The sequence below is a fragment of the Lichenostomus cassidix genome, chromosome 3, assembly GCF_008360975.1.
Source record: "Lichenostomus cassidix isolate B80296 chromosome 3, HeHo_3.0, whole genome shotgun sequence".
NCBI classification, from domain to species: domain Eukaryota; kingdom Metazoa; phylum Chordata; class Aves; order Passeriformes; family Meliphagidae; genus Lichenostomus; species Lichenostomus cassidix.
This window is the reverse complement of record NC_139483.1, coordinates 106,592,068-106,736,246: the sequence shown is the minus strand read 5'-3', so window position 1 is coordinate 106,736,246 and position 144,179 is coordinate 106,592,068. Positions and strand designations below refer to the sequence as shown.

General features: G+C 40.9%; 2 protein-coding genes across 3 annotated transcripts; both read left to right on the top strand.

Annotated features, from left to right (window-relative positions):
* Positions 1 to 31,933: 31,933 nt before the first annotated feature.
* CD2AP (CD2 associated protein) lies at positions 31,934 to 110,518 on the top strand. Of its 2 annotated transcripts, XM_085057010.1 has the most exons (18): positions 31,934 to 32,148; positions 54,400 to 54,560; positions 70,491 to 70,644; positions 74,261 to 74,361; positions 78,542 to 78,662; positions 81,026 to 81,210; positions 84,573 to 84,681; positions 88,176 to 88,267; positions 89,848 to 89,952; positions 92,296 to 92,332; positions 92,698 to 92,760; positions 96,088 to 96,247; positions 98,051 to 98,193; positions 104,304 to 104,419; positions 105,294 to 105,380; positions 106,000 to 106,184; positions 106,900 to 106,963; positions 108,155 to 110,518. In XM_085057010.1, the coding sequence occupies exons 1-18, from the start codon at positions 32,145 to 32,147 to the stop codon at positions 108,194 to 108,196; spliced, it is 1,929 nt and encodes a 642-aa protein (XP_084913136.1). In that variant the 5' UTR covers positions 31,934 to 32,144; the 3' UTR covers positions 108,197 to 110,518. The 2 variants fall into 2 exon arrangements, with proteins under 2 accessions (XP_084913136.1, XP_084913137.1); XM_085057011.1 differs by lacking the exons at positions 31,934 to 32,148; positions 54,400 to 54,560 and adding an exon at positions 59,443 to 59,552.
* Positions 110,519 to 112,372: 1,854 nt separating this feature from the next.
* Positions 112,373 to 124,425, top strand: ADGRF4 (adhesion G protein-coupled receptor F4). The gene is made up of 9 exons (XM_085057009.1): positions 112,373 to 112,988; positions 116,166 to 116,267; positions 116,653 to 116,689; positions 116,826 to 116,986; positions 117,998 to 118,261; positions 118,740 to 120,104; positions 120,958 to 120,999; positions 121,079 to 121,138; positions 123,447 to 124,425. The coding sequence occupies exons 2-9, from the start codon at positions 116,190 to 116,192 to the stop codon at positions 123,450 to 123,452; spliced, it is 2,013 nt and encodes a 670-aa protein (XP_084913135.1). The 5' UTR covers positions 112,373 to 112,988; positions 116,166 to 116,189; the 3' UTR covers positions 123,453 to 124,425.
* The last annotated feature ends 19,754 nt before the right edge of the window (positions 124,426 to 144,179 follow it).

The window sequence follows — 144,179 nt, the reverse complement described above, 5'->3', positions numbered from 1 at the left end:
TGCTGTGAGTACAAACCCAAAATCTGCTACCCCTGCCTCTGCTCCTCCACCCCATGGGCCCTCGTGCACAAGCCCAGGAAATCCCAATGCTATTTTGAGGCTGGGGGCTACTGCCAGCAGCAAATGTGACTGGTTAAACAGGGACATGGGTTGTACTGCTGAGAAAAGCAGCTCCATATCAGCTCCTCCATATCAGAACTTAAAATCACAGCCATGCACAGCTATGCTGGTACTGCTCAGCAATAAAGGAGCTGATGCATTCCCTGCTGCTGAAGTGAAGATGATACTCAAGGAGGGAAATGTTTTAAGGAAAGTGGAGGCTCAGCAGAGCTTTTGATTACAGATTTCAGCTGTCGAGTGATAACGCAGTGAGGGTCCTGAAACAAATTGACACATTAAGGTTTTTAGACACAGGCTATTATCCTTCAGGGCTGATTTGAAACAAATCTTGGGGGCTAATTCTAAAATAGTGAACACATTGCACAGCAGGGCACAGCAGGCATTAACACGTTAAATCCTAGCCATCAAACACATCCTTCACTGATAAATGCATGAGAATTTCACCATTTACCAGTCAGCCTAGCCCAGGATGCTTTCGGGGTGCCTTTGTATGCCAGCCCAGGGCCCAGTGCAGAGAGCAAGGCTCTTTTCATTGCCATGAGTCACAAAGGCATCCTTAGGCAATAGATCCTCCAAAGATTTTAGTGCTCTTCAGGCTGGCTCTTTACAAGGTATCAAGCATCTTCCTTGTGCAACCTTTACCCTGTCCTGTCCTGCCCAAGCTGGATGAGTAATGATAAAACCCAGCACGGAGGCCAGCCCCTGTTTGCTTGGATTTTCAACAAGACTGAGCCTGGGGAGCAGGGCCCCAGCACAGGTCCTGACCACAGTGTCAATCTGGAGCCTGCCAAGGCAAAGGCAGAGCAGTGGTTTGCAGCTCAGCTCAGTGGGAAGGAGATGGGGACGAGAAAAGGAGGAAAGGAGTGACTGGAAGACACATGGAGAGGGAAGAGAGGCACTGCTGTTCATTCCTAAGGCTGCTGTCGAGGAAAGCACTGCCCTCACACTGCAGGGCTGCCCTGGTTTGAGTTATGGGGTTGCTGAGCCCCTGTGCCTCCTATACAGCCTGATCAAGTGGCAGGAGGATATCTCTTTCCCTGTGCTCAGGGGTGAAGAAATGAGGCATGGAAAGGCTGAGGATCTCAGGAGCAACAGCCCCAGGCAACCCCAGCAGCACAGATTTCTCATGGCTTGGGCAGCCCTTTTGCAACTACGAAGCTGCTACAGAGATCTTGGGGCCTTTTGCAAATGTCATGGTAAGAGCAGAAATGTGAGCAGTCACTGAAGTCCCCTGGTGCTGGCTACCATGGGTGGCTTACCCAAAAGACAACTGCCATCAGGGGATGGAATTCCTGGATGCATCCTGGAATGTGGGCTGTTGTGACACACCAGCTCTGCCCAATCCAGCCAGGGTGCCTGGCACTGCTCCTGTGCCACCCTGCTGTCACCAAACCTCCTGCCAAAGCAGAGCAGGTGGGATAGGAGGGAAGGCACCTGGTGTCTTTCTTGCTCTAGTTCACAACTCCACATTTCCACTAAACTCATCTGCACTGTGGGTCAGTGGGTCTGCACTGAGATGCCTGAACCACAGTTGTGCCCAGCCACAGTGTGGACACAGCTTCTGCACAGTCAGATCTGTTCAGGGAGCTGTGGCTCCAGGGAGGATGTGGCACTGAGTTGAAAAGCAGGGCAGTGACTCTGTAGATGGATGTAGCTATTTTTATAGTGCATGTGAGCTGGAGCACTTTACATTTCCCTTCCAAATGGTGCTCTGCAGTGCCCATGGGACATCCCCCAGAGAAGTTGACCCTGCTGAATGCAGGGCTCTGTTGGGCAGGTGGGAATAGGCAGAGCATGGTTTGTTCTGTGCTCTGGGCAGGCTGTGCCAGCTTCCCTGAAGGAATGGCTTTCAGCCACTGTCTGTCCAAATGAGCACGCTCTTGCCTTGATTTGTCTGGAATTAGTCAAGTGAGCCAAAGCTCAGCATTGCTGAGAGAGAACATTTTTATTTCCATTTTGAAACATCATCACTTTCAGTTTTGTCTTGTAAAACTCTTCTTTGCCTTTTCTCTGACCTTGAGGTTGCATGGTATGATAAGGCTGCATCCACGCTGTTACTCTTTTACCTTTTAAAGGAATGTGTGCATCCAGTTTGCTGCCTGGGATGGCCCCGTGTTGGGTTAAGTCCTGAACCCACCCCAGGAATTGCTTGGGCAGAGCTGTGGCCAAATTTGTGTCTAGGGCTGTCCCACCAAGATGAGCGTGCAGACAACTGGGCACCAGTGCCTGTGCATTGCATTCACACAGATGGGGCCTTTGTGTCCTTCTTTGGCACCAGGCACACTGCCACCATGCAAGTATCTTCTCTGGCAGCCCAGGGTCAAGGATTTTCCTTTGTGGAAATTCAACTGGGAAAGTTTCTCACTTTCACTTCTCCATGGCTTTTATCTTCATAAATGAAAACACTCAGACATAGGGGAAATAAATAGAAAAGTGGAGGTAGTGGGAGGAAAGGCAACAGGGTTTAAAAAGAAACAACAAAACATTGATAACAGGGTTGTAGTACCAGTTTAAGGTGAGGTTCCAGCTGAGAAATGCTCTGCACAGGCAGAACAATGTGTGTCCCTTGGGGATGAAAAGCTTTGAAGGGGCTCAGTGTGGATAAAGGGGTGTCTTTTCAGCCCCCACCTGATGACATGACCAAGCTCCCCATTCTCAGGCAACCTCCTTCAAGTGAGCTTCAACCCAATGAGGAAAAGTTTTCTGTGCCTCTTCAGTGCAGAAATGGTGTCATGCCCTATGTCAGCAGCTTTGGAGAGCTTTTAAAATCATACCCTGTGTGGTGAAGGAGAGGACAAAAACCACTGTTACAGAGTAGTACCAGATTCCTGAAGGGCAAAGGGGTCCAGGAAGGCTGGTCATTCTTCAGGGAGGAAATCCTAAAAGTGCATGAGCATGCTGTCCCCATGTGATGAAAGATGAGCTGGTGGAAAGATGAGCTCCACTGGCCTGGCTGAAAAGATAGTTCTGTCTGTAACTCAGGGGAAAAAAAAAAAAGTTTACCACCTTTGGAAGAAGGGGCAACCAATTCAGGAGGATTACAAGGATGTTGTGAGGTTATGCAGGGAGAAAATTAGAAGGGCAGAGCTCAATCAGAAATTAATCTGGATACTGCTGCAATAGAAAATACAAAATGTTTCTATAAATACATTCACAACAAAAGGAGGGCCAAGGAGAATCTCTGTACTTTATTGGATGCAGGGGGACACATAGAGACAAAGGCTGAGGTACTTAATGCTTTCTTTGCCTCAATCTTTAAGTCTTTCAAAACCAGTTGTTCTGCAGAAAGCCAAGTCCCTGAGCTGGAAAATAGAGATGAGGAGCAGAATAAAGCCCTCAAAATCCAAGGAGAAATGGTCAGTGACCTGCTACACCCCTTAGACAAACAGGAATCTATGGGGCTGGATGGGATCACAATCCCTGGAAGTATTTAAAGATGTGTTGCTGTGGTACTTGGGGACATGGTTTAGTGGTTGGCCTGGCAGCGCTGGGTTAAAGGTTGGACTTGACGACCTTAAGGGTCCTTTCCAACCTAAATGATTCTGTGATTCTAATTTTAGATAACAGGTAAAGCTGCAGCCCCTTTTGCCAGCCTGGATGCTACTGTGTAGGTAAAGATCTGCTTACATAATTTAAACTCCCCAAGCATTTGCCACCCATTACAAATCTTCCTGATATCCTAGCTGGAAAGGATGCACCTTTTCCCTGACTATTCCAAGCCTGTGCTGTTCCATAAGAGTAGTTTTGGCTTGCATTCCCAACCTAAATGTATTATCTTTGAAATGCAATTTTTGACTCTGCATGGTCACAGGAGACAAACGCCAGTAAATTGAGTTGCCAGATAGGAAAAAAGTCAAGCAGATTGGCTCTCTAGAGGCTTCCAGCATTAGGCATGGAAAGAGGCGATAGAAGCCTCCGTTCTGGGTTGTATTTTCTGCAGTGTGATGATTTAACCCGCTCGGTGCCGGAGGGCTCACCCGGCTCAGTGCGGTGTCCCCAGCGCTCTCGGGGCTGCGATGCCGCATGTGGAAATGCAGCTGAGGTGCCTTGGATGCTGCGGGCAGGAGGGCAGGGCTGCCGGAGATGCTGTACTGAGGAACTCACCCAGAGAGTGCCATCAGCGCTCGGCTAAAGCCGTGAGAGCATCTGAGACGGGCAGTGATGGAATGATTGCTCATCCCGGGCTGCACCTCCGGAGCCAACAGGATGGGATGGGCATCTGTTCAAAAAGAACAAGGCAGGGTTGGGAAGGATGCCGGGGAGAACAGCGGTTAGGCAAAAGCCGCGGTTTTTTGTAGGTTTTGGGGCACCTCAAAATTTCCCCGGGCAGAAGGCAGGAGCCGCAGCAGCGCCCACAGCCAGGCTCTGAGCCCTTGCCGCCTCCGCAGCTCCGTGCTTAGCCAGGCAGCACCGCAGAGCCATCTACTGACACAGGGATGCAGCACAAGGAGGGATTTTTTTCTCTCCCGTAGGTTTTTTTCAACTTTGTCCACACAATTGAGAGGTTTCTTGCAATACAGCCCATGGGCACTACAGACGGTGTGGTCTGGCTCCTGCACACAACCCAGCACAGGAATTGTTTCACTCAGCACAGGAATTGTTTCACTCTGCAAACCTGATACCTGTTTTTCTCCATGAGATATGTTCCAATATTGCCCCATCTTTACCTATGGATCTGCTTTACAAGACAAAGAAGAAAGAAATGAAACATTATTTGAAGCATCCTTGGAAGCCAAAAGACAGACCCTTGAACAGGAGCTCTGCTTGGAATCACGGCACTGTGAAATAACACATAATGTGGACACAGGCCTGGAAGTTGCTCGAGGACACAGCAGCATCTGGAGCAAGAGGGACAGGCTGAACAGAGCTGTGCTGAGGCCACAGGGCTGCAGACTCTGAGTTACCAGGGAGGCAGGGGCACATCTGCTCTAACAAAGTTTCTTTCCATGCCTTTTCTCAAGGCAGTTTTTATCTGCTCTAAATGCACACAAGCCCCAGCGCTTTTATTTTGCATCAGATCATATGGATCACTGCCTTCTCTCCGATAGCAGCAGAAACAAACCTTTTCTGCCTGACCTGGGTCTGCAAAACAGATTGTATGCTTATTCCACGACAATACACTTCTTTATCTATGTGCAAACAGCAAGCTTCAGAACGAGCATGATTCCCCTTTGCAAAGTGCTCTGTGCTTTTGGGGTAGAAATGCACCTTTTATTTAAAGCTATAAACAGATACTGTGATTCTTGGGTTTGCAGAGGAGATGCTTCACAGCTAGAAAGCGCTTGTGGCAAAATGTGGACATTAGCAGGATGGAGTTTGAGAGGATCATAGAATGGTTGGGGCTGGAAGGAATCTTTCAAAATCACTTTTTATTCCAACCCCTCTGCCATGAAATTTTTCACTCAATCAGGTTGCTCAAAGTCCCATCCAACCTGACCTTGAAGCTTAGGGTGATTGACACTCTCAAGACTGCTGTAGTTGGTGCTCATCTTGTCCCAGATGAGCACCTGTGGGTGGATCATCTCCTCTCTGCTCCTGCCCTGGCTCACACTGCTGGTTCCAGCTATTTGTGATACTAATCCACTGCATCTATCTGCATCTGAGAGCCCCATTCCCAGCAGGAGCTGGGTTTTGCTTTTGCAGTTTGGAGGACTCCTGGTTATTCAGTTTGTGATACTTTGGCAGAGGTGAAATGAAATCAGGAATAAAGATGACAAAATTGTAACCAGGCTCAAAAAGTCATGATAGCCTAGAAAAATGGGATGAGGCAAAAGAAAGCTTTTAAAAAGAAGAGAGAGAGAGCTGTGTCTTTGTGCTCTCTTTTTGGCTTGCCCAGAGTGGTGCAGGGTGGAAGAGTGCTGTTTGCTTATTAGAATATGCAGAAAAGGTGAAACTGGATCATGATACTCCTGACACAAAGGCTCTCCCCATGGCACAGAGCACTTGTCTGGCCTCTTTTCCCTGAGCCTGGCTTTCATCCTGGCATATCTACACTTCTGTGGACAGGGGCTGACATGTATCAAACAAATATTTCAGCTCTGTGTCTGCACAGAATCCTGATAGGAATGGGCAGGTGTTATACATTACATTAATAATAAACATGTTCATTCCCTCCAAAAAAACCAACCATGTGTGAAATAGCATGTTACATACTCCAAAAAAGAGCCTTAACTTTGCCCATCATATTGAAATGTACCTTCATTGCGTGTGTCATCATTGCATTTCAAGGCCAAAGTGTGCAGAATGCCCTTGATGAATTTGTTACAACCTTAGAAGTTTCTATTTGTTTGATTTTAAGGATTTTTTTTTAGGACACATAGCAAGCCTGGGCTGCCACATGGTATTTCTGGAGCATTTTCATTAAGGCAGCTGTCACTAGAGTGCTTTATTTGCCTGACTGATGGGACACATCTCTCTTTTGCACCACATTCCCTCTGAGGTTTTATTGTCTTATTTAGTGTTACATTAAAGAACATTTGCAAGTCAGAGACATTCTGCAGTGCCATCTAATAGGCCCAGTGTGACAGTGCTGTTCTCAGCCTTCTGTCAGTGTGAGACACCCAAAGGGACACGATGCTGCAGGTGGACAGGTGCCCTTCTTTGATGGATGGTGAGAACAGTCCTTCATTCCCTTCTGGGGGACTCTGTATGGCTTAGGAGAAGATGGAGATGGTAACAAATTAGGATCAGAAAAATGTTGGAGCAAATCAGGCAGGAGATAATAGAATTATTTAGGTTGGAAAGGACCCTTGAGAACTAGTGCAACCACTGACCTAGCACCACCAAGCTCACCACTACCTTTTGTCCTTGAGTGCCATGTTCTAACATCCTTTAGGTACTTCCAGGTGTGGAGGCTCCACCATTTCCCTGGGCAGCCTGGGTATCAGTCTGAGCTGGGCCAGTCATCTTAATCTACTTTGCACTAGCTTGGTCTGAGCTGTGGATACAGACTTCTTTTCAGTTTTCACTTGACCTCTTTCCCAGAACTGCTGCATGTCAAAGACATCAGGTGACAAACACTTGCCAGGGCCACCTGCTTCCCTCCAGCCCTGCTGGGACCTCCACACACTCCCAGGAAAACAGGGAGCACTGCAGGCTGGGTCACCATAGGCTGCTGTGACATTTGCTGCTGATCAGGTGGTAGCCTCCTGTCTCTCCTTTGCCCTTCTGACAGCACGGAAAGCATCAAGATCACAAGAAGGCAGCATTGGTCAGTGTGGGAAGTACAGGACATCTCTTCAAACAACCTCCCACGTACTTGTTTGCAGCCAGCCCTCCTCAGGTTTCATCTTAGGTCCTTCTGGACGGGAAACTCTCAGTTTTCCCGGTGACTTTCACTCAGTTTGCCTTGACTAAGCTGCAGCGCTTCAAGACAACCATCAGCAATATCAGATTCCTTTTGGCCCTGACCCACTGCCCCACACAGATCAGCTGGCAGTAGCCCACACAGAGCTGTGCATGTGGACTTTAACCAAACTGGACAGCTCTGCATGGTGGGATAAATCAGATTTGCAGTGCCAGGTCCAGGACAGCTGGGTTTTTATAACATGTAGTGCTACACACGAGTACATCAAATATGTGGAATTTTATAATTGGCTGGGTTGGAAAAGACCTTCAAGACCATTGAGCCCAAACTTTAACCCAGGGGCTGAGGAATGTCCCTGCTGCCTGTGGCTTCAGCAGGAGCACCATGGGGTGAGGAGGCACCTAGAGAAGATGGCCTCTCCTTATGTCTGATGATATCTTGCATGGCCAGAGTGCTTTGGCAGGCCACAATGCTCACCAAAACAAAAGGACTCAGCACTTGGCTGTGGGACAGGCAGTGTGTAGAGCTCAAACAGAAATCAGCTGTGGGGATGCTCTCCTGCTTGGTTCATTGTATTGATAGGTTGATGGAGGATGAAAAAAGTGAAGGCTTCTTGTGACTACCTCTCCTCCATGCTCAAGACCTACAGAGAACCTTGGTGGAATAAATGCAACTCCTTTGATCTTTCAAATACCTTTTTTTCAGGCAGCTTTTCCATCTAAAATCCTTTTTGAATGAGTGCCATAACCAAGACACCAAGGAAAAATATGGAGCTTTTTTTGCCAAATTCTTCCTTCCTCAGAGGAGTTCTCGTGAGATCTTAAGTTTCACCTCATTTCGGATGTGTCTTTTGAAGTAATGTGATGTTATCTTAGACGATGAGCAGCTTGAGCTTTGTGGACCAACCCTCCTGCTGGGCCTGATGGATGTGCAGAAATGGCCAAGTGCTGTCTTCAGTGGGGTTGTGTTCACATGGAAAGAAACTTTGGCACAAGGTTCTGTGCCTCTAGTTTTGCTTGGAAATCTTTCCCAATATTTACACCTAGGAAAGGATGCACAGAGAGAAACATGTCCCTCTTGAGAGCCATGCTGGAAGGCAAATTATTGATGCATTTTCTTAACACAGAATCTTTCCTACATTACAGTAACTTTAATATTCCTACAAGAAATTTCCCATTAAAAACATTAGGTTCTGTAAAAACTCTGCGGTTAATTAAGGGTTGCCCATGCCAGCATTAATTATACTTTGTTCAATTACAGTCAAAAAGGTCTAATTTCAAAAATTATGTTTTTAGTGCAATTTAATCTTTGGCATAAATTCATTAAATCATTCTGAATAGGAAAAATATTTTGAAAAATAATGTTTTTAATTATTGCTCTTTTGAGGTTCACTGGCTTCCAATTTTACTCTACTGTATTATACCAGAACATATGTGTTAAAAAGAAGATTTCAAAATTACATAAGCCTGTAAAAGTGAATTTCTATGTATGATACAAATTTTACCATCATCTGTCAATGTAGTCCAACTCCTTCTGCACCACTGGCATATGTGGATGTTATGAAAAATAGATGCTTATTTTTTATATCATATAATCACTAGACCAAGATTTTTACCAGTTTGTTATTCTGTATGACAGGACTATCTAATATATGTCTGAAGAACAACCCATGCTGACTTTTTGCAAAATATGACACAGATATTTGGTTGAAGATTTCAAATGAAGAATGAGTCCTGTGAAATTTCACTTTGGTCTTTACTGAGGAAAAACTAGGACAAGGTTTTATAATTTTTTTGTTATTTTCTTGAAATAATTTTCTCCCCTTTTACATTCTATAATAAACTGATGATTTCAAGCATGCTGCTGAAATGAACCCAAATACTCACCTGCAACAGCTCCTGCTGAAACACAGGAGGCTGAAGTGCTTCTTTAATCTGAACACTGACTAGTTTCCTTTCTGTGGTCACACAGGGTCAATTAATCTTTTATTAGTTCTGCTTTCTTCAGCACATCATGCATTAGTTGTATAATTCCCCATTAATTTTTCTGTAGTATAGAGAGTGGCTTTCCAGGACTATAGGTCTAGCATGGCTTTTCACACCTCCAAATGTCACCTTTCTGTATCTGCCTAAATTAGATCAGCTTTATTCTCCTCCTCTAGCAATTTTCCCATACAGGTTATTTCCTTTGTTTGCCAACAATCTAGTTTATTTTGAAAGAAATGTCCATTCATGGACCCTCCCTGAATTAATACAGAACATGTAAAACTTCAGTTTTTATTTCAGTCAGCTTGTATGGAGACAAAGCCCAAGATCTGCTGAAAAGACTGCCCTGTGCTTCATGAACATGTTATGCAGACATGGGACAAGTGCAGAAAGAGAGCACATCTACCTTGTATAATATAGAAAATACCTGCTTTACAGACATGGTGATTGAATAGCTCAGAAATGGTGATCGAATAGTTCAGAATTCAAAGGCTGCTCAGATCAGAGCTCTTGCCAAGGGACATGGTGTAAGTCAGCTGAAGCTCAGCAATTCTGTAAACTCCAAGTGTTGGACACCCTGGATGAGCACCCTGTAGAAATATGGCTTTTGCCAGAAAGGAGGAACTGTCCCAGAAACATGGCTTTGTGATCTTGATCCACACAGAGTGGCTGCAGTTGGAAAACAAAGCTCAGCTACTCTCATGAGACACCTAGGAGAATGAGTGAAGAAGAAGCTGGAGAACAGAATTTTGGCATGGGGAGCCCAAGGTTCTCCTGCTCCTTCTGCATCTTTCCCTGGCTCAGGAGGTTTCCAGTGACAGCATGAGGAAATACTCATTCTTCTCTGGAATGAATTTGAGGAGGGGCTGTGGTAGGAATGGATTAAGCTTTGCCTGTGACTAACAGGACTCTAGGCTTGGAAAGTGCTAAAATTTTTATGTTCTGGGTCATGTTTGATTCTGAAAAGCACAGGGATTTATTTCTACCAGATGATGGAAAACTGGCAGTTAAAGGGTTAGCATGGACACATCCAGGATGTTTCATGCCAGAGCTGCCAAGCAGGTGGGAAATGACCACGGGTTAGCAGTGAATCCTGCGAGCAGAGATGAGGAATCACTTTTCTAGGCTCAGCCCACGCAGAGGTGCTACAGACCCAGGAACAGAGCAGTTCACCCCGGAGCAGAGACAGACCATCTGCAGAGACCCAGCACCACAAATTATCACTAGTTATTTTTAAACAGGGGTTTTTTTGGTTTTGTTTTGTTTGTTTTTTGTTGTTGTTGTTGGTTTTGTTGTTGTTGTTTTTTGGTTTTTTTATTTTGTGAAACATTAGAATACTTACACTTTATCTTCTCCCATATTTATTTTGTAATGATGCATCCAAAAAGAAAAAGAAGTATCAGCTGGTGTTCTTTAGCTCAAACAATAGATTTCTTGTAAAACTTCACAAGCAATTCATATCTGATTAAAGTTGAGCAAAACAATTTTTTGCCCTAACTTCAGACCTGCCTTTCTATTATGCTTCTCATGAAGGAAAATGTTTGTTGTGAACAATAAAAGGAAAGTCCCACTTTCCTGTGAATAGCTGAAGATCAAACCTCAGCCTTTCATATAATGGGTTCCTATACTCTCCCTGGACTAAAGGGCAGCCTGAGTGAAACATTCCCAAGAAAAAATGTGGGAAAAAATCCCCTAGAAACAATAAAAAAAGTTTCCAAACAACCAAACACTCAGACTCTGTCTTGTGTTAAAGCTCTCTGCTTTGCTTTTTACCTGATTGTCTGACAAGAAATGCACAGATTATCGCAGAGCTAGACACAGGATCCTTTCCCCTACACCACAGCTTTCACAGGGAAAGAAGAGACCAAGCAGATGGAAAAAAAAAAAAGAAGTAGAATTTCTTTGTAAAAAGCAGAAGAACAAAGATGTGCAATATAGATGAGAAAATGTGAGAGATGGATGACTCATTGACTAAAAGGGAAAATGCAGCCATTTTTACCCTCATGTAAAGAATAATTAAATCATGTTCTGAATGGGGGCACCGATGGTGACTCCCTGTGTGCCTCTTCAACTCACTGTATCATTTTGTCTCTTCCTGCCAGGCAGGAAGAAAGAACTTTACCTGCATTGTTGAACAGTGAGAGATCAGTTAATGATTGAAGAGGATTTTAAAAATGGGAAGTGTGCAGCAATAAAACTGGTAAATACCAGGTGGCTCAAGCTTTGCCCTCGGCTCACAAAGGCAGTCAAGCATCTGGCCTTTTACATTTTTGTTCATTTTGGAACATGTTTAGGGAAATGTTTAAATCATGTTTAGGGAAATGTTACAAAAAACTACTGTCAAAACTCTCAATTCTGTTCAAATAAAAACATATTAAACTGTAGAAATTAAAAATAACAAAGAAAAACAGTATTATGGAAACACTTCGGAACTGTCAAAATACTGTTTCCTGGCTAGTGTGGGAAACATTCAGAAAATACTCAGAAAATATCTGAGTTTGGTTTTATACAACTTTTGGCAGAGCACCTGTTTAATCATACAGCTAGGTTTCAGGTATTCAAACAGAGTAAAATGTGCTTTCAATGGTCAAATTGTTCCTCTCTTGCATGCCTATTAATAAAAATGAAGAGATATCACTGCAAAAAAATCTGTGGTATTTTGGTTAAAAGGTATTTGCTTATTGTTATCTGTCAGAGAAAAGCTAAGCTACTCCTCTGTGTGACAGCAGCCCTGAATCAAATGGATTTGGGCATGATGAATTCCTGTGACTACCATAATCATAGGGACAAAAATGGAGAGCAGAATAAGATACAACAAGGAAATGGAATGAAAAATAACAGGAGGATATTCTCCAAAGATATCAAAGATGAGTTAGTCCGGCATGTGATGGGAAAAGAGAAATAATAATGGATGACAGGTTTAAGGGCTTTTTTCCTTCAGTAGTCACTTAGAAAAGGAAGTTTATTTAAAATGCTTAAGTAGCTGCTGTAAGCAGGATGAGATGTTAGTGATCCTCCCTGAGAAGGCAATGAGGACAGTGGAGGTTCCAGGGCACTGGAGAAGAGCAATCATGGTGACTGTTTTCAGAAAAGAAGGAAGGGAGGTCCATCGGAACTGTCACTAATCAGTCTGATTGCATATTCTGAAAAAATAACAGAACAGTGTTTGTAAAATGCAGGAAACATCTAATTAAGAAAAGTCAATGCAGGTTTGTAGACAATCAGTTTGTTGCACCAGTAAGATGCTGAAATATCCTTGCCAGTCCAGACAGCATTGACAAGGCTGCAGATGGAATACATGTCCTTGGTTTGGGAACAACACTTCAGAAAATATGTAGACAACTAATCCATTTCTAGAAACTTCTATACAATTCTAGAAAACAGAACAGCTGGAAAAGATTTTAACAACCCTTAAACACAAAAACACTCCTGAAAAGAGGAAAATAACTGCTCTTCTTGTACACTGTGAAGGGAGATAGAATAATCAACTTCAATTACTTGCACTGATCCCAAGTTGCTGAACTGTTCCAGTTTGTGTTTGCTGCAGTAAATTCTGTCCTCTCTTGCACTGCAAACCAGTCCTGCTCCACAGTAAGTGATTTGTTTACACTAAATGCTCTCCTTTGTGGGAAGTTGATCTGGCAAAAATCATTATGCTATACTTCAAACAGTGAGTCACTGAGCTTCCCCTCTAGCAGGACAAATGAGGCACCTTTCACAATCAACTACAAATAATCCCTGTGGATCATGAGTTCTGATTGTTGGAAAGCCTTGCAGACAATCATTATAAAATTTCCTTCCTCTGTACAGAGGCTCTTTATGAATAATAAAGAGTGCAAGAGAACCAGGGTCACCATATGGTATTGCTCTTTGTCAAAGAATATCTTCCTATGAGCTTTTTTCTTTGAACCTGTGCACAAGAGGGTGGAAGATGGCAAGAAACAGGGACAGTAGTCTGGAAATCTGAAGATCTTTGTTTCCTTTCCACAGTAGGTTCCTAAGACAGATCTGTAAGGCAGATGGCAGCAACAGACACTTCAGGAGCAGAATCCACAATGCCCAAATTCTCTGTGGGGTGAATGGGGAAGTTTCCAGACGAGTGTTGGGATGGTGACCACCAGCAAGATGCTCACAAGGGTAGGAGCTTCCTGAAGGTCTCTCTTTGCTTTTTATGAAATGGTGGCTTTACAGATTGACATGAAAATCCAGCAGGGAGTTCCCAAAGTTTTCAGTCACAAATAAAGGCTCTCCCTCCAGTCAAAAAAGGGCTGCATGCCATGGATGTCTATGGGCCCATAGGGACCTTACCTTAACAGAGGTGGAGGCAGAGTCTCTGCTGAGATGATCTCATTAATTAGTGTACAGTAAGGTGGGGATTCAAAATATTTCAGAAAAACTGCAGCTGTAATATGAATTATTCCTCCCGGGCAAAAGATCTGGGCAGCAGGGTTCCTCCAAAGAGTAGGTTTTGCCTCTGGCTGTGTGTGTGGGATCACAACATTGTGCTGTATGTTACACAACTGGAGTGAATCAGACCTGACAAGGGTTGCCCAATTTCTAAATTCTAAGTAGCCCTTGGCCAAAAATTAAGTCCAGAGGGGTTTAATCCAGACAAGTGTTTACTGTAAAACATGTGAGTAACTGTGGGATTCACATGTACCATGTTCCTACTGAAAATGCTAGAAGCTCCAAAGCAGGCTGTGTGCTTCAGATGTCCTCAGTGCTAGAGAGGTTCCTCATTTTTTAATCACAATTTTACCTGAGTTTGCTGTGGTATGGAGCTCCTGGTAGTTAATTTTCGGTTGTGCTCCTGTGAACAGAAATGTACCATTCTGATGCAGCATGTGTGCACTGTAGATATGGGGCAATTTATTGCTGTGGCCTGCTGCCACATCACCATATTATTATCCCTTAAGAGGGAAACAATGTAGAGTTATGTTTTGCTCGAGTTCTTTGTTTTGTTTTTTTTTTCCTGCCTGGTTATTTTTAGTGCAAAATTGTACCAAATTATGTCAAAGACAGGAGAAGTTGAACTAAAACCATGATCGGAAATGCTGCTGTTTGTGAGGGATGTTTCTGTGAACAACAAAAGCCAGTGATATGTTCTATTTCATTGCCCTAAAGAAATCTCTAGAAAGCAAAGTGCTACCTGTGTTATCTCCAGACAGTCCCCAATCCAACCCCTCCTGGTGTGAAGAAGCTGGCTGTCAATTTTAGCCAGCTTCTGGCTCTGATGTGAAACAGCCACTTTCAAGAAAAACACGTCTCTGTGTAAGGACATGAGCTAGCAGGCAGAGTCCCTCGCCTTCCACTGCTTTTGAAGAATACACAATATTCAAACCCTGAATTCACTTGCAGCTTTATATCCTCTGCTCAAGACATTTTACATCTCCCTGGGCTATTTGCTTTCGAAGACAGACCCATGGTGTTTCCCAGATATTAATTAACAAATTCACAACCTCTTTTGCTGGCTTGGGAAACAGCAGCATGGATGAATGCTCCACTGATAAGGTTTTAATGTTGAGTTGTCAGAGGTACTGGTACCTGACAGCTCTTGAAGATTAATTATGGAGCATAGCTTTCTCTGTTCCTGTCTGCCTGCTCCAAAGAGACAACTGTGTTTCCCTTCCTTTAATGAAAGTGTGCTGTAATAATAGCTTGCAAATATTTTACCTCTGGAAGCAATTACTAGGTTTGTTTTAAAAGCTGAGCTAACACTGAATACATGTTTACTCTCCAAGTAGACACCGTGTATTTGGGCTATTACATTTCTTGTTACTATTTTTAAACCAGTGTTGTGCAGTTGTGAATGCAAGTTGCTTCATCTGCTACAGCAAACACCCTAATTTGTTAATAAATTAGCGAAAGGGGAATTGAGGGAGAGGTTTCAAATGCAAAACAATGTGTTGGGAAATCACCTCAATTCCAAATTCAATTAGAAGGGTGTGATGCTGCCAGACGCTGTCGGAGCCATAATGAGCTGTGTAATGCTCGCAGCCCCTCTGCTCCCCTCCCTCCGAATGCTCCTCCATTCCCTGGTGCCCGCAGCTCCTGCTCCAGACATTTTACACCTCCCTGGACTCCTTGCTGCACATCCATCACTTTCTGTCTCCTCTGGGACAATGATGGCAGCGGCCAGGGCTGGGGCTGGGCCATGTTGACCTCCACTGGCAGCTTCTAATCCTTGCTGTAGCACTGTAAACCTTAATCTAAAACGATCTGTACAGACTAGGGCCAAATCTCACTTAGTCTGCTCTTGTGAGTAGCTTCAGATGGTTTTTCTCCTCAGTGAATAATTGTCACAGGCTCTTATGCAAGGGATTACTCATTTAGTGGAGACCACCTTTGGAAGTGGGCTGCTGGCAGGAGTCTGAGTCACAGTCAGTCAAATTCAAGGGAAGTTGTTCTTTTCTGAATATGAGAGAGCTGACGAAGATGCAAGCTGAACATTTTTTCCAGGCTGCAGGTTTGGTTGGTTTTTTTTCCCCCTTTCCTGGGGAAAGCTTGGTGTCAAAATCCTTCTCTAGCAATTAGGAGATGTAGGGAGTATATCACACATCTTGCATTTATGACTTTCTGCATGAGAGCTAATAACACAGCTTCGAGAAGAAGCAGGCAGCCTTATATCAACAATGGGTGACATTGAATTTTATGAAGTGGTATCCCGTTTTCTCTCAAGAATACTGTGCTACCACAGCAGCAAAGTGTGGGAGGCATCAGAGCCACCTCCTTTCTGCCACCACAATTACACATTCAAGGTCAGGTTGAATGGGGCTTTCAGCAACCTGATCTAGTTCAGGATGTCCCTGCTCATTGCAGGGGGCATGGACTTTAAAGCTCCCTTAAGACCTAAAGCACTCTAAAATTCTGTGGTGCTATATCAACCCAGTACAACCCTCTCCCCACATCCTTACTTTGGTCCTTCCCCTTGTACCTGCACTGCTCCCTGTTTGCTCCGTTGGTTGTCTCCTTTTGGCATTTTGGTGAAGAAAGGAAAAAGGACAGCAGATGGAAAATGGGGGTGCAGCTCCTCCCTGGGAGGAGAATGCCAGTGCAACACAGCCCTGGTTCTGCTTCCTTCCTACACCGGGGAGCTTAGGATTCCGCCACACAATAAAAGTAGAAAAATTGCCTCATTGTTCCAAAAAGCCGTGTAAGAATCTAAAGTCATTTTTTGCACAAAGTTGATGAGAGATCTTCCCACCAAATTCACAAGCAGCAGGATCAAGCCTGTACAATTAAAACGGGAGCTCCAACATCAAAGGCAGGCAAAGAAAGGGCACAGCATGAGCTCATGGGATTGTTTACTATGCAACGTGCTCTCTACATTTTTAAAACTTTTGCTTGGATCTCACTTTCCTTTGAACTCCAGGCAACGTGCATGTTTAGGCCCACTAAAATGTATGATGTTTTCTAACAAACTACAATGCAGATTACATCAATTCTTTAATCTCATGTTTTGCTCTTGAACACTGCAATTTAATGCTTGGTTGGATATAAAATTAACCCAGGCACTTAAGCTTTATTTCAGAATATTCTGTATTCTAAACTACCTAATTTTGTTGGGAATATGTCAGGGTCCTCTCATCCATAAAGGTGAACATAGCCCAGATCTAAACAGAAGGTGCACAGCTACTTCACTGTGAAAACACTGGGTGAGGTGGAAGCATACAACATTTTGATGGATATTGAAGAGAGGCCATAATCACAGGCACTTTTGTCCAGGGAAAATGAACAGCACAACACGGGGTATGCTGGTGAATCTGATTAAGCAACTTCAGAACAAAAATCAGCTGAAGAAAACATTTTAAAGGTCTGAAAAACTCAACACCAAAATCACTGCTGAGGACACAAACCACTTGCAGTCACTGTTCCAGCTAGTCTCTGCCAGTGTCTGTCTCCTATGGGCAAGTGTTTTCCTTGAGCACATGAATACTGTATGGTAACAGTCAGAGAGCTCTTCTATTCTGTAAAAAAGAGGTCTCAAAAGTACTGGGAAGCTTGTGAACAGGTCCTTGTGATACTGGATGGGAGACAGGCCTTTATGTAATTTACAGGAAGTGCTTTTAGCAACTTTATGACTACAATTTCTATAAATATCTGTTGTAGAAAACACACAAGGACACAAAGAATCTTTCTCAGAAAAACAATAAACTCTCATAGGCTGACTACACTTTGCAGAAACTACACTCAGAGGCTTTGGTTTATATTTTGAAGAAGTAGCGTGCAGCCTTCAGATCCTAATGGGCTAAACTCTGTTTTTCTAAAATCTGCCTGTTGCTGGATTTCTTTTCTTACATTAAGTCCTTTTGATTCTCTACCTGGACTAAAGTAGCACTGTTTTCTTTTTGTACTTTTTGGGAAAAAAGTTTGATCCTGGGCAGAATTGTGGTCCGTGTAATTTCCCACAATTTTGACTTTTGGGGCAGGTTTTTGGGGACAGGTGTTTCACAGTGCTAAATGCAGCTGCAGCCTTTTTCCAGCAGCCAAGTAAACCATGAAAATATTCTCAGCTTTTTTACAGTACTTCTGGAAGGCCCTGGATGGCAGCCATAAGGGCTGGCTTTGATTATCTGTGAAGGACTGTTGTGAAGATTGGTTTGAGCCTCAGCCCAGACACCTGAGAAAATTTCCTTTCCCATCACACTAATGAATCACAGTGTTTAAATTGACAGCAACTTGTTAAAGGTGGAGAAGATAAACAGACTAGCGTGTAGTGACCAGGTGCACTTTTCCCAACGTCAAGCAATAAACAAAGTAAGATGATTTGAAGTCTCCTTCTGTAATTTCAGGGTTTGTGTCTCCAATACTAACACCCCACTGGCAGACTCTGAGCCGTATCTCTCCTCCCAGGATAAAAAAAGCTAATGACTCAATTCTGAACAGCCCTTCAGCCAACCTGACCTCCTTCTCTCTTCTGGCTCCTCTAGCAAGTGGTCCCTTTTTGACCATTACTACTCTTCTTCAATAATTTCTACCCCAAGACCCAATTTTCCCCAAAGATCCTCTTTACTGTGTCTCCGTCTCTCTTTTTTATTATGTATTTTCATGCCCTAAAGCTACAAGCTGTGAAAGATCAGACCAGTCACTCCAGCCTGTTTTGGCTTGGTGAATTGGCTCAAATTTTTCTTGTGTTACAGTAATTGTGTAATTTCCTCCCCTCTCACATGTCTTTTTTCTTCACATGCCTTTTTTCTTTACTTATTTTTTTAACAGAAATTCTCCAAATATGAAGGACTTAAACGAAAATCCAACATCTTCCAGATGGCTTCCTCAAACATGATTATTAATCCATTTCCCTAGGTCCCTTTTCTGCTTCCAGACTCCAGCTGTTTGCTCCCTCTTTCCAGGCTGCCATCCTTTTAGAGTTTTCTGAGTTGGGTTCTCCTTCTCCTTTAGACTTCAGACTTTTGTCTCTGAGGCTCAGCTCAGATCTATCTGATACAAAGCCTTTGTGTGAGGTAAGTTTCCTCTCCAACACTTGTGCTCATTTCCTGGAGAAGGCCTTTGTCTCCCTGACCTGTGTTTGCTGTATGGGCTACAACTCGTTATCGGCCTTTTCCTCCCTCTGACCTCCTGTCTTTTCAGCTTCTCTGGTTTCTATCTGTGCCTGGAGCTCCTTTGCATTCCCAGACCATGGACTTTCTATTCTCCTGCTCTGGTATTGCCACACTGCTGCTTGATTCAGGCTGTGCTCCCATGTCCAAACTGTCTGAAATTGGGGACAGAGGTTACTTTATGAAAACCAGGTGACTTATAAAATTAGACAGTCAAAACCACAGGCAGTTATAGCATATTTGTGACTGTTATAACCTCTTTGGGAAATTACTTTAGTGGGTTTTTAAGGCAGCAGGTGAATATCTGGTGCTTCAAAGACAAGTACCATCTTGAAGCTTACTACAAAAATTACCAGCATTCCCTACAAATGGCAGGACACACATAACAGACCTCTGGATTACATACCAACTCTTTTGTAAATGGTTACAGAAGGAAATAAAAACAGATACACAATTTAAACAAAAATGAATAGTGTATGTGGAGGTGAGGAGCAGGAGGGAAAAAATGGTATGGGTCAAGGGAAAATTAGCTGTTGGAAAAAAACCCAAATACACATGAAATGCAACATAGCAGAGGAATAGGAGACTGAGGACTGCATGGGGCAGTACTGTTGTACTGACAAAAATAAGCAAGTAGAAGGAATAAGGATCTTCTCATTTTCTAAGGCAAGAAGTTACCGTGTAAAAATGACATAAAGGCTTTTGATTTTTTTTCTCCCTCCCTCCCTGCAAATACAGCTGAGGAGCACAGAAGAATGTGATTACTACATCACATGCATCACAATTTCTAGTGGAATTTACAGTGATGTTACCAGATACTACCATGGCACTCAATCTACGACTTTCTTCAAGGACCCTGTAGAGCAAAACTCTAGAGGCTACTAAAATTGGACAGATTTTGTGTCTCTTTCCTGTGTGTGGAAGGGGTAAAATTCAACTCTGTGCATATTTTATATGCCTGGTAATAATACCCACTCATTCATTGCAGAAGAGGCATTCTATTGTCCTCCTATGACACTTCTTTGGGATTGCAGCTGGAAGATGTGTCACTGGGACTTCCCTTTGTTCCCTCTCTGAACTAGACACTTGTGGCAGATGCTGGATTGGCAGCCTCACAGAAACAGATACTCCAGGCCACAGCTTGCACAAGTGGTGCCAGTTCAAATGTCTGCCTTGTGTCTGGCACCTATCACTGCTGATTGATCAGATGGGTTAACCAGCAGCTGTCAAACAGCACTGTTCCAGCACTGCTGGGCCAGGGTGGTAACTCACCTGATTAATGTTGTGGGAGCACAGCCAGAGCTGAGGAAGATTTCAGTTCTTTATTTCAGCCTTTTTTTTTTTTTTTTTCTTCTTTTAGAGCAGGAGAGAATTGTAGTCATTACTGCAGGTCTGTGCCTCTACCTGCCCCGTTAAGGATGCCCTTCTGGCAATCTGAAGACTGTCCTTCCTGGAAAAAAGAAACAGTGAAAGTGGGACCGTGATAATCCATTGATAAACCCAGTCTGATGAGGAGCAGCTGAGGGAGCTGGGGAGCTCAGGAAAGAGGGAGGCTCAGGGGGAACCCTCTTGCTCTCCACAACTCCCTGACAGGAGGTTGTAGCCAGGTGGGGAATACTTTGTCCTCTCGAGTAAAAAGCACAAGGCAAAAGGAAATGGCCTCAGGTTGCATTGAGGAGGTTTAGAGTGGATATTATGAAAATATTTCTTCCCAAAAAGGTTGTCAAGCATTGGAACAGGCTGCTCAGAGAAGTGGTTGTGTCACCATCCCTGGGGATATTTAAAAGATGTGTGAGTGTGGCCCTTGGGGACATAGTTTAGTAGTGGACTTGGCAGTGCTGGGTGAAGGGTTGGACTTGATGATCTCAGAGGTCTTTTCTAACCTAGACAATTCCATCATTCCATGCTATGACTACAGACTGCAGACTGCCCAGCTCATTGTGGTCTTCACTGTGACTACTGTCACCAGGACTCAGATTTGGCACTACTAAGCTTGCTCTGGCACCTGTGCTGTATTAGAGTCACTCCTGGATGTTTGGATGTCAAAGGCAAAATGGGAATAGTGAAATCCATGCTGTACATTGTATCAGCCTATAAATGTAAACAGGTGCCCCTACCCTTCATTTCCTATGGAATGGTAAGAATTTGACCCTTGTTCTCAGAACTTCTAAAAGATGAACAAATAGGTGTATACATACAGCACATGCACACATAAAAATATGTATTATATATGTGTGTATGTAAATACATGAATTTAGGAAATAATATAACCAAGTCCTTTTTCCTGCTACTAAAGGAAATCACTGAATAATAATCCATTGTGTAAAAGGAGCAAGCTTCATCCTGAGAACAGTAAATGTCACTTTTCTCCAAACTCCTGTATGAACATTGTTCCAGAACATCATGGCAGTGCTCTGCAGTAATACCTCCTTTTTAATTTCCAGTTTAAGCATATATATTGTGTCCATTGATTCTGAGCAGTGCTGCCTGTAACCTTTAATCATTTCCTCTTCCTCAGATCTGCCCACAGATGTATTTACAGAGAGAGAATCCCTCCCTTCTCAGACTTTGCTTTGTGAGACTAAACAACTTCTTTTACACTGATCACACCCAATATGGTTCAAACAGACCTTGCCTGTACCTTGTCCAACCTAGGCTGGACTTGATGATCTCCAGGTCTTTTCCTAATTGATTCTGTGATCCTGTGACTCTATTCCAAGCTGAATGTACAATTCTTTAATGGCTTTGCTTTCATTTCTCAAGAGTAGGTCTTACCAGTTAAACAATGACATCAATCTTTGCCTATAAAATGGAAACACTTCTTCTGATAAGCTGAATAATCATAGTTGTAATTTTTTTGGTTGCATCATGTTAATAGATACAGCCAATTACTATTCTGATTTCTCTTCCCAAAATACATCACTAATTTCAGACTAGTAACTTCTCACCACTGGCTTAAATGCAGGACCACTGCACGACCTTGCACTTTGAGCTGTCGTCTTTCACACCAAGAGGCTAAAATTAGTAATAATATCATTGGATTAGGCCAGTATTTTACTACTTTCTTCCTACATTAAGACTTCCTCTTTAAGAAGCCATGTCTGGGGCTTGTCTCACTTTTGGTGTGGGAAGCAATCCCCAAGAAACATGAACTAAATCTAACTCTGGATTGTCCAAACTACACTGTTGATTTTGTTTGCAAGGAAAACATTTTAACAGCAGTACACAAAGGCAAAACTAACACAGAGATGCTGCAAAAGGAATTTGTATGATGGCATTTGCTTTATCAAATTTTAGTCATCAAAGTCTAAGCTGATTGTGTGTTTTCCCTCCACAACCACCAGAAAGATGCTGGCATCTCTCCAGGATTTTTATCACTCAGGCACTTATTTGAGGATCTGATGAACTGTTTCCCATCAGTGCCTGCTTCTTCCTTTCCACAGATTGTCAAGTGAATCCTCATCAGCAGAGTAGCTGAAGCATGCACCTAAAAGCAGATGAAATGAGCCTCTCCTCACTGTTTATCCTAATATTCAAAAGAATATTCCAGTCAACAACACTCGGAATTTTCAATCATCAAGAAGAAAATGGATCACAGAGAAGTCACCTGGGATGTCAGAGAACTGTTTTAAAAGAACTAAACTCCCTATGTCTGGTCTTTATCAACATGTCACGAGACAAGCATAAACACTGAAAGAAAACCATGGAATGTTTAAACCATTTTTCTTTCCCCAGAAGCAAGTGATTTTTATAATATTAATTTTACAAATTGCTCTAATTACAAACTGGAACAAGAATAAGTTTTGGAATTCTGATTTCATGGGACAGAGGTCTGATTCTACAGTGGAAAAAATGGCTGAAACAGGTAATTTCCTCTGATCAATCCTATGTTGGCATCTGCTCTTATATGAGACTGATTCTATCTTCTAGGACCTCACTCTAAAAATATGGTCTTTTAGCAGACCAATGTGTTTAAACAAAACTATTGTTCTTCCTCTTGTTTGTGACAAAAGGTAATGAATGGAGATTGGGAGTTCCTGAGTACAGCAGGAGCTCTGGAATGATTATTAATGTGAATTTCTAAAAAAGAAACAATTTGATGTGAAGGGCATAGGGATCAACTAGATAGAAGAAGAGATGCTGATTTTCAAGTCTGGGCTGGAAATAACACAGATGGAGAAGTGAAAAAGAATAGTAAACATCACGTCTGCAAACTGTTCTCTGAGTGGTTGTTTTTGGGAGAGTGCCAGCTAAAGGGTTCAAATTTTGGTAGGACAAATATGATTATCCATGCCCAAATGTGTGGGTAATCAACTCACAAATCAGCTGATGAGTTAGTTAAATGTTGCTTCCTTAGAAAAAAACACTCAGGTTTGCAAGTATCTGTGGTGATACACTTTTGGTAGCTCAGAGAGACGCTGGAGCACATTCCCCTTCCCCATCACACATGCCCCTCTGCACTTTCTGATGGGCAAATGCAAGTCCAAAAACCTGCAACAAACTATTCTGTATGAATTTCTTTGTGGTGTTTTCCTCTGCACAGAAAAAGCTTGCAGCTCTTTGCACATTTATCAGGAGAAGTAGCAATAATCTCAGTTCACCATCCCACTTAGAATGGGAATTCAAAAATATTTTACTTGTCAGGCCATAAATTCTGTCTTCTGTTTGCCTCTCTAACTTCATTGGCTCTGAAGGCAGAACTGGAGCTGCTTTTCCTCTTTCAGGCTGAGATTTTGGTAACAGTTAAAGTGGGAATACAAAGTCAAAATTTACACTTGTAGCCAGTGAGTGAAACAGAAAACTCACATCTGCTGCTTTTGTGGGAATACACTGTGGTAAAATGAATAATCTCCAATACTTTAACTTCTTAGGAGGGAAAATATAAGGCAATCAGGTGCTTCTGAAGTGCTCAGTCTGTTGTTTGGCTCAGTTTGCTGTCTCTCTAGAAAACCTGATGTGTATTCTTGGCAGCAGGCATCAGCGCCCTGGGGGAGAGGATATACAAGCCTGCAGGAATGTAGATAAACATCTAAGTTCTTACTCTGCATAACAACAACAACAACAACAAAAAATCAGTGAAAGCCTTCAAAGTGCTGCCAAGGGGCCCTTCTTCATAATCACAAGTACCTTTCTAAGAGGAGAGCTTACACTTCTAGTTGAAAATATTTCATATTTAATAGATCCAATCACAATTCTGACTTTTTATGACAACAGAAAAAATAATCTATAGGGTTTCATTTTTCTGGGGCCAGGGAGGGAGAAATGTGTTTCCTTTCGAACACTGGGCAATGTTTTCCTTGTAGTAATGCCTAATGGTTTTGTCAGTTGTTATTTACATAATAACTTTCAGAACCAAAACGAGGAAACATTATTCTGTGAAATTTTGTAGCTTGCTGGAAATAATTATGCACCTCACAGAAGCATCCACTGACTCAAGAAGCACATAGAGTTCAGCTGGTATAACTGAAGGTGAGGGTGTGTAATTGTCAGGGGAAATAGTATTTTATTACAGAATTTTCTTACAGCGGGTATTTGGTCAACTCTGGCAATTCCACAGATGTACAGACTGACTGCCCTTTGGGAATGCTATTTATAAACTCAAAAGCGGCTGAACAGCACTCACAAAAAGGCTGCCAGTTACAAGAAAATTAATGACAATCTGACATTGTTGGAAGAAGAAGAGAAAAGAGGCTTTGTGCAAAGCTTAAGGCATGAAGTGTTTGCACTGCTTTGTCTTGTGGAAGCCCAGGGTATGGATGGGAGCACCCTGCTCATGGCATTGGCAGCTTAGGCAAATCAAACCAGAAAAATGTAAAGGTAACTTCACACCCCTTTCTCCTAAATGCTCCCGAGAGAAAACTGTGTCTTCATGTCCTGGAGTCTTCAGGGTGTGGCTTTGCTGTACTTCCATTAAAAAACAATCACAACCAAACCACAAAATACCCCCAAAAAACACCAAGACAATCACACTCAAAATAGTTTCCTGAGTGCAAGTAGTTTGTGCAGAGTTTCTGCACCTAATTCATCCTTTTGGTGACAGACTGGTTTTATTTGGAATTTTAAAAATTGCAGTCAAACATAGTTTAAGTGCAAGTCCACACTGCTCTAAAGATGAACAATTCCCTACTTTAAATTTTCCTGCCAGATTTAGAAACTGAACTCACTGAGCACGACGATCAGATGAGCACCAGAACCAGCACAGGAGTGAGAGAGCCAGAAAGAGAAGCTCAGTGTGAAAGAGTTCCAATTGCTGTGTCAGTGCCTCAGCTGCTGTTGGCAACCACACTTCCAGCACAAAGGGCCTGTACAGGTATCAGTAACTGCCATTTGAATAAAAAAGCACTTTCAGTTGATACCATTGTCTTACCTGTGGCACAGAAATGCATGCTTATATATAACATGTGTGCATTTATTGTGATAAAAGTATTTATGTGTCAAATGTTTTAATAAAACTCAGTGACTTCTGAGTAAACATCTTATCTCTTGATCATTGCAATCAGTGCTACATTGCTGTTACTGATGGAGTGAGGAGAAAATTACATTGCTGATGCTAATGCAATGTTTTGTGTGAAGTCATCTCTGCAGAGAAAAGGCTTTGTATCCCGCTCTCAGAGCATGTGTGAGAACTGTTACAACAACAAGCAGCTTTCCGTTACTTTTATTTTGGAAAGACAAAATGGCTGAAGGCCACAGCTGTTGATTTATTCAGATGCCGAAGGAAACCATTAGCCCATTGGACCCTGAAGATGAGATTCCTTTGTGCTAGATGTTAATATAAGGAAATCTCAAACAGGGGCTGCCAAAGGGACATAATACAAATGCAAAATGCCAAATGTACCTAGAAAGGAAGGAGGTAGATTGTTGCTTATTAGAGAAGACAAAAAAAGCCAGTGAAAAGCACAGGTTGCTTTTTTCCCCCCTTCTTCTTAAGTAAAGTGCAATGTACAGTCAAACTGTGAGATGAGAACTCTCCTGAGTTTAAATCAAACAGAATATTTTTGAAACACACAGCTACACATATGGTTGTACCATTAATGACTGCATGTCCATGTGAATTGGTTTTTATCAGCACAACATGGATGGCGCTACTCCACACACTCCCTGCTGTTTGCAGTTTTGTTTTAATTAGTTGTAATAGCCCTATATAAATGAATTGCATCCTCAGAAGAGAGGTCAAAGAAAAAAAAATAATAGTTGTCATCAGGGTAGGCAACTCCTCTTTCAGATTGCTGCTATAATGGTCTCATGGCAGAAACATGATTAATCTTTGCCTGTACTTAGCCTGAATTTCACCAGCACCTCTCTCTCCCCCAATTCTTTCAAGATTCAACAGTCACAAGTACTTTATTTCATACCTGTGCAGATGTGACATTTCTAATACTTCATTCAGAATTTTAAAAATATTTAGTACTGGACAAGCAGTCATCTACAATAATGTTTAAATCAACACTGGGTCTTGTTTGAAAGATGTATTTTTATATGACAGTGAGGCCACAGAACTGAAACTTGTCCTGGCTCCCTGTCTTGTTGTCAGCCCAGCAAAATGGAGTAAGGCACAGGGGCTTTTGGCATGTGGCAAAGGAATGACACAAGGAAAAGGAACAGTACTCACACTCAAGGCTGAACTGATTATAGCAAAGAGAATGGGATCGACTGAAGAGGATGATAATAATGGATGAAATAGACCAAGAGTGGTTGAAACAAAGGACAGAGGAATTTGTTTCTGCTGGCTGATGTTCCTCCACCTTTCCAACTAAGATTTTAACCAATAAAAACAATCCATGTTTTTGGTGTTGCCACGACAGTTTCCAGTTAAAGACAAAACAAATCAGGATAGACTCCCAGTGTCCATATAATTTCCCTCATTTTGGTTGCTTGCTTGCTCAGTGTGTGAGAATGCAAAGTATGGCTGGTTTACAAAGCCATTTGCAGTTATTTTACAGACCAGTTCTTACAGAATTCTTGTAGATCAGCATTGATCCACACTCCATGGTTTGAAAAATATGGCACTAGTGCCTGATTCTTTCAATAGCCTGAAAAATGGCCCCACAAACTCCTTAGTATCGCCGTCTGTATTCTGGTGATCTTCTCTGAACACACTCCATGCAATCCTCTCCACAGCAGTTACAAGAAAAATAGGTTCAATATTAGTATGCAAGCTTATTTTTCCCTTTGTTTGAAAATCTACATTTTGATAAAATGTTTATTTACAAGATAACTACTCTGTGTTCTTATATTTTCTCTCTCTCTCTTTTTTTTTTTTTTTTTTTTTAAAAAAAAGAGTCCATTCTCCTTCTGTGGAGTAAACAGATTCACTTTCCACTGAGTATACAATTAAGGGAAAAGTACTCTGTGTGTGTTGAATGAATATTTTCCCACAGTTTGAATGTTTTTAAATGAAATATATCTGCTGCTACTTCAAACCAGCAGAGGGAGTTTTCTCATCCAAATAATTTTGAAACTTCTCATCACAATCCTATTTTTTCAGTTATGTTATGTTACCTGGCAGAAATTGCTGCTGAAAATGTGAAATTTTACAATCCAGGCTGTTTCACTCCTCAGTGCTAGAGGCTATTTATGCCTATCATTGTGCAAGAAGTTGCTGCAATGAAAAATGTACTAGAGAATTAAAAGCATGAAAAATCAACTCAGCTGAAATGTTTGGGAGCAAACTGTTTGGTTAAAGAGGAATGTACAATTATTGCAGTGCATGTGCCATTCAAATGTGCATGAAACCACACTGTGGTAACAGCTGACACACAAGTTTTTTTGGGAAAAAAGTCAGTTCCTGTATCTTTTTTACACTCTAGACAGAAGCTTTGAAAGTTCCTGGTTTATGTTTCTTTATTTGGAAATAATGGAGGCATTTTAAGATGACCACAGTAGCAAAAAAGTTCAAGTGAAATGTTCACTGTTGCAGTACTAGGGAAAGAGTCATTATTACTAGATTTTTTGTGAAAGAAATCAGCTCTTGTTGTAACAAATTGTATCATTCTTATCTTGTGTTATAAACCTATATAGCAGGAACTGTACAATGATCTCTCTCGTAAAATGAAATTACAGCAGTTACTGACGTTGACAGTGGATATTATCTTGATCTGCAAGTATGTCACAATTCTTCCTCTCTCAAAAGCAAGCTAAAAATTCAGATATTCCATTAAGCTCAATCATAAAACACTTAAAATGCTAATCTTTCATTTTAAAAAGTTTTGTTGAACAGATTTGTGATAAAATTATGTTATTTTGGGGAACCTAATTTGGTTTGAAAATACTCTGAAACAAATATGTGGTTTTATAATTCCATAGAGCCAGAATATCAATTCTCTACACCTTGAACTGAAAGGAAGGTCTGAATAAAAAGCAAGATCCAGTGTTCTCTCTGTATCTGTCCATATATGAGTAAAACTATTTTCAAAGGATTGCATAAATAGCAATTATTGCCTAATATCCAAGGGAAAATGGCTCATTACATTTTTCAGCTTTTTACTGAAGTGGAAAATGAGGAAGGAACCCATTGTAAGTGATTTAGAAGGCAATTTTCAGTAAATAATCATTTAGCACATGACACCAGACGTAGAGCATAGAGAAAAGAAATGAAGTAGTCACGTGGTTTAACAGTTGAGTGAAAATAGTCAATAGCCTAGCACAGATGTATTTCCTTTACATGCATTATAATTGCCAGCTCATATGAGAATGCTAAATATGGGTTCCTGTGCCGCTCTGAGTCACACATGAGCAGACTCTTGCACTTTTGCAAGCCTCAGTGCCGTGAAGTCTTGTCAAACTCAATGAAGCGTGAGGCAGACACAACTGCCAGTGCCACACACCTCATGTGCCACAGCCCAGCTTTAGACAGAAAATTGCATGGGCTGCAGGTGATGGATTCAGCAGCAGCACAGGCAGCCACCCACAGAGAGAGAGACTTGGGCTCGGCAGCCACCTCAGGAGCCATCCCATTTCTGTCTCACTGGTTCTGGATAGGGGATGGTGGCTAAAGCACAGGACCAATGGATGCTGGTGCATTGTCATCAGAGTGGATGGGCTTGGAATAAAACTCTGGTTTTGTACTCCTGCTGCTAAGAAGCCTTGAGCCAGCCCTGGCCAGAGTTATCAAGGCATGTTGAAATAAAACAGAATTTCACAAAGCCAGTATCTTACCTGTCCACAGCATAAGAACCGAGAACCAGGATTTGCTCTCCAGCCTGTTTAGGCTGAAGGGAGGGACAAAGGTAGCTATATACCAGCATGAGTCAATATGAACTGGAATGAGACTTGGCCCTAGTTCAGACCAGCTTCCAGAATGAAGGCCACATGGAGCTCCATCAATGCTCTGTAAACATGTACACTATGGACATTTTATTTCTCACCTCTTGTTGATGCACACTTAGCTTTGTGACAGAGTTAAAAAAGTAAAAACTGCTGCATCAGAACAAATTTATAACTCCCCTTGTCCTTTATCCTTATTTTTTTAGCATGTAGCTCTACAAAGGAAGTGGAAAAAAGCAATATAGCAGACAGATGAGGATAATTCATCCTCATGGGAGTTATTTTCTGAATTTTTATTGGGAATGACTTCAAACTCTAAGGCTGATACTTCCTTTCTATCTCAAACCTCCTCTTCTTATTAAGTACTGTAAACCTGGGGGTGCAGGGAGGTTGTAGTTTTATAAAAAAATCAATTCTCCTTTTTAGGGGAGCATCATGGGGCCATTTATCAGCATTTAACACTGCACTTACTTCAAACAAATTCTGACTATAACTTGTACATTTCCAGTTCTGCAGTTAAAAAAAATGGAAGCACCTGCCTCGAAGTATGGTGAAGCAGATAAAATACTGTAATAAAATATGATATATGCTTGTTTATGCACTCAGACTACACGTTTTGTCTTTAGTGCCCATTATCTGACTCATTTCCTGTTAGTGCACCATGAGAAAGATGCTAAGCAAAAGCTGACTCCTGGAAATACTTGACATTCTTTTCAGGCTAATTTTGTCCTGAGCTTGGCTGAAACGGCTCATTTGGAACCACTCATAAAAGGATGTCTGCAGCAAGGAAGAGGGAATATTTTCATTTCAGAGAGCCCTGCTGTGTTTTATTCCCTGATTTTCATCAAAACCAGACCATGTTTACTTGTCCTTTTGGCCTCAGGGTCAGGGTTTTTCTTTAAATCGTTTCAGCTCTAAGTAGTCGTTTCACTCATTCCTGAGTTTCCCACAAAAACCTAAACAGTGGCAGCCTGATATAGCTTGGAGCACTTCCCTACATGCCTCTGAAATTAAAAAAAAAACAAACCCCAACCACTCAACAAAAAAGACCCGTACTGTATAAATTCTTCAAAAGCAGTGCACAAGCCCACAAACACATGCACGAGGTTTATGACATTGGCCAAGGGGGTTGTTAGGTTGGAAAAGATCTCTCAGACCATCCAGTCCAACTTATGACCAAACAGCACCATGTCAGCTAGACCCTGGCACTCAATACCATGTCCAGTCTTTTCTGGACATCTCTCCAGGGATGGTGACTCCACCATCTCTGAGCTGCCCATTCCAGTGTGTAATCTCCCTTTCTGTGAAAGGCTCCAAGCTGAGTCCCCCCCAGCTCCCTCAGCCATTCCTTATAAGATTTGTGCTCCAGACCCCGAGGAAGAGGAGGGCTTTATGCTGGGAAGCAGGGCAGGGATGTGGGGTGGCCCCAGCAGTGAAGGGAGTGTGAGGGAGATGGTGCTGTCTATGAGCCCTTGAGGCCAAGAAGGTGAAAGGAATCCTGTGTGCACTAGGAAGAGCATTGCCAGCAGGTCAGGGAGGTGAACCTGCACCTCTGCTCAGCTCTGCTGAGGCTTATCTGGAGTGCTGTGTCAAGTTCTGGGCTTTTGAGAGACATGGAGCTCCTGAAGTGAGTCCAGTGGAGACTGTGCAGATGATGAAGAGAGTGGAACATCTTTCTTACAAGGAAAGGCTGAGGGAGTTGGCGCTGTTGAGCCTTGAGAAGAGACAAGTGAGATGGGACCTCATCCTCATCTGTCAGTGTCTGCAGGAGAGCTCAGAGCATGGACCAGGCTCTGCTCTGCCCAGCAATGGCACTAGAGGAACAGGCAGGAACAGACGCCCAGCAAGTTCCCCCTCAACATGAGGATAAACTTACCTGTGCAGAGACAGAGCCCTAAAGAGATTGCCCAGAGAGGGTGTGGAGTCTCCCTCAGTGCAGATATTCCAGACCTGTCTGTACACAATCCTGTGCCCTGTGCTCTGGGTAATTCTGCTTGAGCAGGGAGCTGGAACCAGATGAACTACTGCGGTCCCTTCCAGCCTGAAGCATTCCGTGATTCCAAGAAGGGGGCTGTGAGGGGCTGTGAGGGGGGTGATGAGGGGAGGGAAGAGGAGGCTGATGAAGGGGCTGTGAGGAGAATGATGATGGGATTGTGAAGGGATGTGAGGGGAGTGATGAAGGGGCTGTGAGGGGCAATGAGAAAGCTGTGAGGAGGCTGTGAGGAGGCTGACAAGGCGGGTGATGAGAGAACTGTGAGTGGGTTATGATGAGGGGATGCCGAGGGGGTGATAAGGGAGCTGTGGGTGGGATATGACCTGTGGGTTCTGCCGAGGGCAGGGATAGAGCGCTGCTGAGGGGCTGCTGAGGGGCTGCTGAGGGGGTGATAAGGGAGCTGTGAGTGGGCTATCAGCAGTGGGCTCTGCCGAGGCCAGGGATACAGCACTGCTGAGGGGCTGCTGGGGTGTGACGGAAGGGCGGGGCCGGGCAGCACTGCCTGAGGGGCGGGGCCGAGGGCGGGGCCTGCTCCCCGCGAGGGGCGGGACCACGGCGGTGACGTCACCCCCGCCTGGCAACGGCGTGGGGGCGGTGGCGGTGGCGGCGCGCGCGGCTCTCGCGGGACTTGGCGCCCCCCGCCGTGGGCGGAGCGGAGCGGAGCCGCCGGTGTCCGAGCTCGGCTGAGGCGGCGGCGGGAGCGGCGGGAGCGGCGGGAGCGGCGGGACGGGACGGGACGGGACGGGACGGGACGGGCGAGCGGCCCTTCTGCCCGGGCCGCCTCTGCCCCGGGCCGCCCGCGGATCGCAGCCGCCCTTTCCACTCCCGTAGCACCACGGATGGAGCCGCAGTGCCCGGCTTGAGCGCGTCGGCGGGACCCGGAGCCGCTCCGCCGAGCCCGGGCGGGCGGGCGCAGCATGGGTGAGCGCAGCGGGGAGGGCGGCGGGACCGACCGCCTCTTGTCGCTTCTCCAGGGCGCCTTGGCCGCCCTTTGTCTGAGGGGAGGGCGCGGAGCCGCGGGGCCCGGGGCAGCCCCCGAGGTGCCCGGGCGGGAGCGGTGCCGGTACCCGGTGGAGGAGCCGCCGGGCCCGGCAAGTGCGGCAGGTGCTCGGTGAGCTCTCCCTCCCGGGAGAGGCCGGGGCCGCTCCGTCCATCCCGCCCGTTCCCGAGGGGCTGCGGAGGGCCCGGGCCGGGAGGAGGGGCCGGGGGTTCCGCGGGTTTCGCTGGGGACAGCGAGGTGTCCAGCAATGCCGGTGCTGCTTGGAGGGAGTGGCTTGGTGGAGCGTAAAAGTTTTTATGGTTAAATCCAGCCCTTTCGCTTTTTTTTTTTTTTTTTTTTTCCCCCCACTCTGCGTCAATTTGAGCTGCGTCTTTACCCATTGCTCTACCAAGGCGAGAGGCACTAATTGAATCTTAAAGAGAGCGAGTGTAGAAGGACTCGGAGTGTTGCTGTGTTCGTGATGTGCCAGTTCAGGTTCACGCTGCAGGTTGTGCTGGGTCTGGTTTTTAACTTCAGCGTCGGCATAGGGAAGTATGAACGAGTGACTTAAACAGCACTCATGGGAACCGTCTTTGCTTATTGGGACTTCCCCTTTATAGAGACTTTGGACTCCACTGGGGTCCAGAACGGTGCGGGGATCGTTTTGTCTGTCTGATCCCTCCAGCCGTGCTGTCCCCCTGCTCTGCCGTGCCGTGTGACACCGCCGTACCGGAGGGTGTGCTGCAGGGGGGCGGCTGGCAGTGCCTTCGGTGCTGTGTGTGCTAATGCTGCTGTGTGCAAACATGCTCCGTCAGAATGGGAGTAAAGCGTTTTAAGTGGAAGGATACCTGGGTTTTGGACAGCTTTTCTGCCTCGCTGTTGTGCATAAAAGTGAAGAAGTGCACGGTGTGCAGATCAAACGTGCAGTTAGTGAAGTGAGAAACGCTGCTCCTGGCTGGTGTTCAGCTGTTTATCAAGATCTGCTTTCAGTGTGTTCGTCTCAGTGGAAGTTGTCTTACGTGGTCAAAGCACACTTAAAACGAAACGTGAAAATAGAAAATGAAGTTAGTGTTTTAAATCTGGTAGAAACAGCACATCTCACATTTTGATGTTTTTTGTGATTATTCGGAATGGGTAAGACTTGCTCTTTATTTCTTTTTGGGCTGCATTGTCTTATTTTCAAGTGAGAAATGTCTGTCCAGGGCATTGTAGTGGCCTGTGATGGTAGTTCCTGAAGCATAAAGGCTTACTGTGCTAATTAAACATATTGAACACAGGCTGTAATGCTGAAATGTGCAATACATCAGGATTGACATATGGTAGGTGTGGGTTATTAAAATCCTTTGTATACTAGATTAGTATAGTTTGGAATACTGTATAAGGGCTGAGTCCAGTTCATGATTGTCTATGATTATTGTATACAATCATATACAATCAAAACTATGTACAAAAGTACATAGTTTTATGTAGCTTTGTCCTTAAGTTTCCTTTTCTAAAGGGAGTCCTCTTCTGATGACAGTAATGAGCATGTTTTTACTGCTTCAGAGGCGACTGAACTGAGTGGGTGCACACACTGTGTCAAGTATTGCTATTGCGTGGGTTATTATTACCATAACAATTTGTCTGTGCAGTTATAGAGCTGTTCCTGCCAGGACAGTAGCCAAACTCTAGAAAGGATTGTAGAATAATCCCAGAGCCTTTTAAACAGATTTTCTCTGAAGGTGGTGTCCTTTATTCAGGTTTCCAAGTGTTTCTTTCTTGTGGTCAAAAGGGTTGAGGAATGTGCAATAAAACATCACTGAAAATAAGAATGGAAAAAGAAGTAACTGTAGCTTGCTCTGCACTCACTGTATTTAGTGGTTGCCTCATGTTTTACCTTGGGAAGTCATTAGTTATTTTATTACTGGCATCATGGTAGAGCTGGCTCTTGATAAGAGATTGTTTGTCTTTTATGTCAGCTTCTGGAAGGGATTTTACATGGAAGAGGTGGCTTAGCAGGGAGAGTTGAGGTATCTTTGACAAACTCAAGGGTTTTGGAAATTCATGGAGAAGTAAGAACAGGCCATTATGAGTCTGAAGGGACCAAAAGGAGAAGGGCAGAAGTTCAGAATGCCTTGGAAACAAGTTCTTTCATGTTTTTTTGGTAGCTGGAAATTAATGTTTCAAGAGCACGTGTCATTTGGGCATCTGAAGGATGCAGAGGGGGATGTGATCAGAGGTGACACAAGACCATATAAAGTTACTGGTAATGCCAAGTGACACCCTTGAGCTCTGTCATTATAATTCTTTGCCTTCTGCACTTGATTAATCACATGTATTTAATATATGACTCTAGAAACAGCTAGAGAAATAGATTATTTAAAGGAAAAAATGTATTCCTATTTTCCAGGGGAAAAGACTTTATTTGATTGAATTGTCTTTTGCTGTCTTGGGTTGATACTCTTGGAGAGAGGTAGAGTTCTGTGTATTGGCTCATTGTACCGTCTGTCCAGTTTACTTCTACGGCTCAGTAACATAATTTTCCTAGTTACAGCTGAGAAATGATGTGACTGTAGCTTGCACTTAGCAGGAAGGTTGAGCTACATTTGCAGCATCCAGCTAATTGTCATAGGGCTTTATAATGAAGAAGGAAATATTCCAGCAGCAGTTGATAAATTGCCACAGTGGAATACTGCAACCCACAGAACTTCTGTCAGTATCTTCTTAGCTATATGCACCCCTCCCTCCTTTTATATTTCCTAAAATCTCTGCAAATTTTGATATGTGGTTCCCATGCTTTAGTACATTTGATCTTCAGAAAAATGTGTAGTTTTGGAATACTTAAAGAAGCCAGATATATTTCTTCATTGCCAGCAAAATAAGTATAAATATATTTGGTCTACAGAGTAAGTTCATTGAACATTAAACTTGTGTGAAGCCTTTTTCTTACTTCATGTTGGCAACAGAAAACAATCTAGAAAGTTTTTATAAGCAGATTGGATTCTTTTAGCATATTTTTTTGCGGAGACTGACAGTTTCAGTATTTACAAGTAGTATTACAAGAACGTGTTAGAACATGACTTCAGGATTTGTTCTTCAATTAAAAAACAAACGAAAACCCCTCAAAAAACAACATCCCCTCAAAAAAAAATTCTACTCCATACACCCCCAAGCAAATGGGATAGGATAGATGAAGAATCCTTCAGCTAGTATTTTTACCAAGAAATGTGTAATGTGGGATGTGCAGTTGAACTTTAATCAGACTTTATAGAAGAGTAAAGTGACTTAATAAAAACTTCAAGTTGTTAAACCCTTCTGTACTGGGGTGCTTGATAAGCCTAATGTTGAGCAACTGTACTTGGGAGGAAAGTGGTTTCTTACTACCATGTTCTTTATTGCAGACAAAACTGTAAGAGAGGTTGATGTTAAATTGACTTCTGGTAGATAGATGCCTAAGTTGCTGGGAAACCAAATTACAGTAACTGGGAAGAGGTGATGGATCCTGACTTTGGGTCAAGACAGAGGAGAAATCCCATCAAAAGGTGCTAGAGATTCTGTCAGCTAACTCTTGCTTTTTTTAGTTTTTGGTTTTGGTTAGGTTTTTTTTCCCCCTCCAAGAATGTAAGGGCTGCTGTGCTGAGAGTCCTGACTGTGGGACAGGTAGGGAGGAAAAGGCAATGGAAAGCAGGTTTGTAGCGGAAAGTTGTTTTTTTTTTCTTTAAATAAAAACCCCTAGTCTGTCAGTTAGTAATTTATGAACTTCCTCAGAGGTGTTTGTGGTTTCACCAGAGCTTTTTTATAGATAGTTCAAGTTTCTGGCTGTCCTTTTCTAAGGGGCTTAAAAATATCTGGTGGTTTTTGCCAACCACCACTGTCTGTGACCGTGGGCGTCACTGTTTAACATATATGGGAGTGTGTGGGGCAAATACGTCCTTTCAGTGTGAGGTTTTTTTGTCCTAAAACTGCTCCTTATTCTGCCTAGCTCATTTGTATTTTTGAGGAATAGTGGATGATTGGTGGTTTCATACTGAGAAGTCTCTGTACATCTACTTTTGTCATGTGCCAGTCATTCCAGGAGCTGGTCACTTTTACTGGATAGCTGTTTTAGTACTGATTGTGTTTTCATCTTGTTGAAGAGAGGTTTTCCATGTTATTCAAGGATTAACTTTGTGCAAGGATTCAGTTATATTTGCTGTCTTGGTTTCTTTTGTTTTTCTAACAGCTGTTGAGAGTTTTTGTTTCAGCTAGGTAGGACCTTGCCCTTGAATTCCCCTCACCTTCACTGGCTCTCTCCATTGTCTGCCTGTGCTTGGGTTTTTTTCCCTTAGTGGGTTTTTGTTGCATAAACACAGGAAACGTGTGGTTGGACACACTGTGCTGTCTGGGGCCAAGCGAGGTGGCTGCCTGGTCTGTCCTGCTCTGGCTGTCACAGCTCTGCTCTTCCCATTCCTTTTGCTTCCTTGGAGATGCTGTCACATATGACTGCTGGTCTGGTAATTTCCTAACCTGGCTTGATACAAGTGATTTGTTAGGAAAGAGCAGCAGTCAAAGTGCTTAAAGTGACTAAAATCATCTTGACAGAAGTGGGTAAGTCAATCAGATGAAATTTGTTGCTAGTGGGTCTGGGGTGTAGCGACTTCTAGCAGCTGTGGTTGCCACCTTGGCACTTAAAATGTGTTTCTGGTCCACCACAGGGGTTTAACCTTTTTTCTTCTGCTCCTTTTAAAGTGTGTGTGTGTGTGTGTGTTTTTGTCTTTTTTAAAACTGGCATCCTGTGTTTTGTAATTTAGCTAAATTCAGCTTTTTCTTTCCTGACGCTTTTCCTTTCCATAATGTTGCTTTTTGTTTGTACTTTGATTTGTGAATTTGCTAATGATCTAAATTGTGTCCAGCTGTCAGTGGAGGCGACGCTGGAGCCTTTGCTGTCCCTTATCTTGGACATGGGGTGATGAGAAACAGATTTCTCCAGTGCTGTTTCTGTGGTGGTGGAAACACAACCCTGATTGAGCATCACCCATGGCTGTCCTGGTGCACTGGTGACAGCAGGACTGAAGCACTAAAATGGCCTTTTTGTTTGCTTCTTTTGCAGTGTGAACCCTTGCTATGTTAATAACTGTTACTTTTAGCCTAAATTATTCTGTTTTCCAACATAAACTTAAGACTTCATTTTGATAATGTGACACCAGCGCTGCTATTTACTTTCTCTGACTAATGCCAACAAGTGTTTTTGGGTGGGATTGTGTTTTATACCACTAGCTGGATGCAGAATTGACTTTCTTAATAACAAATCAGTATGATCAATATGACTTCTTTGTCAGAAATTTTGAACAATGAAAACGATGTATTGTGGATATTTTTGAACAAAAATTTAAGTCCTGCCACTGCCAGAGTCCTAAATCAGACTGAAGGAGAAATCACAGTATGTGTCTGTCTGCCAAATGAGTTAAATCTTTCCACTTTTGGGGTGATGTACACTGTAGTGAGTATAATATGAGGTAATTTAGAATATTAAGTTAACTTCTCTTACAGGAATATTTATTGCCTGTAACATGCTCATGACCCTGAGGTTGGCTCAGCTGGTCAGAGCCTGGTGCTAAAAACACCAAAGTTATGAGTTCAATCCCTGTATAGGCCATTTATTTAAGAGCTGGACTTGATGATCCTTGTGGGTCCCTTCCAGCTCAGAACATTCTGTGAAACCTGTATTAGGCCAGGATTGCTTTCAGCAAAATAAATTAGAATATAATATTTGGAATAATTAAAAAAAATGAAGCATTTTTCTTTAATTTCAGAAGTTTGCACAGTGCTGACCTGTGATGTTACAGGTAAGGGCTGCAGCTGGAGCTCTCCACCTAGTGATGAAGAGTTTTGTGATTGCAAACTGAGTTTAAATTTGACATTATTGTCAAAGAAACCTGAAATGAATGTTGCTGCTTTCATTGCTTGAACTAGATAAAGTGTTACTGTAAATTATTTAATTGGCTTAAGATTGCACTGTTTCTTAACAGTAAGTAAATCACTGTAAACATGATGCCTTTTGTCATTAGAGGCAAATGGTTTTGGAATTAAGCAGTTCTAGGCAGTCTCATTATTTTTGCTTCTGCAGCAGCAGAATCTCAGATGCTGTGAATAGGTTTTTGTGGATGGGAGTTATTAATGATTTTTACTTTAGTTTTAAATAAGGCAGTTTTGCTTGAGTTCCTGGAAACTTGCCTGACTTACTATTTAAAGAAGACTCTTTAAGTCATCAGTTTCTACCTCTTTGATAAAATTACTAAGTGGTTGGCCTTAGTCAAATGCTTTTGACTGTGGATGTAGTTTGATCTTTTGAAGCTGCCACTGAAGTAAAGTCTCAGCCTTTGCTTGCCTCTGACTAATGAGCATTGTCCTCTTCCCTTGCTCATATGAACCAAATAATCTGAAACTCCCCTGTCTTTCTGAATTAGCTTTCAGCCAGGCTGGCTCTCCAGAAACTGAGACTGAGCTCATGGTTGCAGGAGGAGGATGAGGATGCTAGTGACACTGATATCAGCTGCAGCACATTTACAGCACTTGTCAAGTTGGCTCTGATAGAAATTTTTAACCTCCAGTTTTGGCACTTCAGTTCAATTGTGGATTTGTTGGTAACACACCAGTATACCTTAATTCCTCTTGGTGTGTTTTTATTACCCCAAGTTGCATTGTTTTTTCACTTTTCAGGAAAAACTTAAAAGCAAACTTTTCAGAATATTTTAAGTTGTTTCCTCTCAATGCATCTTTGGGACTCAGGGAGAAAAGTCTCCATCTTTGCTGCTTGAAGAAATAAAGGCACTATTTTCATGAAGTGAAAGAGAATCTCATCACTTAACTCTGAATTTGTACCTTAAAACAAATGAACAGATTTGTTTTGAGGCTGCTTTGTGTGTAATCTCCCTTCCCCTGAACTTATGGTGTGGGTGCAGTTTCAGGCTGTTCTTCAGAGATAACTTGGGGCTGCTGCCAGGAAGGGCCTGAGCAGTGCAGTGCCTTGTCTGGCCTGGCCTGGCTGCAGTGGCTGTGAGCTCTGATGTGAGCTGATGAGCTGGCCGCTGTGGGAGAAACTCCTGCGCCAGCTTTGCCAACACGTGAGCAAGCTGGATGGCCTCACTCTGGCTGCACTCCTTACCTCCTGGGCAAGAGAGAGGATGGGACTGAATTTCAGTAGTCAGGGAATGTAGAGTGTTTTTCCCTTTTCCATTTTAACCTTAATTTACTTTGCACTAGATTCACTCTGAAATGTCCTAAGTTTCTTCTCAGTGTCTATATTAATTGCTCTCCCTAAGAGTTCGTGATCCACCAAACCGATTTTTTCACACCTTTCTTTTTCTGTCTTTCAAATGCTGTTTTAACCCTCCCAATCCATTTTAAGCCAGCCAAGCCTTCCTTTTAAACTGTGCCTCTAATTTGCAATTTTTTATTGATTTAATAATACCTTTAAAGAGAAAATAGTTTCTAAACAGCTAGAACTTGCTACTGAGGTATCTTTTGTATTTTTGTAGATGTTAGTTTTGGTTTTGCTCAGTAATGTGTATGTTTGGAGAAGACTGAGCACAATATGTAAAAATATGCCTCTGTCTTTCTGTATCCTGATTTTCTGCAGTTTGGCTGGACTTGCAATGTTTGCATCACTTAAATGCTTTTATGGAGTTTGGCTTATTTAGTACTATCATAAACTAGTAAATACAAGATTAAGTAGAATAAGCCTGCCTAAAACTTTAGGTAAATCACATTGCTGTTTGAACTCATTTTAACATCCAAATATTTCTGTCAGGGAAGTTATTAATTTCTAGAACAAACTGCCAGGAGAATGCTAGATCCATCATTTCTTGATATGGTCAATCCCCTGGATGATGCAGATATCAGTGTGTTCTTTAATCTTCCCTTTTGGCAGATTTAGTGATCATGTGTCTATGCAATGATCTAGTTTAAGACACTGGCCAGAGTTGAATCCAGCTGGAAGAGAACCAGCTGGCTGATCTGGCAGCAAACTAGACTGACACACCCTGGAGCAGCACAACTGTGAGACCAGCACAGGGGAAGAGGTGGTGAAATGGGAATAAACAGGGAGAGACTGTGCAGGGTCACTCCTTTAGCCTGAGATGGTTGGAGTTACTGTTAAGCTCTGGTCTCTGTAAGTGACTAAAGCAATCATTCCTGAAAATAGAGCCCAGCTGTTTCATGTCTGAAGAGGTTAAGTGAAGAATATTCTTTTGTTGAGAGATTTTGGTACGCAATTTGACAAATTTAGCAGGATTTGCAAGCTACATGAGTGTCTGCAGAGTGGACCATGGGCTGTTTATTTGAAACCTCAGTGTCCCAAACAACATTTCATGCTGTGTTCAGATGAGTTAGTGCTGTTCTGAAGCCAGGTGAAATGAGATGCTGTTCTGCAAGTGGGGCAGTGGAAGTGCTGAGGTGAGCAAGGCTTTTGTAGTCATGAGGATAAAAGCAAATATGTTAATCCCGTGCTCTTGTGGGTATGGTAGATATGAAGACAGCAGATCATCTTGAAAAGTGCAAACAGCAGAATGTAGCCTTTTAGTTAAGAATAAGTTCTCAAGAACTGTGCTGTTTTGCTCTTGAAAATCAAATATGGGGCTTCCTTTTCCTGACCCATGTGCTGAAAATACACCTCATCCTTCAGCACAGGGAAGGAGAGTGTCTGTGAAGTGGAAGATGATACTAAAAACCATTGTATTGACATATTCACATTATAAGAAGCCTAACAGGATCTGCCTTTACAGCCTACCAGTATCTGAGTAAGGATGTGGTGCAAGGAAGGAGGGGAGTTGGAAGCTGTCTGAGCTGATACCCATTGCAGCGTGAGGAGCGCTTGAAGGCATTTCTTAAATCATTGTGTGCTATAGGGTTATGTATGTAAATTAACTGTGTGGGGTTGTCAAGTAAAAGCACAATTAAGAGTGTATAAATTGCTTCCTCTTAGTTCCATGTGCTCATCATCTTACTAGATGCTAATTTTGCGGGAAGAAAGTTTGTTCTTTCAGTCTTAATGCTTCATCCTTAGTGAGAGAGAACTATAAGGCACATGTATGGATTGAAATTGTAAATGGCTTCTAGTATGTAGGCTGTAGAAGAGAACCTGCCCTTGTAGATAACCAGTAACAGAGAGCCTCAGGCTGGATGAATAGCAGATGAAATAAAGCTGTTTTTGAAACAGGAGATACACTGTCAGTAGAATAAGACACAGCCTGCCATCTCCATGCAGCAAGGAGGCTGTGCTGATTTCCTATCAGGACAGAGTTGCTGGATCCTGCTGTTCACTGCTGTAGCCTGGTTTTTCAGTTCTGAGCAGCAGCTGAAGTGGTAGATCCTGATCTATATGATTGAAAAAGCTGAGGTTATATTGCTGACTCTTCCTCTCTCTTGATTTCACTTTTTTGTGTGTGTGTTTAGTTGGGTACCCAGGGTTAGTCCTGTAGTTGTGAAATATATGGGAACAATCAAGAGTATTTCCTTTGTGTTTCTGAAAGCCAAACTACTCCTTCAAGTGAGCACGTTGAGAATGGTGGGGATGAGGATTGGCTTTCTATGAACTTGCCTCAGGTGCTCTGTCTCCTGACAGCAGCAACTGGTATCCCTTGCCCCAGAAAGCTTTTCATAAACTCCCGTAAGGCCTCTGCTTCCTCCTCAAATTCTTCAAATACCAATCGTTGTGTTACTATCAATTAGCTCTGCAAGACACAGCACATGCTGTAGCTGCTTCCAAGCTGCATTTTTGGTGATCAGCCAGTAATCAGGTTAGAGGAGCAAGAGTCTTAGGGCAGTCCTGAAGTCTTTTCCTTGGGAAGGACTGAGATTTGAGTGCTTCAGTGCTGACTTTGCAAAAAACCCTAAAAAATCAAAAATGTGCAGCTCTTCAAAGATGCTGCTCTTCTGGCATGTTTCAGCCAAGTGAGTGTGCAGGGGAAGAATTATCGGGAGTGAAGCAGGAGGACAGGCAGGTAGGGATGCTCACATAATGCTGATTTCTTCAAATGCCCAGGGTTGTGACCAGGTACCTAAAAAACTCCACAGTGACTGAGGTGGGGGATGACTGAAGTGCTGCAGTAGAAATTAACTACCTTACTGTCTGCCGGGGGCAGGAGCAGGATAGTAGCCAGCAGGTCATGGGGAGTGGTTGTTCCCTACTGCCTGGCACTCACAGCACTGTCTCTAAAATACCCTGTCTGGTTTTGCTCCTCCCTCCCCTCAAATGCAGTGGGAATGCCACCGAACTGGAGAGTTGAGAGTGGTGGTGTGGTTAGTGCAAATGGTGTCCAAGGAGTTGGTGTAGCCTGGAGAAGAGAATGACTGACTCTCCTTGGAGGCACAGTGAAAAATTGTGAACCAATGCCTGCAGGTTAGCACAGTGGTAATTCCTATTGAATATAATGTGGAAAAATGATTATGAAAATTCAGTATCAGAAAAGGTGCTCAGGGTGGCTGTTTTATCTCCGTCCTTTCAGGGCTGCTAAAATTTGCTTGGTCAAAGCCTTGAGTAACCTGCTTTGACTTTGTAATTAACCTTGCTCTGACAAGTTTGGAATAAGTAACGTCCAGAGGTCCTTTCAAACATTATTTTCCTGTGATTGGAAGCATTGCAAACCATGCAGATTGAAATCATGATCTTAATAAGAATTACTTAAATCCTTCTAAGTACCTGTTGCAAATGGGTATTTAAAGGACTTGATCTCTGAACTTTTGGAACATAATAGACCTAATGAAACAGTTTTGCCTCCTTTAAAACTAATTGAGACTATAGGGTGCTCTTGAGGTTTTGCTGTTTTGACTAGCTTTCGTAAAAATTAGTTTAAGTGATTTCTTTCTGTGCTTTTCCATCTGCAGTTCAGTTTATTGTATTGACTAAAATGTCCACACTAAAAAGTAAATTAACTTTGTCACACAATTGGTATGACCTGAGAGCATGGATTCAGATACAAACACTTGTTCCTGTTTTAATGCTAAGCATATTTTGTGGTTTTTGCAAGATCCGAATCTGGGACCATTCAGACTCTTGCATCATGTCTGTTTTTAAAGATGAAGGGAACACTTTGTGCATGCTCTGAATAATGCTTTTAAGTTTTTGTGAATTTATTTCAAAGCCAGATTCTTGCCATGTTTGCACAAGTACTAATTGTCATTCAGAATTAACTATGTGCCAAATTGTAGGCTGTCTATCAAAGCATTTCTGCATTTCTTTAGAGCGTAAAAGGAGTTTTCATTTAAACCCAAAAGGCTTTCAGAGACTCTTGTTTTCATAACTCTTGAATTCATAACCTGGGGCTATGATCATGATGTCCTTTTTGGCTAGGAGAATATTGGAAAAAAAAAATCTGCAGGAAAAGCTGAAGCTTTAGTAGTGGTGTGGAGTCCTGATACCAAAGGAAGGAAACTTCAAATACAGTTTTTTATTTCTCAGGGGAATGACTTCTTAAAAAGAGTTTTCAGATAAGCAACAGGGTTTTCAGCTTCAAACTTATTTTTCTGAACTAATTACCTAATGAAGGCTTTAAGGGAACACCTGTAAATAGGGTGTTGACCTTGTGGTACTTTCACTGCTTACTTGGTGCTTTGAATTTGAACAAAATACAAATGAGGTATGATTCTTTTGTTCTTCAGTGCTCTTTGGCATGGCTTTGTTTTAGCAGAATTTGTAATTTGGTGTTTTGTGACTCACCTTAAATGTTTTGCCAAGTAGATGTTATAAAATTAACTTAAGGGAAGGAACAGAGGAAGAGACATAAATCTATATATGGAACAGTGTCTGAGTCATGACTTCCAAAAATGTGGGGTGTTTTTTTAAAAAATATATTCCCCTGTGCTGTCAAAGATCTCTGATTTTCTCTGCAATGTGAATTAGTAGCATTTTTTCACTTCTGCTCATGGAGACATTTGCTGCCTTTCCTGCAGGTGTCACCTCTAATTTCCAGGCTGGTTTCCTTCCGTGAGCTCTGCTCAGACTGAGGGAAATAGCAAATAGCACAAACCATCACTTTCTGCTTCATGTCACTTCCCAGGCAAAACATTTTGACCTCCTCTGTCCTTATAAATACCTGGAGGTGGTAGAGATTTTATTGTAATACTTCCCATTTCATGCTGTAAAGGGAGGAGCCCAGCAATTCTGCTCATAGAAGTGAGGGGGTTAATTAAATCCACAATTGTAGCATTTGTTACATTTGACTGAGTTTAAGGGAAGTATTTCTGATTATATTGGAGGAGACATGATGGGATGCAGTGAGGTATCCCTAAAACAGTTTTTTTTCCCCATCTGGCTAGCAATGGTGACTTATCTACAGCATACAGTTGTAACATTATGAGGGTGTGGGTGAAGATGATTTGCTTTAGGTAAGTGAAAATTGACAAACACTCAATTTTCAATTGTGTTCTATCATATACAGTGTTAAGCACTATAATGTACTTCAGTAAATTATAGGAGCCTGGAGTAGGAAAATGAGGCATATGTGGTTTGGATCTTTCAGGGCAGGCTGCTGGGCAGGGTTTCTGCTGTACTGTTTAGTTTCCTTCTCAAAGTCTCTTGCTAATTGTACCCAAGCCAGCACCAGAAACTGATGTTTGAGATGGTTGCTGTTAGAATGCAATGAGTTTCTCATTAGTTGAAATAATTTGGGAGGAAGAGTGTACATTTTAAACTGTTTTCAACTGTGCATTTTCCTAATTATTTCAGGCATTCTTACTGGGCTGTAAAATTCAACACAAATTTTTTATTAAAAATGCATGGTGAGTCATTTCTTGGAGAATGCACCATTGCCTTACCCAATCTAGAAATGCCAGGCGGATCCAGGGCGGATTCCAGATGGACGAGTTCTGTGCTGACAGAACCAAGTCTCCTGGCTTTAGACTGTCTCAAGGGTAGACTGCTATTTTTGCTTTATTTTCCTTTTTTTTCAGGCAAGCTATGGATGTAGAGGAGCTGTTGCTTTAAGCAGAAAATATTTGTGCTAGAACTGGATGATGCAGCACAGAGCAAGTTACAAAAGAAGTAAGGAAAAACAACAAATACTGCAGGGTGGACAGAAAATAAAAAAAGAAACTTGAATAGAGTTGCCTTATCACAGACTTTAGACAGCACCTGGATTGGTGATTGGACTGAGGGTTCATGATTGGGATGTCAGTGGCACTGCAGGGAGAAGGTGTTTTTGGGAGAAGTGTTTAGTGGCTGAATTTCAGTTTGGCCAGCTTCTGCAGAGTTTCCTGTCAGCTGTAAGTGTAAAATCAAAAGCGTAAGAAACTTCAGTGACAGATAGGAGAGATTTTGTGGATCACAAGAAACCTGTGAAAGTTATGAGATGTGTCTGAAAAAGAACATGTTAATGACAGTGATTTGTTCATTTATTTGTATGGTCTATCTAACAAAAAATATCATTAAAAGATATTTGGGCCTAAATCACAGGATAGTTTGGATTGGAAGGGACATTTAAAGATCATCCATGAGCCAGGACACCTTCCACTAGACCTGGCTGCTCAAAGGCCATCCAGCCTGGCCTTGAACACTGTCAGGGATGAAACATCTGCAGCTTCTCTGAGCAGCCTGTGCCAGTGTCTCACCACCCTCATCAGCAGAAGTTCTTTCCTTAGGTCCAATCTAAATCTCCCCTCTGTCAGTTTAAAATCAGTGCCCCATGTCTTCTCACTACAGACCTTGGGAAAAAGTATGTACTGAAAGGATGCAATAAGGTATCTGTTACCATTAGAAAGTAGAAAATGTGGTAAGACCTCATACTTCTTGTGATGGTACTTTTTTCTCTTTAAGCTCATAGTACTTAATCCACATGGGAAGCTGACAGTAGCTGGGCTGTTGATGCAGAGGTCTGAGAACAAAGGTTCAGATGAGATATTGGATTTTGTGAGGGTATGTTTCAAAGTTGTTTTGTTGCCTTTTTTGGTTTGGTTACTGTTTCTGGTTTTCTCCATGGTGTGTGTTTATTCTGACTTCTTTTTTACTTAAAAGCTGTCTTTGTAGAAGTTTAAAATCCCCTCAGTGTAAGCACTGTAAAGTACTTACCAAATTTTTAACAGATCTTGTAAACCATCACATATCCAACAGCTTTTTGGTAGTGACTTGTGATAGTAAAGAGGAACTGTTCCAGAAGAATGATATGTTTTCTTGGTAGTAGTGCAATGATTTTTTGGTTGAGAAGACTCTGATATTTAAATTCTTGAGTTTTTTTAAAAATCTGATAGATGAATGGGAGCTGGGGCTGGAAGACTGAGCTGTCCTGGCACAGCACTTTGTCCTGGGGTGCATCAGGCACAGCATTGCTGGCCAGACAAGGGAGGGGATTGTCCTGCTCTGCTCTGGGCAGCACAGCCTCACTTTGAGTATTGTGCAGTTTTGGGCACCTCAGTATAAGAAAGGTATTAAACTGTTGGATGGCAACGAAGATGGTGAAGGGCCTTGAGGGGAAGCTGTATGAGGAGGGGCTGAGGTCACTTGGTCTGTTCAGCCTGAAGAAGAGGAGACTGAGGTCAGACCTCATTGTGTAATGAGGTCTGCAGCTTCCTCATGAGTGGAAGAGGAGGGGCAGAGGCTGATCTCTCTGGTGACCAGTGACCCAAGGGAATGGCCTGAAGTTGTGTCAGAGGAGGATATTAGAAAAAGGTTTTTCTAGCCAGAGGGTGGTTGGGCACTGGAACAGGCTTCCCAGGACAATACTGTCAGGTGCAGAGTGTGACTCTCCTGGGGATTGTCCTGTGCAGGGCCAGGAGTTGGACTTGATCCTTGTGGGTCCCTTCTAACAGCATATTCTATGATTAATTGGATGTTGGCTCAGATGAGGGATGGTGTTCTGACTGGTCAGCTCTTGTGCTGTGGAAGTAGAAAGGGGCTTGTTGGGACTTTGGCCTGACTGCTTCATACTGGCTGATTGCCCTCATTCATCTAATGCTTCTTTGAAACTTCTGAGCCTTCTGAGGTGGGCTGTGTTGAACAGAGTGTGAAGGCTCGTGCTCACTTCAACATGAAGCTGCTTTAAACAGAGCAAATCCTGTTGGCATCCAGACTGAGTCTCAGCTGGGTGACACCAGGGTGTTTGTGGTGCTTCCAGAGATTGGGTTGATACAGCTGAGCTGGTTTTATGTTGAATCACTGTGTGTTTGTATGTGCTGCAGGCATCTTTGGTGCTTGAAATGATTGTTTGTTTGCCCAGCAATGTGAACTAATAAACTGCACAGATTTAGGTTCCCTGTCTTTGAAATAATCCACAACTGGAATAATCAGTTTAAAGCAAATTGGAAATTAATTGTGTGTGCTTAAAAGAAAATGTATATAGAATGGCATGAAAATATTTCAATTCCATTGGCATTATGTTGTATTATTATAAACTAATGAAAGAATTCTGATGGCTCAGGGCATTTTGCTTAAAACAAGACCATAAGTCAATATTTGAATATATGAGGTCAGCATTATCTTAAACTGCAGAGAACCTCCTCTGCCACATCCCTTCCTTGTGGCAGCAGAGTTTGCTTGGCTGGCACAGGGGATCAAAGCTTCAGGAGCAGGAAGCAGTGTGACCGCTTTGGTACAGAGCTATTTGGCAGGACTGGAGCTGGCATGACTGGTGTGGCTCCCTTGGGAGGAGACACAGGTAGAAATGGCTCTGCCATGTGTCACTGCTGTTCCAGAGGCTATTCAGGAGGCACCCGACCTCCTTTTGAGCTACTGGGAAGGTAAAACATCTCATTTGTGATGTTTAATGCTTGCAGTAGCCCTTGTGATGCAACTGTTCACAAGTCCTCCACGTGGAGCATGAATGTGATGGCTCTGCATGGCTCAGCTCAGTGAAATGTCTGCTCTTCTGGATGGTGTGGTTTGAAACTAGTGATTGTACTATTAAATATGTGTAGGCTGAGTGGTCTCCATTAGCTAATTACACTCTTTCCGTGTTCAGTTTCTTAATAGTTGGGAACTGCATCCCTGCCATCGGAGTTGAGAGGAATCCAGTGGCCTTGTATCAATAATGTGTTATGTTAGAATGTGGTTTCATGGCAGATTTTGGCTTTGTCCAAAGCAGCAAGTGATGAGGGGCAAGATGAGTGGATCTGTAAGGGGAAATTCCTAGTGTGAGGGACCATATCCATATTTCAAGTTTTGGACATTTTTATATCATTGTAGTTTTAGTCTTGTCCCATGGATATAATTAAAGATTAACACGCTTTAGGAATGTTCCTGGGTTTAGTTTCTGTGAAAAAAATCCAGATCATTTGCTGTGAGACTGTTCCACACTGGACTGAACCACCACAACTGAGTGGTTTGCAGCTTCACTGAGCAGTGTGCTCCTGATCTGGGCTGTAACAGGGATTTAGATGTTGATCTAGGTTGGGCTTGAAGCAATCCTGTGTCTCACCCTGCAGCAAGACATCTCAACCAGATAAACTTGCAGCAAGCTGGCTCTAAATAGTTTTCTTTTGGGCTGTTTTCTTGATCTGATTCACCAGTAGTATAAATAACTACTAATTTAAGCATAGAGCAGGGGGAAGGGACCATGTGAACACACGCACAGAAGAAAGCATGGTTGGGATCACAACATCCTTGGTTAAGATGTCTTGGAAATACAACTTTGTATTTCCAAGACAAAGAGAGTGGGTTTGCCACTCTCTGTTGGTGATGTAGCTTTATTGGGCACCATGAGAAGGAAAGTAGGAAACACAGTGTTTTCATCTGTTCAAGGTTCAGTCTTTTCACTGCTTCTTGGTTGGATGCTTATTGGGGTGTGAAGGGAAGGACTTTTGCACAAGGCCAATGCTCAGTGTGGTTTCCCTGATAGTGGGAAATGTGAGGTGCTCCCTTACTCAGACTGAGGAACAGTAAACCCACTTTGTACCCCAAAGGAATTCTTGGATCTTTGGGGAACTGGCTATTGTGGTCATTTGTAAACAGGAGAGTGAAGCAGATGCAGAGCCTGGAGCAAGGAGCCTGGCTGCAGAGCAGTGGGAGCTCTTGGCCAGGAGGGATTTGTCTTCGGTTCCCAAACCCTGGTGCTCACCTTGTGCATGTCTCTTTACAGGAGGGCTTTGTAGACAAAATGCATGCAGTTTTGGGAGCAGGAACTACAGTTTTAAGAGCAATGGGAAGTCTACTAGGCTGCTTTATTTAAGCATCTGGGTTGTCATCAGTGACTCAGGTCAGGGTGACAGGAAATTATATGGCATTGAAGTGGAAAGAAAACATTCTTACAACCACTACTTATGTTTAACACTTAATGAAGTTGTTTTCATTGTTTAGCATTTAAACACCTGAGCTACTTTATCAGTGTTAAGATCTATCTTAAAGTGGCCAAACATATACTATGGTATTAGTATTAAATCAGCTGGAATTCCTATAGCTCACAAATTGTAGGAAGATTTCTGTGGGAAAGCAACTGGATGGGAGCATTCTCCTTAAGTTCAGCACCTGATTTTGAAATAGTTGTAAAGAAAAATATCATCGTTAAAAGGGTAAGATTGTGTCCTCTGTGGTCTTGTCTCTAGTGTAAACTTTGTCTGCTATGAAGTGAAATACCTTTTTAACTCTGTGTGACTTTATTCATACATAATAACAGAATTTAGGCTTGGTTTTATGTTAGGCTTGGTTTTATGGGAGACTAAACTTTGGGGGTTTTATGTGATAAATGTACAAGTGGAAACTAAAGTACTAATGAAATTTGTTTTAGGCATCTAGCAACTGTCTGTTGTGATAAATTGGAGAAGCAAAAGCTCAGTTTCTAGTGTGACTGCAGTTCTGCTGGCAAGGTACTTCTGGAGGACACACAGCTTTCCAGGGTTGTCATTCCAATAAATGACTTTGAATCTGAACTGGCCTAAAACCTTCCTGAAGAGACCTTTACGGAGCACGACAGCAATTCTTGCTGCTTTGCATTGGACTTTGTCCTCCTCCAGGTCTGCAGCAAGTTCCAGCAAGCTTCCCAGCATATGCAAGGATTTCAGTTATCTGATGAATCCCCCTCCCCTCTTTTGAAAATAAAATTTATAAGCTATTAAAATGTGTTTTTCGTGGGATTTATTTTAAATGTGGTTTGTGTCTTTTTTTTGGCTACTACAGAAAGGTCGCTGGATTCTGACAGTGTTGTAATACCCTAAACAAAGTACCAAGAATGTGAAATTGTGTTCTTTTCTGGATGAGTATCTGACACTTGGCTATTTCTGTTGAAGACATAGGCATGCTAGAATTTTGGTATATTTTCCACTCTTTTCCTTGATTTATTTCTTGGTTTTTTGTTTTAGGGCTACCAGAGGGCCTTAGTTACCTATAATAGCCAATTTCAGAAAGAGTCTGAGAAGCTGAAGACATTGTTTCAGATCAGAGAAGATGGGTGTAATGTGGCCATGCTTGTTGGGAGACTTGCCCTCTGCCTTGGCACTGGGATGTGGTTGGCAGAAGAGCTGGTTGGTTTGGAGAAGTTGGGAGTCCAGCTGTGCCAGCAGTGACTGAATGCCTCGTGCAGGCAGTGTTGCTGTGTGGCTGACAGTGGGAGCTGTTTTGTCAAAGAGGTGTTCAAAAGGACACTGTCTGTGCTGTGGGGAATAATGCAGTCTGCAGCTGCTGACTGGGCTGACTGACTTTGACATGTTTAGTCTGTTTTATCACAGAATCAGGTAGTTTGGAAAAGACCTCTGTGATCATTGAATCCAATCTATGACCAAACACCGTCATGTCAACCAGACCATGTCACTAAGTGCCACATCCAGTCATTCCTTAAACACCTCCCTGGGCTGCCCATTCCAATATCTAATCATCCTTTTCATCCTTTCTGTGAAGAATTTCTTCCTAATGTCCAACCTAATTGTTTCATTATTGTTTTGTTAGTGAGGTTGTCATCTTACTAAAAAACAAGAGCTGAACAGACTACTCCTACAGAGCCTGCTATAATCATCTGCCCCCCAAAGATGTCCAGTTAAAAAGTTTTTCCTTAGCTCTTTTGATTTTAATCAGTGCCTTGCCCCTGAAAATGGGTCAGAACCTTCGAAAAACACCATCTGGAAGGTTCCCTAAGTATGTTGGAAAGTTGTCATGGCTGGGAGGACAGTGTGTTTATATATGTTTAAGTGAAATTTATTTGGTTTTATTTTGTCCTACTGTTCTTGTGTTTTCATTGGGCACTGCTTGGTCTTTTCCACACCTGGATTAATAAGATTTCCCTGGGCCTTTTCCCAGCACTTTCAGCCTTTCCTTGTATGCAGATACTGTGAAAACTCAGGAGAAAGTTGTCTTCCCCTCTTAGGTGAGCTTTGATGTTTCTGGACGTGCTAGAAAAGCACAGTAAACCTCAGTGTTCCTGCTTAAGCTTGAGAAGATTATTTTTCATCCTAGATTTGATCATTATGGACTTTTAAGCTACAGATAATTGATTTGAGTGGGGTTTGAAATGAAGAAAGCAGTGTACAAAGCGGAGAGGAGATAAGTGGGTTTGATAGTATGTGTTGCTGAGGAGTTCTGCTGCACCTTATATCAGTTGAAAATTTTATAAAAAGAGTTTTGACCAGCTTATATGGAGTCCAACTTACTGCTGACTGATTGTAGTGTGTCTGGTCTTTAGTAAAGCTTTTCAGTGAGAACTTGAAGCATTCAAAAGCATTTAGGACTAGTTCAAGCATTAAGAAGTATATTTAGTCAACTAACATACTTTCTAGTTGTTATTATAAGGAGTTGTGATTCCTTAAAAAAGTTTTCTGTCATCACTGGACTCTGTTTTATTTGGGTAAATATACTTTGGTATGCTTCAGAGGCTCACTTAACAGATTAACTAAGACTGTTAAGGCTGTTCTGGCAGTACAGTGGTTTCTTGCCCATCACACTGAAGTGTGAATTACTTGGATGATTCAAATAGTGCTGCTTGCTAATATTGAAAAAAAAAATGTATGGGATGAAGCTATCCTAACATTCCCCATGGTCCCTTCCACTTTACAGATGAGGCAACAGAATTCACATCTGGTTTGTCTTCGTATCCATGAGAGTGAGGGTGGCTTTGAGTATCACTGACAAACTAAAGAGGAAATTCAGCACCTAAATTTCAAGTGTAAGAAGTTGATGTCTGTTTACTGCTACTTGTTTTTGGAACATAAAGACCTGTGGATTACTGGGAGCTTCTTCAGGTTCTCCTGGTTGTTGGTGTGACTGAGTCCTTGTTTTGTAGTCTGGAAAGGTGACCAAAATGAATGTGCTGTGCATTTCAAACGCAAATACAGAAACGTTCTCCCAGGGGAATAAATAAGCTTTCAGTAGATTGGTTCATGTTGACACAGTGTGGGTGTGATTATCTACTGCTGCTGTGGAAAAAGGACCAGGTGTTTGGCAGTTTGAGTCACTGCGGTGAGCATTTGCCATGAGTGACCCTGTTGTGATCCATTTTCTGTGTTTTGCTTTGTAAGGCTGTCCTATAGTGTGTATATTGAAGTATAGTTCCTGCTATTGTGCTTCAAAACAGTGCATCATGAGAGAAATATGTGACATGAGTATTTTTACATTTTTATATGTTTATTGGTTGCTAAAATGGCTGGGTTGAGTTGGTTGGAAGGTGATGTTTTCATTTCCAGACTCTTAGGTGATGAATGGCTGTTGTCTTTATGATTCGTGACTGCCAGAATTTCCTGTATGTTTGGCAATATTTTAGTCAGCCACTCAAGACAATTCAGTGCAGAAGCAAGACAGGACTACTCTGTTTGCTGCAGGCAGTAATGGGGGAATATGATGCTTTGACACAAGCTTAGAGAATATGTTTGGCAAAAATAAATGTCTGCAGTACAAAAGGTGTATGCTAGGAGTTCCAGGTGTGTGTCATAGGCAGGTAACTCCAGTGATTACTCCTTTTCATAAGGAAGAAAGTAATTTCTTTTCCTAAAAGAAAAAAGTAAAACTAAGTCTTCATGTTTATATTCTACTGGTTCCTTTGTTAATGGTTCTATTCAGAAAAAAGTTTGCCAGACATACCATTCAAACATCTCTTGCACTCATGGCACCATCATGTAGTTCTGTTTTTCACTAAGGGTTTTCTGGCTTCATCCACAGGCAGCACAGGAATAAGGGCTTCACTCTAGTCAGTGCAGCTGCACTTGCGATCAAAACTGCCTGCAGATCAGAATTATACATTGATTTCATGCAGCTGTAAGTTCAACACCAAGGAAATAATGCTTCTTCCCATTTGATTCCTTCATTTTTTAATTAATTGTTGGATATTATTATGCACTGATAAAATAGATTAACCTGGGAAAGAACTTCTACAGCCATTTGGGATTTCTGTCTTTCAACCCTGTTTTGCTCTTGTGCTTTGTGATCTGCAGAGGAGAGGGAGGTTTCAGTGAGAACAGTGTTAACATTTGGCAGTGCTTGGATATTTGACTGATTTTGAGCGAGAGGGAAGATTGCTTGATTGCTGCAGGTTTGTGGAAATTTCTGGCATGAACAGAATTTCTTAATGAACAAATGGGTCTTTATTGCCAAACAAGCTTAAGCTGTCAGTGAGCAACTCTCATGGATCTTGTGCAACAGATGGACAAGTATGTGAATACACTGCTGTGCTCCTCTGAGTAAACTTAATTGTATCAAAAGTAAAGTTCACATGCTTATTCTACTTCATACAAACCAAATGACTCTGAAGGAAGGCGCTTTTTACATATCTGTGCAATTCAAGTTGTATTGTCAAATCACACAGCTTCTGTCTATATTGCATTCCTTGGATCAAACCTGCAGAAATTCTGTGTTTGCAGCAATTCTTTTTTTGCAGACAAAGTAGCAGGCTCAAGTATGAGAATTAACAAAGCATTGCAAGTATGCACTGTACATACAGTGTTTGGTCCTTGGCCCCAAAAGTGCACTGAGTAAGAAGCACTTGCCCTGTGGGCAGTGATTCATAATTGGTAAATCTTCAGCTGGAACTTTGTGGGGAAAATAAACACTGCCAGCAATTCCTTCCACCACACATGAACAAAAACCTATCCACCACCACCATAATATGACCCAGTGTCGTATTCCTAAATTTACTTTATTCTAATAGGTGGCAATCCAATTTTTCCTCCACTCCAAAATACTTGAGAATGTTACAATTCACAGATAAGCGTTGCTGTGAGGGAAATGCTTGTTCTTAGCATTCATTGGTAGGTCTGCCTTTTGAATATGCATGGCTTTCAAGTTGAATTTCCAGGCTTGGGTTGCATTCATTTTGCATTTTGTTTTTCTTTTTTAGTGGACTATATTGTGGAATATGACTATGATGCAGTGCATGATGATGAGTTAACGATCCGAGTTGGGGAAATCATCAGGAATGTGAAAAAACTGGAAGAAGAAGGATGGTTGGAAGGGGAATTGAATGGCAGAAGGGGCATGTTCCCTGACAATTTTGTGAAGGTGAGTTTCCTGCATTGGCTTGGTTTTACTGTGATGGTGTGGCAGGCTCATTGTTACTGAAATGGTTGGAATTCACATCAGTTGTATTTTTAACAGGGTGACTTTTTTATTTTAATGGGAAGACAGACTAGGTGATGTCTTCCCATTAAAATAAAGCATTTTTTAAACATGCTTTTGAAGATCTTTTTTTAAGTTCTGCTGTCTGTTCTGACTCACTTTAGAATTTCTTTTGGTCTGTACCCTTGCACTGTGTGTTCTGTCTGCTTCCTACTTCTGCACCAAGTTGCCTGTAGCCACAGTTATCTGCTTTAGTGGGATGGACTGATTGAAAAAACAAGACTATAAAAAAACCCTAAACCTACCCCTACAGAGGGCATCCGTTGTGAGAGAGTTTGGCAAGTGGGGTCACAGCTCAGTCAGCTCATCTATAATGAAAAGCTGCGTCCTCAGGCTGTACTGTGGGTGCTTCAGCCTGGATCAAGCTGCTCTATTTGAAGGAGCAATTCTGCCTTACCCTGGGCTCCCTTCACTGCCTTTTCTGTGACTCTGCAAATTCCTTGATGTAACACTTCCGTGTAGTCCAAATGAATGTAGATATTCCTGTTTCTTTTGAAATGAAACTAATTCTCTGCAAATCAGAACTGTCCAGTGTATTTTACTGTGATACTTTCATGTTGTTAAACCTAAGGGGATATTGGTCCAGTGCTATAAACACTTCTTTACAGTCGCTTACTTTAAATTTGACATTTTTTCTAAAAAATTGAAAAACCAAAAGTACTCATTTCTGATTTACTGTGGAGTGATTTAAGTACTTTCTTTTTAAAACTGATGGGAATAATCCTTCTCAAAGAGGGTCCTCTACCAAGGGAAAGTTTGTACGAATGCCTTTCACTTGTCTAACATTTTCAAGTTGATGATAGTTGAGTTCAAAGTCAGTTTTGCGGATTGAGTCCTGTATAAATACTAATTTCACCTCAAGTGGTGTTTTGATGATTATTGTGCTGATGTTCTTAATTAGCTCTCAAGTGCTGTATAGGAAGAAAGCATCAGACTTGGCTCTTTGCTGGTTTGTGTGTCATCAATTTGTCCTTCTCCTGAAGAGCAAAGAGGAGTTGAATGTGACATGTTTCTATGTTAATTACCAAACTTGTTGGGTGATTTCTTTCCCTCCTGCAACTGTGGCTTTTATAAACTTTGTTCAAAATTTTTTCCATCCTGGCATCTCAGCTGCAGGTATTTTTAACTCTCCAGCTGTTCATGTGTGCATGGCACGGTCAGATGTCCTGAATTACAGGGGACAGTCAGTTTTGTAGAAGGCGTAGGGGTTTGGAGAAGTAGAAGGGAAGCTGTGCAGAATAAAATTATCACTTTTGTTTCACGACAGCAGGGGTGAGTTGCCTTCTTGATGCTGGAGCTGGCTGCAGTTATGAGGTTGATCTTGGGAACTTTTCTTTAAGTTGGTATATTTAGGCTGCAAGGCTGTTGTGCAGTGATGAGATAATGGGAAAGCATTAATTGTTATGCAAGGGAAAGTTGTGTGTTTTCGTCATGGTCTGTTTGATTATAGTTTCTTCTTAAAAGTTAATTTACAGGTAGTGATTGTTTCAGAGACTATTTCTGGGAAAGCTGTTGCAGAAAGGTTTTGTTTGTTTTTTTTTTTCTCCTGCCTCCTCCCAGCCATTCTCATTATTTGCTGTAGTAGGGCTGTTGGATCATGCTGCAGGATCTATGGAATGCTATTTTGACCAGACTACTGCAAGTACTAAGCCTCAGCAACCATACTCAAATGCCCTAGCTTGGTCTGGTGTGCTGTTAGCAGCTGCAGGGTGTGGGTGACCTGCTGGAGGGAGGTGGAAATGAGCTGAAGCAGGGCTGGACTTTGGCCTTGTGAATGAGGAAGGTCCCTCAAGAAATGGATTTATTTGTTTGCTGCTGTGAGCAGTAGCTCACCACCACCACTGGGAGTGGTAGGAACAAAGAGGATGCTGACAAGGTTGTTGACAAGGTGTTGCTGACTTCTCATAACCCACCTGAAAGGGAAAGGAGCTTGAAGTTCAGAAAGAGGACAGAAATGTAACCAGAGAGGGCAAATTGCTGTGGACAAGACTAAGGATTCCACCAAGTCTTACACGTTTGGTTGCAAAATTCTGGAACTGTACTTGAATATTTATTCCTTCCTGAAAGGATCGTCTTACTCTTCTATTATAATTGCATGCATTAAATGGGGATTTGGCCTGAATGCATTATGTGGTTAAATCTGTGGTGGTTTTTGGTGACACACATATATACACACTGGTTTGTTAAGAATTTAACGGCGGTCAGGATATAGCCTCTCCAGACAGACTATGCATGGCAATCTGTGCTCATCTGGAAAAGATTAAAATTTGAAGCTGAAAGTGCACGTTATCCACTAGATTTGCCTTCATGTGAAAAATTTAAAAACATAATAAATATGTCAGATTAAACTGTGTGAAGATAAACAAGTTTTCTTTTTCAAATGTTAGCTGTTATTAGAGCAGATAAATTATTTTTTTAAAAAAAGAAGTACAAGCCTTTGATTTTCATCAACGGAAAGAGAACCGGGGAAAGGCTCTAATTCCAGCTAGTTTGTTTTTGCTAATTTTGTTCGTTTGTCTCTTCTTCATCCTGTCTGAGGGCAGGAAAAGAGCTTGTTGCCTGGGTGCCAGCTGCAAACTGTCCTTGGCCATCAGGCAGCACAAGGCTGCTTCTTGGCTGTTTGAAGGACAAGCGAAATGTGTACAGGAGGATTATTGCTGCATGCTGTCTGAATATGTTGGATGCCCCAGATTCAGACTGTATCCTCACTGCTAAAGCAGATCAGTCCCCTTCTGTTCCCTCCTTCTGGGCTCTGCCCATTCACTGGATTTACTGACATTTTATGCCACTTCTTGTGCTTTGACAAATGTGTCTTTTCTGTTTGAAGTATGACTAAGTGCTGTCAACTTCATTTTGGGTTGTTAAAGCAGGAAATAGATTTTTGATTGTCTTCCTTTTATTTATCAAGTGTTCTAACCATTGCAAAATAATTTTAAATTGTGGTAGCAGGTTTGTTTCATGTAGTGATAGCAATTGGGTCTTTGCTGTCAGAAGTGCACCACAGGAAGCTGAGACTGTGTTTTTAATTGGGTTAATTTGTTGTACAGTGTGGGTGAGCTAAGCACTGTGTGACTTTGAAATACTCCTATGGAGAAGGGAATTTATGGAAGCTTCCTCTGGATACTGATGTAATGCTGATGCTTGGTACCTTATAATATCATCTGGTAACTTTTTGGTTAGGTTTTATTGGTTTCTACCCAATCCTTTTGCATACTGATGGGGAAATCCTGGAGAATGATCAGAGCTTGGTGGTGCCTGGTTCCTAGTGCCAGCTGGGACCAGGATGTTTTCTATGAGCCCATCACTTGATGGGTTAACCAGCAGTCTGTGAGATGGTCTGTCCCAAAAGGTGCAGTTCTTGATGCTGACTTCCACTTGCATCATTCTGCTTTAAAAGGAAGAGAGCAGGTAGGCTCAGCTAAGGGGAAGCCCACAGAGCCTCTGAAACATCCTCAGGTACTACTTTGCAGTGTCACTGCATGGGATGGGGAGTAGAAGGTGTTGTAAAGGTTGGGAGGGAAGTCAGAAATGGCATGTCCAAAGCAGTCCTAACATCAGAAGATAGTGGTAAATGTATAGTTGAACACAAGTAGGTTAAAAAAAGGTAAAACAATTACACTGCCTACTTGAGAAGCTCATTTCCTTGAATTCACTTCTCAGTGCTGTGGCTTCCTAAAGATGTCCTGTCTGTATCTCAGGGCTGGATTTTGGAGTGTGCACATTTCCAGTGTTATTAACAAAACCTGGTGTGAAATTCCTGTTTGAACTCTGTGCATATCCTCTTTGAGGGGGGTTGAATTAGAGTTTTTATTTCTGACATTGTTATTGCCATTTTCCTGCTTCTTCCTGAATGGGCAATTTAGAATAAACAACTTTATAAATTCCTGAAAGGAATTAGCAATGGAACCTAGCAGACTTTTATTGTTTTCTTTGAGAGCAGCTTTTCCTTTCTAAAATCCATCACAGTGAAAAATGTGCACACATTGGTTTGTCTCCAGTGTAATTTAGAGAAGTGCATTAATGCTGTGAGATGGAATGTGTGAAGTTTTTTGAGATATTAAGGTGTGTGGAATGTGGAAGAATTTTTTGTTTTGAGTTGGGTTTTATTTCTGTTTGCTTCTAGACTTTATACAATATACAGGAACAGTTCTCTGAAAGTAAAGGTGAAGAGTCCCGGCCTCCCTTTCTTCAGGAAATCCCCCAGACCTCCCTCTCTCTCACTCCCAATGAATTTTAACTCCTTGTTTTTGCATTTACTTTGAAAAGATGGACTAAGATTAATTTTTGTTGATTTATTTGTTTTGAGTAGTTCACTCTCCAGACACCTGTTGTGTTGATAACTGAAAGTGGTGATTTGATGTTCATCCTTCTGCTTATTTTTTTAAGGCTTTTGTCCCTGCATAGCTGAGAAGTTTTTTTTTAAGAACCGCAGTTCCTTGTTTTATTTCATTTATTGCTATCTTAGTTTTGTAAATAGCTCTATTGTGAGTAATAGGCTTTCCATGGTAGTAAAACCAGTTTGATCATAAGCTCAAGGCAGTAACTCGGGTGAGGGAGGAGCAGTGAATAGATTAATCAGTAGCTTTCATTAGTTAAGGCAGAGAAGTTTTCCAGTAGGCTTTGGGGACATTGTGGTGAGCGAGCTGGACACTTCTCTGAGTGCCTTTGGGACATGCAGCACTTCAGCCTTGGAGCTGCTGCAGGGAGAGCTTCCTGCCTGCACAGGTGTGTGCAGCTGCTGCTGCTCTAGCCGAGCCTGGATCCTCTCCAGGTTAGCACGTGAACTTTGCTCACTGTGACATTTTTCTTCCTCCCCCTAAATAAAAAAACCCCTGCAACACTGGGCGTGTTCGAGCAAATATGTCCTTGGAAGTGGTAAGCTTGTTTTATTTTCCGTATGTTCTTAACATCAAATATTGTAGACAGACTTTGTGTTTCGGGGTTGTGAATGCGAGCAGCATGAATGTAAAAGTTACACTTGCAATATGATTTTGAGAATTTTTTCAGTTTATGGTGTAAATTCTTGGTCTTAGAACTGTTTGTGTAATAAAATTACTTGGATTTGGTTTAGCTTATGTCCCCTTCTGTAGTATAGAGAAATGCTTAGAAACTGCAGACAGCTACGGTGCTTGCAGCAAGCCTTTTTAAAAGGCTGATTTGTTTTTGGGTAATTCTTTCTGTTCAACTTCCCGGCCTGTGTGTTTGTGGCAACAAAACACAGCTCAAGCCTCTTTTCTTCCCTTTTCATCAGCCTTAGATGAGCACTTTAGGGTATTAGCACAGCTGACCTGCCTTCTTAAGCCTGTCTTTGCTGCCTCTGTCCTGTGTTCTCACTGGAGGGATGCTGCTAAACACAAGTGTGCTGTGAGCCAGTGAGAGAAATTTTGACTGAAAGTTCCTTCAAGCATAGCATCTTCCTTAATTCCTTTTCAAAAATAGCAAATTGACCTCACCCAGAACTTTAAACAGGAATCAGGGAGTCGGGAGGGATTGCAAACAAGACAGACTCTTCTGGTTTAGTTCTAACCTGGGCACAGTTAAAAAGTGTAGTAACATTAGTTAAAAAAGCAGATTGATAAATAAACTTTTAAGCAATGTATGTAGGTTAATTCATGTGCATTTAGTTTGAAGTAAGTAGGATGTATTTAAGGAACAGAATAAAGTACCTATTTCCAAAATGTTGATGCTTGCTCCCTTTAAGTATTCTGTCCAAAGTCTTTGCATCCAGGTAAGGCTTGGAGAAAACAAGATATACAGCAATTTATCAGTCCTGTTGGTCAAATGATACTTCAGTTTATACAGCCTTTTCCTTTGCTTTATTATTGTCTGGAAGAAACTGTCACCGCAGTGGGTTGTGCAGGGAGGTGACACTGAGTGCTCAGAGCAGTACTGCTTCCCTGGCAGAGTAGGCAGCCCTGCTGGTAAGAAGGTGATGTTTGCTTCGAAGCTGGCAGTTCTTGTTTCTCAGAAACAAAGATTACATGCAAGATTGAAAGCCATATTAAGTAATTTCGGTTTCAGTGCTGACTATATGAGAAGAGCTCTGGCTCTTTGTCTCCAGGCAAGGAGTGAAGCTAAGTGTTCAGGTTGCTGCTTTAAGACCTGTTGCCAATACTCTGGTGCCACCCATTGTTCCTGCTGATTTTTCTTCAGGCTTTTAGGGAAAATAGGGCCACTAGTGGACAGTGTCATTTCAGGGGGTACCTTGTGGGTTTGCCTGAGCTGCACCTGCTAATCCCATCCATTGGCACGTGTCTGCAATTTGTGAGAATGGTGGTAACAATTCCTGTGCTTGTGGGGTGAGAGAAAGGCCTCTGCTAGCCAGGTGTTTTGGCCTGAATAAACAAGGCAACAGTTTTTTCCCAACTGGAATGTCAAGGTAAATAGCTTGGGTGAGCCTTGCTTATGATGGGGAAACTATTGTTTCTAAAAACAATAGCTAAGAAAAATAAATCAGCTGAAAACCTTGACAGATATAACCAGTGGCATTGATATGTGAGTGTTTTTGCTGGGCTTCAGAGCTCACTATGGGTTATTCCTATTCTTATGACTTTTCCAGTTGAGTCACTGGATTGACTGCTTGGCTTGATACCCTGTGAGGTTGCTCTGTGGTGTATGTGGCATGAAGAGGGGAAGTCTGGAGGTGTATTTGAGTTTGCAGCATAGAGCTGCTGTTGCTGACACAGCTGTGCCCACACAGCCGTTCCTGGGCACCTGTGTGTCAGGTTGTATTTTCTTACTGTCACTATGTCCACACAGGAATTTTATTGCCATGTCAGTGTTGGTTGGGGATGTCTGAATTATTTAATATTCCAAGGCAGTATAGGTGTGTTCTTTGGAAAGAAAGAGAGTGGAAGTGAATTGACTATTTGAATTATTTATCTCGGTGGACTTTTAGATCTGAAATGTCACAGATGTTTTTCTCAAAAGCGAACTATTTAACTGCAGGAAGTTTGTTGAAATGATGTGGCCCTTTCCCTGTTCAAGATGAGCATCTGAGCTTTAAGATGGTGAAAAAAATCACCTGTCAAGAAGATTTCACTTTGCATTTGCAAACTGTTGTTTCACTGAAAAAGTCTGTGGCATTGTGAAGTCTTTAATGGCTGAATGTGAACACAGAACAAGGAAAACACTAGTGCTTCTTGTAATATTTAGTATCTTAACATATATATATATATATATTCCATATTTGAAAATACTGCATGTGAGAAATGGAAAGAGCTTCTAAATTTTGAAACAGTGGCAGCACTGGTGTGGAACTTTAGGGAACTTAAGGTGCTGTTCTGAAGGACAGCAGGATAAAGTATGATTAATATCCTGTGTGAATACTGCCTAAATGGTAATTATTCCCTCTGATTTGAGTTATCCAAGTTTGTTGATCATACCTGTGCCTCTTGTTTTTCTAAGTGCCCTGTCAGCTTGTGATGTTACTCTGTGGTAACTGCACACTCCTGGCTACTCCCAGAGCTGCTCTGATTGAGTTGTTTGGAAGAGCCAACAGGTTTATACATGTCCCTGTTCCTGTAATCACATGAAGCAGCCTGCTCCTTTGTCCTTCCTTATTTAGTTGTTACACTTGATTTGTGTGTAATTTTACAGTTTCCTCTCCAAGCACAGGAGCAAGACAACCATTCCCTGGCTGGAGGCTTCAAACAGGGTGTGCTCCATCAGAAGGTGTTTGCAGCCATCATTGAGTAAACTGCACAAGGCATTGCTGGCATCTTGGGCAGCAGTGACTGAGTGGAGTTGTGCAGGAACCTGACTTTTGAGTTTAGACCTTCCCTGTGTACAGAAGTCTAAAACAGAGCTATAAATATGCTGTATTTGGAGTTAGCATATGTAATAAGACCAAAGAGGTCTGTTATCCAGGAGCTGTTTGCTGTAATGCTTGTTACATCCCAGGAGGCTCTGGCTGTGCATTCCAGCCCTGTAATTTTAGTCCTTTGCCATATGTGTAATAAATCAATGTGTGTGTACACCCAGCACAGTTAATATTAATTCTGTTCTTTTGCTTTTGTATGAGGTGGAATGAAGTAATCTGAATGTGAACTTGAATCTTAAATCTGCACGAGGGTAGCTCATCTCTGGCCTGTCATCTAACATTTGCACCTCTTCTGAATTTTTTTTGGGTGGCTCATCATTTTGGAGAGGGAAGTTAACTCTCTGCTGTAGTGTTTTCAGTATTAAGTTTAGTTTCGAATGTATGTGTTCATTGAACACTGGCTTTATCCATTATTATGAGCTGATCTGAAAGTTTATTGTGATAAATATTTTCTAGGTTTAACAAGTTTTTTGGATGCTCTTCACTTCCTAAAAACAATATTTTGGTGTGTGTAGCTCATTAGCTTTGAACTTGGTGTAATAAGCTTTTGAATTCTTAGAAACAGATGGTGATGAGCCTGTCACGGAGCTGCTTACAAAACAGAAGCTGAAAGCAAGCTGCAATTTCAGTTAAAAATGTTAATGTATGACTCTTTGGTAAAACTTCATCTTTAAACCTTTTCTAATCTCCCCTGAGACTCCAGATTTATATTTTTAGCAATTATTTGACATCTCTTAAGTATTTAATTTTGTGTCCTAAGCAAAAGTTATGAAGGAATGTGGATGTGTCAGTGTTTTAACTTGTGGCCATGAGTGAAGTGCTCGAGGTTTTACAGGGAATGGAAAGAGATGGGTGCCTTGGAAAAAGGATGCAGGGAAGAAGAAATCTGAGTATGACAGGGTGGATACAGAAAGCCAGGATGATGGTGAGAAGGAACAAGGGATGTTCTGAGTTAAACATCCAAATGAACCTGTAGTGGTTACTGGATCCCACATTCCTCTGGATGAGCAGTAGAGGCACTTAAGTGGGAGAAGGGAAAGAAGTGTCTTCCTGCCTTCCCGTATGGGGGAAGCTGATAAAACACATGTGCTGTGGGAGCTGGAGCTCTGTCTTGCCCTCTGCCACGTGTGATTCCTGGTTTCATTGATCTAAAGCACTATTTTTTGGCTGGTGGTTGACAGGACATTAACTGTTATTCTATAAAACAATTACAAGAAATAGAATTAAATTTTCATATATGTATTTGTTAGCAAATGTAATAGAGAAGAAATACAGTCAGCATTTTAAAATGGTTTTATCTGGCTGCAAACATGGCAGCACCATAAAATATTCTTAAGGTGTTATTTTCAGAAGTATTTTAAAATGAACTTTTTTCATAATCAGATGGTTGGGAAACATTGATGTAAAGAGCTGTGCTTCCTCTTTAGTTACCCATATTAATTTAGGATTCCTTGCTCTGCTGTTGGTAGACGTGGTGAGCTGACTGCTGAGCTTTCCTGCATCTGGGCTTTGCATGTTTTGTTTTAGGTCTCGTGTTTTGCCAATATTAACAAGACTTCTTGTCAGAATCTGTTTGGACACTTCCATGACACAAAGTTTATAGGTATCTAGTTCTCCATGACAAAATTGAATTATTTATACATATCTATAAACTCAATGCATATATAATAGTATTTTTATAATCTGTATCAAATTCTGAAATTTCAAGCCTGCTTCTACATTACCTTTGTAGAGTGTTCCTTAGGTAGGAAAGTTCAGCACTTTGTCTGTTCTTGACCTTCAAGTATTTCAATTATTCCTTGACTCAGGTTTTAGCCTGTAAGTCTTCAGCAATTCAGTACATTTTTTTATGCTTCCAGGAGATGCCACTTACTCCACGTTGTATGTTGTGAGAAAGAAGTGGTACCTTGCCTGATTGATAATGTTTTTCTCCTACACAAGGAGACAGTGTGATTAAAAGATCTTTATTTAGAATAGGTTATAACACATGTAAAAATGTTGGCAGTTTGTTAAACTGTGTTATGTGATGTGGGTGTGGTTTAACAGAAAGCAACAAGTCAGATTATGAAGAGGCAGAGAGTGGTGCGACCTCAGTGTTGATTCAGTTTGATCCTGGGTCAGGACCTAAACCCAGTGATTTACTGTTAAACATTCCTTACTTCAGCCATAAATTAAGCCCCAAAAAATCAACCCATGACACGTGCTGAACTCTCCAGGAGGTAAGTTGTCTTGCAAAACAAAGGTTGTCAAGCTTGTCCATTATTTAGATAGTAACTGTTTTCATCTTTAAGGTGATTTGTTTCTATTTTCAAGAATAATGTTTAATCCTCTGGAAAGTCAAGGGCAGCCTCTGACCTTTCCCAGCCGAGCTGCTCTGTTGGGAGGTGGAACCTGCTCTGATCTCCTGAATACTCCAGGGAATGAGCTCAGGAGCTTCTCAACTATTTTGGTTCATACATTTTCTCGATGTTTGCCTTTAGTTCATGTAAAGTAATGAGACAGATAGGAATAGCTGCATATTACTCATCTTTCTGTGCCTTTATTAAATATTTTGCCTCTGGGCACCCACATTCAGGATGAGAAATCATGTCAGGGAAGAGGCAAAAATGAAAGGATATGGGATATCTAAGATTTAAGTGACTGGAGCTGTTAAGGCTGCCCTGTGCCTGCCTGTCTGTTGCTGTAACTAAAACTGGAAATGTGGTGCTTAAATAATTAGTTACGTGAAGATTTTTGTGCTCCAGAAACTGAGGTTTTGTTGCACTTGAACAGATTATGGATGACAATCTCTCTTCTGTAAGCAGCTATACAGATTTTTATATGTATTTGTATATAGTCACATTTCTATGTGTGGTTTTTTTCAGGAATGGGATTTTGCAGGCTGTGAACTTGTATAAACAAAATTATTGCCTGGAGATTTATCACAAGCTTCCAATTCCTCCCCCTCCCCTAAAATGACAGGTTTGATTCTGAATTACTTATTTTCTACTCAGTAAAATATGAATCATGGACTTAATTTGCCAGTCCATGGGTTCTTTATTGCTGTTCTGATGGGGAAGAAAAGAGAGGAGATAATGGTATGTGGAGGCTCAGACATTTATCTTTGTGTATTCTTCATCTCAGCTTCTTTAGAGATTGAGACCATTATCTGCTGCTTGAGATCTTGCTTTAAAATGTACTCAGCCACTAAGAGTAATGCACATTGGTTTTGCATAAACTGATGTTACAGTGGAATTAGTATATGAAGTCTAAAAATTATTGTTCTCTTTATAATGGCATATATAGGAGGAGATGGCAGCTGAAGCCTTAATATTTATGCTTGAAGAATCTAGCTAAGGATTTAGGTTTGCTGGATAGTGAACTTCTCTGTGCCCTATAATTCAGGAATAGCCTTCGTATTTTTATCTGCTGGCTTTTCAGACGATCTGACCTGCTTTCTGTATCTCCACTGCCTGGCTGATTTGACTGCTCTTGGCTCCTGGCGAGGGAAGTGGGGAGGATCCAGCTGTTCCTGCTGGAGCCATGGGTGGGCAAGCAGCTGATGGTGGGGAGGCTGCTGCCCGCTTGCCTCAGAAGTAGGTCAGGACTGCCTGCTTGTTTTCATGGGCATCATGAGGCTGTGGGTGAATTTACACATGTTGGATTTTTGTCTGCGTATAAAGAATAGTTCTTGCATCGCACTTTGCTGCAGCTAAGTGATTTTGAGATTTTTGTATGTAAGCATACAGATTTTTCTGAAGGATTGTTAAACTGTGACAGGTGCAATTAAAGCAACAAACACCAATTTTTTTTTTAAATTTTTTTTTTGCTATTGAGTTAAATTTATACTTGTTTTTTGCATATCAGCCCGTAGTGATTTTGTAAGTGTTGTGAAATACACGTTTAGTGGAGATTATGAAAACTTTAAACCTTTATGACTACTGCTGCAGTTTACAGCAGAACAAGTGGGTGGTTGCTTCCCAGTGGAGTGTGTTTTACGCCAAGAGACAGTCTGTATTGACCTTGTACTGCCAAGTCATAAATGCATAAAATCTGTGCTTCTCATGGAAACACTGACAAGCCTTGAACTCCAATGGACTGGCAGAAAAAAAAAAATTCCAGCTTCAGTTAATGTCAGATTTTCATTTTGGTTTTGCTGGCTGGCAGTGACATCATCTCAGACAAAGATGAAGTGTTTTGGAGCTTTTTGTTGGTATTGTCACTAAACAGACTCTTTGATAATTTGTATATATGAGGCTGACTTTAAAACCTACCAAAAACAAAGAAAGAAAACTGCCTTGTGAAGCAAATGGACAGGAGTCTTAAGTGTGTTCAGGCTGGGTACAGTGGTCTCTCAGAGGTGAGACCTGCAGGCAGTGTGCTGTTTCTCAGCCACTGAAGTTCACGCAAGCTGTTTGGGAGAGATGTAAGAATTGCAAACCCTTACAAACACTATTAATGGGGCATGAATTAATGTATGCATCAATATGTGTCTGTTTTCAGCTCTCCAGACTGTCTTTGTTTAGAAATTACTCTCTTTGTGAAAGGAGTCATAAGGATGATGCCCAGAATAGAATTGCTGGCAGGGGGTGATGAGTGTGTATGTCAGAGGGTTGTGATGTGTGCTTTTGAAAATGAGTTATGGAGCATTTCCCTGCTGTTAGAAGGCTGATGTTAACTAACTGCAGGGTTGTGGTGTAGTGGACTACATGCAGGTGTGGAGACCAGGGATTCCTGAAATTGTTTGTTTGGTTTAACTGTAATATGGTTTATAATGCCCCAAGGAAGGATAATTATTGCTGCAGTTCTTCTTCAACAAGGAGAACAAAAAAAATAGTGATTGCTTTACAAAAACTTTATGTAAAGGATAGCAGGTTAAATATGGAAAAAGCAGTTGCTGGCCTATCCATGCCTTGCTTACTAACCCCTTCCATAGTTCTTTGTCAAAACTAGATTTATCTCTGGCTGCTGTGGCAGAGCTCTCTCATGTGGTTGTTTTTTCTCTCCTTGTTGCAAAGCAGCTCCATGTGATGCTGCGTTCACAGTGCTTTCTGTCACACAGAGTAAAACATCACTGTCGACTCTCATTCAGACCTGGCTGGTACCAGTGCCTTGCCCATGTTTGCTCATTGTAAATCTGACAGATTTGCAGTCTCTCTGCTCCTGTTTTTATCACAGTCACCTTGAACCTTTCCTCATATCCTCTTTCCTTTTGTGTGTCTTGGATTAGGATGGTTTCTCTTAACTGTGTGTTGAAGTGTTCAGCTTTCCTATCTCGGCTGTGTTAGGAAGGTACAGAGAGTACCTTCCTGGTGCTGCCAGACTCTCCCTGTGTCTGATTGTTCTTTCTGGTGTCTGCTGATGAAATTCCTCATCAGTGAGTCTTCACCCTTGAATCTGGCAGCAAGATTTTCTGCATGTAATGACTACACACAGAATTATTTTAGATTCTGTTTTTTTTTAATGTAATTCCCCTGTACTGTACCTTCTGTTAAAATTTGCTGTTGTCTTGTTTTACATCTTTAAGTATTTTTAATATGTCAGCACTTCAGGTAGTGACTCAAGCCTGGCAAGAAAGTCACTAAAGCATTCCTCCTTTTGTTTTTGGGTCTTTGGTCTTTTGTAGTAGGCACTGCTTTTGTCTGAAATAATCTTCTGTTGTTTATAACCTATCCATTCTTTTGCTGCCTTTGATGCTACTGCTGGACTTAAAAGTATATTATCTTTTTAATTCAAATTACTGATTAAGGTGATGCTTATCTCACAGTGTATTCTAGCATTTGGAAGTGGGGGGTGTGTTGATTTTTGTTCATTTTTCTTCTAATAATATTAAAAAAAAAGAAAGAGGTCATGTTTTTAGCCATGCCTATATAGGGATTCCCTGTTTCCTTTTTGCATCTCTATGCTTTTTACCAAATTCTTGACGCAGCTGGTTCTGAAGTCTCTTGCAAATTGCAGACCTGGGGAAGGAGCCTGCAGCTGACTCCTCAATGGAAAGTGTTACAATTGAGAAACCTGGGGAAGTACTAATTCCTGGAGCAGCTTGGAGTTTTTCGGAGGCTGTATAAATTGCATAGCAAAAAAAACAATAATCTTAAAAATCCAGAGGCAGGCAGAAACACTCTAGGCAGATTTTCAAGTACCAGTATGTTTTTAAGATCAGCAGAATGGCCTTGTCAGAAAGGTAGCTAGAAGGGTGTTTTGCAGGTGGCAAACTTTGCAGCTTTTAATTTAATTGCTTGTGGTTTTATCAGACTTGTAAGTAACTGGCCTAAAAACAGCTGTAGGCCCAAGAATGACAAAATCTTTGAAATGTGAAATGTCTGCTCAAATGGGAGGTAGACAGGATGCTGTGCTATTCAGCAGGGGTTAGTTTTTTGTTTGTTTTGGGGTTTTTTTGGGCATGGAAGATAGGATGGATCTCAGCAGAGCTAAGACCTCCGGGGCAGAAGTCACTGTGGAGGAAGGAGAGTAACAGCAGTACTATTTTCTAAAAAGCCTTTTTTGTGTAATGGAGATGAGTGGGAGGAAAAATTGTGCTGTCTGTAGCCTTCCTCTGTTCTTTTGAGAAATAGGAAGATGCTTTGGTCTGTTTAACTTGAGGTTCGTATTATGTTTGAAAACATCAGTGGGCTTTCAGACTTGTTGAGTTTTCCAGCTGGACAGCTGCAGTAAGAAAACTGGGCTTTAATGGTCCAAAAAGCACCAGACAGGTCCTGGGGAATATGTTTCTCATATTTTTGGCATTTTATCAATGTATGGGTTTTGTTGTCTTGAAGTTCATGTTCAAGAGTTCACGTGACGTGAGTAAGTGTATATATATGCCTTGCCAATACTGTTTTCAAATATTAAATATTTTATTGCAGCTACAGCTGCAATAACTCGGAGTTGTTAACCAGTGGTTACTGATGGTGGATGCAAGAATTGTTCTGAATTGGATCACAAAAAGCTGCAAGTATTTATGGGTGTTTGCATCCCCAAGGATGCTGTGGAGGCAGACAGGAGCATGGGTGTAGAAAGGGATTAGACAGCTCCAGCTGCAGGCATAGGAGGGGGAGAAAAGGTGATCCATCTGCCTGATGAAACCCTTATGGGTGCTCTGGGACTGTGGGAGGATCTGAGTTGCAGGAGCTCTAGAGTGTGTGTGGGATTGTGGCTGCTGGGAGCTGTGTTCTGCACTAGATGGGCCATTGATCCGACTTAATGGGTTTCTTCTTGTGCAAAGTGATGATTTCCTTCTTTCAGAATATCTGTTCTCCAGTGGAATCTCATTTAATGAGCTGATGCAGTAGAGTGACTGTTGCTCCTTGGCCTTTTTGTCAAGAACTGGTCGTTTCTTGTTTATAGGCTTCTCAGTCGTGTTTGGCACATTCAATTCCAGTGCTAACATCTTAATTTAGAAAGATAGGAAGGTGGGAGACATTAACCAGAAAAATTGTATCTCTGTTATTTTTCCTTTCGATCTTTCCCCTCACTTGCTCCTACTCTGTTTCTTGGAGCTGACTTTCTTTTGTACTTATATCTTTCAGCAGTGCAGTTGCATCTTGTCTATAAACCCCTTGGAGCTTTCTGAGGCAGAGGTGATCACCTAATACAGTTTGGTATACTAAAATGTTTTAGTAGCCTACCCTATGGTCTGTCATTGAAGTAATACTTAGTTTTAAAAAAATGTTGCAAATAAAAGCTGTTACATGAAAGTTGTAATACGAGACTTCTTGGCTCAAAGCTCCTTTTTGTGGAGTTGGAGTAGATGGCTAAAATGCTGCCCCTGTTTCTGATTTTTCTCAGCACATTACCTGTTTATTAACAATATTGTATGGAAGGGTCAGGTTTATTACAGCCTTGGGTATGTTTAGTTGCAGGATGAAGGCCATGATTTTTGAGTATAATATGTTATTATACCTCAGATGGTAAGTACCTGAAATGTGTTAGTCCATGGAGCACCTGTCTAAAAGCACTGACCTCTTGGGTGATTTAAATGGCCTCTGAGTCTTTTAAATCTCTTGTTTCAGGAAGTTAAGAAGGATGTAGAGCCCAAGGATGATGCTGTGCCACTCAGGAGGGAGAAATCTGGCAATGTAGCCAGCCTTGTGCAGCGTATGAGCAGCTATGGGCTTCCAGCAGGAGGATTTCAGCTTCATGCCCCGTCCAAAGGCTTCAAGAAGAGTATGTGCTCTTTCCAATTCCTTTAATTGTGCATGCTGTTGATGTGCATTTTAAAAATAAATATGGATTATTCAGTGCTTTGACTTAGTTTTAAGGTTATATGGAAAACTAGAAACATAGGAAGAAAAACTGTGATTCAAAGTCAAATTTTGCTTCTGGTGTATATGGGCAGAAAGCTTGTATATGCAGCTTTTAAAACCAGTAATAGGGATGAATATTGCTGTGAACAGGATTTAGACCCCCTTCCAAATGTCAGAGAGCTCTCTAACTTCATGTGAGCTCTGTTTGTATTATCAGGTACCTGAATGAGAGCTGCAGGCCTGTTCATGATAATCAGACATTTTCCTGTGGTCATTTTAAACGAAATGTTAAAACATGAAAAACATTAAGTTTTGCTACAAATTCAAGGCTTTGACAAGGAAACACTGTGTAGTTCAGATTCCTCCTGATAAGCTTGCTTCTGGTGTGAAATAAGGTGGAGCTGGTGGTGTCAACAAAAAGTAGTAGTTTTCCTTTTGTTGTAACAGCAAACCCTCAGGATGGCCAGGAGTGTAGCACTGATGCTTCTGTGTCTGATTTCTGTGTTATAATGCCAGTTTTTAAATCAAGGTGACAAAACGTAGGGCAGAAAACTTACCATTCCCTGCATCCAGCAAGACACACCAATCTTTTATAAGATACTGCTTTAAATTACTGTGGCTTTCTCTATCTTAGAAGGTATTGAGGGCATTTATGATTTAAGCTTGCTTTTTAAAAGAGAATTCATAACTTATTGGTTCTGGCCTGTTTATGCTTTGAGGTTTTGCCTGTTAAAAAAGAGCCATTAATTGTCTTTTAAAACCCAGAAATGGGACCACGTCCTTTACAAATTTGTTGGGAACTTGTTCCAGGAAACTAAGGACTCAAAATCACTTTCTAGTGACTCTGATCTGTGTGTGCATGTTGGCCACAGCACATATATGCCTGTTAGATGTTTACACTGCAAGATTTGGAAAAATCTAACCTGAAAGATTAATGCTGTTCCTAGAAAAATGCAGCCAGGCTCTGAAAGGGAATCAATGTGATTCTTTATGACTCCTTCCACCTAGAGATATTGTGGGATTTTGTGAACATGATTTGGTACCAGTTCAACTATCAGCTGTTGTTATGGTCACCCTAACCCTGGAATGTTCCCATATTTACTGTGTCAAATCTTCATACTGGTGGCTGTGGCCAGGGTGGTAGGTACAGCTTGGTCCCAAGCTCTGCAGGGCTCTGGCTACTCTCATCCTCCTGGAGAAAATGGTGTTCAAGCACTTCCCTTTAAGCACACAGCTGTTTACCTGGTGCAGTGACAGTCTCTGCATTTCCATTTTACATGCTGTTCCCTTTTTCCTGGAAGACTGTTTAAACAGCTCCTGCAGATCCTGTTTACTCTGTGTCTGGGCAATCATGCTTTCCAGAGCTTAGTTGTCTTTGCACTTCTGGTTTTTCACTTGCTAGAATGAGCTTTACCATGTTAAAAACAGAGTTAAGTTTCTTTAATAGCAAGTTTCCATGTGCAGTGGGGCAGGTTGTCTGTGGCTGTTCAGTCCCTTGTGTTGTTCCCACATGCAGCTCTCCTTGAATTCAGTTTTTTTTTTGTGTCAGGTGGGTGGTAAGCTGCAGGCAGAATTCCTATCAGTTAGATGTCTGCCTTTATTCAGCGGAAGGAAAATACAGAAGGTCTGCTAAGAGATGGCAACAAAGAGCTAAATTTGGTTTACCAAACAAAACCTGAAGCCAGACAAGTTGTTTTGGAAAGGGACAGAATTGCCTGCAGGCTGCTAGCCCAGCAGTCCTGCAGCAGCATGTGAAGCTGGAGTGCTGTTCTCTGAGAGGATCATTTCCCTTCCTAGGCAATTCTAGGGATTTTCAAAAGTGGGAGGCAGTACTTCCTAAACTGTGTGTCGCTGAAAACAGACCTCAGAGGAGAGAGAGGGTTCTAGATGTGAAATGCATCCATGGGTTTCCCCTCCACCATTAGATATAATTACACTATGAAAAGGAACACTGAGATCAGATTTATACCAAATGGTAGTGACTTTTTAATCTGCCTTTTTTTGGTATCAGTTAATCTACAAAGCAGAAGCCTTGAAAGCACTGCAGGAGGCAGTAAAGGCCAGTGAACCATTTATTGCAATTACTCTTAACTGAACAATCCCCCTGGGCTCATGCATGAGTTCCAGTGGAGGTAAAAAAGGGTGTATTATGTGGGCAATTATGTGTTATTAGAAAGAGCCCATAAAGCTTCATCTTTCTGCTTTATTTGTTTCTTTCATAGATCATATTATCAGCATGTAGAAAATCTTTGATTAGGTGAGCCCTCAGAAATTTTAGATGCTGTTTTGTACTGAGGATGCTGGGTGTGGTTTTCTAAATGCCTGCCTTTGGACTTTGAACAGTGCTATAATAAGACAAGGATCAATCTTGGAGGCAGTGTCTGTGTTTTGAAATGTTTTTACACAGCTAATCTTAATTGCTGAAGCTTTAGTGTGGAAGGAGTACAAAGTATAAGAGAAACCATGGAAATTACACAGCTGCTGTAAGCTTAGGCTTTACCACTTCAAGCTTTTGATTCATATTTTCATTTAAACTATGGCAGATTGCTTTTGAGGAGGATAGGGAGCATGCATAGGTCATAGCTCAAGATGATAATTGCCTTCAAAAGCATGCTGGCTGCTCTGTTGTGGAAAAAGTCTGAAGGCATTGCCTCTTGTTTGAAGCAGAGATGCATAAACTCTGAGTTCAGCAGCAGCATCACTCCAGGATATGTGCAGAGTAATTAGGCAGTGTGGGTTCACACCACTGTGGCTGCAGGGCTTGGCTGGTCGGAAGCCACATCAATGCTCTCCCTTCTCAGGATGTCATTTTGCCTTTTTAATGCCAGCAGGGCTTTAATGATAGGGGGCAAACAGCTAAAGACGGCACTTGATTTTAATCTTGCCTTTGTCAAAGACTGCTAACTGACACTTAGTTTGAATTACTAGATGCCATACTGGCACTGAGAAAAGGGAGGGTTTTTTTATTCACAGATAAAAATGAGTTTAAATTTTGAAATATGAGCCCAGCAAATGTTACCAATATTTAATATTATTATTATTTACTATTATCTCAGAGCTGTGGTTAGCAAGTTCTTTGTTAGAGGCCAGAAGGTCTGTTAGCTCTCCAGTGTTGTGCACAACAAATGGTGTTCTTGCTTTCAGCATTGCTTAAGGACTGGAGGCTCAAACTTGCACATTTTCTTCCAAGCAGGTGCTAACTGGCAGTGATTGTCATTCCTGCAGATTTTGATCGGGAAATAACTTGAAAAATCACTGTAGTTGGGATTTATCTGAGTTGCTTGTGTCAACACGCTTTTTGCAGCAGGTTGGTAATTGGTGGTGCAGTGTTGGTTTGTTTGGGATCCGCAGTCACTTCCCAAGCTCTGTGGTAGCTATGGCTTGCTAGCCTAATGTGACACACAAGCAAACTGTAAAACCAGCATCAAAAGGTGCATAGCTTTTTGGGATGGTTTATGGGTCTTGAGGAGCTGAGTATAGGAAAGATGAGTTTTTCTTTGTGAGTGTTCTTACTTTTGGTGTTTCCCTTGAATCAGAGTCCAAGAAGCGGCAGTGCAAAGTGCTCTTCGAGTATGTCCCACAGAATGAGGATGAGCTGGAACTCAAGCTGGGGGATGTGATTGACATCAATGATGAGGTAAGCTATTCTACAGAACTGACCATCCATGTGCTGAAAGTCAAACTGCTTTTTTGGCTGATTACTTGTATTGCAAGTGTGTCGGGAAAATAGCATGCGAAGTAGTGGTTTTGCAGCTAAAGTTAATAATTTGGGTTCTTTCTCTCACAGTCTAATATTAATGAATGTTAGATGTTTAGAAGAAATATTTGATCATCAGAACAATAAATTGTGGTCTATCACACAGATTGATTTTTTGAAAGAGTTTTACAGTTCTTTGGCCCTATTTGTGTGATCCTTGGCTTTTGGATGCTTATGCTAAAACTGTTGGACCACTTTCTTTCGGCTGACATACTCTAGATTGGAATAGGTGAAAAATGTGATTTGACTTGATTTGCCAGTTTCATGCTTTATTGTAAACTCATTGAGTTGGAGTGGTGGTCTCTTATCTTTTCTTACCTGTGTGCTTCCTTGGTATGTGTTCCATTCAATAGCAATTGTGGGAAGCTTGTATGTGTGGGAAGAGTATGTCTTCCAAATGTCAAATCCATCAGGGAAGCTGTGGAAAAGATCAGTGCGATTGTGGAAGGAACCTTGTCAGAATGGGGTGGAAAACTTCTGCACAGCAGGCTCTGACCTTTACTGGTGCCATCTCTTCCTACCTCTCTGAGGCTCTGAGGAAGGAGGATGAAGCTTTCTTCCTAGCTATGTGTTATTGGGGGTGATTTTTAAGTAGCTTTTTGAGACTGTGTTTTCATGAGTATGACCCTCTTTAGAAGAGAGTGCTAACCTGGCAGTTGCCAGGAAGGGCTCTTCATTCTGCTAGCAAGGAAAAACTATGCCTTTAGTTGCATTTGCACTAATACTTCTCAAATGTAATGTCTGTGAGTAAACAGAGCAAGTGACTTGCAAAACCTGCTCACTAAACTCACAGCGTCATAAATACCTTTGTATGGGGGTGTTTTTAAAGGAGTGTTCCTGGGTAACCTCAGCAGTTTAATTTGTGGCTGATGCCTGTACTGGCAGTTGTGACTGGATGGTTCAGTGTGGGCATTGCACGTGCAGTGAGCTACTCTGGAAGCTGCTGTTTTGGTTGCACATCTCACCATGTGGAATTATTTTCAGAGGGGTGTGCAGTGACATGTATCAGAGATACATGTCACTGCACACCAAGTAGCCAATTGAATAAAAGGAGCATTTCCTCATCTGGTTTCTTAAGGAAGTGTGGATTATATTTTTATTATTTTAATTTTTTTTTGTTAGTCCCCATGCTTATTCCTTTCTTAATGATTTGAAAATATGTTTTTTTAGCACCCCATCTTTGCTACTTCTTTGAAAAGCTGTTAAGAAATTTTTAGGGAAATGCTGCCTGGTAGAAAATATTGCAGCTTACTATGATCGCAGAGCTGTTTGTACACTGATTTTGTGGTGATGTAGAATAGACCTGACAGGTGTAGACTACATCTGTCTGCTTCATGAAACTGTACTGATGGGACCAGAAATGTAAAGAATGGTAGAAAATCCTGTCCATTGGTTGTGCAATATGTTGTGATAACTTGTCTTAGGTGTAAATTGTCTTCACTACTGTGAGATGATTCACTTCTGTTTATATATAAAAGGTGCTGTTTATGCATATTCAGATGACTTGTAACTGTTACTTTAAGGAACATCTTGAAGTTGGTCATCTCTTTCTATGGGGAAAATAAGGTAAAATCAGCTGCATGAAGGGATCAGTTCTAGCAGTTGCTTGAGTATAATTCACTGTTTAGTCCTTGAGTAGTTTTTGTAAATTGAGTAGTTGCAACTGAGACCACTGATCATGGAATCAAAGGTGGAGGCAAATGGGTTCAGAAATTAAATGGCTGATATTGAAGAGCGCAGAAGTAATTTTAAGGGAAGAAAACAGTGCTATATGCTGGCTGAATCCACAGGGTTTTTTGTTTATAGGACATCACATGGGTTTTACACATCAAGAACATGAACAGAGTGCACGTGATGACTGTGTCATTGCTCTAAAACCTTTGTTTCTCCTTTATATATTCCCCCCCTCCTGTCAGAAGCAGCACTAAACAGTGGATTTATTTTTGTAGTATTATATTTTTAGTCTTTACACACTGTTTTTTTTCAAGCAAAATAAAATTTCATATAACATCATTAGGGAAGTTTTTAGTAAAAAGAAAACCAAACCAGATTGGCAAAGCTGCTTGTTTTAGCCTTCTTCCCTGTTTTTTTTAAGAAGTGAGTTTTTCATAGAAATAAGTCGATGGGATTCACACTGAAAAGAATGCTCTGGTGTGTGTACCAGAGCTGTATCTCCCTCTTGATGAAGTTGGATCATCTGGTAAGATTTTGAAATGGAAGAGAAGGGTTATGAAGTTGTCATCTGTGTTGCTGCTGCTAACAGATGTGCAGATGTTCTCCACCAAAGCACGTAGAACTTTGTTAGCCTCTGTTTTGAAGTTGATTCAAGAAACCTCTTCTGGTAATACAGTTTGTGTATAGTCAGGGTTTTTTTAAAGGCAGTGTGCTGAGGAGGCTGAAGAGAGTGTGCCCAAGAAATTTTGGTTTGTTCCTGAGTGCCTCTGAGTTGGCACTGCTTTGCTGTAAAGTGCTTTGCTGACCACATTTCTTGGCAGAAGAGTAAATGGATGCTCAAGACACTTTCTGTGTCATAAGCATTAAAAGTTCCTTTCTCGTGGCTGCTGGGTGAGTGGTGTGGGTGAGTCAAGGCATTTGTGTTTTAGTTTTCTGTCATGTGTTCTGTAAAGCTTGAGGTGCCAGAGACTAGGCAGCACTTGCCAGTAATCTGTACTTAAAATTTGTTTCAGAGGACCAGCCTCTGAGTTTGAACCATCCCAGCAAAGCTGTGTTTTCCCACCAGGATGCCTTTAAAAATAACAATGCTCTTTTTATTGCCTGTGTCTGTAGCTGCCAGGTTCTGCCTGGGCTCTGCTTGCCTGGAGGTGGGTTGGCATTTAAAAACTGTGCCTGTGTGTCAGACGTAGTGACCTACAAAGCCAGGCTAAAAAAAGATAATGCAAACAGCTGCTGCTTGGTTTGCTTTTTTCTTTCCCTCTTGCTTTCATTTCTTAAAAACAGCTTTTCAGCCCCAAAACAGGACAACCTAACTAAAAGATTCTGACAACTTTTCTTAATGTGCTCATTAGGTAAACAGACTGAATTTAAGACATTTTGAAAACTATTCATAAATTTGAAGAGCACAATTTTTAGTTAGTTGGCATTGTTCTACCCCATCACCTCTTCATGCCCAGCTTTTGCTTGTTCTGCTTTAGACCCTGTGGGGTATTACTGATAAACCTTCCATTACATTTTGGAGTATTTAAATGTAAATGGTGCAACAGGAATTCAAGCATATAACTGGGCATTAGAGTAGTGATGTTACCTAATTACTGAGGAGGTTTATTTATGAATGGCAAAGCCAGGAAGATTTGACATCTAACATATTTCTGGCCTTAGGACTGCTGTGTGCCACCACAAAATCCTCATGGACCTCAGCAGCGTTGGTCAGCTCTGATGGGAAGGTCTCTGTCCCTGTGGCACATGTAGAGCCAGGCTGTGCTGTTCAGCCTCCTGCTAGAAGGAATGGACAGCTTAGTTTTTTATTACTCTGTGATGCCCTTAAGGACTTTGCTCTGTTCTGCCCAACATTATCTGTAGAGATTTTATGTTTGAAACTTGCGTCTTTTGGTTGAAATTGTGTGAAGCTGTCGCTGTCCAGTCGGTATGAGGCCAGTGGGAACAGGGCTGGTGGAGGCTGGACCAGACAGAGGAAGAGACAGATGGACAGCAAGAACACATAAAAATTTCCATAGACACCCAGACTAAAAGTTTCATCTGTATTTCATGAACAGTTTAATATTTTCTTACTCTGTTTGATGTGCAATGCCTTTTACTCTGGCTTGAGAAAGTTGATGAACGTTTTGCTGCTCTTCTGGATTAACTGGCATGGGGCTAATCTCATGTTTTAGGATCACTGCTGTAGTGATAGAAGCAATATTAAATTGTTTTCTGGCTCTTTTTGCCTAATGCTTGTACATCTTTGTTAGGTTTCCTTATAAAGAAATCATGGTCATTTGAACTTCCCCCAAAGCTGTTTGTACAGAGTTTTATAAGTGAAGTATGGATGGAATTCATGATTTCCTTTTTCTCTATTGGTAATGTGCAAAATATTTTTATACAGGTAGAAGAAGGATGGTGGAGTGGAACACTGAATGGCAAGACAGGATTGTTTCCTTCAAACTTTGTGAAAGAATTGGAATCAACAGATGATGGAGAAACACAGGATGCTCTGGATGACACAGGTAGTGTTCTGTTTGTTGCAAACCCTTAGCAAAGTAATTTTTGACTTCTGGTATAATTTGGAGTATTATGGTTATAGTACAACAAAGTTGTAAAGAATTTAGTCTTCCTAAGAATGGTGTTTAATTTCTTTCTAGAAAGTGTTGATGCTGAATATGAAGATACCTGTCCTGCTCCCAGTTCACTTGTAATAAAATTTCAGTCAATGTCAAAACCTTGCAAATGTGTGTTCTACATTTTATCACTAGAAATTTCATCATATTTGAAGTTGATATTTTTTAGAATTACATATGAAATTACTCTTTTGTTTAGTAGCTTTTTTCAGTCTTCTTCTCACAGACATGAATTCTCTAAAACAAAAAATTTAAGTGTTTATAGTCAAGTAATTTGAGAATTAAAACTTGAATCAAAACAGTGTGGAGAGCCACAACTTAAAATGAGTCCAGGGAAGGAGACCATTGTTCTTAGGCCTTAGATTGTTTTAATTTAACAATGAAATGTTTTTAAGGCAGAATTTACATGTGGCTGTTCCTTTCTGGCTATGACTGTAGAGCTGGGGCAAAGCAGATGCTCTGTGGCTGAAGTGGTACCAGGCAGGTCTGTACTTTACAGTAAAGGCAGTTACTCTGTTCCCTTGAAAATGCACTTTAGAAACATTTCAGTCTGCAGAGATCAGTTTGAGGGGGACTTGTGATATTGTATTGCTGGAACAGGAGTGCTTTTTGGGAACATCATAGCTGGAGTTAATTGATTCTTAAAGATAGCTATGTAATGTTCAAGGAAAACAGATCCTTGGTTTTTTTTTTTACCTTGTGGTAATGTGCACTCTCATTTACATGATGACCAGCATTGATTGCTTCAAACAAGAGCATGCTCAGACACAGGGAAGAAGAGTGAAGAGCCTGGCTTGGAATATTTTTTGTAAATTGTGGAAATAATTGCAGTAGCATAAAACAAGAGTTGTTTGGCTTGAGCAGTCCCAAATAGCTCAGTGGCTGTCTCCTTGGAGGTCAAGTTCTCTGAGTTTAGTAGGGTCTGGTGCAATGAATTTACAAATGGTCTTAATTCCTGAATACTGAGATTAGTGAGACTAAACAGTAATTTTAAGTAATTGTATTTTCTGTCAGTACCTAATAAGTTGGTGTGTTCAGCCCCTCATCCCCCAGGTTTATATTTAATGTTCAGTACTTTCACAGCCAGGATCTGCAGTATCTTTTGGTTCCCTCCTCACTCCTGGGAAACTGTAACTTCCTCTTTCACTCAGCTGTGGTCTTCCAAATATGCAACCTGGAGTTTTCCCACCAATGGGATGTTTAACTGTCCTATGAGATATCTGAGGGGGATATAACTAAATAAAGAACATCTGGGTAGACAAAAGGCAAGAGAGAAACAGAAGTCAAGAGCAATGTAGTTTCATGGTGCCATCAAAATATTTCAAGTTTATGATAGAGGGAAGAGGCTTTAATCTTCATTGCAGTTCACAAGCCTGCATGGGCTGAAAAGAACTTGACCCAAGGGCTAAAAGGTGTGGAGGCCATTTTAACTTTGGTTTATAAAAGCTGTCTGTTTTCATGTGACAGTCTCCTGGAATACTGCGTGCAAAAATTGCTTGCCTATGTAAACTAATTTGTGGGCTTTAACAGATTTAACCATAATTTAAAAACTGGGAAAAAAAAGTTGCAGAGCTCTGAACACCAAAATTGAGTTACTCTCTGAAATACATTTTTTGGGGGGTGGATAAATGCTGTCCCTTAAAACTGGAAGATTAAAAGTAATATAAATAATTGTATTATCCAGCAGTGACTAATCTCCAACAACTATATCTGGTTTGAATTCTTGGAGTGTTTTGAGCAATAGGAAAATGTCACTTTGCTGCCTTGAGAGGCATCAGTCTACCACTGAAACACACTTGTGTTTTCCTGTGGCTGTTGAAACATGTTTGGATGCATTATGGATCTTTATTGATTATCACTTTCTGTGGCTGTAGCTGTTCAAATGAGAAGCTTTTAAATGTTGGACTAAAATGCCATTTTCAGAGAGTGCGTAAGCAGCATTTTGTAAAACTAATGGAAAACACTGACGTTAGCAGGCTGTGGAGCCTGAGTGCTAATTGAAATAGCAGGAATATTAGTGAGCTGTTTAGTTGCCAGAGTAATCAGTGCAAAACTGGTCTGATTTAAGTTGGTCTTATATTAAATGTAAAATTAGAATAAATGTGAGGTATTGCAGCTAGAGTGGTGTTCCTAGAAAAGCTGTTTAGCAGGAGCAGTGCACAAAGCTGTGCTGCTTCCATTTGTTTTTCCAGAAAAGCAGATAAATAATTTCAGCTTTCAAAATAGCTTTCCCTTTCTTATTTTATTTTCAGAGCCTGTTTTCAATAGTCCTACCTCACCTGTGACTTCTCCAGGAAATGGGAGTGAACCTGCATTGGGACCAGCACAGCCAAAGAAAATCCGAGGTGTTGGGTTTGGAGATATCTTTAAGGAAGGCTCAGTGAAACTTAAAACAAGATTATCCAGCAATGAATCAGAAGATAAAAAGCAAGATAAGGTTTGTAGTTGTACATATTGTTCTGTTGGGGTTTTCTGTGAAAATAATTTGGGAGATTTGGAATTGGACCAAATACCCTCTAATTTGTTTCACAGTAAGTTGTATTTAACATTGATTCCTAAAGGTGTGTTCAAATATCTTGGTATTTTAAAACTTTAAGTGACTGAAAACCAAGCTGATACAAAAATGGTCCTTTCAGAGCCATGTGGTGAGAGACAATGACATCTGGAGCACATCTGCAGTGTGAGGTCTCTCATAATTCACCTTGTAACAGACTTCGTATATAGTCTGGGACAAGATTTAGTCTACCTATGCAAGTCAAACTTGTCTTCTAAAACAGAGAACGCTTTGGTGTTTCTTTGTGTTTTGGCTTATTTGGGTTTTTTTCCCAAGTTTCTCAAGGATGTTGAGATTGCTGTTCTAGTTGTCAACTGCCATTACCTTCAGTGAGTGCTGCCAAGCTTCTGGCTTCATAAATTACTGATTGTGTAAGCCTGTAAGCCTGGTAAATGCATTTCTAGGTTTTTGCATCCTCAATAATTTTTTCCCCCATTTTTCATGAGCGAGTTGGAAAAGGAGCAGTTCTATTCTTTGTTGTTTGAGTTTTATTTTGATCTGAACTCAAGAGTGGTCTTACCCATTGGAAGCACAGCAATGATGCTCAGTCCTTTGTCTTGAACTTATTATTCCAAGAGTTTATATGTGGATTTTCAGCTTTTGATAAATTAAAGGCTGCTGAGATAGTCCAAAGTTTCAGTTTTGACTCAGGTGGTCAGTTCAAGAAAGCTTTTAAAGCCTTTGTCCATTTCAGTTTTTGTTTGTGGGTTATGGTCATTAATGCTGTTTTGGTGAGTGATTTGTTTTCCACTTCCATGGTGATAATTGTAATGGTTTAGGCCAAAAGGGGAGGTGAGTCCCTGGAAGGAGGATAAGGACACAAGCTTCCTTGAATGCGTTTTCCCTGAATAGCAATGCTCAGAGCAATGACATGGTGTGTGTAGGGTTTGTTTCTGGTCCAGTCAGAGTGTCAGATACTTTGGAAAAGAAAAATTGCAAATGTGTTGCCTTCTGTTTATAGCTCAAGGAATGTTGCCTCCTAAAGAACGTGTTGTTTAAAAAAGAAGGTCCATGGCAGACCTTATTGCATCCTTGCAATATATAGATGGATATATAGATGGAGTCCTTTTACTGAGGTCTGTAGTGACAGGACAAGGGACAATGGCTTGAACTGAAAGGGGAAGTTTAGGAAGAAAAGATAGGAGGTAAGAAAGATGTTCTTCATGGTGAGGGAGGTGGGGTGCTGGAACAGGTTGCCCAGACAAGTTATGGTTGCCCCATTGTTGGAATTGGTCGAGGCCAGACTAGATGGGGCTTTGGGCAGCCTGGTTCAGTGGGAGCTGTTCATGCTCATGGCAGGGGGTTGGACTTGGATGGTTATTGGATGTTTGAAGGTCCCTTCCAACTCAAACCTTTCTATGATTCTGTGAAGGTACATGGATTCTGCTCATTTCTCTCCTGACCTTGTCCCTTGATGTGGCAGTCTGTGGGACAATACATCTTCATATCAATGCTGTTAGAGTAGGTTTTCCAGGACCTTTCAGTTTGCTTTTTTTGTCATGAGACTCTTCATTCAAAAGGGTGTTTCCCTACTTTCTGCCTTGTTACTTGGGAATATAAAGAGCTTATCCAGCTCTGTGCAATTGATATGAAGCCTGCTCAGACTTTTCAAATTGTTCTGTTTCACTGTGTATAAGCAATAAAGTGTGCTGGTGGTGTACAGTTTTGGTTGGCCTGTCTGGAAAGGTCTTGTAGGCCATTTCTCAGCAAGAGAGGAAATGAAGTGAGAAAACAGTTTTGCATAGCTTAATGTCAAATAAATAAACAATTTACTTTAGCACTTAATATTCCACGTACACTTGTTGCCAAAGTCATCCCAAAGGTGGACAGACTTACAGAGCAACACGGAGATAGATAATTGTCATGGAGGTCTTGTGAAAATAGATGGCTTCCTTGGATTTGTGCTTAACTTGCTTTGGGGTTAGATGAAGGGGTACTGGGAGAACATTGTCAGTCTTTTGAGAGAGTAAGGAAAAGAAAAAAGCTGTGCAGAGAAGAGAGGGCTCTTTTCCCTTGGGAAGTTTGGAGACTGTTCAGCACAGGAAGGCTGAGCACTGATGTATCTGAAGTGCTCAAGAGTGTGTATGCTGCAGCAGGACATAGTTCCAGCTCTCCCAGCATCCTGCCTGGGCTCAGGCTATTTATACCCTGTATGCCTAAACTTCCTCTCTTATTTCTAATTGCATCTTATGTTGGAAGGGGGAAATGTAGAGAACTATTTCTATGTTGGAGGTGTTTAATCTCAGAGGTGGGTTATTTCAGTGCTTCCTTCATATACCATTCTGGACAGAGTAAAATTGCATAGGTACTGCAGGAACATCCAGAGTGACCTTGGCTTCCTCTATGGCATGTCAGAGGTACCAAGCACCAGCCTAAAGGCATTGTCTGGTTCTGAGGAGAGTAAATCCAGTTTCTCTGACAGTAGAAGATCTGCAAAGTTGAACTGCAGATGAAAATGAGCAGAGTAACTAAAGGCAGTGGGATTTTTCACATCAGTAATGCTGTTAGGGCTGCTCAGGTAAGTACTGACTGTGAGATCATATTCTATGTTTATAGCTCTGTGGGTGTGAAGAAGTGGATGCAAGCTGAAGCTGTCGGAATCTGCCTGGCAGCTCAGTAAGTTTCCGTGGGGAAAAATAAAACATTGTATAATTTATTTTTGTTAGATGTTAACTCTGAAACTTGTGGCAGTGCCTCTGTGCACTCCAGAGACACTTAACCTGTTCTGTACAAATTGCTGAGAGTGAAGGAAGCTGGGATGGATTTTCATGTGCTCTTTCATTTGTCTGAGTAGATAAAAACTGATTGTCTGAGGTGGTGTATGGCTGCTGAATATGCCTGCTTTATTCCAGTGCAAAGTAAGCATGGTCAGCAAGTTAACCTGAGCAGAGCTGTTAAATAACTGTTTCTATTATGTGCTGGAAGAGGCAATTTTCAGGCTAATGGGAGAGTAACACCTGGAACTGTTGAAATACTATTGCTGAAGTATAGTTGGCCACGTCTTGAGATTGGCTTCCAGTTTGAAAGCTGTTCTCTGTCTTTAATCAGTAGACAAATTCTAATTGCAGTGTCTGTAATGAAGTAAATACAGTAAGCTAAGTGCTTAATGGGAAAGCTCGTTGCATCTCTTGGAGATGGTAATTTGCATCGTCTCAGCTAATGAAGAATTGAGTGTGTCCTGTAGCCTAATCAGAAGTGAAATTCTAAAGAGTATTTGTTAACAGAGTTCTCTTCCCTTCATACAGCCATTACCTAGCCATTCCCCTGGAACAAAGTTAATTCATTTTCCCAGTACAACAAAAACTGAAAACTCACCTGAAGTAATAAAATCAGAAGCTGAAAGTAAACCAAAAGGTAAGGCTGATGGACTTTTACATCTGTTACATGGTAGTCCTTTCCTAAGAACTATTTGGTTGTCAATTTTTGTGGTGTTAAAATCTAAAACTTTTGTGTATGCTTGAGTTTTGTGTAATGCTCTGTACCTTTGAGGAGTTACGCTGGTGCGAAAAAGTCTAAAGGAATTTTGCTTACATTTCTGTAGAAAAGGAATCAAAAACATTTGTAGGGTTGTCTCCAGAACAAAGTAAGGCTGGGGTAGGAACTTTTATTGTGACAGTCCCTTTGCATTAATTTTCTGTTGACATGTTGAAAGGAATTTACTTTCTGCCTGGCTTTATTCTGATGGGATTCTGGCGACCTATTTCCATGGAACAGTCTCCCAGCACAATTTCTGTTCCTGAGTTACATAAGTTCCTTTGTAGGCTCAGGATTTTCTGTGGAGGTGGCAGTGTGCTGTTCTAACTGTCTGTGAAGTTTCATGCATCAGAAAGTTGGTGTTTACGTTGTGCTCAGGTCTGTTCCTTCCATAATCCAGTGCCATTGTGGTTCTGTTTATTCCTTTAAAAATCTTTTTCTTTTTCATTATTTCTTAAGAATTTATGACTTCATTTGGCTGCCAAATAGCACACTTTTATCTAGAGGGATATTTTTAAGCCAACCCAAATCATCTTGTGGCAATGCCAACCCCTAACTTTGATTATGTGATGTGTAGACAGCTCATTTCCCCACTTCCAGAGCAGACGTTTTCTCAACTTCTGTATTGTAATTTCAAGTATATTTTTGTGTGGAAATACCTTATTTAGGTATGTTGTTTTCTATGGAATGCATAATTTGCAGAAATAAGAAAACAGCAACATATTTTAAACCATTCCAGTGCTATTGCTCTAAGAATCAGCAAGACAATGTGCAGCCCTGAGCATTGTGAAATTTGACTTGTCTAAAACTTTGCATAAAAATTAACCCAACTCTGCCTAAAAAAAAAAAAAAATCTGAACGTTCAGTGCTGAACACCCAGAACATTCAGTATTTAGCTATTTTCATAGTTTCAGGTGCATCTCATGCTAAAAGCATGGAAATTGGAGTAATCTGTAGCCATGCTGAGTCTCTGTTTCCCGGAGAAACAAACATGTCAGAGAGGAAGTTAAATATGAGAGTAATAGAAGCTGTAGGAGAACGTCAGTAGGTAGTATCTATAGACACCAAATAAGAACATGTTAAAACAATAGAAGAAAGCTTGTTTTTCTTCCTTAGTGTTTTTATTTAAATATAGACCATAATATAGTTTATGTGTCTCATTTTCAGTTTTGAGAGACCAGGTTTAAAATAAACTCTGTTCATCTCTCTTAGCAGATAAGCACAGATCTCTGAAATGTTTAGACTAAAGTGGTTTATTTTGCAGTGGGGCTCTGCTGTTTCCGGAAGCTTGTTTTGGCCTCTGGTGCAAATACATAAAAATATTTTCTTTAAAAAGTAAAATAATCATGATTTGACCCCTCTTTCCCCCAGTTATGTTAGGATACAATATCTGTGATTCCTGATACTCTATTGTTAGTCTTGAGTGCTCAGAAAAGACTTAGTTTAAACTAACTTCTCTTAAAAATATTTACAAAATTTAAATGCTGTAAAATTAAACTAGAGTCTTTCTTAAACTTAACTAGTGGCAGAATACCAGCCTCACAAAATAAGATGCTAAAGGGGAAAATTGTACAAACTCCACTTGTATATGGACAGATTTCCCGGTGGTGCTGGTGCTGGGGTTTGCAGCCCAGCACATGGGGACCTGAGCAGGGTGCAGAATTCCCTGTCTCTAACCTTCCTGGCTGCTGGAGTGAAACTTCCCCTTTCTGGCACTGCTCTTTGTTGTGGGACTGTGTGTGTGTGAGGAGGGGAGAAGTGCTTGGAGGAGGAGAGGAGATAAAGGATTATCCTGGCCAACTCCCCAGGCATAAGGAAATGCATCTGTTTTTACAGAATCGGGATGTAGTGATATGTATTACAGTCACTCACTACTACTGAATAAAATCCTTGAATTTGATAGATATTTGTAGTGTACCTGTTGATTTTTTTTTTTTTTTTTTTTAGAGTCAATGTGAATTTTGGGCTTTGTACCTCAGTTGAAACATTAGTCTCTTTGACGTGGTTCTTATCTTTCTGTATTTCTTCATGAACCACAATATAGTCAGGCTGTGGTTGAACATTTTTGATTACTAGATAAGACATCAGAATAATACAAGTTCTTGTACCTAAGATTACTCATATGGTTACATATCTTTGTACATACATACATATATCTCTATATATCTTAAAGCTTGGCATACTTTTGCATTTTAACATAGTGGTTGTCACTGACTATGGTAGATTTTCATTTGAGAATACAATTAGCGCAGTTTTAAACTAAAGACGTGTATCTGGATTAAACAAAATAGAAGAGCAGCAAAAATATTTGGCTGCAACTCACTCATTTATTCTCTTACCATCCAGTGGAAGGCCATCATTAAGAATTGCAGATGATTCTGTGGCTTGATGTTGTGCTGCTCTAACTGGGGGGTGATGCAGCTGCTCATTGCAGTGTCAGTGCCAAACACCTGATAGGTTATAGCAGCATCTAAAGAGTCCTTTCTGTTTGCTCCCTCTTTCTTAGTGTCAGCTGCAGAAATTCAGCCTTATCAGCTAAATTATTTTAAATGTTCCGGAGTAAAAACTTCTATGTTTATGTATTTTGGCCTTTCTCATTGTTTTTGTTCTAGTGTGGGAAAGGAAAACAAATCCTCTTGCTTTTTCACCTGAATTGTTAACACAATTTTAAGTGGATTAGTTTTGAACTATACCAAAAGGAAAGAAAAGAATTATTTTTTCTCCTTTTGCAGAAGAGGCTGTGACTGAGTTGATGGCTCAGATGAGCTCTAGTTTCAGGTGTTTATCCAAGGAATGCCTTTGCTTCAGTTACTTGGTTTCACTGCACTATTTCTGAAATCTGCTGGTTGACATTTCTGTTGCTGTACATGTTAAAAAAGGATGTTACTTGAAAACAACTGCCTTTGTTTAATTAGAATTGCAAATTTAAAATTTAGATCAATTTTGAAAAAATACATATGAACTCTTAATAAGCTTGAAACCATTTTTGTCTAAGGTAGCTCAAAACTGAATATCTAAGTGCTGTGGGGAGGGTTAGATGGGCTGTTAAAATTTTAACTGTGATACTTTTAAGTCCTCTTTTCTCCCTCTGAAATCAGAGGGCTTGAATTACGTTGCTCTTGTGAAAAAATGTTTTGGGGTTTCTAATCCTGACTTCTCAAAGATTTTTCTCCATTGCTCTATAAATACATAATCTTATTTTTCTTGTGGTATGAACAACATATTGAACATTTGTTAAGCAGTCTTGGATGGCTGGTTTAGAGGGGAGGTGTGATTATAGTGTTAATTTCTCAGCTCTCAGACAGCTTTAGTGAGCTGTTATTGTATAGGTAATTACCCATGGTATCCACATTAATTGTGTTCCTTTGTTCCAGCCAAGGAATATTGCAGGACAATATTTTCCTATGAAGGGTCAAATGATGAACTCAGCTTTAAAGAAGGAGAGATCATTCAAATAATCAGTAAGGTAAGAAAGTTTGGTCTGCTCTGAGCATGTATATGGCTTTGGTGAATTTTGGACAGGTGGGCAGTGTGTGAACTGCAAAAGCAGGAGAGTCTGTTGGAGCAGATATTCCTGTAGACTTGATTTGTCTCCTGTGAGAGCCAGCTCTTTGCTTCTGCACAGATACAGATAACTTCAAAGATTGTTCTAGGCTGGGAGTCCTGAAAGGCCAGTGGGATCAGTGTGTACTCAGTACCAAAAGCTTTTACAGTGAGGAAATTGGAAAAGCTTTGCAAACAGCCCCTTTTTACCTCCAGAAACTGTTCTTTTTCCCTGGTGATTCAGAATAACCATACAGAAATTAATGATACTTTCTGGCTGTTTAGAGAAATGTGATTGTTTAGTTGAATGTTCTCATTTGTGTTGAATTCTGAAAGTGCCCTTTTGATAGATCATCATGTTGCAGAGATGGTTCTAAACAGGAAATTAACCAACCTATACTTAATTTCCTTGCACCACTCTGCAGTCTTCTGTTAGTTTATATGCTGCTGTTAGTTTATATGCTGTTAGTTTATAAGGAATAATGACTTTACTAAGAACAGTGGGAAGTTTCATCTTCAACTTTAACATAGTTGCAGGAGAAAACACATTTTTCTTTAGTATTATTCTAATTTTATGGAAAAGATTGTCACTTTCTTAACAAGAAAATTGATATTACAAGCATCATTGATCCTAATTACAGTGTAAGAGAGTGGTTATGAAAGGCCCTTTTGAAATACAGCACTCCTTGCCTTATCTTCACTGAATCTCTTGCCCCTCTGTGTTTTTAAAGCAATTTTCCTGAAGCATACAGTGGTTCAAACTGGAGTGAAGAAAAGTTGTCCAGAGTGAGTGTCATCCCTGCCCATGGCAGGAGGTTTGAACTTTAAGGTCCCTTCAACCAAAACCATTGTAGGATTCTGTGATTTTTTTTTTTTTTCCAGTCTGAGGCACAAAGGAAAGCTGTTATTTATGCTGCTAAAATGCTCTGATAACATCATATTTTCTGTTATGGGCAAAGGCCTTGACCCAGTAACATCATGTAGTGGATTTCTGTGCCACTGAATTAATTCTCCATTATTTTATTTTCTTAGGTCTTATATGGTTTTTTTCCCTCAGTGGAGTATATCCTTTTGTTTCTTCACCCTTTTCAGACCAGTAGACCTGATCCGTCACATCAGAATCACTTTTATTTAGTAGAATTGTGTGTCATGCCAATAACATTTGAAGTATTTACTGAATAACTTGCTGGTCAAGGAAGCTGAGAAGATGAAATGTTGTGGGTTAGGTCACAGCTGGGTTTATGTACTTTCCTTCCCTTTGCAGATCTTATCCTTCTACCCTTATCTTACATGACATAATATAATTTCATCTTGCATTTTAGAAAACAAACAAAAACTGACCAAACCTGATCTGATCTGTAGCTGTTTCCCCTTGCTAAGTTGGCCAGTTTCAGACAAACAATTACTTTATGCTGTGTGTAAAAGGGAAAAAGTTGTTGTGTAACTGTATCTGTTCTGGGGAAGAAGTAAATATTGGTTGAAATGACCTGTTGTTTATTTTAGGACACTGGAGAGGCAGGCTGGTGGAAAGGAGAGCTCAATGGAAAAGAAGGAGTCTTCCCAGATAACTTTGCTGTTCAAATACAAGAGTCTGATAAAGACTTCCCTGTAAGTTCTTTCATGTATTGTTTAGTATCACAACAAAGTATTGATGACAATGCAAAGAATAAGAGTTCACTGCATATTATGGTGCTTAAAATACTACAGTTGTGGCAGTTTTAACTTTATCTTGACTTAGCTGTTGTATCAAAGAAGAAAGATGTAAAGGTTAGTATTTGTATTTAAACTTGTCCATAAGTACTAAATTGAGGCATGTTTTTTGAGATGAACTCTAATTAATGAGGATGATCAGGTCATTTAGAAAAGGGTGTAGTTATGTAGTTATGATAGCATGATGCTGTGTGTTACTGATTAATGAATTAAACCCTTACTGTTTAGAAAGCAGATAAGCTGTTGGATTTTTCCATCTCAAGTCCTGAAGTAACTATAATTACAAAATGCTGAATGACCCCTCTGGATCTGACTGGGATTTTTCCATGTAAAAACTTGGCAGTAGACTGCAGTATATGAAGGATATTCTTTGGGTGGGATTTAGAAACATTTTTTTCACCATCTCAGGTACTAACTTGAGAAATTCCTGTTTTCATGTGGTACTCATTGATCTTATAATTTTGGCATTCATTTTATAATTTTTCTTGTTGAGATTAGCGTGATGTTTCGGTTCTGTCACGTTTGTACAGCAGAGATGTTTGTGATAATTCCCAAATGTACATCAACCCCAGGTGGAATGGATTCAGCTCCAGATCAAAAGTTATTAATTTATCATTTATCCAGAGTTGCCTCACATACTCAGGAAACCAATCTACTCTGAGTCAGAATATTCTTTTCAGATGGATTCTCAGCTGTGCAAGGGTGGCATTTATGCCATGACATACAAGAAGAATGGGTAGGTGGTATTGCTGATGCACAATAGAGTTGCTCCCTAGAGAGAGGGAGGGAAAAACATTCTTTTACCATAAACAACATTTCCTTGCTTTGATCCTTTCTTCTGCTTTGTGTGCTGTATCTCAGCACAGGGATTCACCTTGCACTGAGCAGCTTTGAGGTTCAAGGCACTGGATGGCTGGTGATCATAATCAGTTATTTGATACCAACTTCATGAAAACACAGACCAGAACCATGTAATGGCAAGTTGATGCTGAACTCTGTTTAATTGTTTTTTTGTAGAGGCAGCAGTACTGCAGAGCTGGATAATGTAGTTGCTTTTTTGGGAAAGAAAGAAGGAAAATAGAGTCTTGTTACTTAAGTGCACTTGCTTTTGTGTCCTTTGAAACCAGAGAAAGAAATTGAATATGGGTTCTCCTGCTTGCTTTATTACATTTCACATGCAGAATAAAATCTTGTGGCATAAAGAAGAGCTTATTCAGTAGTTGTAGGGGCACAGAAGTGAAATCCATCCATAGCAACTGTTTTAAAAATATCCACTGCAAGGCGTTTTTGGAGGGGTTGTGTTAGACTGAGCCTGTATGGTTTCAGCAGTGCTTGTATAAAGAACAAGTGGCTTTGTAGGCTTTTGTATCATTTTATCAGGGAATCTTGTCTTAATACAGCCATAAAGGCACCTTTTCTAGAGCAATTTCATGAATGACATTCTGAGGATGAGTGGTTGAGATGTGTCCTGAGAGGTGCCAGTCGTCTTTCAGCTGGAGAGAAATTTCAGTGTATTGTTAAGGAAGTAAAAGGGATGAGTGACTGTTTCAAAATAGTCATTTCAACCCACAAACTGTTGCATTGTGGTACTTTGTAAATTTTTAATGGCTGGTGTAGTTTGTCCATATTTCTCAAATATAAAGTGACAAGGAAGCTCAAACCAATGTTTTCTTGTAACTGCAGCCTTTGAGACGAATGCTGCCAGCATCTATTTTTTTTGTTACACTTGTGAAAGTCAATTAACTGAAGCCATTCCTCTGATCCTTAATTTAGAAACCTTTTTTTAGTGAAAGTGAACATTTTTGGTTCAAAAATTTACCTGGTTACTCTTTTAAACTGCCATTGTACTAACTAAGATTAAGGTTTACGTACTGAAATTAAAATGAGAGTGATCAAAGCAATTCCTTGGACTAGGAAAGATGAAATTCTTTGGTTTTAGTTCTTTTTCCCTCTGTTTATGCACATCCCTGAAGCACTGATTTCATTTGAACAGACCTGAATTTTTTTCCAGAATTTTTGTAACTGGTTGTCTGGGAGATATCAGAGGAATTGTTCCAGGTCTTTGTGTTTCCTGTCTGTGAATTGATTGCCTCCTTTGTGAGATACTTTGAAATCAGCTAGTAAACAAGCTCCACATTACAGTATGCAAAACAAAATACAAATGAGGCTGTCTTGGATACAGAGAATATCTGTTTGCTTGCTTGTTTGACTTTGGTTTATTTTTCCCCTTCCATTTTGCAGAAGCCAAAGAAACCTCCACCTCCAGTTAAAAGCCCAGGTATGTAGTGTATGTATGGTGGTCTGAGAAAATACTGAATTTCAGAAGCAGTGCATGACTTCAAAAGAAAATTTAGAAGTAGCTTTTTATTCCCTAGTAATTCAGCTACCTATAGTCACACTTTGAGGTTACTTTTTATACTTTATGCATTTTGCTGCTGTATATTTTTCAAAATTATGATGGAGCTTACTTTGGAAACATTTTAATAATGGCTTACCATTTTCTGGGCTCAAGTGAGTGTTTGTAAATGGTATTACACTCCTTGCAAAAGAGAAAACACAGCTTGGTATAGGTCTTATTTTTAGTTAGTAACCAAGATAATTAAAGCTCTTTGAGAACTGTCTATGGTTTGCTTTTGCATTCAGCTGCAAGACCTGAATTGCCAACTGGAGAGAAGAAATTCCTTCCTTTGAGGCCTGAAGAAAAAGGTAAGGACAGTTTTCTTCATGGTGGCTTGGCTATTCTGGCAGAAGGCTCCCAGTTCAGGAGCCATCATAGAGACTCTCTTGATATCATCTACTGAAGTTGTCATGTCTGTGATGTTACAGAAATGTCTTTGGAGTGGCTGGAAGAGCTGCTGCAATCTTTCACAATGTTTATTTCTTGTTACTGCATTACATTCTGAAAATTGGTTATTGCACTGCACAGTAACATAGTTACTGTTAAAATCGTGAACAGGTAGTTCTGGGCAGTCACTGCAGTTTTGAGCAGCAGTATTCAGTTATTAGAAAGGGAAAGGTTAACTGCTGCTTCCCAATGTTCTGGCTAAAATCAGTCTGATCAAAAATATTTTGAAAGAGCTACACAGAACAGTTACAACACTCCTTAGACAGATTTTACAGTCACAGTGCTCAGAAACAGATTTATTGTCCTGTTAATTCTTGCTGTTTTCTATGTTTTCATGTTCCACTGAATTTTGAGACATTTACTGCTTTATGCTTAAATTTTAAAAGGTCACTTTTTTCCAGAGGCAAAACTATTCTTGTCACCCAAACAGCTTTCTAAAAGGCTTCTCTCCATGTTTGAAAAATTTGCCAGGTGAAAACGTTTTGATTGTGTTTAAAAGTGAGATGCTTAAACAAACATGCTGGTTGGGCCTTGTAGAAGAAATTCTGATGTCACTGTAGTTTAACCAAATTACAAACCCACTCTGTCCTGTGAATGGTGAACTGTGGCTGACCAGTATTTCTACAAGTAAGGCTGCTGATGGGTTTCTTGGCTTCCTTTTATAACCCTCATTTTAAACAAGGCACCTTCTCAGCTGTCACATATGAAAAACACTTGTTAAAGTCAGTTGTTTGTTCTGTATGTGAGCAAGGAAGTAACTTTTATCTGTTGGAGCAGTATCTTTGGGTGTGGATTGCGATCAACTGTATGATTTCAGAAATGTTGATCACTTGGCTCTTTTTAAATTCTTCTACACTGAAGCAAGTTTAATTTTAAACTGGTTCTGTTTGTACTGTAGTGTTAAACTTTGCACAGTTGAGCTCAACTGTTCATGGAGGAATATAGGAAAAAATATTGAGTGACACCATCCAAAATACATAGAAATATATGAAAGCTTATGTAAAATTACATGAGGTAGAGAACCCTCCTTTACTGAACTTCAGGAAATGATGGAGGAAAAGTTTGACATGTATTCAGTTGCAGATCAGGTCATAAAAGTTACTTTTTTAGGTAACTCTAGTGTTTTACTGGAAGACATGCCCATTTATCAGTGCAGTTGTACTTGTGGAAAAATAACCATGATAATACTAGTAATTAAACTCAATAAGTATGAAATTGTCCTTTAATTACGTCTCAGGAAAAAAATATTAGTTGAGCAGCTCTGATCAGAAGCTATCAAACCATGTCATTATTTGTGCCTATTGGGAGACTTACAAATCTGACTTTAATGGTAATCAAAAACTGATCAAAAATTAAAAGCAGTGTTTCTGTAAGTCTTTCTGTATTTATAGTGAAGGACACTTAGTGGCATCATGTAGAAAATGTTGTTCAGTATAAATGTCTTCAGATTTGTGTCTTTATTTCCATTACTAAACTGCTCATTTTTAGCCAACCCTCTTTTTCATTGAGGAGTAAAATCCAAAAAAGACGTGTCACTTTGTCCAGCAGAAATGCCCAGTTTCTATGCTCGTGGTGAACCTTGGCCTTTGCTATTAACTTTTTCCACTTAGACATTTTTTATATTCAGATTTTGAGTGGGAGTATTAGAAGTATTAGAACTGACAGATGTGAGTTCAGGAATAGGATTTGATGGCAGCATTTTTTCTGCCCTGTTTGTGAGCTCACTTATTTTTAAAAGCAAAAGGCGTAATTCTCAACTTGTGCTCAGCATAGCTTCACTAAAGCCAATTGATCTGCAGTTGGTAGTGGCTGGGGTTGGGTGTTTAAAACTGTAAATGTTGTATATTGGTTGGGGAGGCAGGAGACGCTGGTGCTGCTGCTGGGCTGCTTTGCAGAGCAGGCAGCCCCACCGTGTGGCAAATCCTTCCACTGCTTCAGCATCCTGGCGTTTTCACTCCGTGGTAAGAGAGACTGGAAGGAGATGCCAACCAGTTTAAGTGTTTTATTCCTATCTCTTCCTGAGGTTCAAGTGTCTCAAAGCAGGAAGACAATTCTGCCCCTGGGCAATGCTTTTAACAGAAATATCTCTAGGATCTGTTTTCTTCCAATATTCCTGTGAAAGAAAATTGGCCTCTTTCCCCTGTTTAGGATTGGAGGGCTGATGCTCAGTGGCTGCAGGACTTGTCCAAAGGAAAGCAGTCCTAGACCTGGCAGTTCAGGCGCTTTGCTGACATGGAGCTGAAGCGAATACCCAGCCCTGCTCCCAAATCCATAGCATGTGTGAACATTTTACATCAGATCAATACTTGGTTAAAAGCAAATCCCAGGAGGGGAGGATGGGGATAGTCAAAGCTGAAGGTCACTCTCTCCATTCCAGTTTACTGATATACTGACCTATAAAGGCAGTAACTGTAAAGATCTGTGACCTCTTGCTGTAACCTAGCAATTATTTTTTTAAATCCTCAGTACTTTGTGTATACTGAGCTGTAGCATGGTTTAAAAGGCAAAACTAGAAGGTTTGCTCTGGCTACTCCACAGGGTGGAGTTAGGACACATGGGTTGAAACCTATTCGAGTACTGCTTGTGAAGCAGCTTGACTTTTTCAGTGCCCCATTTGTATGTCACCTCCTCTGGACAGGATTCAATTAGCTTATGCAGGTATTGAACAAATAAATACAACTTTGTTTTTATTATCCACACCTATTTTATATCTATTTGTAGGAAGGTAGACTTTATATAAAATAAATTCAGCTATTCAGATAAAACTTCATTTCTCCCCCCCCCCCCCGTAGATAAATTATGCTGCTTGTGTGTGTAAGAAGTCTAGTTACAACAAAATAAAACCTGCCTCTTCAAAGGAGATGAAATTAATTAATACAAAAAAATACAAAGAAATACAAAGATTTTTTTTGTTCTTAGCTGTCATTTGCAGTGCAATAATGGGAATCCATGATTTATTTCTACTGTTTCATGTCAGTAGGAAGATTTGTCTTACTTGAAGATAAATCTTTTTGGGCTCAGTTAAATAGTTTGTGTGTTTTGGTAGGTATCATTTAAAACACTTGCACATCCATTTTTCATTTTGATCTTCAAAGAAGCTACTTCTCACAGCAGTTGTTTTCTAACTGATTAGCAGTGTAAGAATTCTAGACAACGTGGGATTTTTAAAATGTGCCTTATTTTGTCAGATGAAAAAGGAGCTTTGGATCAGAAGCCTTTGAAGCCACAAGCTCCTCAAGTACCACCCAAGAAGCCTATTCCTCCAAGCAAGACCAACAGCTTGCTGAGAGCAGGGCTCCTGCACCCAAAACGGCCGGACAAACCTGGTTTGCCATCATCTGCATCCAAGTCAGTGTGACTTAAACTGCAGACACCAAGTATATTTGATTTGATTTGTTTGATCTTCCTTCAGGGATGAGTTGGGAAGAAATGTGTGGTTTAAGGGTGAAAAGGATGTAAGGATAAATTTTGCCTTACACATCTCAGTGTCCTAGTTCTCCAAGTCTCTATCAATATGAATTTAGACTTTCAAATCCTTTGAGACATTGAATCCATAGCAGAGTCAGTATTAGAGCATAACTGACCGTGATGAAGTTGCATATCAGATTAGATACTAGCTGTAGCTACAGTAACAGGGTGGAGTAAAAGAATCTGTGAGAATTATTATTGTGTTGAAAAAAGCCATGAAAATTTGAGCTGCCTTAGTGTTCAAGGTTAGAGCACTTTGTATAGGGTAAGACAGATGGAAAAGAAGAACTGAGCACAAGTATTACCTGTGCTAAAGACACTCAGTGTGGCTCATGTCCTCTTCTGTGGCAGGAAGCACTTACTACAGAACCCCATTCAGACTCTACTATTAACCCTTCTCAGTTGAGTTACTGGATAAACAGGGACAAATACTTCTTTTAGGTCCTCTTAATTTTTTTCCTCATGACTTTGAAACTTTGACTAATTTAGCATCCATACAATCTCCCACACATAGAATTTTCCTTTCTGTCTCCATCAAAATATTTGCCACACCCTTACCCAGATGTATAAACAAGCTGCTGATGGGTAACTGTCCCTTTGGGATGTTCAGTTGGCTTGGAGGAACCAAAGAAAGTGAGGTTGTGATACTCTTGGTCTTGTGCAAATAAAGGAGACAGCTGCTGCATCAGAGAGCTTGCACCTTAAATACCTTTTCAGTATAGAGTTGTATTACATTCACTTGGTATTTTGGAGACTTTCCCAAGGAAAGATTATTTCTTTTAAAACCACAAGTCATGTTCTCTTCCAGCTTAGAAAATAATGCTTGCTCTAAAGGGATGCACATGTGCAGTTAAATACAGGTCTGTAGTAAGCTGTGAGCCTTTAATAATTGAAACCTTTAAATCTTAGAGATACATAAATGCCTGAAAGCTTTTAACATTGTTTTAGGAAGATCAGGCTGCTGTCTCTTTTTCTACTGCAATAAAACTTGAAAATAAAGGCTTTGGGAGGTGAATTAATGACATGGAAACTCAGTTTATATATGGCATGTACAGGCCAACCAGTCAGCATGGGTTTGTGGTGGCAAGAATTGTAAAGGAAAATGTTACCTCTTCTTTTTTATTTATTTTGGTGGGGATTTTATTTCTTTGGGAGTTTTGATTGTTGTTTTGGGGTTTTTTTTTGGTGTGTGAATGATGTGAGCAGATATGGAAGGAATGCATGGTAGAACAAAAGCTACAAGGTAGCTTTTCCTATATCCACCGAGAAATAACTTGTTCTTGTCAGCCTTTTTGCCTGTACGGGAAGATTTCTTTAATGTCAAGGAATCAGTTTCTGAATTACTTCAAGAGGTATTACTGGAGGTGTTGTTCAGCTCACTTTTTTTTCCTGAAGTGTAATATTTTGGACTGAAGTGCCAAAGTGTGTCTTGTAGTAAAAGTTCTGGATTACTTTCACAAGGGTTTTGTACATCTGACAAGTTTGCAAGAGCTGGAACCGAAGAATTGGCTTTCATAGGACTAGAATTGATCTCCAGAAGCCTTGATTTTAAAACAGGGCTTTAGAAAGTAGTAAAATCTACTGTAATTTTTCAGTTTGCTTCTAATTCTTGGTATGTTTCCCTTTTAAACTATTTAAATTTTTGACTACGTATATTTTGTCTTTTTTTTTTTCTTACAACAGAACTAATGGAGAAGTTGTTACTCTTCGACCAAAATCTGAAGTTGAGCCAGTAGCAAAACCAAAGTTAGACTCTGAACCATTACCACTCAGACCAAAATCAGTAGAGGTAGATTCACTTGTGATAAAGAGCTCTAAAGAATCAGGTAAGAAAACAAATGTTTTTTTGGGCCTTTCTGTTTGGATTGCTGAGTTTTACAGGGTTGGAATAAGCTTTTTGAGTGATTTACTCAAAATGCCACTGAGTGCATTTCTGCCTGTATTTTTCTTAGAAGTGCTGTAGATACCTGAAGGTAAGAATCAGGAGGGGAAGAACAGATGTCAGCAGGATATTTGCAGGTAGCTGGTGAGCTCTGGGAGGTAATGGTGGGCAGGGAGAAACATAGATAATGGTTTGCTCTTCTATTTTAAAAGCATTTTTTTTTGCTGCCACTTATATCTTGAGTTTTTATGAAGTTGATTTTCTTAATGGCTGGCTCAGTTTGTTCTGCTTTTGCAGTTCAGGTAACTTTGCTTTTCTAGCTAACTTGAGAATTCTTTAGTCATGTCATTATCTTCAGCCTCCTGTGATTTAGTTCAGAGCTACTCTACATTTTGACTTCATCATACCTTAAATTTGGGCCTTGAAAAAGCTTGGAGCATTGTACATTCAAATATCATGCTTATGGCTTTGCTTAAAGCACCTTGACCCAAACCTGGCATCTCTTTAATTCTAAACATATCCAGAAAAACCCTTGGTAGTGGTTAAAGCACCCACATTTAATGATCAGAATCTGTATTGATACCTTTTGTCCTTTACTGACAGTGCAGATCATACCAGACTTGTGTGTGTCACTTAGGCAGAGATCAGCTGCTGTGGGCACATTTTTCTAAACTCTAAATTTAAATTTTTATGATTTTTATTTTTATGATTAACCGCTTCAGAAAAAGCTGTAGTGAATTATACTTGCAGGATTACCATATTGCATATCTCAAATGTCACTTTTCATCTCAGAAAAGATTTTAGTAACAATAAATTTTAAACCACAATAAATTTATTCATTTTTAAAGGCAAACTATGATATTCTGCTTGTAGAATAGTTGGTCCTAAAGTATAATAAATTCATCTGGAAGATAAAAATAATGCATTAAAAGAACTGAAGCAGTTTATGAATAGAAAAGAATACTCCTTTTTTCATTGAGCATGTTAAAATATGCTTTTTAAGTGTAAATGCTTTATATGGGGAAAGGTTATTTCATGTATGTTTTCAATACAGAAGTTATACTACTCAGATTAGATACTAGAAAAAATTCTTTATTATGAGGGTGGTGAGGCACTGGCACAGGTTGCCCACAGAAGCTATGGGTGCCCCATCCCTGGAAGTGTCCAGGCCAGGTTGGACAGGCTTGGAGCAACCTGGGATAGTGGCAGGTGATGATCTTTAAGTTCCCTTCCAACCCAAGCCATCCTATGATTATTAGCTATTTAGCTAGTATAATAAATTCTATTGTTATCTCTAGGATTGTGCTAGATGTGTTACTGTATAGCAAAGTATCCTTTAATCTCAGGAAGAAAATCCCTATGAAAACAGATGGAATAAATTTTTTTTTCTTTCAATTATCTTTACATCTTTAATAACCAGGGTGGCAACATAGTACCTGTGATATCAGGTATCAGTGTATATGCTACAACTCAGAATATTCTGTGGTATTAAAAAAAAATATACAGATTTAGAAAAAAATCCATGAATTTTGTTTTGCTAACATAAGTTATACAGGCTTATGGAGAGATAAAAGATTTTAACACCTAGATGGGGCAGAGGACAGAAGTGCACAGCAGGCTCAGTGCTGTTTGGTGCAGAGCAAGCAAAGGAGGCTCAGGCAGTTCATGTGGGGCTGCAGCACTGAGAGGGTCAAGGAGCTGCTATTGAAGGAAAGTTTAAAAATCCTCTGTTTTGTCAAACTGACATTCCTTAAAACAATCTGCATAAGTCACTTCTACTCTTGTGAAAAGGGACTGATACAAATTCCTGCAGGTAAAATGTAATGAATCTCAGGCTCTAATTCTCTATATATTCTGCTGCTAAAGATATAATACCCTGTGCAGCCAAGGCTATATAAAACTATTAAAAAAAAAAAGATATTGAATACTTATATATAAAAGTTTAAAACTGTTGACTCTTACAAAACCTAGAATAGATATCAAAAGATGAGGGAAAACAGATGGCTGGGGCTCGCAACTGCTTTATCAGTCTTTATTTTTAATTCTTCTCCCCGTCTTTACATTATGATCCTGAGGTAGGTGAATTTTTAGGAAATCAATTTTTTTCTGAAATATGGGTCCTGGTTTTTTGCAGCTTTGTTGGACCATGAAGTGTGGCGTAGGTTGAGCTACTTTGAATTTAGCACAAGGAGAAACTGTAAATATTCTGTAAGAAAAAAACCAGCCCACCCCATACCAAAATTAAGTCCCCAGCCATCAGATAAGGACAAATAATCAAAACCAGTTAGAAACACTGACCACATTGAAATAACTCCTCTTGAAGTTTTATTTAAAAACTGCATAAATGTTTCTCTTTGATTAGATGCAAGTACTGTTAGAGACTAAAGCTGTAATACTGGCATGCTGAACATGTAAAGCAATTCTATTTCTTCTACAAATGTTTCTTTTTTCCTGCTTTGTAAAATAATTTTTTTGTTCAGAATCTTTTTCTAGACATTCCTCTCCTTGACTTTTCTTTCCAGATTTTGTTTCCTATCCTGTTTGCCATGTTTCCCTTCTTACGTGTCAGGAAATTACCCTACCCTTCTCCATTTTGGTAAGATAACAATCTCTAAGGAAATCCAAATGCTTTATTCCATACACATATCCTCTTCTTAACATCGTGAGTGTGGTTTTCAGTTGCAATTATTGTACTAAAATTTTGGGGTTTCTATTAAAAATGCACTTTTTTTTTGTTTGTTTGAATGCCTGTTTTCCTTAGCTGTTAAAGAAGTTACTTGAAGTAGACTTTTCCATTAGAAACCGGTGGGGACTAAAAATAAGAAAAAATTTACAGTTCAGCTATTGCTAAGCCAGACTTGGTGTTTGTTTGTAGTGAAATGTGTTCAGTACCTTTTGCACATCTGGTGTATGTAGGCTGAATGGCTTTATCATTCTGTACACACAAATAAAGCAGTCATGAAGTTTTTGGGCACTTAAATAACTTATAGCTTATATCTGTCCCCTAAATTTTTGGGGTAAATCTCAGCAAGATGAATAATAGGAAAAAGGGTGCCATCTTTTTATTCCACAGGTTAATGTGAATTCTTGTCTTCCAAAATATTGGATATGTTTCAGTTTTATTGTGGGTATATAAACCCCAGCCACATGGGATGGTGGAACCATAATTTCTTCAGCCACCCTTCAGCTTTGCTTTTTTTTGAAGGCTTTTTAAGACAAACTGCTATGTATATATGTGAAGCATTCACAAGTCTTAACAAAACCTCTCATCTAATTGTACCTGACAAAGCTCCTACCAGCTCCATGGTGGATCCATGGTAAACTTGCAGAAGAAACATTTCTAATAGTCCATCCTATGTACCTTCCAGCTTAGCTCATCTTCCTAGAAATAAGGGTGCTCTTGCTCAGCCATAAAGTCCTTTTGTGACCCAAATTATCCCCAGATGTGTGGTATTACTCTTTTGGCACTATGATGGGATTTCCTTTAACAATTGCTCACAGGCTGTCTGTAAGAATCTTAATTAATGAATCACTTTATTGATTGAAATGGGTGTAGACTGTGAACTTTCAGTGGGTTTCCTCAGTATCTCTATTGGTTTAACGGTTTATTGGTTTAATTTTCTCTAAAATAACTAAAAATGCTGTTTAAAAAGAACAACAATCAAATAAACTCCCTAAGCCCACAGTAAAACCAACCTACCACCACCACCAAAAAACCCAAACCCCAATCTCCACCAACCCGTGTTTTAATTTCTTCCCTATACCAAGGCAATAAATTGGATAAGTAAAAACAAAAATACAAGTATGGTAGAATTCCCTCTGACTATAATCTGCTGGCAAAATGTTAATGCTGAGCAATTCTCTCAGGTGTAACAATTTCCTTTAGAAGCCCTTAGAAATATGGAAAAAATCTCTGGCTTTGGTGTCATGCCACCATCTATAATACACAGTTCAGGACTCTAGCAGTCTTCATATTCAAGCCTTGTGAAATATTGTGATTTTTTTTCCCCAAATATTACGTTTTTCTTAATATATTATTAATATTCTTAATATGCCTGATGTTTACTGTTAGTGGAGACAGGACTGGCATTACAATCATAATACCAACTAAATTTATAATTCTTACTCAAATTTCTTGCCAAATGATTTGTCAGTTCTGTGGAATGACGAAGGATCATTTAGAGTCAGAAATTACTGAGATGGGGGAAATGTTTTTCTTGTTAGCTTTTTAATGATACCTAACTAATGTAAATCCTGATTTACTCTTTGGTCTAGTGGAAGGTGTCCCTGCCCATGGCAGGAGGGTGGAACAAGGTGATTTTTAAGGTCCCTTCCATCCCAAACCACTCTGTGACTCTATGGCAGGTTAATACTCTGGGATTACTGATAATTGAGTAAAGATCATGAAGATCCACCCCATGATCACTGTTGCTTGCAGTGTATTAAGTGAAATATTCTATTGGCACAGATTAGAACAGAAATCCCTTCACATTTATTTCTCCCTCATCTTCTTTTCCGTCAGCCGCTTGCCATTCATCACTCTTCTGTTTCTTCCTTCTTTTTTTTTCTTCCCCGCTTGTTTAACTGCAGGTGTGGTTGCATGTTTGCAAAAGATTGTCTTGACATTCTCTTGAATAGAAGTAAAAAGCAGCAAAACTGATTGGTAACAGTGCTGTAAATGATTTCTTTTCAACAAAGGAATGGGTGATGAAGTAGATCTGATCAGGGCTGTCCAAAAGAGGCGACTATTCTAAGGACTTCAAGGATATTAATGCAGAGCATACATTAAAATCAGTTAAAACATTCAGTGGAAAAATTAGTACTTACAGGTATAAATTAGCTTTGTCAATGTGTGACTAAAACTTGCATTAATCAGATGAGTTTAAGTCATCCAGACACTGAAGAGGTATGAATGGTCTGCCTCAGTGTACCCTGAAAAAAAGAAAAAAAAGTTTTTTTCTTACCTGACCTTTAATGAGAAGGTAGGAAAAGAGGTGTCATAGGTTCTGTTTGCTAAATCGTAATGTCATGTAAGAATCTCAGGTCACCAAAAAAGAACCAACCCAAAATCTTGAATGTTGCTTGTAGTACCTGTACTAAATGCTGTGTGGCATTTTAGTTACAGTCTATAGAATGAGTGATGAATTTGGGTTGTAAAATTATACATAATAACTGTAATCTCATGTCAATGCTTAAATAAAAAACACAACTCAATCTCACTAAACATCTGTTGCCAGGTAAGTATTTTTGTGGAGAAAAGGTTAAGAAGTCCTGTTGTTAGCTAGGTGAAGTATTTCTGTTACTAAGATTAGTTATGTTCAGCTCTTCCTATTAACAACTTTTTTCCTAAAGTTGTCTTCTCCCAGAGGATGTTAAAAATTTCTGCTGATCTCAGAGACTTTACCTAGAGCTTTGAGCATAAAGAGACTAAGGAGCAAAGAGATCTGTGTGATTGAATAAAGTATGAGAATGCAGTTTTGAAGTGCTTAATTAAAGACTTTATGAAGTTGTGTATTATCTTTAGGTACTACATATGAAAAAACTGCCCTGCACAGACATAGGTGCAGTTAATGTCTTAGTTTCCACTGTGTGGAATACACCAGTATGCACTTTACCATGTTGCTTTTATTCTTATCTTAGTCACTAAACTTGCATTTTCATGCTTTTCATGCAAGTTCAGCTACAAGAAAATATGCTCTCAAGTAGTTGAATATGGCAGCTCTTAGGAAAAGTAATAAATGTATTTTCTGCAGGTGCTGCCATGTTCCTAGAGCATTTCTTCTGTTCACACAAATTAACTTGAATTTAACATGAATTTAAATCCTAGTTGAATTAACTCTTAAATTTTTCATGGAGGAAGATACAGTTTCCCCAATATGTCAAAGTCATGCAGTTTTTTCTAATATCTCATGTGTTGTGTTATGCTGAAAATCCTCAAAACAGTAAGAATTCTGATAACTCTTTTTTTGTGTTTTAAGTGAGAAAAAAGTGATAAAAAGAACAAAGTAAAACCTTCTGGTCTTGATGGTGGTCTCTGTTTTCATCTTTCTGTAGATCTGTTAAGCTTTGACGATGTAATAGCTACCTCAGATAATCTGTCACACCCAACTGCAAACCGACCCAAGATGCCTGGTAGGAGGCTGCCTTCCCGTTTCAATAGCAGTAGTCCTGTGAGTATTTTGGGGGTGTTCTCCTAGTAGGGAACTACAGACTAACTTCCCAGGAAAGAGGACTGCACTGGGGGACGGTCTAGTGAGCCATTTACCTGAGAGCAAAATGCTGCAGAGGTTCAGTTCTTACAGACTTTGTGTGGAGGGAAGTGAATGTAAGAGAAACAACTGGAGCTGTGTTGCTGCTGAAGGAGTCTTTCTGTTCCATGGGCTGTTGCTGCAGGAAATACTCAGCTCTTCTGGCATCACTGATGGTGAAATAGGTGTTGTACACCTCCAATACACACAGCTCTGAAAGTGTCTTCAGTGACTTTGACAATTGGCCACTATAAATTTGTAATTTATTGCTTCTGTAGCATGGGGCTTGTGATCTTAGTGCTGATGTGAGATTGGCAGACAATGAGAAGCAGGTGGTGCAGAGTCCTTGAAATCAGTTTTTGTCACTGGATGTTGTATAGTTCATTGATACCAGTTACCATCTATGGTTACTGCCCATTTGTGTTTTATGGAAGCACCTACAAGCTCCCAAAAGCATCACAGACTTAAGTATTGGAAATATGCTTGAAAATCCTGCCCAAGATTCCTGTGTTTAAGTTCAGCTGAATGTGGGAAAGTTCTGGTTGTCAGGGACAGAAAAGTCTTCTAGTTTAGCAATTTAAGTTGAGTTATTTGGTTTTCCCCTTTACTATTGTGTTTTTAGAAATATGTTAAAGTGGTGTGGTTTTTCCTTTTTGGGTTTTTTTGTTTGTTTGGGGTTTTTCTTGTTTGATTGTTTCTTTGTTCATTTTTTTGTTTTTGTTTCTGTTTTTTTATATTTACTTTTATTTTTTTTTAATTCTGAAAACCTTTTCATTCTTTATGAATGGTTTACCAGGCAAGTCAAAATGTGGGTCCAGAAAAAAATTTGAAGGTGCAGAAAGAAGAAGAAAGTGCCAAACCAAAGCCAGTTGAAACAAAGAAGGTATGATGATATCAAGGAGCCAGAGGAGTACCAGGCAGTTTGGTGTTCTGTTCATCCTGCTTGCATTTCCAGTACAGGTTGATGCAAGCTTATATATGGCAGAGCTTGTATTTAAGTACAAGTGAGCTGTGTCATGTAGAATAAAGTTCATAGTGAAAGATTTAGTGTTGAAGTTCATTTATACTTCAAAAAGTGCATGAGTTCTGATGAGAGCTGTTGTATCAAGTGGTATTTCCCAAATGAGTTCCATATTTGCTCAGCCTTTAGTCTCCTGACAGACAGAACAGTTGAGCAGATCAGCAAAGTGCACTCAGGTTGGTTTATAATGATCCAGTAGGATCCATTAAATCACCTTTTATTCTTTAACGTGTAGAGGACTGCAGTGTGAGTACTTTTTTGAGTAACTAGAGGAACTTCAAATAAATCCTTAATGAAGAGCTGTATAAAGTAATCTCATATACTGTACTAGTCCATTTGAATTGGAAATTGCTTTTTACCTTTTAGGTAGAAAATTAGGGGAAGTTGTGCATGTTTAGCTCCCATCCTGGTACAACCTGTGTGCTGTAAGTGTTCAGTTCATAAAGATTTCGCTTACCTTTCTTCTGATTTATTTTTTCAGCCATCTGCATTCAGCCCACTGAATCCACCTTCATCTCAGAGACCAAGTTCTGTCATACTCGACTTTTTACCTGGAGACCTCCAACTTAAAGAAGAAACTGATGATGAAAAAGTTTCTGTGGAAGAGCTCAGGACTCAGATTAATGATTTAATGGGTTTAGTAGATGCACTGAAGAAGGAACATGGGTAAATACTTCCTTGGTCAATATGCGAAGGATTATATAGATGTTATAAATGTCTTTACTGCCAACCTTTAGGAAAACTATTCCATCCTAATAACATATTAATACATTAATTCAGATGTTTTCTATTGAAATTGATCCTGCTAAATGTCCAAATACTCACAAATTTGATACCAGAGTATTTTTGGAATTTGTACATATTTTATTTCCCTCTTACTTTGAGCTCCTGCATTCATGACATCTTTTTGAAAGTATTTCTTAAACAGTATGTGCTTCATTGTTAGGAAAAGTAGGTAATTTTTTGTGGTAATAACATAACTACATGTACAGGCCTTCTGTAACATTGTACCCAAGTACTTGTAGTATTGATATGACTGGTAGGAACCTTCCATTCTAAGTAATTTGTTCTGTGTAGAAGTTGCCAGGTTATTTTAGCTTAAATTAAACTTTCCAGATTAAATAACAGCACAAACTTTTAAGTGGCCTCCTTGAAATTTGGGTTAAAAATTAGGGATAGGTGCATAGCAATAGGTAAGAAGTGTTGAGAGATGTTGGAATCTTGTGGTCCAACAGATATGAGTAACAGTTCACTGGTGGGCATGTGCCTGGTTATGTCAATTCCACATGTAAAATTTAAACAAGGCCTGTGCATCTTGTCCTCAGTTATGTGAAGTTTCTTTTTCCCTTCTAACTTCTATTTCTATCTTAACTCCTATTAGGAGAGAACTGGAAAAACTAAAGAAGGATTTGGAGGAAGAGAAGCAGTTGCGGAGCAATCTGGAGGTAATGTTACCACTTTGGGAGGGCATGGGTAGTTTTGGGGTGTGTAGGCATTGATCTGCAGTTTGATGTCACAGGAAAGTCTTTACAAACCTGTTCAGTACCTTTTTGTGTTGCTGTTTTAGTTTGTGATTGAATGGATGTCTCATGAGGCATGTGGATGTATAGAGCAGATGCAAGTTCAACTGAACTTTTTCTGGAATATTATTTGTAACTATGTGTGTGGGTGTTGGGGGGGGAGTTCAGTTTAGTATTGCTGGATTCTGCTCTTTGCTAAAAATATATCCAACTGGACAAGTTTCAAGAGAGACAGTTAATACTTGGCATTTATAAGATTGAAAAACCTATTTAATTTAGGTAAGCAAAAGAAAAACACATGAAAAACACAGGTGAATTGAAAAAGTAAACTTCCCTAAATTTTTGATGAACTGTTTAAATATTAAGCGTGGATAATTTGCCAAAAGAACAGAATGCATCTGAAAAATTTCCTTCTGAATGAACACCACTCCTCAATTTATTGATGAAGAGCACTACCTGCAGTGCAATATGATGCTATTAAGTAATTAATAGGATGAGCTCATTGTAGGAAATTATTTCAGTCTGGTACAAAAGGGCATTTTATTTGGGAAATAGTACATCTTACTGGCTACAAAGCTACTTGAGACACATGAGAAAAACTTCTGGTGAGCCTCTCTTTAACGTGTCTCTAAAGCAATCAATGAAGTTGCCTTAAATATGCAGTGGAGATGAAGAGGAGGTAACTTCCAGGTGTCCTCTAAGTCCATTTGAAGAAATCCAAATTGATCATGGCAGTGTTTTGCATGAAGGCTGTTTTAGGAAGTTACTCTGAGGTGATTGTGCAGCATTACATGGGGACAGGTCAGATGGTTCCCTAACCCAGCTTTGACTAGTTTTTCAGAGAGAGTTTATCCAGACAAACTGATTTATAAAACAGGGAGGTTTTATTTTAAAAAAATTATACCAGAGCTGTAGGCAAATTTTTAATTGTTTTAAATTCTTCATTTAGCAATATAGTGGTACAAAATCAGCTGTAAATACTGCAGTGTCAAATGCTTCTGTGGTGCAATACTGAAGCATCTTTGAAATGTAAAGGTTATAACTTTGGTGAAAGCTCTGAAGACTTTATAGCTACTTGAATATTGACTTTCTTTTCAAAATGTCCATTTTTTTCAGCTCGAAATAGAAAAATTGAAGAAAGCAGTGATGTCTACATGAGACAGCTATGGACTCAATGTTTTTAACTCGCCAGGAATTCAAAGTTGAACACAAGGAGAACTGACTCTTATTTCATTAAAATGGATGCTGGTGTTCTACAGTCTTAAAGAAAATATATAGTAAAAAAAAGGAATATAGTCTTATATTCAGAGAGATAAGAAAACAAAAAAGAATAATGGTGTAATTTTTTTGCCAATATAAAAGAGGCCTTATTTCTTACTGTGCTGGAATTGCAGACCTTATTTTTTTGGTTTGCTTGAAAATACTACTGAATCTGTATAGAAAGGAGAGGGAATTCTTAATAGATTTTTATTGAATACCTGTAGCTTAATTTTTAAAGAGATCTATACTATAAATAGGGTGATCTGTCTTTGCAACTAATCTGTAAAATAGTCTGTTGGAAGGGATGAAATAACTGTATCGTAATTGTAGTCACTACTTTTCCCCTACATGCAAAAGGGAATATATGATATTTGTATAATTTTGGCAGTCTTACCCAGGGTTATGCTGTTGTGCCTGTCTGCAGTGAGAATATTAATACTATGCTGTTCATAAGTTGAGTAATGAGATAGGAATTTGTTAGTGCAATGAAGCAGGTGAAACTCCTATGCATTGTAGAAAGACTGAATGATCTAATCTGAGTGGTTCGGCAGAACGGTTTGTCACTTGCACTATTGGATTAAAAAGGGATTTAAGACTACACAATGAAATCATGACAAAATCAACTGTTAAAACCACAAAATGCAAGGAATACAGAAACAAAGAGTCTAGAGTCCAGTCTTAACTCAACCTGTTGTGCCTAAAATATTATAGTATACAGCATGAAAGAGTAAACCTTAAGTCAAAGCCTCTGTACTTCTGTGTTTCTGAACTAAAGTCATCAGTCTTTCTAGTGGTTCAATATGCATCTTGATCTGTTTTTACAATAGTCAGGTTTTGTTTATAATATATCTCCAAATAAATCCCTTTGGAACTTTGATACTCTCAAAAGCTCTCAATATTTATATATTTATGCCATAAACTTTCTCAGTATATTGCGTACCTCTGAACTTAGCAACACCTTTGTATTTAATGAGTGATTGGAACAATTGCTTTGACATCATGGTGCTGGTGTCTAAGATGGTGTCTTTACTTTATGGGGAAGAAGTTGAGATCTTGTGGATTTCCATTTTCTTTAACCCCTGCGCTCAAAACTTGCACCAGAATAATACACAAATAATATGCAAAGTGATGGGAGACAATGATACTTATTGCTGTGTTTGCTGGTTAGAGAATTAAAAACCATACAGCTTTAGAAAGTCAGTCAAATGCATTAGTTCTGTTCGTAATCAGCTCATCTTCTTTAGGTCTGCTATAACTTAAAAGACAAACATGCCATATAGTTTGGCAACTTCACCAATAAAAGAAAGTAATTAAGCTTCTCTTCATGGGAGTAGTCATAAATACAGTAATTATTCAGTATGTCACTTGTTCAAGTGACATAGAAGTGTTACTTCTTGAGAGTGTATCTTTTCCACAGTTGATGTGTCGTAAAATACAAATGTCAAAAAGTCAAGTGGGGGACGTTTGTCTATTATTCATTCACATAGTTCATGAAATCTGATTGAAATCTGATTTGGGATGTTTGTCTATTACTGAGTCAAAATAGTTGATGAAATCTGATTAATACATTATGCAGGTATTGAGTAATATTGGCTAGTTAAATGCTATTAAGCTGATCCACTCCTAATGCTTTTAACTTTGAATTGCCCCAGTGCATCACAAATGAATTGAGGAATCATGTTCTTGTCAGACACTAAACTCCTGCCTGGAATTCACACCTGTAAAGCAAGCAGGTGATGAAAAACAAGAATTGAGCCCAGTAGAGTACCCAGTTTTCTTGTACAAGCTCTTCACTGTGATTGGAGCACAAAACAAATCTTGGAAGGGGTTGCTCTGCAGAAATTGTGCCTGTGTGTGAGTTTGCAGAGGATGAACAGAACAAGACAATCAGTTAAAGCCACAAATGAAAGGTGTTTGTTATTTAATGGCCTTTGTTTGCTATAGCAATAAATGACCCAAGTGCAATGACTTGATTTAATAAACCCTCCTTTAAAAGTCGCTGCTATGAGTATTTGTAGCCATAAGGAAGTTGCCCTGATGTGTGTCTGTCTTGTCTTCAGCTAGTGTTACATACTGGAGTGGAGGGGGAGAGGGTAATGGTTTTGAAGACATTCCACAGTACAAGTTCTAAGAGCTGTGTGCTTCACTGACTTGTCTACTGGTGCTGTAAAATGATGCATGCTATCCAAACTCAGCAAATAAAATGAGTATAAAAACCTCTTCAAACGTCTGCTCAGTTCTGTTCAGGAGTGTTTTGTATGCCATTAAGTTATTTGCAAGGAGTATGGGAGATAGAGGCAAAGTATTTATAATAGTCCCCCTTTAAAGTTTCCATTTACTCACTGGGATTTACTTACTGGCTACTCACTGTCAGGATGGCTTAGAATCCAAACAGTTGGAAAGCCACTGTTTTTCTTTGCAAATGTAATAGTGAATATTTAACTTCTTTAATCTTCATTCCCCTTTTTCTTTTCCCTCCTGGTCCATATTGAACTGACCTTACTGTGCATCTTCAGAGGCTTTTTAAAAAGATCCTTATTGCTATTCGGTAACATGGATAAATGCATGTTTGAATCCCATCTTATGTGTGTAGTAAAGAACTGAAGACTGAGGGAATGGCATGTATAATAGGAATATGGATGGGGGAAATAGCAAATGAAGAACAGAGCAACAGAAGGGCATTTTTAAATGGCAAGGTTTTTATTCAATCTTAAGGTTCTCTAAAAAGCTTCTGTTAGCACACAGGTATAGTTAAAAAAAAACCAAACGGGTCTACTTATTTGATTTTTTCCACAAAGATGACTTTTTTCATTAATTTTCATGGAAATGAAGTTTCTGGTGGAAATCTGTGATACATTGCGAGGCCTGACTTTTGAGTTGTATAGCAAAGTATCTGTTGAACTTCTAAATAAATACCTTGTATTCATTTAAATTACAAGTTAGCACAAATCCATTAATTCTTTCCAAAGGAAATGATAAACACAGGTTTTTCACAGCTGCCTTTTGGCTGCTGTAAAAGTTACCTGAGATGTTTCTGATCTCTGAGAATGAAGTGTTAAGCACAGCATCGAAGCAGCTGGTTGCAGATCTTGGGTAATTGGATTTTGCAAGAGCTGAGAAGACAAACCCCTCCCTTTGGGTGCCTGGACACCTCCCTGTGTGTGCCTGAGGAATGCAAACAACCCCAACCAATAAAGTGCCACAGATGCTGCTGGGCTCAGGGCTTGGAAGTCACGGTTTCAGTCTCTTTCCAAGCCCCCTGGGAGCCCACATTCACACAGCTTCCCTTGGGGAGAAACGTGTGTTTGAGGGTTGCAGGATGCTGGGCTTTGTGTCCTTCAGAGAACTCCTGAGGCTGAGGAGGTGTTTGACAATCAAGGGGCAAACAATTCAGTTTTGCCATCACAATAAAGGTTAAGGGGGAGTGTAGAAGCACAGCTCTAGGTGACATGAGCAAGAAGCCTTTTAAAACATGTCCATACCTTGACATGATCAGTTTTTTGGTCCTTACTTAAAAGTATAATTTGTTAATTAATTTCTATCTGGTATCAAGTAATTTACCCTTCCCAGGTGAGTTGTGTTGGCTGTGTCTGCTTGTGCCTCGCTGAATTCCTTTTTGATCCCAATGTGAGATGGGAGGCTGGCTGTATCAGAACAGTAAATAATACCTACCTTTAGGCTAAAACTGGAAACACGTCTGCGACTGAGGATTGTGAATTGTGAACAGCAGGCAAAATGGTAGGAAACCCTGTAAGCTCCTGAGAAACACATTGCAGGAATGTGGGAAAAGAAAACCAGTGACCAAAACTCTTCCAAGTCAGTCCTGTATGAAGGAGTATTAGGAATTGCTCTTCTGTAGTGATAAACTACTTGCTGTAAATTTCTGGCTATTGGAAATCTCGCTTTTGGATGTGAGGTGATATTTAGTGAGCCAGAAGTGACCATGGCACAAGGTTCAGCAGATAACTGTCACCCCTTATGATGGGGTAGCCCTAAAGAAATGGTTGTCATTTGCCCATTGAGCTTTTTAGCAGCACAAGGTGTTGTCAGTAGATTGATTTTGGATTTATGAAGGGTAATGCATTAGCTAGACCAGATACTGACCATCAATGTTTCAAGGTCTTTACAGGACTTGGAGAAGTTGTGGCTGCTCCGTCCCTGGAAGTATTCAAGGCCAGGTTGGACAGAGCTCTGAACAATCTGGTCTAATGCAAGGTGTCCCTGCCCATGGCAGGGCCTTGGAACCAGGTGATCTTTATGGTTCCTTCCAATCCAAACCATTCCATGATTCTATGAAATACAGGCGAGCAGAAGCTGCTGCCTCCACCCAGAGGAATGCTACCAACCACACAGCTGTGACTCACTGCTGTGGACTCCTGGCAAAGGTGGCAATCTGGCAGTTTTGTGGGTGTGTTTGTAACTTGCTCTGTCATTTTGCAGTGCAATACCTTCATCTGCAGGTTCCTCAGCCTTAATCCAGTCAGGCAAGAAAAGAAGCAGCTGATGCCCAATGTTATTTCTTCATGGGAAACTCCAAATGAATCGGAGCACCCAGGCAGGGCTGGGTGTAAGACAGAGTGAGACTGGGGCAGGATGGCTGCAGATGAGTGGTTAGACAGTCACATCTGAGACCCTGGGATCCCTGGCTGGGTTAACTTTGCTCACAGTAGAACCCAGACTTCTGAAAACGGTGAGTACTCTCACGGGACATCATTATTCCAGAGCTGCTGCAGAATTATCAGTGGTCTGTGAAATTGGTTCAGTCATAACCTAAAATGCATTTGATTGCTAAAGCTGTCTTTACTTTGCACTTTTTCCCTCAGTTTTATATTCTCTTCACATCTGTGAAAATAGTTAGGTATCTTAATTCATCTCTGATTTTTTTTTTTCTTACAGTTTTGTAATTGGTCTCTAATCAGAGTATTGTCACTTCTAAGAAAACTTGGGGTTTTCTTGTGGCTACACATAAAGATAACTCTCCTCTTAGAACTTAACTTCGTTTAAATCCACACTTTCTGTGATTCCTGTAAAAATACAGCTAATACCATTCTGGAGAATTAAGAGCTTTACTTTTTATCCCTGGATGACCATGTGAACACTAAAGTCTCCTGCTGCAGCCTTATCTTGCTTGGTAGCAATGGTAGGTTATGGGGGTGTTTATCATGTTATGGGGGTTTATTGAGTTTTAAGCAAGCCATGTGGCCATTCAAGCCCTAAAACCAATAGGTTAGGCTCTAACAATGCATTTTGTATTTTTAATAAAGTGCAAGTATGTGGTGTTTGGGCAAATATATTTCTCTGGCAAATTATGGCAAGATCAGTACAAATATTTATTTTGTTCAACGTGTGCTTGTAATTCTTTTGTGCAGGGACACCTTTCCCTGTAAACTTAACTGTAGTTTGTTTTCTGGAATAGTGGAGAGGGGAGAGAGGTGGCTCCAGGTGATGAAGGACCCTTTGACCAGAGACTTTGGGTCCAGCATTGGTGGGGGGGGGCTGTAATTCCCATAGTTGTTGATTGGACAGATCCCTCTGGTAGCTGTGTCCATGTGGGGCCAGACTGCTGTGCATCCTGCCAGAAGTTAAAAAAAAAAAAAAAGAAAATGCTCGGGATAGAGGAAAGGAGGGTAGTTCTGTAGGGTTTTAGAAAACACTTCAATTTTACACCAACAGGAGTCAGAGTAAGGGAATGGAACTTGAGGCTGTGAGCATTAACCAACATATGGATTACTTTTTAAATTCAGGATCAATTTTTCTTTTTTTTTTTTTCTCCTTTTTTTTAAGACAATCTTTGGTCTCTTATAACCACTGTCCATCTACTTTCCTTGCTCTTTCCCTTCTGCTCAAGGGTTTGAAATTAACTGGAGAAGGAAGATCATCAGCTGGGGACAATCTCCTAAACTGGGTGTGGAAGTGTCTTACTGGAAAGTCCTTTTCACATGAGGGGGTATTGACACCTCAGCTGCTCATGTATCTGTGTCCTGATGGAGCAGAAGCCTCTGGAATAGAGGAGTGTCAAGGTTACAGCTTCTTTAAAAGGCAGAGATAATTGGCAGTAGATAGGTATTAAGGATAAGAGATAAATAATCTTCTCTCTGTATATGCTTTCATGTGACCGTGTGCCACTATATCCCTGTTTCTTCCTAACGTAACAGTGACTTGCTGCTGTCTTGCTTGTTTTGCCCCAAGTTTCTCCTGCTGCACAGTGGTGGCCTTGGCAGGTTCTTGCAGTGTAGGAGCTGGGAGGTTTCCAAGATGAGTCAAACAATGCAGCTGAGTGAGCTCAGTGTTGCACTGGTGACAGGGGTTGGTGTCTCGGTGAGCCCGAGATACTTGGAGATGTCCCAGATTTCTGCCTCACTCACAGGTAACAGCCCTAGGTGGAGTTCCACTGGTGATCAAATACAAAATGAATGTGAATTAATTAATGGTGAGACACGATGAGCTCAAGGATTCCGAGCTGTGGAATGGAATTAGGGCTAGGAGCACACAATAAACATTTAATGACTGCAGAAATTGGAAAAGAATTTGGTGCAGCCTTTCACCTCAAACCTGTAGGTGTTTCCCAGCCACCTCCCATTCTTTGGCAATATTGATCCAAGTATTTTGGTTTGATTCTCCTTATCCATTTTATTTCCTTAGAAGAGCTAATGGCTGCTAGCTTTTAACCCAGAAAATGCTTTTCATATTAACATTTAAATTCAGAGGCTGGCATGAGGCTCTCCTTTAGAGCTACCTTAGAAATTCAGTGCATTAGCTGAGCTCTTACTTTTATGATAATTTCATAATTAAGTAATAAACCTACAGATCTAAAAACATAGCACGGTGGACAAACATCACAGATGAAAGGGGCAGCCAGGTGGATGCCTGGGCCTTTGATGCTGTCAGATGGGAGAGCTTGGAGCCTCTGGATGGCAAAACACATCTCTGTTCTATCAGTGCAGGACCCCTTCTGCTTCTGATCAGCATCATCTGTGCTGATCAGTGCAGGTTAGGGGGAAAACTGAGTGCCTCCTCTCAAGGCATGGTGATTTGATGAGATTTTTCATGTTGCCATCTCCCAAGATCCAGCTGTCATCCTGTTTTGCCACTGTGCATTTGCTTCTTGCTTTAGTGGTTTAGCTCACTGAATGTTATGCCTTTTTTTTTTTTTTTAGTAAATTACTTTATCTACTTATACATGTGATGATAGAAGATCAGTGTCTCAATACTTCTGAACCCACATCAGCTCTTGCTTTTGCCTTAGACATGTCTAGCATCTAATAATCAGATTTGATGCATCACATTGTTTTTCCTTCATTCCCCTTGCTGGATTACTCTCCTCCAACAAATGCCTGTAACAAGTTGCATCCCAGGATGTTTAGCTTTTACCAGAGACAATGGAAACTTCATGGAGGCAACAGAGGTCTGAATCCTTCTGCAAAAGAAATAACTTTTCACTTCTGTCTGGTCCTTGTTCTTCAGATTTTGATATAGGTCCTGAATGCCCACTTTTCCTACTCACATGGCAGGAACTGCCCAAGGAGAGCAGAGCATCGAACCCAGTGGAGATGAGACTGCCTTAAATCACTTCAAAAGGGACCCACAGGCTGGACTGTCTTAATAAGCTCTCCATCTTGCAGTTTACAGTAAATTATTAATGCAGTAACTTCCAGTGTAGGACAGATTTTATTTCGGTTTTTTTTTCTAAGAAAGGGTTCACAAATCATTTGCAGTAAAGGTAATAAATTATGAATGTCTGAAAATCATCTTGCAAGCCCAGTAAGGACAGTCTTTGGCATAGGTTTAACTGCTTTTTCCCTAGTAATCAGACTGTGTTTAAAAAGTGAAAACAGATGTCTAAACTTCTTTAACGTCTTTCTTCTAGGGGGAAAGCAGCAAATGCGTGGGGATGGATGTGAGGGTGATCCAGTGCCTGCTCCTTTGGGCTGTGAACTTCTTCCCAGCCATGCCCCACAGCACCTCAAGGGTGAGTTTCACTAGACCAGGCTGCTCAAATCCCCATCAAGTGACTTTGAACACTTCCAGGGGTGAGGCAGCCACAGCTTCTCTGGACGACCTGTGCCAGTGTCTCACCACCCTCATCATAAACAATTTCTTCCCCATCTGAGATCCTGTGCACAAGCTCAGAGTGTTGTTTCAGTAGCAGCTTCTAACTGTAGGCTTCATATATAGAGGCAAATTTTAAGTAAAGAGTTCTCAATTGGTCTGTTATGAGCAAAGGGCCACAAGCTCTGCATTCTGCACCTCAAAAGGACTATTTTCCTCTTGAAACCCTTTCTGGTTTGTACCAAGGATTCATCTTTTACTATTTATGTAAATATTCAGTCTACATTCTACTTCTTATTTTTCAGATTCTCAGTAATGAATCAAAGACTGGTGATGAGCAAGGTACAGTGACTAACTACATGCCTTGGTTAATGCTTTGTGAGATGTTAGCAGTTATCCATACTTTACACTCCTGATACATCATGGACCATGGTATGCTGTCTTTCACCTTATAACATCTGCTTGGTTTATTTTCCAGGTGACTGTATAAATCTCATTCCCTGCCAAGATAATGGAGCAATTTGTATTCAGCCTTGCTCTCCCTCCTTCCATGGGGAGACAAGCTTTGTCTGTGAAGACAGAAAGTGGCAAATGTTGTCAGATGCCTGTGCAAGTCTGGATGTTCAGTCCCTTTTTCAGGTGAGGAAATTGTTGTGCACTGGCTTTGGCTGATGCTTGTATCTTCTTGCAAAGACAGCCCCTCCTTCCATGCACCTTCCATCTTGAGCAAAGGGAAATGGGATCCTAAAACACAGAATACTTTGATAACAGGCTCTGACATTATGGAATAAAGAATTGTTTAGGTTGGAAAAGGCTCCTAAGAGCACTGAGTCTATTTAGCCAGGCACCACCATGTTCACTGCTGAACCACGTCCTCAAGTGCCACCTCCACACCTTTTTTGAGCACATCCAGGGATTGTGGTTCTGCCACTTCCCTGGGCAGCCTGTTCCAATGCCTGACCACCCTTTCAGAAACTCTTCCTAATATCCAATCGAAGTCTCCCTTGATGTGACTTGAGACCATGTCCTCTTGTCCTGTCACTGTTACCTGTGAGGAGAGCCTGACCCCCATCTCCCTACTACCTCATTTCAGGTAGTTGTAAAGAGTGATAAGGTTCCCCTGAGCCTCCTTTTCTCCAGGATGAACATTCCGAGATCCCTCAGCCACTCCTCATCAGACTTTGCTCTAGTTCTTCCATGATCTTAAATCAGGTGACAGGAAATAAATTCAGAAAATTCTTGTGTGGAGACATAATTCTGAAATGAAGTTGCCTTGTTCACTTGGCTGGTGCTCCTCATGTGGAGCTAAACCAAGATAAAACTGCAGTAGGATGAACCTGAGAAAAGAACACCACCAATGTGTGTAATAATGATGATGATAATAATGTCAGATGATTTATGACAAATTCTCCTCAACTGCAAGATCCTTATTCAAGTCACTTCAAGTATAAGACACTGAATTTAGTTCTTGCCCCTTCCTTCATGTGTGTGTACAACCATGACATTTTTCTCAGGTGAGCTTTGGTTCTCAGTTTCACTCCATCTGGCTCATTCTCTGCACCCTCAGCACTGGATCTCTTGTCTGGTTGTAGCTTTGGCTTCATTTTCATTCTTTTCATTAATTGTCGTAAATCTATTTTGTACCTCCAGAGGATCTCCCAAAGTGAACTCCCGTGCTCTGGAGGACACAGTGGTGGTGATGCTGGAGAACATCTTCCTTTTGTAGATGGAAAGCCAGGGCTTGGAGCAAAACATTTTGGTGCTAGGAATCATAGCTGCGAAGCTGATTTTTCATGCATCATCCCAGATATCCTGTCTTCACCAGCCATCCCAGGAAACATTGCTGATATTGTAGAATTGCTAAAGAAGATTTCCCGGCTGCTAGCAGAGAATGTCACTAGAGGAAAAATGCAGGTATTTACTTTTATGGGCTTCAAGAGTTTCTTCTGAGCTTTCCAGAGTGCCCATACAGTATTTTGTCCTTATGGCCACTGTCCAGTGAAGTGGCTGCAAGTCACATGGAGATCACCTGGAAAGAGTTTCCAGAGTGGGATATTGTTTTACTGTTAGAGAAACTGTTCGACTTATTTGTGTGTGATGAAAATAACACTGTGGAATTAAATTCCTTTAAAAGCAAAAGTTTCAGGACCTGCTGTTACAGGCATGGGATAACAGTATAAGGAAGAATTAATTTTTAGAGTACGACAGGGGAAGGCAGCCTTGGAGGTGCTTACCTGCAGCTCTGTTGTCTTGTCTTGTACAACAAAAACTGAGATCTTTCCCTGATTAACTCAGAAGTCAGAGAGTGGGGGAAGAAAAGCAGGGAGAGTGATACAAATGGTTTCTTCTAACATTAAAAAAAAAAAAAATCTATTTTGCTTGTTTATTTCAGAGCTACAGCAGGATAGCAAACCATATTCTGAACAGCTCCATCATTTCCAACTGGGCTTTCGTAAAGGACAGAAATGCTGGTTCAATACTACTGGACTCAGTGAATTCATTTGCTGAGAAACTTCTTCTCAGAAATGGCTCAGAAAGTATCCAGGAGCCCTTCATCGCTACCAAAGGCTACAGCATACACAGAAACACTTCAGGAAAGAGCTTTGACTTTTCCATGGAGTTCAATAGCACAGGCAATATCACTGGGCATGTGGTGATTCCAGAAGAAGAACTTCTGAGGTTACCCAGGGCTTCCAAAGCCATCAGTGTCGCGTTTCCAACACTCGGAGTCATCCTGGAGACCAATCAGCCAGACCCTGTTTTTGTCAACGGGATGGTGCTGTCGGTGTCTCTGCCAGAGGAGCTCCAGAACATTTTTCTCACCTTTGAGAAGCTGAACAAGCTGGAGCAGGTGGGGGCTCAGTGTGTGGGGTGGCACTCGGCCGAGCGGCGCTGGGATCCTGGGGCGTGCAAGGTGCGAGCGCACAACGCCAGCACAGTGGTTTGCGTCTGCGCGCACCGGCGCCGCACCTACCGATCCTTCTCCATCCTCATGTCCCCAGCCACGCCGCGGAGCTCCCTGCTGGATTACATCACTCAGGTGGGCCTGGGCCTCTCCATCTTCAGCCTGGTCCTCTGCCTCCTCATCGAGGCGGTGGTCTGGCATCACGTCACAAAAACTGAAATAACCTACATGCGCCACTTCTGCTTGGTCAACATCGCTGCCTCGCTTCTTGTCGCTGATGTTCTGTTCATCTTGGCAGCTATTGTGCACAATACAACCCTCAACTACCAGCTGTGTGTGGCAGCCACTTTTTTCCTTCACTTTTTCTATCTTGCCTTGTTTTTTTGGATGTTTGCCCTGGGCCTCTTGATTCTCTATGGATTATTATTAATTTTTTTTAAGATAACAAGATCTGTATTCCTAGCTGCAGCATTCTGTATTGGATATGGATGTCCCTTGGTCATATCTACCCTCACTGTCGCTATTACTGAACCAAAAAATGGGTATTTAAGGAGTGGAGCCTGCTGGCTCAATTGGTATGAGACAAAAGCCCTTTTGGCCTTCGTTGTACCTGCCCTGAGCATCATTGTTGTGAATCTGGTCGTGGTGGTTGTGGTTGTGGTGAAGACTGGGAGATCCTCCGTTGGAGAAGGCTGCAAGTCACAAGATTTGAGCAGCATGATCCGAGTGAGCAAAAACATTGCCCTTCTGACACCTCTGCTGGGCCTCACATGGGGGTTTGGATTAGCTACAATCATCAACAGCCGCTCTCTGGCCTTCCACGTTGTGTTTGCACTGCTGAACGCCTTCCAGGTAAACTCTGGGACACTGGGAATGGTGTGTGTGCTCAGACCTTGAGCCTGGGATGAAGGTACAGCATCAGAGAGGGCCTGGCAGCAGGTGCTGTGCATGAAAACTAGGATCTCAGCTTTCCCTTCCCTCAGCTCTTTCCCATGGCTCATGCACAAGGTGTCCTGGGTTGGTGTTGTAAATGCAGATGGGTAATGGAACAAACTGGTTTGGTTTGAAGTGGGGTGAATTAATCTCACGATTAATTTCTGTTAAATGTAAAATCCACTAGTTAGTGTCTATAACTGCAAAGATGCCTGATCCTTATCAATAACTGCACAGAAAATTCTCACTTGCCATTGATGATGACACTGGCACAGGTTGCCCAGACAAGCTGTGGCTGGTCTATCCCTGTAAATGTTCAAGACCAGTTTGGATGGGGCTTGGATCAACCTGGTCTAGAGGAAGGTGTCTCTGCCCATGGCAGGGGGTTGGAGCTGGATGATTTTTTTAAAGTCAATTCCAACCCAAACCATTCCATCCCATGACTGATTCCATGGTTTTGATTAACTCATCAGCATAAACACCCAGAGTTACCTGATGCACTGCAGCTCAGGCTGCACTGAGTGGGCTGAGAAAGTCCTGGTGTGTAACCCATCAGTCCAGTTCATAGTGAGAATTAATTCAGCTTATATCCATTCCTGATATTCCCAGAGAGCCCATGTGACCTGGGTGGGTAAACCCATTTTGTGCATTGCTGTTACCTGAATCACAGGTGATGAGATCTCTCCTTTACCAAAGAACATCTAGAAACACTTAAGGAATATTATGTGGTTCTATTATGCTGGTTTTGTTAACTGGTTTTGCAATTTCTTAGGGATTCTTCATCCTGTTGTTTGGGACCCTTCTGGACAGAAAGGTACTTATTCTGGATTATATGAACATTTTCTACACCCTGAGAAACTGTTCCCTTTAATATTTTTTATTTAAATCTGCAGACAAGAGAAGCCTTAAGGATGAACTGCCTTTCAACAAGGCGAACGTGGGGTCTAGAAAAGGTAAGGCTTATTTATTTTTCTTTTAATGGCTTAATTTACCAATTTACAAACCTTCTTATTTGTATGTGAAAAGAATGGAACCATCCACTACATCTTACACAGTTTAGCATTTTTCAAAGGCAATTCTTGCTGAAGGACGTACAGGTATCTCAAAAATCTGCTCAGGATATTAAGCTTCTAGATATCAGAACGGCAGTCGATAGATTTTTGTGACTTGTATATAACCTACTGCTATGGTTACAAAGTTAAAAGTATTTTAATCTGATTTCTTCACCTGCAGATGTCAAAGCCCTTTAGATAGACAATGTCAGTGGCTTTATTTCTCCCATATGTGAGTTAGATTTACTTTAAGGTCACTGAATAAGGAAGGAGCAGGATCAGGAATCCAAAATCCCAGTATAATGACCTGGTTGCTGCCCTCACAAAAATATGGATCTGTATGCCAGCAGGGCTGCTTTGGGATGTCAGAGGGTTGTTCTGCTTTCAGCTGAGGGATGGAAAGCACTCGGAGCCCAGCCAGTGTGTTTGGTGTTAATTGGTGTGTACTCATGAGACCTTGAGGTTCTTTCAAGTAACAGGACAATTAGTTAAAAGCAATGTTTAAACCTTGAGGAAACAAACTTAAGGTGAAGTGAAGCTTCCTACAAAAACTTTGGCAGAATTGATGTGTTGACGTTACTGAATTGGTGTTTCCTACTGCTGTGTGATCTCCCACTGGTTTGTTTTCAAACTAACATACTTCCTCTACTGGAAAACTTTTGTCTGTTGTTCTTAGATTTCTTTTGGTACCAATGCTTTATTGGTTTTACAATGGTGTTTATAAAAGGGAGTCCCATTTAGCCATCTCAAGAATTACCTGCAGTGCTCCTGCTGTCTGCCAAAAGAAACTGTCAGTCCAGTTTGGACATGGGAAAAATAAATTCTTTACTTTTTTTCCAGTCTATTTCTCAATTATGATTCTTTTGTTGAAAGATGCATGGGGTCTTCCAGTGACAGTGTGTTCAAATGTACTTGGTTTATGAGAGGAAAACAGAGGGGTTAAGCCAACTATTCCTCCTTTCTGAAACCAGCTTTTGGGTCATGTGGGGCAGGAGAGGCTGTACAACTGGCTCCCCTGAATTTAATAAATTGAGATTACAATTCTTTTACAAATCCAGGAAGATCCAATAAAGATGTTTGACATCTTGTGAGGTGTCAGGTCAGGATTGAAAGTTTGAAAGCTAAAATTCTCTCAAGTCTCTGCCAATGTAACAGTCTGGAAACAACAGATGGAAATGTCACTAATCCCATGACTCAGCAGCATTTGATAGAAGTATTGAGTGATCTCACTGGGAAAAACTTGATGTGGAAACCATGGCTGTGTGTGCCTAAGAATTTGGGTCGATGTTGTCACTCTCCTGGGTGGAAGAAACCATGTGTAGGTGTTTACTGTGGCATAACAGAGGGGAAAGAAGTGAGTCATCCACTTTTGTAAACTTGGGTGTAAACATGGAGTTTGACTCATTAGAGCTGGAAAAGTTTGTCACAGCTGAGATGGTTGTTTAAAAAAAAAAAAAAAAAAGAAAGTCTTTTTTCAGGGAGCTTCAGAATCATACGATTGTTTAGGTTGGAAAAGACCTCTGAGGTTGAGTCCAGCCATTAACCCAGCACTGCCAAGCCACCACTCAGCCATGTCCCCAAGTGCCACATCTGCATGTCTGTTAAATACCTTCAGGGATGGTGACTCCAACACTGCCCTGGGCAGCCTGTTCCAGTGGTTCACCCTTTTGGTGAAGGAATTGTTCCTAATATCCAATCTAATTTCCCCTGGCACAACTTGGAGCCATTTCCTTGCATCTTGTCCCTTGTTTGCTGGGAGCAGAGCCAGATTCCCACCTGACAGCACCTTCCTGTCAGGGAGTTGTGGAGAGTGAGAAGGTTCCCCCTGAGTTTCCTTTTCTCCAGGCTGATCCCCCCAGCTCCCTCAGCTGCTCCTCATCAGACTTGAGCTCCAGACCCTTCTCCAGCTCCATTCCCTTCCCTGGACACTCTCCAACCCCTCAGTGACCTTCTTGAAGTGAATGGCCCAAAATAGGACTGTGTACCTGGGGGCTAAATGGTGAATGTAAAACACCTGGAAGGGTTATGCAGACTCTTCCTCCAGGTCTCTGAGTCTCCCCAGACCTGCAGGAGCCTTTCCTGTGGGCCACATTGTAAGGTGACCATCTTGTGGTGTTTCTTGCAGGATGCTGAGGCACCTCCTGTTTGAAATGGACCTTCCACCTCCACAGGTGGTACTTGTAATCTGACCTGATTTTTTTCCTCCTAGTCCTAGCACTGGACTATCATCTTCAGTGGATCTGACCAGCAAGAAGAAAGGGAGCACTTCTTGCCCAGAAATGCTGGTTTGGGGTGAGCTGGAGTGCCTGACCAGCTCAGAGCATGGATAGCACTGTCTGGGAGCACAACCACGGGAAGCATCATGAAAACCAGAAGAGAAAAGGCCCTGAACCTGCTGTCAGGAGCAGGAAACCATCAGTGTTGCTGCAAGCCTTGGAGGAAACATGCTGAAACATAAAGCTTGTTTCTCACCTTTGTGAAAACTGCTGTGAGGAGAGCTTTTCCTCGTTTGCCATTTCAGTACTTCAATTCCTTTTAGCTTTTTTTTTTTTTTTTTTTGGTCAGTGCAATAAGGAGCTGTACAGTATGTGGAACTGTTGTAGAATTATTTAATTTCTAATGTGATGTATAAATGTTGAGCATTATCTAGCTGGTTTTGGCTGTCTTTTGAGCAAAACTGATACTATTTGTTGCCACTGTATTCATCCTTTTCATTTATCCTCCCAGACTAATGGCCAGCTCTGTTTCTGCATTGCAGCTGTTCTTTCCCTCCCAATATTCGTTGTCTCCATCTCAGTACTTGTGTGTCAGAGGAATTGTACATATCCCTTTTCTGGTCTGTCAGGACAGAATTTTCATTCTTTTTCCTGTCCTGCAAGACAGTAACAGACGTAAACAAGAAAGAGGATTCTGCAAATAATCAGTTTCCCTCTTCAGGTGTGGGAATGCAAGCTTGGAATATTCTTCAGAGTTGAATCAAATGGGTGAACATCTCCCATGCAATATCCAAACAAAGGAAATTGTTTTTCCACGTGAGATGGGGTATCTGGTTTAATTAGAAAATATGTCATTGGTCTGAGAAACCCTTTCTAATGAAGGCTTTGATAGAAACCTTATTGACTCTTGTCAGGATAAACTGATGTATTCAAATCAAAATAAAGTTGAAATTTTGTCATTGTTTCTAATAAGTGGTACTTATCCTTCTCTACCAAAACCGTAGGTAATTGCCCTGTAGTATTAGCTGGTATTACTCAAGTCAGAAATCACTTAAACCCATGTGGCTTCACATACATTTGAAATATATAAGATTTAAGCAAAATAATACAGTTTAATGTCATCAACATGCCTTTACTGAAGAGGGAGAAAAATGCCCTGGCAGGAAAAACCCACAGCCAGATGTTCTGGTGGGAGAAGCTGAGGAGGGTCTGGAGGGCAGAGCTGTGCCTGGGCCATGGGGCAGTTCTTGTCCTCAGGACTCTGTTCTTTTTCCAAGGCTCCTTTCATGCAGCCCATTTGCATGTTGGAGATCTTTATTCAAAGAGAGGTAAAATTAGGTCTATGTGCTGCTGAAACAAATTTAAAAAGACCATTACCCCAAGGTCTGCTTCTTGGTGTCATTTTATTAATGCAATGTTTGGAATTTTTTTATAGCACCTGAAAATTCAAGAAAACTTGGCACAACCCAGCACCTGTCCTCCTCTCATATATGTGCATGTTAAACCACAGCCTGTTGCAACAGTGGAATCTATAGATGGTCTCAGGTGAGACTTTAAGGCTTCCCTTATTATAGACATCCCCTCCAGAATCCCAGGAAATTCAGCAGGAGTCTTGCTCCAGCAAAAGCACCATGAAAGGAATCTGTTTCATCTGCTGTTTATCAAAGGATGTTTGAAGCACGGTGCTTATTTTCAGCACCTGGCACATATCAGTGTTTTTCCCTGTGTTTTATGGTCATTTAAGTATTTAAAAATAACTGGGGGGGGGGGGGGGGATGGGCTTTACAGAGAACCAGTTCATGGTCCAGGATGAGGAGGAGCACTGAACTTCTATTTTTAATACCCCAAACTTTAACTGAGCAGGAACATTTAATGAATAAATATATTTGAGGGATGAAAACTGTAGCTCTCCTCTGTGGGTTGTAAACTGGTATTTCTCTGAGTGCCATGGGCTGACAGCCCAGCTCTAATTGCAGCTGAGGAGAGGGAATCACCAGAGCTGAAATTCTGCCAGTTTCCCAAATTATCTGTGTTAGCAACAGCTTAATAATGTCAGTGTTGTGTGGGACAGTTGACCCTTGAGGTGCAGAAGCTTGTTTTGGAGCTGTTCCATCCTGCCTGCCTAAGTGCTCAGACCTGAAACCCCCCAGTGCCCTCCTTGTCAAGGTGTCACAATGAATTGGACATCCCATTTCTTTCTACAGAAATACAGCATTGGTTGTGTGGCCAAGCATGTGGCTACACAAACAGGGTCTGTAGGGCTATGTCATCCCAAAGTCTCACTTCAGGGGAAAGCACAGTTTGGGACATGCAGCACTATTTCACCTCCTGCCCCACAGTGAAGATGCTCCTAAAATCCCTGGTGGATGTGCTCCCAGGAAAGGGGCCCTTGGGAGCCTTCCTCCTTCTCTGGCTCATTGCAGTGGTTTTGTTTAGGCCAACAAGCACCATGGGAATATATATTTTAGCACAGAAATCTATGCATTCCATCAGGTCAAAATTCTAAACTCACCAGTACTCCCATTCCCTGCCCCCCAAGTCAGATGTCCCATTTGTATCCTGCAGGCAGGGCAATGCTGATTATGTAGTTTACAATTTCTAACATAGTCTGTATTATACAGCAGATTCTTATTGCTTTCATTCTCTCAACGGGGACACAATCAGTATCACATTGATGTTGATGCACAGGAAGTTCCAGCTGAACTTGAGGAAGAACTTTCCTGTGCAGTGACTGAGCACTGGAACAGAGACCAGAGAGGGTGTGGAGTCTCCCTCACTGGAGACATTCCAGAACCATCTGGAATATCCTGTGCAATGTCCTCTGGGATGATGCTTGAGCAGGAATTTTGGACCACATGACCCCACTGTGGTCCCTTCCAAACTGACCCATTCTGTGATTCTGTAAAATCCATTGGAGTTGCTTAGAATTTTAACTTCCCTGTTAGATTTTAATGTAATGAAATATTTCCATGGTTTTGCTCTGAACACTGTGGTTGGAGGTGTTTTTCTTCACTAACTTCTATCTGGGCACAACAGAGAAACCTTTCTAATGGTGTAAAGCTTGTGAACTTGTTTACAAGCAATCTGTGCTCCAGGTCAGATGTGGTTGGACACTGTGGTCCTTCAGGCCCCTCAGTTTCCCATTGTATCTGAAACCCAGTCTGGTTCCAGCGATACCCTTGGGTTACTTCAGGCTTTGGGAAAAGGTGCATGTCCCTTCTGATCCAACAAAACCAGTTCATCTGTCACTAATAACTGTGGCCATGTGCTAAGGCTGTTCTTTTTCACAACTGGAAAAAGTCATGCAAGGTCTATTTATTTACTTAACTGCAGCCAGTCAATGAAAAGGCACTTTTATTTGCAGTGCTAAACTTGAAAAGCTCAGTGCTTTCTTGCTTACTTAAGCATCAATCTTTAATTATAGCCCGTCAAGCCATGTGTAAGATGTATGTGTACCCTTTGGGTGCTTTTGTTTCAGGTTGAGACCAGTAATAAATCATCTCTTTGGGCTGTTTGAGGATTAAGTGTTGAACAATGGATTGATTAGCAAGATCATTCCAACCCTTGGGCAGTGCAAGTTGAGTTTTATAATGTAATTCCTACTCATGCTGCAGCATCTCTGGGCAGGGAACAGGCAGACTGTTGCAATTACTGGGCTGTTGGAGGATAGAGCTATATTTAGCTTGAGTTTGGCTTTAAATATCCCTGTTTAAGAAGGATAACTTAATAGAGGAGTGTTTTGAGAAGCAGAGGTTTCCTTACCCTGCTGTTGCTAGAGAGGCTTTCAATAAACACCAATTACTGGGCTCTGTGCAGTGGTGTGAAAGCAGAAGCCCAGCCTGTGAAATGATCCCTTGTGGCCTCAACACTTGATCCCTGTCCCAGGCAAATCAGCAGCCAAATGTGAATTTCTGGGGTTAGAGGTGGCCATCTCCAGGCAGAGCTCTCTGGAAAACAAAGGTGGGGCATTTCTTTCAGTGTACTTGCATCATGGCCAACCTTTTTAATACCCCCTGTTGCTCATTAGTAATGTGTTTGGCCCAAATCCTTGCTCCTAAAGTGTTTTCCTTCCAGAAATGCCCCACTGATATCAATAGTTTATCCTGACTTTTTGTGTTACAAAGGGGCAGAGCTGGGCTTGGGGTACTCCTCACCTGTCTGAATCCCATCAGATCCATCACCCTGCTCTCTGCCTTTCTGATGTTTCCACAGCAAATGATCAATTTTTTCCTGGGTAATGACAGTAACTCATGCAATCCTTGTTTCTGTCGTGCTGCAGCTGAAAATCTCCCACATTGCTGAGATGGTTGGCTTGGGAGCTCTAGGACAGCCTGGGTTTCTTCTGCATTATTACAAAATGTTATCTTAATCCCTGCTCACTGCAGAGAGCCTGGGGGATTCGTCTGGGCAGCAGAAATCCCCTGGTTATCCCTGTGCCTTGAGCACAGGAGCTGCAAGGCAGAGCAGGGATAGGGCAGTGGAACAGAGGATTTGAACTTTTTTATCAATAAGCTGTAAAGCTCCTGGAGTATAATGTGTGTCAGGCTCTGTCAAAAGATCTATTGAAGACAAGGCTTGAAGGCTGACTTTGAAGTGTGCTGATTAGCACTAAAATTCCCTTTAAAACCAACTGCCAAGCCCTAAGTGTCTTGAAAATGGCTGCTTTTGGGAAAAGACTCACTGATAGTTTTTTAAAGCCTGAAGTAACTGCTGGGATTAACCAGAGCCTTCTCTTTTGTGATGTGATCAAACTACCTTTCAAGCTCTTTTTGATAGATTAACCTGTCTTTCCCCTTTCAGAAGAGGAGCTGTAGTATAGAATTGTATTGATTTCCATTTTTGGTAGCAGACAGAAGAATTAATTTACTACACAAATGCACACGCCGGGTTACAAACTGTGTTAGAGTAATAGGAATTTGGGTCTCCTTCCTGTAATGAATGTGTGTGAAAACCTGCAAGGAAAAATGAACTCTCCCAGGTAATCTGGAGTGCTGCAGTTGTTTAGCAGCAGCAGAAGGCAGCCTCTGTGGAGGATGCTGCAGTATGGAGTGTTTGTGAGGAATAAACATGCAAAATGTGATGCTCCTAATGAATATGTGGTACCTTTTTTCTAAAGGAATGCTTCCCGTTTTGCTGGTTAAAATCCTAAATCAGAATCTTAGGAGGGTTTGGTTTGGAAAGAACCTTACAGATCATTTAATTCCAATCCCCTGCCATGGGCAGGGACACTTTCCACTATCCCAGGTTGCTCCAAGCCCCATCCAAGCTGACTTTTAACACTTGCAGGGATGGGGCAGCCACAGCTTCTCTGGGCACCCTGTGCCAGTGCCTCACCAGTCTCACAGTAAAGAATTTCTTCCTAATATTTAATCTAAATTTTCTCTCTTTCATCAAGGCCACATGTAGATATCCAAAGTTTCTGAAAGTTCCCAGTAAGACATGGCTGAATTTACAACATTTTTTATACCAACAGCATCATGGAATCATAGAAAGTGCTGGTGCTTGCTGGCATTACTCCTGATATATTTGGGTAGTGCAGGAGATGCTCAGCAGTGAGCCTGGGTTATCACCCTGCATGCAGTGACAGAGGAAGCAATTATAAATTAGTGAAAATGGGCTGTGTTTAATAATCTCATGCATGCTTTCTGCTACACTACTCCTGTGGGAAGCTGGGCTCAGTGAGATGGAGAATTGTTTTACACACTCATTGTATTTTTCTTACAGACTTCTGTGAGAACCTCAATAAGATCTGAGACTATGTAAATCTCTAATTCATCTTCAGAACTGTCAATATCTGAAAAAATTATGTAAGATTATGTCACAGTCTCAGGGGTGAAAAAGCTGATATTTGGTTTAGGATTTTGTCAATAAAGAGAACAAGTTTGTGTGTTTGTGGGTGTTATTCCTTCGAATATGTAATTTTGTGGTTTAAAAAAACTTTCCACTTGGATTTGCTTTGTTCAGCTGGCTCTGGTTGATAAATGAGGTTCTTCACAGGATGGAGAGCTCAGAGCTCACACTGCAGATTCCCCCTGGGCCTGTGCTCACACTGATGAGAGGGTGAAAATCTATGACATTAAAACGACAGATTCCATTACATTTGCACCTTCAGAGCCTGTCTTGTCGGGGAGAAGAAAGTGTGAATGTGCTGAGCAGGATGACTTTGACTTTTATGAAATGCTTTTATCCAGGTCACGCAAGGAGCCCAAAGTTTTACCTGGGTGCTGCTCCTGACCACAGGGATGCTCTCCCTGTCCTGGGCTCCTCTTTGGTTCCACATGACACTGCACCAGGCTGAGGTGTTTTCCATGTGACAGAGTCAGGCCAGCTATTTCCAGAGGAGTTCAGCTCATACTGAGCAAAAAATGTATGTTGCAGAGATGTTTTTCAGCTCTGCATTGAGTACATGTGAATAAACAAGCTGAGAACTGAGAAGAACCTAAAACCACAGCCCATCTGAAAATCTACCACAAGGTTCCTGCAGTGACAGAAATCAGCAAACAAAAGGGGATGAACAGCCAGTGTTGGGTCCACACTGTAGCCAGAAAATATTGAACAAGGACTCAAACCCAGATTTTCATCTCAAATTCAACACCGTCAAAAGATACACACAACCTGTTTTCACTGACTTCTTGTAATGAAATTCCTTCCAATTCTTTTGGTGGACTATTTCAGAGGGGGCAAGGGATCCTTCTACTCCCCTCAGAAAATTCCTTTTTTGCTGATAATAAAAGAGAAAATCTCTAAAACATTTAGGTTTTTAAATCAAAAATTATTACTTCTTTGTAAGTAAAATTATTTTATTTTATTCTATTCCACATTGTTTTCGTATTTCCATATTCTTCCATATAATTTCCATTCTTAAAATCCTTCAGTCTGCCTTTAGGGAAAATTTTTTGCCTTTACTTCAGCCTCTCTCTGAGAAGCTACTGCCTGTATTGTTGATGACAAAAAAAAAAAAAAAGAAAAAAAAGAAAAAAAAGAAATTACTTTGTTTTTCCTCATCTTCCTTAGATGAGTGCAGGCAACAAACAATTGCATTGCTCTGGGGCCCCAACCTAACAAGCTTTAACAGACACCACATCTTTGCTGCTGGCCACAAATTGGTAAATTTTAATCCTATCAAAGGCATTTTGCTTAATTGGTTCAGTGGTTTATTTTAAATGGCTCTACATATCCAAAGCCTTATAAAGATGTTAACAAAAAGAAATTATTCCAAGCACAGCATCTATTGATATTGCATGAAGAGATGGATTTTTTAGTGCACAAGGAAAGGCTGTGCAGTCTATTTGGATACATGTGCATACCTACAGACACCTTTAAGTCTGGTGATAAAGCCAAAGAATAAGACTACTACTTTCTACCTTTACAGCACCTTACTAAAAGAAAAAAATAATAAAGTTAATACACTGAGAAACATGTTGGTAGAGTAAACAAAATCATAAACTTCATCCAAAAGCTGCTACACAGATGTGCAACCTGAGACAGGATATTTCAAGAGCAAAAGCTTCCTCAAAACTCATAGAATTGGTGTCTTTCAGTCACCTTTCACAAGAAGGAACACTACCAGAATGACAAAATTATTAACAATCATTCTGCAAGACAAGAAGGTTGTGTGGAGAAGGTTGTGTGGCGAACTCTTTTTCAGGAGCCACAGTGGTAGGACAAGGAGTAATAGGCACAAATTTCATCTCCTGTTCTGCTTCCTGTTATGGTCAAGCATGAGCAGATGTTCTACAAGGCCAGTTCATCCTCTCTTCTTCCATTTTCTTCCTCAATCCCAGTATTTGTTCCAGGCTCTTTCCACATCAAGTAACTGATACCAGTTTGGTACCTGTCTGACTGGAGGTTTAAGTGAAATTTAGACAAAATGTGTCTAATCTAAAAAATGCTCAAGACACACTTGGCAATTAATTCACAACCCTCCCCCTTCCCCCATGCTTGACACATTAATCTCTTTTCCTTAGTGCCAAAATACAGTTATGCTGGTTTGCCTCTGGAACTAAATGCACCCTTAGAAAATCCCCTTTTCTTAGTTGTTTTCTTGGATTTTCTGTGCTATTTGGGATTTTAAAAAATCCTTTGTTATTGGAGTTGCCTGTTGCATTCTAAGATGTAATCACAGCTTAAAAAGGGTTGAAAGAATTCTCTAGGTAGAATAATGGAAACGTGTTTCTGTCTTGACAAGTTAATGCCCAATTTCACCTTTGCACATCTACATTGGCTATATCAGCTGAACATTTTATGCTGTTGGTATTTCTTTTCATTATAAATGTGAGGTGATGTGACTTTTCCTATTATTGTCTGATTTCTCTTTAGGGGGAAATGTCAGTGTGACCTGATTAAATTAACATTCTTGAGGCAATTTCTGGCTGTGAACTTTTCTCAGAAAAAATAACCCATATATACTGATCATCTTGAACTTTATCACGAATTAGGCATGCATTAATTTTGCTGGCAAATTGTTAATTAAAAAAACCCCTAAATTATGCCTTGCAAAGCTGTTAAAAGCCAATTGCAAAGGTATAGGCAAGTGTCTTTCTTTTAGTGTTGTCTATGATGACTTGTGAACAGTAAGCTTAGAAATATTCTGTTTATAATTCAGGACTCAAGAATCTCAAGAAGATTGAATGAATGGTGTAATAGATACAGAAAACTACTAGTTAAATAATTTAAAAATTTATTTGGGGTGTAAGTTGAAGACATTGCTGTGAAATATCTGGGACCCTTTGATCAAATTGTGTGGGAGCAAGAAAGAAAACCTTACCTATATATTTCTGCTTAAGAGCAGTAGTTTCAGGTTTACAATCTGAAGTAAGAAACAGGTATTATAATGGCATAAAATATTCTGAAAAAAATATTAGCGTACAATCTCAGCCTCATTTAGCTTGCAGACTGTAGCTTTTAGCCAGAAAAACTTTCCAAGTTTGAACAGAGCCTCATTTTACTGTGACTTTAGAGGACCATAATGCAGTAATGAATAAAAAAAATTATAAGACGCCTCTCAACTATGCACACAAAGGCAGGTGGATGTGTTTCCAGTGATGCACTGGAGGCTGCAGCTCTAAGGGCTGATGTGCAGCTGCCAGGCAGAGAGTTAAACACATTATCCTGGTGGAAATGGTTTAGTGGCTGATCTGTGTTTGCTTGTGATGAAGCAAAAATAAATGTTTTCTTTTCATGGCATTGAAGGACCAGGGATCCCATCCAAGCAAAGATTAGAATAGTTTAGTGCAGTACCTCTAAATATTCACTGTTGTATGAATGCTTGCCTCCTATATAATAGTTTGAATTCCCTTGAAGTTCTTGGGAGCGAAGGAAAAGCACTGACTGCTTCACTCACACCTACATTTTTTCTAAAGTTAATTCCCAAAGTTGCTCTATAGTTAATTTCCAAAGTAGCTCTAACTTCACTTTTGTTAAAATCAGGAAAAAAAAATTGCTGGATAGAAGTAGAAAACTTTTCTGTTCTTATTGCTAAAAGAAATTGCCAATGTGGTTTCAGTTTGATCTGTGCTTCCTGGTTTCGGTCAGGTTGAAATAATGAAGGAATTTAATCATGGCTTCTCTCTTTTTCATTGCAGAAATCAATGACAAAACACTTTTTCCTACAGAAAAGCTCAGTGACCTTGGAAATATGCACTGCACCAGCTCCTACCATTTACACACAAATGTGCATCTTATATATGATTTATGTTGATGCCCTTGAATAATCATGTTCAGCAGTGGCTGGTTAGTATGGGATTCCCTGCCTGAGTCTTTTTTTGAACATCTTTCCTTCAATAGGAAGGTGTTAATCATTTACCAGTCCTCAAGGGATTGCTCTCAAAGTTGTGAAAATTCCAGCTATCATTCCAGTAATTACCTTTTATCCTTCTGTGCCTTCCAGGGAACATTATTGTCAAATGGTGTGTTTGCATTTCTAATGAAGTTATTTATTAAATCATTTTCTGCTTCTTGCACAGACTTTTTTTCAAGTTGTAGTTCATGTTATAAAGTCCAGTCTCTGACTAGGAGCTCCCAGTATCCCAGCAGAGATCTTAACACTGGTGTGTCACCTTTTAGAGGGAGAGACTGCAAACAGCAAGGGATTTAAAATAAACACACAGATCCTTTCTGAACACTTGGAAAGGCTGAGCTGAAGGCTTATCCACCATCATGGGTTTGCATGTTTTCAAATCTTTTATTCCTTTAGGAAGAAAATGTTTTTAGAGGATAACACTTCAGGTTGCACATTTTTTGACTGGAATTTTACTCAGTTACCACATGGGACATTACGTTCTTATAATGTGAAGACTCTAAAATGAATCCACTGAGCGTAGAGAGCTCTTACACAGCATTTTTCTCCATCCCTCTGATGGTATGATTTCTACTGCAATAAGAACATCATGAAAGAGGTTTAGGAAAAAGGGTTTAGGAAAAAAATTGGGTCTGTTCTCACTGATATTTCCAAGACTGAGCCAGGCTTATCTGCTTACCATGGCCATGAGTTCCATCCTCACCTATCCATGCTGTGGTCACTCAGTGCTCCATTTCTCCCTTGGTCTTTGTCTCTGTCTCTCAATAAGTATAATCTGTTGGGAGTATTTTAAGTAATTTCAATGCCTCATTTGATTTTATTCACCTTGTAATTCTTACTCTGCTCACTTTATCTTCTCCCAATTAATGTACTTTGGTATCAGAATATCAATCATCTTGCTAAAATATACTATCATACTAAAGTTATTTAAAAGCACATTGAATTTATTATACTGAAAGTATACTTAACATCTTAGATCTACAATCAGAAAATATATTCTCTTCTTCTTTGCATGTTGAAGTAATTAAAACCTCACCCTGAGCCATAGTTTGATTTATATAACAGCTTTTTGGATTTAATGATAGCTCACAGTTTGAGGACCATAACAGCATTAGCTTTGCAACACTTGGTATAGTGTGAACAAGAATTAGTCATTAAGAGGTGATTCTTTTGCTTGTGGAGAAAAGGTACAAATAATCAAATGCCTGTGTCAAGGATTAGGCAACACTTTTTTTATGTTGTTAACACAACATATTTTGTATAGAAGCAGAGGTACTTTTGTTTCCTCTCCTATCAAAGATCAAAAAGCCCTTAAAACCCAAATTGTCCTTATTCAGGACACTTAGATTGCTTTTTTTTTTTTGTTTGTTTTAACTGCAAAGGTTCTTGGTCCTGCTTCCCTTACTAAGAAGTGAAGAAGTAGCTCTTTTATTCGAAATGCATTGATAGAACCATAGAATCATTCAAATTGGGAAAGACCTTAAGGCCCATCAAGGCCAAGCCTCAACCCAGCACAATTAGTCTAAAAAGGAGATTTTATTTGCAGGAATTGCTTTTACTACCTTTTATACCCTATGTAATATTGCTGTAGGATGACACAAAAATGCCACTCAGGATTATTGGGGGACATTAATTGGTCTCTTAAAGAAAAGAACTTAAAGAAAAAGAGTCCAATCTCTTATTGACTTTAATATTTAAAAGAACAAAGTGTTCATAAACCTCACAGATTGGGAAATTAAAATGTCAATATTTTCTCAGAAACTGGGGAACTTCTACATTTGTAGTTCCTTCTATTCTCATCTAACTGTTACAGAGACAGAAATCATCCTCAGTCCAAAAGCAAACATTGCTTTTGACTGATTTAAGCCACCAGGAATATGCGAGGTCTGTCCCTGTCCCTGATGCCCATCAGGAGAAGATTAAAACAGGCCATGCAGGGTGAATTGACAGTGAGATCATTATCAGGATTACAGCAGCTCTTTGGCTGTGGTGCCAGCCAGGATTTCCATGCTAGGAGGAAACTCTGGTCTCCAAAATGTGGTAGCTACATCCAAGCCCCCTTTTGGGAACAGTTCCTGGTGCACAGTTGGGATTTCTTGGTTGGGTGCTGGTTTGTCTTGGTCAAAAGTATGACCAAATATTCAGGTTAAGTGTAGGTGACAGATTCAGTGCCAGAGAAGGATTTCCCAGAGGTAATGTGGGAAAAAGAAGCTGATATTTCACATCTCCAAGTACATCTCCAATGCTTACTGGGTGACTGAGAAACTTAAATTTTTTTTTGCTGCCACCTCCTGTTTCATTGAAGGTAACTGTGTTTAGTGCTGGGGTTTTTTGGTGGAAAAATTGTTAATTTGGTGGTAGAGTCTTCTTTTCTCTGTGCTGCATGCAGAGACTTCCCTACCCCCACACTTGCTCTGACCCAGCTGGGACAAGCTGTGTTGGCAGAGGACCATGAAAATAACCCAGAACAGCCACAGCAGTCTCCAAAACTCCTCATGGCTCCTTGGTTGTCTTTCCAAGTAAATAGAACACAATAAATAAATTCCAGCCCTGCTGTGGAGTTTAATAATAAACCTGTGGGGCTGGGAAGGTGAGGAGATTTGTCTAAGGACTAAATGTGCAACATGCATGGGGAAGGAACAGTGCCTGGGAAGGGAGTGGGGAGAGAGGGGAAAAGGCAAGTGATAGATGAGGCTGAGGTGTGGAATTGCACAGGGAGCTGAAAGGGGAGATGTCCCTACCCTGAAATCCTAAAGGGGATTTTTGGGATTGTTGCACAATAGAAGATGCAGTTTAAATGAATGAGGATGTATTTTCAGAAACTCTTCCTCTTTTTTATTTTCCTTTGAGCTTCTTTCATCTTCCAACCAATTTTACTTTGAGACTTTTTCCTGCTCTTACCAGTTTGAAAATATTTCTTTTCCCCCTCCAACCTTCTGCTGCTTCTCATTCTTCGTTTATTTTCCTTTCCTCCTCTTTTGCAACCACTCTTTCTCTTCTCTTCAAAAGATTCTGCTTTATAGGACAGAGCTTCTGTTTTCTTTTGTTTGCTGTGCCCCAGGAGTACCCAGAGTAAAGGAAGAACTGAAAATATAATTTACACATGTAGTTTCCATTGGACATCTCAGCTGGCGGCCTCAGCTGAGTCATCCTTGTGTTAAACTGCCTGATCTGACTGCTGCAGTTCCTTGATCACTGCTCCTTTTTGGAGGTCACAAGGGCACAACAAACCTTTTCATTGTGGAGAATAAACCAGAGACTCCAGGGGAGGCTCATGTGGGATCCTGGAAATCAAGTACATAGCACAAAAATGCTTTTAAATGAACATGTGTAATAGGGGATAAATCAACAGTGGTGGATTAAAAATATTCCCTCTGTTTCTTTCCCCTCTTTCTTCCAGGAGAATGGATCTGAGGGAAGCCTGGAGCCATAAGTGATGATGCAGCAACGTTATTTCAAGGATATGGGGATCCATCAATAACTTCAACTTCTCATGGAATCACAGAATCATTTAAGTTGGGAAAGACCCTGAATATCATCGAGCCCAACCTTTAACCCAGCGCTGCCAAGCTCACCACTAAACCATGTCCCTCAGAGCCACATCCACATGTCTGTTAAACACCTCCAGGGATGGTGACTCCAACACTTCCCTAAAAAACCTCTTCTGGTGCCTGAGAACCCTTTTGGTGAAGAAACTTTTCAGATCACATTCACTAAATATAAAAAACCCACAAAACCAGGAAAAAACCCTGGTTCTTTTCACACCTTCTGTCAGGTTCTGCAAATGGTTTATTTTTTTTTAGGATGTGATACCAAGACAGTCTCAATCCACTCTGCTGTTGACTCAAAAAGGTGTAGTTAGACACCTAGGCAAACATAAACCAACCATCAGTGTGTCCAGAAACAGAACTAGCAGGAGCTGAAATGAGAACCACGAAGATGAAAATATTATTATCTCTAAAGGATTGTGTTGGAGCAGTGATGACTGCACAAGCAGAGACTTATTTCTCCCAATTAAGAGAAATGGTTTGGGTGGAATCTTATCAAAACCACTTCCTAAAACAACTGGCAAAAGTTGGATTAGTTTACCCAAACTGACACAAATAGCAGGGAAGTTTGTAGGTGAAAGAATGGCAGGTACAAACCCAAGCACTTCTCTCCAAATAAAGATGGACAGGGAAGGGATTTGCTGCTCCAAACTGTAAATTTGGGGCGTCCCCTTGCTTTGCCTGTAGTTCTGCATCTCCTTTATCTATGTTCTTGCTGTTTTTTGAAACATTAAAAGAGATACAATTAGAAATTTCCATTAGTTTCTGGTTTTGAGGGAATCAAGACGTTAAAAAGTTATTGGGGAAAACTTGGGCAGTATAATTGGGTAGTCCTCATTCCACTAAGAAACCAAGAAGCAAGTCAACTGCTTCACTGAAGTCATTCAATTTTCAGGATTAATATATATTTTCAGGGACGAAGAAATTAAAACCGAGTTTTTAGGAAGTATCTAATATCAAAAATTCTAATTTCAAATTTTTGATCGAACTACATTTTCTCTTTAATCTACTTCCTCTTTTGAATGATTCCCTGATAAAAGTGCTTTTTGGTTTTGTTTTTGTTTTTCTCATGCTTAAAGATAAAAAGCTGACAGATATTTAAATTTTGATGCTTCACATTTCTCCTGCTAGGTGAGATGGATTTTAGCCTGCACATTAATTATCTTCATATCTCATAGGATGAAGTACAGAAATCCTCTCACCTGCACTTTATTGGCTGTTTCCTTGCTTTGTGCCATCCCTGTCCCTCCTCTCGGGAGGTTGGGGACAACTGGCTGAACGCAGAGGATCCCAAGGTGTCCTCAGTGCTGGAGAGAGGCTTTTTTTGAAGTGAGATCTACCCAGATGGCCTGAGAGAACTGTCAGCAGGTGGCCTAGTTTGAAGTTGTCTTTGGCAAGTTCTGCACACCCAGAGGACAGAATTAGTGGCTTGATTGATCACAGAGATTTTATATGCCTTAGTAAGAGAAATACTTTGCTCCATGCAGGCGTGAGAAAGGAGACATTGCCTACGTTTGCAGTGGAGGATGGTGCAAGTTCTTTTGGAGGGATGTGTGAGGTAAAGTTAGAGTTGGGACTAATTTTAGACTCAGTTCTCTAGTTCTGGAAGAGTTGGCATTTTTAGAGGGCAATTCACCTGGCCACTCTCAGCTGTGCATTCTTAGTGAGGCAAAATGGTCCCTGTGATTACATATTTAAGAAGGTGAAGGGAAAAGCCTCACTGTTGGAGTGAGAATATGTGAAAGGAACAGCTCTGCAGACACCAAGGTCAGAGCAGCAGGAGGGGCAAGAGCTGCCCCAGGCTGTGGATCTGAGATTGCCCTGCAGCCCCTGGTGCAGCCCATGGAGAGATGAACCCCTGCAGCCCATGGGGCACACAGGGGAGCAGAGATCCACTTGCAGCTCCTGGAGGAGCCACAGCAGAGCAGGGGATGCCCAAAGGAGGCTGTGACCCCATGGGAAGCCTGTGATGAGCAGGGTCCTGGCAGAAACTCTGACCCCAAGGAGAGAGGAGCCCAGGCTGGAGCAGGTTTTCTGGCAGGAGTTGTGAATGCAGAGGGAACCCTGCTGGAGCAGCCTGATCCTGAGGGACTGCAGCCTGTGGGAAGGACTGACACTGGAGCAGTTCATCCTGGCATCTGGATCTGTCTCCTGGGAGAGGGACCCACACTGGGGCATGGGAAGAGTGTGAGGAGTCCTCCCCCTGAGCAGGAAGGAGTGGCAGAGACTCCATGTGATGAACTGACCCCAGCCCCCTTCCCTGTCCCCTGCACCACTGAGGGGAGGACAACCAGAAGATCCAGGGTGAAGTTGAGCCCAGGAAGAAGGGAGGGGTGGGGGGAAAAGTGTTTTAAGATTTTATTTTAGTTTTCATTCTGCTACACATTTGCTGAGCAAGGGATCTCCCTCCCAGAGGGTCCCTGTGGAGCAGGGCTAGAGGGTGGGCAGTGGGGCTCCTCCAGTGTCATGCCAACAGGGAAATCCTGGCCATGTGCACCATTGCTGCACTTGGCAAATCCCCCACAGCAGTGATAATTAAAATATCATTCCAAATGGCGTGAGAGGATCCAGCACAGCCCATGACCCAGCTAACACGTTCTGGCAGACGGAAGATGAGCCCCAGGAGAGGATGGCACCCAGCTCACCGAGCTCTTCTGTGCCTCAAGATTTGCTCTGGCATTGTGCTAATTGACTGTGTCACGTGCTGTGATGTGTGACTGGGAGGTTTGCACAGCCTGGCCTATAATGAGCCCTGGCATCTATTTCTTAATGAGACCATAATAGGAATAGGAACAGTTTTGTTGGGTACATCCTGGTGGAGGAAGCTCTTGCACTCAAATTCCCTTCTCTCATTCCATCTCATGTAGCCAAGATAAAATCGCATATGCAGAGCAGAGAGTTATTTGTTATCTGAGTTGATCAGTGTGGCATTAAGCATCAAACCACAATTATTATTTCTTTAATAACTGTGTGAGTAAATACACGGAACATTTCAAGCACCCTGCCCTTGGTACATGACTGTGTTTGCTCTGCACTGATGTTCTTTCTGCTGCTCCAGGATTACTCCTGCTGTGCATGGAGCTTCGTTGTGCTTCATGTTGGTTGTTGAAAAGACACCTTGCAGTGCTGTGGTGGATCAGTAATAGAAACACTGCCATTCTGATTTATTCTTTATTTGCTGTTGCATTAAATCAATAATTTTTTAAAAGCTGCTTTAAAAATAGAAAGAAAAATTGAATGAATGAAGTGGTAGGCTGAAGGATATTTTTCTCTGTACCTTTTCTTTTTTCTGTACATTTTTTCCTCAAAAATCAATGAAGTAGTCAGTCTTCTGTCCTTGCAAACATGTTCAATATTGACTTTTATTTCTCTGTTTCTCATGGTACATGGTACTTGCATTCATCCAAGTTTGGGGAGACCAGCACTTTCTTAGCTTTCTTCAGTTAGTGGAACATTTTCCTGACTGGTGTTTTTACCACTGAGATTCCTGAAAAAAATGATTCAATAGCTTGAATCCTTAAGTCTTACCTCTTCACTAAGCTTGAAATAGTTAATGAGGCAGTTCACAACATTTGAACTTCATCCTCAGCCTGGCCTGGTGCAATCAAAATCTTGTAGATCTCCTCAGTTTTGTGGTTTGCCTGGGGCTATTTTTATTCTATTTTTGTTAGTGAGCTTCTTTCCCAGCCAACTATGAACCCTTACTCTGCCAGGACTTTCACTCACATGTAGTTATTTTCTGGGATTTTGCCATATATAATAGGACTGAATCTTACCAAATATGAGCAAATCCAAAGTTTAGAGCTACTGAACAAAGATCGTGATTTAAAAAATAACCCTCTCACCACTTTTTTTATTTTGCTGTTAAGATCTGCTGCTTGAGCAAGGAAAGCAATTCAAGACCAGTTAAGATGGGAGCTAAGATGAAGATCTGGCATCAGTGATCTCTTGCTAACAATGACAATGTCATATCACCCTCCCTTTAACCCTCACCAAGTGCTGCTGTTCATTGCTCTGCTCCGTGTTGATGTGAGAAGGGAGGAGGTTGAGAAGGGGTGTTGAAAGAGGTGAGGAGAGGCACCAGGTGTCACCTGTCCTCAGCTCTTACACCTACAAAGCAGACACTTTGCCTTGGTCTCTCCTCAAGTCTTTCAGGGCAGGAGTTAGAGCCCTGAAAGCCCTTTCGGAGGGCTTAGAGCTCCACATCCCAAGAGCTTTCCTGGTGTCTGCAGCTGTTGTGGCACACAGGCAGTTGGGAAGACTGAAGTTTTTACCTAGAATAAATTTTCTCCTTGGAAAATCATGTACTTTTCACCTTTCTCTGCCAGGGTTCTTCACCCCCTGAATAAATCATGGCATTAACGATGAGCCTGTTCTGCAGAGCAGCCTCAAACCAACTGAGCATAAAGCTCTGTGTTCCTGTTAATCCTGCAGTGAACTGGTCTCAAAGCCACTTGCCACACAAGGTCTTTAATGGTTTAGCCTGGATTTTGGGTCAGTCAGAAAGTCCCTTTCTGGAGTTTCATGATTCCTGCCTTTGGATGCAGTGCTGTTGTGCTGAAGGCTCTGTGTGTGCCAAGGAAGGGTGAACAGGCTGGGGCCAATCTGTACCCAAAAACTGGGCTGCTCCCAGTTCCTTCATTAGCAAAGGAGAAAACAAGTTTCTTTTCTATTTATGTAACCATCAGAGAGTGGTGTCCAGCCTTACTCTGAGACTCTGCCCTGGCTGAGAGGAATCTCCGTCTTTCTGGAAAGCATTTGCTCCCTTTTATCTTCTTTTACCATTTTAGGAGAGAATCCTTTTTTTTTTTTTTTTTACTGGTAGAACCCAATCCTTCCACCTCTGTCAAGCATAGAAGGACACCCAAGAAGTCATGATGATATTTTTTTAAAATGAAACAAAAAAAGTGTCATCACCTCTATTTATCTTTAATATTAAAATGTCAAGTAGCTGTTTATTAAAATATTTCAGTGACTTCTGCAACCTCTTAATTCCTAGCCTGTGGCAGAAAGGTGATAAGGGTAAGTGTCAGGTTACAAAGCATCTGAAAATATTCTCTGCTATATTCTTTCTGTTTTCAGGACTGGGTTCTGTTTGCTGTGTTACCTAGGAAAGTGATTCTTGACCAGACAGCCGATGAAAGAGAACTGCCTCTGTGAGGTTCAGCTGTACAGACTTAGAAATCTGCCTCAGTAAAAAAAAATTGAGGATCAATCCCTGTATTTCATCTTTGTAAACCACTTTCGTAGGCTTTAGATTTTATTTTGCTGCAGTGGGGATTAAAAGTCAGGTCTCCAGCTAATGTAAAAATTTTCTGAGTTCAGGGTAGTGATGATGATTTACACACACATCTTTTTACCATCCAGTCCAGACTTATAAGTGCCTAGTGGTGCTGGGGAAGAAAAGCAAAACGCAATACTGAAAGATGCTTTTATTACCTCTGTGAAAGCACCTTTTAGGACTGCAGATCTTTTCCCTCTTTTACCAGAAGAGTAAGAATAACTTGCTGAGAAAAAGCACCTTGAAGTTTAAAAGCATCCTCGGTTCTGTGGTGGGGGAGATGCTCAGGATTCCAGCTGTGCTGGCAGGAGGGACCAGCAGCATGTGACATGTGCTGTGACAGACTTTGGGTCTGGCTTACGCCCCTGCCTCTGCCAGCTGTGCACTCCCAGGACCTCTCTGAGGAGATCCTGCACTTTGGGAAGCTGCCTGGCACGGGCAGAGGGGCAGGATGCTCCAGAGAGGGAATTTCATGGGGTGAGATGGATGATCGACAGCAGCTCCACTGGGGAGAGTGAGAGAGGGAGGAACGGCGCAGAATCCAGTCTGGGAGTCCGAGATGGGAAGGGGGAGAAGGAGGGAGATTGCCTTGTGCTGAGGAACAGAACGATTTCCCCCTCTTCCTCTTGAACTCTAACTTGAAACACCAAGAGCACTGTGGATTTATGCTCTTACAGATCTCTGTGGTCCAGACTTTGAAATAAAAGCAGCTGTGGAGCTCTAGGGGGGATGCTCTATACAGAGTTCACTAATAAGGTGAGTCCTGTTTCTCCTCTCCTTGTATGATGCTGAAAGTGTGGCTGTTTTCATGCACAAGGATATGCAGGTGCAAAATGGCATGCACAGATACACACCTGGATGCTTACATTGCCTATTTTCACTGTATTATTTCAGGTCCATTTTTGTATTATGTTCGCTCATACTTAGTTTTTCACAGAATCCTTTTGATTGCTATTCTATTCTATTCTATTCTATTCTTCTTCTCCTTCCCGTGGAATAAATTTTTTCATCAGAGGAATGAAGATATCAGGGTGCAGCCTTCTGAAATGTACCTGAGAAATTCAGAAAAAAATTCTGAAAGTTTTGATATTGCACGGTGTCATTTTTTCTTTTCTCTCCTTCACCCCTTCTGAAGGCATTGGAGTCTCCAGGCATGTGTGATATAACCAGGGATAATTTCATGATGTAACAGGACTGGTCACTCTAATGGCATTTTGTTAAATATTATCCTTTTTTGACTGGTGTTTCCATCAGTCTTTCTGGAGTTCTGCAGAAATCTGGAATGAATTTGGAAGAAAACTTATCATTTGTGTCTTTGGGCAATACCAGGAGCCTAAAACATCAATTTGATACTGATTATTTGATTTGTATTGATTTTATGCTGATAATTGGTTAATTTCAAAGTAAGAAATTAAAATTAATATCCCAAAATACTCCCTTGCAAAAAGAGAGAAATTATTTGCAGTTGTACAACTGCAGTTGTATTTGGAGTTGTACAACTGTAGGTCAGCACAGTGTCATGATGGCATTTTGCACCAAAGAAAATAGAGTTCTTTGTATTTAGCAGAACTCTAAGCTTCATTTAGTAATAAAATAGCACCGAAGTACTCACCTGAGAATCAGGCATCAGCAAATACTTGTATTTGCAAGCAGCTGGAGGAGCTTTCTTTGCTGAGCTGGATGCAAGCACCCCAATTTGCAGTGCAGAATTACCTCAATAGTAAACAGGCAGCAAAAGGGCAATTTCAGTATCAGTCTCAGGCTGTAACAGGAGGAGGGGGATCCAGCAGAGAGAGAAAGGGAATAAACATTTCCAAGTTGCATTCCCAACCCCTGACTCGTTACATGACTGCACATAGATGACTAAACCTCTCTAATTAATTTTATGAGCTGGGAAATAGTTGTGCATTTAGTTACTGCAAGCCTTATGTTTTACATGAGAAAGGATCAGATGAGATTTCATGTGCTGCTCTGCCAGGAAACCACTTGTTCCTCCCTGGGACAGAGTCAGGCTTTTGTGCATCTCCAGGACATTTGTCTAGTGGACAAATGGACAGTGATGTCGAAGCAGAGGGACAGGATTTCTTCTGCAATAGGA

Excerpts from the sequence above, each read along its gene's own strand:
- CD2AP (XM_085057010.1), top strand. Across the intron at positions 88,268-89,847 it reads TCATTCAAATAATCAGTAAG|GACACTGGAGAGGCAGGCTG; the intron begins GTAAGAAAGTTT and ends TGTTTATTTTAG. Across the intron at positions 96,248-98,050 it reads TTGCCATCATCTGCATCCAA|AACTAATGGAGAAGTTGTTA; the intron begins GTCAGTGTGACT and ends TTCTTACAACAG.
- ADGRF4 (XM_085057009.1), top strand. The coding sequence starts at position 116,190 with ATGGATGTGAGGGTGATCCAGTGCCTGCTCCTTTGGGCTGTGAACTTC. Across the intron at positions 116,987-117,997 it reads ATGTTCAGTCCCTTTTTCAG|AGGATCTCCCAAAGTGAACT; the intron begins GTGAGGAAATTG and ends TTGTACCTCCAG. Across the intron at positions 118,262-118,739 it reads TCACTAGAGGAAAAATGCAG|AGCTACAGCAGGATAGCAAA; the intron begins GTATTTACTTTT and ends TGTTTATTTCAG.